Source organism: Patagioenas fasciata, chromosome 7 (assembly GCF_037038585.1).
Source record: "Patagioenas fasciata isolate bPatFas1 chromosome 7, bPatFas1.hap1, whole genome shotgun sequence".
NCBI classification, from domain to species: domain Eukaryota; kingdom Metazoa; phylum Chordata; class Aves; order Columbiformes; family Columbidae; genus Patagioenas; species Patagioenas fasciata.
The window spans coordinates 34301219-34445054 of record NC_092526.1 but is presented as its reverse complement, the minus strand read 5'-3'; the positions used below and the strand labels follow the sequence as shown (position 1 = coordinate 34445054).

Genomic DNA, 143836 nt, shown 5'->3' with positions numbered 1-143836 from the left:
TGCGAATAGAGACATGTGCCTATCAGGGCGGGTAATTCTTATTATTTGGAAATTATTTTGCAGCCGCTGCCGGCCAGGACCATCGGCGGCTTTATTGCTGCGGGGTGGAAAACCAGCCCCGCCACGAGAAAAAAGGCGAGGAGCGAAGGTCTCAGACATTTTTTTCCTTAATAGCAGCTTAATATTAACGCCTTTCATAAAACACGCGTATCCAGATAGACTTACCAAAAAAAGAAAAAAAGAGAAAACAACCCAGAAAACAGAAAAGCCTTCATTTCACCCAAATGTATGGTGTGCTCAGCACTGTGTTAGCTGCCTCAGTAATTTAATTGGAATGAAACGTGAAAAATGTGTCATTTTTTGAAGAATTTATGCATCGCTTCCTGGAAATCTCATTGTCTTAACTAGCAGCCTACTGTGTTCTGTTTAGCAGGCATAATCGCATTTTTATGTGTCTCCGTATTATAAGTTAATGTGACCTCCCGTCTTCAGCTGCTGGAAAAAAAAAAAATGATCCTTTCCCATAACATCTGCATCAAAACAAGGCACCGGCAGGGGGGAAAAATATATATATATATGTATACCCAAACGCTGCTTTACCCGCCCGCCAAACTTATCAACCCGAGCAGCCCGAAGCATCATCCCTCCTCGAGCCGCTACAGCCGCTAGAATGGCTTAAACAGAGGGAAAACACCCCAAAACCCTAAAGGGTTTGGGCTTTTTTCCCCCATTTTTTCCCTTCTTCTTTTTTTCCGTTTTTTTTTTTTTTTTTTTCTTTCTTCCTGTCTTTCTTTTCCCCCGGGGTGTTTTTACCTCCCCCGTTTTCCTTTGCTCCCGCCGTATCCCCAGGGGTACCGGCCGCCTCCCCCCGACGGCGCCGCCGCCGTGCCCAGGGCGCCCCCTGCGGGCCGCGGGGCGCCGCGCAGACAGCGCCTGCGGCCGCAGCCCACGCGTATCCGCGGCCGCTCCCCTCTCCCACGGCCCTTCCATCCTTCCCCGGAACCCCTGATACCCCTCGATCCCTCCCAGGCCCACCGCAGACCAGGCTCCTTGGCACCAACCTGTCTGTTTTTTTTTCCTCCTCTTTGATGTGCTTTTTTCTTTCAGAGCTGAGGTCACAGATTTGGGGGGAGGATGTGATCACCTGGTGGGACTCTATCTCCATGCAAACTTGCCCAATACAGATGTAAAACGTGCCACTCAAAAGATGAAAGACTCATTAGAGGCAACAAAATTTAGGTTTTTTTTCTGGTTCAAACACACAGTGATTCAGCTAGGATGTGTTTTCCCTAAATCCCTTTCAATTCTGCCCCTGCTCTGGGCACTGGAACAAACTGTAAAGTAAAACAGCCACTAAAGTAACGAAGTGCCAGGTCTCATGGTGTCGTGGAGGTTTGGAGTGGGGCTTTGCCACAGGACATTCCTGTGTGGGACAGGGCTCTGGTGCCAAAGGTAGGGAACACGGTGAGATTTGATGCTGCCCTCGCACACCTGTATACAACATCAAGGGTGAGGGCAGCTGTGTAAGCAGCAGGGTGAGGCTGGGGAATTTCTTTTGTCTCCCCATTTCCATGCTCCCCTCTCCATGGGCACCAGCTGTGGGAAGCAGGGGTGCTGCCTATGTCCTGCACACATCATGTGTGTAACCCACAGCAGTGGCGGGTGCTGGTGTGAAGTCCAGTCAAACATACAAAAAGGCTGATTTATTTGTATATATATATATATATATATATGTATATATATATTTAAATAGTGAGCATAATTAAGCAGTGGAACAAGTTGGTGAGTGCTGTTGCAGAGCTGCCAGCATAAGGACAGCTGTTCTTCCAAGGGGCATACACGTCTACTTGCTTTGGTTCAACAGAAATTAATTTGAGGAGCCTGAGGGTCTGGGAAAACAAATCCTCGCTCCTCCCTGGTACCTTTTGCCAAGTCACAGCGTGAAAAGAAAGCCCCAAATCCTCCCCTTCAGGTTGCCACCGGGTTTTGCAGCCACTCTGCATGTCAGCCTTGGAGCGGTGATGGGCACAGGAGGCAGTGGTGCGTCTTGGACCACGGGAATTTGGGAGAAGTAGGGGCTGTGCCACTGCTCCCCACGTATCTGGTCCTGCAGGGAGTAACCAGCTCTTTCTTGGTGTCTTCTACATTAAAAAAATAGATTTTTGGTCTATTTTACCGTCTATATTAATGCCAGCGGATATTGCATCCTGCAAACAGTTTCTGTGCTGTACCTGTGCTTCCAATTCTGCTTGTGCCACACGTGGGGGAGATTTATCCAAGGTGATTTGATGCCCACGTGGGCTGATTTTAGTCATCTGCCATGCATGCTTGCCTTTGCACACCTGAGGAGCACTGCTGCTTTGCAGACATCCTTTATAATGAATATTATTCATATCTGCAGCATGCTTGTAACAGCTACTAATCATTTTATTACTCTTTATAATCTATTTAAAGCACAATTAGAAAAAAATCTATACAAAGTTACAGCCGAAAGCACATTTTAGTTACATTATAAATCCCTGAAAAACAACCATCTATCATGAAAACCGGCGCTCCTTAGCTCGACTGACAGAAATGGATGCTGCTGCGCTACAGCGAGGGAGGACGAGGGAAGGGAGGGCAGGATGGCAGCCCTTGGTTGGCTCCTCTCAGCCCTTCAAAGCACAACTCCTTCGGGCTCCAGCAGCAGGTAGTCGTGCAAAGGCTTGGGCACAGGCAGCAGGGGGATCAGGCGATAGCATTTGCTGCCAAACTTTTGCCGAATGGCAGAGCGGCACAAATGTTGGAGGCACCGGACTGTGCCCGCTAGCCGGAAAAAGGACTCGTAGAATAGCTGGTGCTGCTGCAAAGAGAGAGGGGGAGAGAAAAAACACGAGCATCGGTTGGTTTTATTTTTTTCCTGATTAAGCCACACAAGCTAGAGATAGATACTTTTGAGATGAAGATCCTAGGGGAGGGGTTAAGAAACCCATCGGTGATTGCCTGTGGGTTAGGGGTCTGTGCACTGACACGGCTCCTGCAAGCAAAGGCTGGATGAGGAACTCTTCTGTGGAAACACACGTGAAGAAACCTAGTCTCACCACAGGTGTGGTTTGGGAAGATGCTTTCATGCCCACGGGCAGCAGCATCCCTACAGAAATCCTTAGAGATGATGCAGAAGAGACCCATTTGATTCTAAGAGGGTGAAACAAAGCGTGCTCGGTCTGTGCAGCCTCAGCCTTTCCTTAGCTTGGAACAGAAATAATTTCTCCCATCCCCTGGAACATTCCAGTCCCTAACATTCTGTGATTCTGTGATTCTGTAACACGCTTTATTTGCATTTCAGCTGCTGTCCTCCCTTGCAGTCAATCTAACCAAAGACCTGTCGGGGCAAGGCAACCATCCCAGATCATTCAAGAGCAGGCTGGCCATACGTGTTGCGCACTGGGGACAAGTTTTTAAAACCGAAATTAGTGATGTGGGCTCCTGCCAGGCAGTGGTCTGGCTCCAGGGTTGCTTCCAGATGTTGGGATTGTATTTTATTGCAGGCCAGGGGCAGGGATGGGGGTTTTGGTGTTGAGGGAGCTAAAGGGATGCAAAGCTGCTTCGCGGGTTTGTGGTGGTGCCCTGAGGACTAGTTTTCTTTCTTTTTTTTTTTTTTTCCACCCAAGTGAAGTTTGGATGGGAAAAAAACCTCTTGTGTAAAACTGCCTCCTCAGGGCTCAGCCATCCCTGCCAAACCACCAGCGCAATCTCACCTGAAACACCTCCTCCGGCACAGCCTCAATCCACTTCTCGGAGATGGGGATTTGTGAGTAGGAATTGAAGAGGACTTCGATGACCTCTGGCACAGCTGCACAAGACTTCAGCACCTAGTTGTGGGCAATGGGAGCATTTCAGGCAGAGATGTACATCCCAGAGAGGCAGAGCATCCATGTGCTGCAGCTGAGGCTCATCCCTCCCCACCACAGTCCAGGTTGGGATACTCCCATGTTGGTATGATGCAGGTGTAGAGTTTATCTTGGCATGCTTTGGACATCTTTCTCCATGTGAGAAGTGATAAGAAGACCTGCCTTGCTTTGGCTCTTCTTCATCTGGATGTGTCCCTTGCTTATTATTTACATTCTTGGCTGTGCGTGATAAGCCAGGATAGTATTTTTGTTATTGTTTGATGTAAAATCAATGAAATGCAGAGCCATAAAGCAGCTGCATTGATGGCTGATGTCCCAGGCCTGTCTCTGACAGCCCCAGGCAGGAAAAATCCTCTTTGCTGGTCCCCCATGCTTGTGCTGGCTCCATCCTGCCCTTCACTCTGCCTGCTTTTCCCTGCTGCTACACTGCAAGTGTTTTCATTTCCGTCATTCCCATCAGCACCGCCAGCCCTGATGCCATGGTCCCATCTCCCTGTCCGGACCAGGACCCTATCCCAAACCATCCCAACCCCCCATCTTCTTATTTTTCAAAGCACCCTGACCCTAATTGCAAAATCCTGGGCGTGAGGAGATATCCAGGGACTGCTTTGGGGTCAGTACCTTGACGAAGGCGGCAGGCCATATCTTCTGGGACCCATGGTTGAGCAGCAGCTGGACGGTGAGATGTGGCCTAATATCCTGCTTGAAGATAGCGCTCTGCAGCACGCAGCGTAGTGGGGAGGTGCCACCATAGTCCATGGCGTTGACGTCAGCCCCACGCAGCAGAAGGAAGCGTGCCAGGGCGGCGTTGGCGGCCCCGCATGCCTTGTGCAAGGGGCTCCTCCGCGTCTCATCTCGGGCATCGATGTCAGCACCGTGGGCAGCCAGCAGCCGGCAAAGCTGCAGGCAGTCCTCGCCAGTGCCCAGCGCCTGCCCGCAGAGGATGCTGAGAGCCGTCTCCTCTCGTGCGCTACGTGCGTCAACGCATGCTCCGTACTTTAGATAGAGGCGGGCATGGTCGCAGAGGCAGTGCCTGGCTGCCACATGCAGTGCTGTCTCCCCTCCATCCTCGCTGGGCAGGTCAACAGTGGCCCTGTGTCTCAGCAGGAGCCTGGCACATCTGCAAAGAGATGGGGAGGCTGGGGGGTGCACCGCACAGATGTGTTCTGGGGGATGCGGGCTGGAGTGGGAGCCTTGGGGGATGACAGGTGGGAGGTGATGTGGGGTGAGTAGGGCAATCAGGCTGGAGCTGGGATTCCATGGGAGTTGTTGCACTCAGAGCAGCAGAGGCTGGAGAGGGTGACTCTGTGCCCTGGTGCACACCACGGCCATGGTACTGGTGGTGGTTTGGGCAATGTCTCCTTCTTGCCCTTGACCAGCATCATTCATGAATGGTCATCCCTGACCATTCTTGACCCACCAGGGATGGTGATCACTGTCTTGGCTGTGCTGGTGGCCAGACAGCACTGGGAGCAGTGCCCGTGGTCAGCCATGCCAGCCAGGTCTGTCCCAGCTGGTGAGGGATGCATCCAGCCATGATGAGGACATACAGGGTGATGGGCATCTTCATGCCATCAGTCTGTTGGCTGCAGTTTTATTTCCTGACACAGGTGTAGCCCTGGGGTGTTACGGAGGCGATCTATACAATCCCACCCCTTGGCTGACATCCACAGAGTTTCTCAGCTGAAAACATCCTTCACCTAGATCTGTGCTGTGAGCAAGCTGACATGATGGGAAATGCTTGGTAACACCTCTGTGCATGAGAAGAGCTCAGTGTGGGTTTGTTTGGTTATAAAAATAGATTCCTCTTCTCCTGTTAAGGGACCCAAATACCTTTCTTGGGCTGTCACTCCAGACAGGACTAAACAATCATTTTTTCTGCCTATCCTGACTAGAAACATCCTTCCAGGTGGTTTAAGCCTGCTGGAATGAGTTTTGCTGGCTAGTTGGGCACTCAGCTCTTGTGACGATGGAGTGGCAGCACCTGCAGTTCCCAGAAGAAATAAATCAAGGTAAGTAACCCTCCCTATCTTGCTCCTGCCTCTCCTTCTCTCTAATATCACTGTGTGTGATTCCAAAGAGGTATCATGGCTGCTGCCAAGTGGGGACCCTGTTTTCTATCAGAGCTTTCTGCCTGCATCCTTCTGACAACAGATGGAGGTTGAAGATACCAGGTCTGCTCTAATGTGTTTGGTTTTAGTTTTTTGTGTTTTTTTTTTTTTTTTTTTTTTTTTTAATATATGTGAGTAAATGGATGTGATCAGCCAGTCTAAATGAATCAAAGTGATTGCTTCAGCTCCTGCTGGGAGCTGCTGGGGCTGGTGTGGCTCAATGTCACCACCCAGGAAAGGCTGTCAACAGCCAGGTTAGTGCACGGGTTTGAATCCAATGCTGTGGCATTGAGGAGCTATTTTTTGTAGGGAGGGCAGACCCACATGTGGTCCAAGTGAGACCTTGAAAATGTAGCTAGCTTGAGTTTCCCAAGTGATGCTGCTGGGGATGCGGGAAGAGCAGTTCTTTAGAAAGCCTCAGCAGTGGCTGGCTGGAGCCTTGGGAGGTGTATCAACCTTCAAACCCTTCCGCCCCTGCCTGTTTCATTTCCTTCTAATAAGCTTTTCTTTTAGCTCAGGTATCGCCCAGAGCTCTAAGTGAGTTTCTGGGCTGATATAGAAGAGAAATGATGTGGAGCTGCAGGGGAGCAGAGACCCAGCCTGAGCTCTGCAGCAGGAGGGATGGGGAAGAAGAGGAGCTCCAGGGAGGAAGGATGGTGCTAGGGCATTGCTTGTTTTTTCTGGCCCAGATTAATGTTAACATTTGTGGGAAAACAGTAAGAATAGAATAGTAATAATAGTAATAATCTACTTGAACCTTTCTGAACCTGCAGCATCACCTCCTGCAAGGTTTGATAGGACTCACTGTCCCTGGTGGTGCAGGATCTGCAAACACCCCCTTGGGCTGTTTTTCCCATGCATATCAAGCCTGAGTTTGCCAGGAAAAGAAAAAATCCTGCAGGATCTGTGGGGACAGGCCATGTCTTACAGCCTTTGCAGATGCAATGCTCCCAGGTGCTGCCAGCTTGCACTGGACCTTGCCGGGGCAGCTGTGGTGGATGCTTTCTGCTGGGGATGCAGTTTTGGGTGAGTGGATTGGGTTTGGGGTTGTGCCAGACCTAAAATCTTCAGATCCTTACTTCACAGTGCCCTTCGTACTCTAAGATTGTGATGAAACCCTTTCCCAAGGAATGGCTTATCTTGCTGAGTTGTGGTGTTTTTTTTTTTTGGCATTTGCTGTCTGCTACTGGTCAGTAAAACGTTGTTGGAAGATCTTTGTTTCTGGAGCAAATCACGCTGTGATGGGTCATATTTACTGGTCTTGTCTACTGTCAACAGCAGGGAATTTGTAGCCCTAATTATAACGACTCTCTAGGGACCTTTCTGGGTTAACTTGATCCTGATGTCAATGGTTAGCTCTGAACCTAAACAACGTATTCAGGGCAAACCAAGGGATGGTTCTGCAGGGAAAAATGGAAAAAATATATTTCTGACTTGGTTGTAAAACATACAGCAGTCTAGTCCAGGACGTTTTTTTTTCTTTCTTTCTTTTTTTTTTTTTTTAAATAGCTCACACTTAAAGCATCTCTGCTTCTTCCCAGGCAAGGAGCTGGCTCTGCCTGGAGACCCTTGAGCACAAGCACTGTACTGGTTTTGGCAAGTGCTGTGTGTCAAGAGAGCCCAGGCTGGAGGTTTACACCTGCAGAGGCAATAGAAAATGAATATTCTCCTGCCCTGAATTTCCAGGTGAAGGCTGGTACATTACGGGTTGCCTGGCAAACCCAAGAGCTGTGCCCAGCCCCTCCAGCCCAGCATCCTTGCTATGCCACAGGGTTTTAACTTAGTGAGAGTGGATGGGATTTTAATTACAGGGAGTTCAATTCCTCTTGGCCTCCTGCTAGACATGTCAAATATTCTTCTAGAAATACCAGAATAGAAATACTACCCTTTCCAGATGCTGTTTTCCTGAAGGGTTATTTTTATATATTATCAAGTTCAGTGGCTAACTGGTTAGAAGAAACCTGAGTTGGTTTATTTTGAATTTTTCCCCTGGGTGGTCCTCCCTCAGCAAAGAGGGAATGTTAGTGAGGGACTATAAATAAGGGATGATCTCCTCTGGTTAATGTAAATGGTGGGCTCCCTGTGAGGAGCACGTGCCTCCCATTTGGATGTATGGGGCATGAGCAGGTGCTGAGTAGATGCCGTTCATGTTTGCTGGATTTATGCTCTTATTTTAACCTCTAATCTCTACTGGTTAACTCCTGTGCTCTAAAGTTTACCAGCATTTCTAGCTTTTTTTTTCCTTAATTTTTTAGATTTTGTTAATGTCCTGTTTTTCATCATCAGATTAGAACAAAGTCCTCTTAAATAGAGTTCAGTTGATGCTGCTTTTTGAGGGTTCCTCTCTAATTTTCTGGGAATATTGCAAGGGATCATGGATTTAGTTCAGCAGAATTTCAGACACAGGATGGCAAAGCAAACCTGTTTGCTTTGCATCCAGCCTGGTGCAATCACCAGTGGGAGTGATACCTTCAAACAGTCAGTCTTGCAGATCTAATTCTGCCTAGTTTGTACTCGCTTCTAAACCCTTCCTAACTAATTTGTGAGTGATGGGTAACACACTCAAATGTCTCCTTGCTTGGGCAAGTTGCTCATTAGGTCAGAATCACACTAATTTGTGATAACTGCTGTTCTACAGGTCTACCTTGTGCTGGGGTCCTGTCTCAAATAAATGGGATAAAACGGTGTGGGTTTTATTTTCCTTATTCACCCATCAGTAGAACTGGGGCAGATGTCTGCAATGTCGGGCAGGACGTGCCCTCCCCTGCCCTCTTGCTGGCAGCATGGCTCGGTGGGATGCTGCTCGATCTGGGATGAAAAATGCCCAGACTGGGAAAGTGGGATTCAACTTGAAATGGGATGTGATGAATAACCAGCAGGAGGAGCAGGAGGTTGAGGCAATGGAGGCTGGAGGGAACTCCTGTCCAAAAAACCCACTCAGGCCCTCAGTCTTCTTAAGGAAAAACCTCCAGTTTGTTGTTTTGTTTTTTTCCCCTCTCCCTGGGGCCTGAGTGATGCTTTCCTGTCCTTCACTTGGTTGTTTTTCATGGCATCCATCTGCTTGTGATCTATTACAGGTTGATCTCGCTTGGAAAAGCCACCTTCCCCAAGCTGGGCTCTGAATGCAAGGATTATTCTTATTAATTTCCTACAACAAGGAGAAAAGAAGCCTGCTTTTCTTTAAAAGATGAAAATCTTTTGTGGCATTGCAAACCCACCAGTGAACCATGGCAACACTGCTGCCGAGGGCTGGTTGTACCAGCGCGGGGTCTGCTCTGCTGCCACAGGGCGAACACCAGCCCAGGAACATCATTACTCTCTACACTGCCTTTTTGCCAAAGCTTCATTCAGTTGCACCAACTTGGGGAGCAGCTCCTCCAAAGAGCAGGATCAGGCCTCAGGCTGTGCTCTGTATCTGCTTTTGGGCTCTTTGTTTCTTGCTTTGGACCCATTAAGGAGCTGGTCTTCCCCAGTGAAGGACAAGTTTCCAAAACGATGGCTCTAAATGCTCAGAGTTTTGTATTTTAGCAATGTAAAATGGAGCAGAGGATGAGGTTTAGCACTAGATGATGCTAAATACTGGCTTTTGAAATCTGTGGTCCTTTTATTTGTAGTCACATTTCCTTCCTGCAGCCAAAAGGGCAGTGTGTCTGGGCTGATGCTGGAATAGCCAGAGGGTGCCACAGGGCCAGGTCCACCAATGGCAAGTTAGTGCTCATCTCCCTGGCATTTGAGAGCCTTGCTATCTTGATAGAGTTGCTTTTTTAGGTACCTGCCTTCCTGCTTGGCTCCTGTTTTCTGCTAATTCCTCCCATGAAGAGCTATTCTCATTTCACCTTCCCTAAGCAAAACCCATCCTGTCTCCCTAAGCTGGCCCCTCTTGTGCTCGATCCCTATCCCACCGTTTCTTGCACGGAGTCTCTTGGACACTGAGTCTCCTCTTGCTTGGATTCATCTCAGCATGTCTCTCCCATCCCTTGGTGCTGGAGGGTAGGAGCCACAAGACAACTCTGGTTTCAGCTCCCAGGGTGAAGAGAAGTAAAGAAGTGCCCACAAGGGCGTTACTCAGCCATAAGCCCAAGTCACACAGAGACAGAGGTGACATCTTCTTTTCTCATCCCTTGCCTGAGCCCTCTTCCTTACATGGAAGGCTGGAGAAAGCAAGCTCTGGGGGATTTCTCTCCAGGTAGGCTCTCCCTGGCTATATGGGAAACCTGGGATCTTCAGAGAGCTTTTTCTGACTTGCAGATCTGAAGGAGGACTCTACAAACGCAGCAGTGTTCGCCATCCCTTCTGCTGTGGGTACCGTGATGGGAGGCGGAAACTACATCCAGCATCGCTGCGATGCACCTTCCCACCGCCCCACGCCTGCTCTTCCCCCGGCACCGCCGGGAGAGTTGAAACTCTTCCTCTCCCCCTCAATTATTTTTATTTTATTTTTTTTCGGGGTGCCAATGAAGGCAGACTCCTTTAATCATCCCGGCTTTAAGAGGGAAACGGGAGAGCACCAGGGAGAGAGTGCAGTGAATTTAGAGACTCATCTTACCCCACCATGTTAATTATCTCTGCTGTAAAAAAGAGGTCAAGGAGAGGAACTCGACTAAATAGGCCGACGTTGGCATGAACAGCTCCTAAAGTGAAGAAGGTAAGACTGAACTTTACTGGAACTTTTTTTTTTTCCATCTCTTCAAAAAGCTCCTAGATTAAAGCTCTGATATCCTTTTTGTTGAAATCTCATGGATTCTGAAGCTCAAATGGCTGGAAGGAAGCCCAGATAATTTTTTTTTATCCCAGTCACTGAGAGGCTCAAAGGTTTTAAGTCCTGCCCCCATGGTGAATTGCCGAGTATATGGGAATACAGAAGAACCCGGCACATAGGTGTTCTGGCCATTGTTACTGAGAGGGAGAAAAATAAAATAGCTCTCTATGTAGGTCAATGACCTGCTCTTTATTGTCAGTAAAAAATTAAGGATGACCTAAAATCCACTACTCAATAAAAAAATAATAAAATAAAAAAAAGGCAAGGTAAAGTAGTCTCCCCCTAATCAAAGAGGAAATGTTTGTGTTACCTAAAGCTTGACCTCCTCAGTCTCTAACTTTAGCAAAGTCTCTGCGATTGAAAAGCAGTGGTCGAAACCTCAAAACCTGTCTGAAATGTCTATTAATTTTTGATCTTCCAAGGGAGTAGGCTTAGTTATTGTAGAAGCCCCCATAGCGCTGGGTAGCGTAGTTAAGGGTCTCTCACCATTTCCATTATAAAGCCCCAATATTCAAGGGCTTATAACTCAGCTGTTTCCACATTGCATCTGTCTAATCCCCATGTTGCTGTTTGCTGGCTTACCTGCCATTCCCCTCTGTCCTTCTGGGGGAAACAACATGTGGATTTGTGACAATGGCTCATTTTTAATATATGTTTGTGGGGGTTTTTTGTGGTGGTTTTTTTTTTTTTTTTTATTCCAAGCTGAGCAGCACCTGGCCAACAACAAGACACCTGGACCTCTGTGGGCCATGGGGTCCTTTCCAGGCACCATGCTGGTTTATGTGCCATGTCTCTACTGGGGAAGAACAAGTTGATAAAACCTAAAATACCCATTCTGGGGCTTCCAGGATGGCTTGGGGGTTGGAGACTGAAGGCTTTAAGGTCAAAAGGGAGCTTGAGTAGAGGAATTAAAACCTGCTCCTTATAAATGACAAGAGCTACTTGTAGCATCCTCCTTTACCCAGCTCACTCCTCCTAACTCTTATCTCACCAAGGATGTGTTTGATTAATCCCTACATTTTTGGCTGAACCAACATTTGATTAATACTTCATTTTTGGTGGTCTTGCAGAGACTCTTATTTATAACCTGGGCTTGAGATATTTACATCTGCAAATCTATTCCTCTCTGTCTGCTTTTCTTTTCCAGAGCTCTTTTCCTGACACCTGGCCCATGATACACTGGATCTGTACTGGGAATCTTGTCTCCACCACCTACTTCTAGTTCAGCTCGCTATGTATTAAAGCAGAGACGATTGAAGCCAGAAGCTGGGCTGGTTTTCACTACAGCTGGTAGGCAAATAAATTTGCTATGGCCCTAAGTGGCTTCATTAGGATATCAAGGGGCTGAGCTCTTTATAACCAAAAAAAAAAGTAAAAAAAAATAAATAAACCAACAACCCGGTTCCCTGGGTCTAATGATTCAGGCGCTTAAAGTCCTACTGAGACATACATGTGTGCACAAAAGCTTATTTTTTCAAGGCCATGTTTATGGTCATCTCTGTGATGCTGATCCAGGGTGAGAAGGGAATGGATGCACATGACTGAGCCTTATGCCCAGCTATAAACCAAAGTGGACTCATATGTGGCTTGTGTGGGGGGAGAAGGTGGAAGGGTTTCTTCCCATTCCACAGACCCCATCTCTTCATTATAGCTCTGGAGATGGGGCTTTGGGAGGAGTGGGTGCCCTGGTAGTCACTCACATCCCTCACAGATGGGGATGGCATGAGATGAGGAGTGCAGGATGTTGGGGTGACCCATGTGCCCCATGACTGGACCCATCTCCTGGGAGAAAGCATGCTGGACCTGGGATGCAGGATGTAATGATTTTAGGATAAATCATCGGAAAAGAGGCTGGGCTGCTCCCGTCCATGGGGAGGAGACCTGTGCCATGCAATATGCCTGGCTACAAAATGTCCTTTTCTTTTTTGGCTATGCTGAGTGTGCCACAGCAGCTGGTAGATGTGTGAGCATGTGGGAAGCCTTGCAGGGGACCGTGGCACCATTTTTCCACCCCACAGAGGCAGAAGAGCTGGAGTTGGCATGCAGGGGATGCAGACAGAAGTTATCAGCAGGGAGATGCTGACGGGAGGGGACCTTCTCCTTACCCCAGGGAGTCTGGAGTGGTGCAGAGATGCAGCGGGGCCAGGCCCTCGTCGCTCTGCAGGTTGGGATCAGCCTCGTACTCCAGCAGCAGCTCGACGCAGTCGGTGTGGCCCCCCAGACAGGCTTCGTGCAGGGGCCCGTGCCCCCCCGGCGCCAGGTTGGGGTCAGCCCGTCGGCGCAGGAGATGGCGCAGGCAGGCGGTGTGGCCCCAGCGAGCAGCCAGGCACAGTGGGGTGGTCAGCTCCCGCTTGTACTCCAGCGACCACAGCCCTGCGGGGAGGAGGGAATGGGGCTGATTCCCTGGGGTTTGCAGAGCTTGGGGCCATTCCCATCCTCTATGCCTTGCACACAAACCACATCATCTTGCTGCTTTTTCCAGTTTTATTTTAGCTCCCTGGCAGCTTTAGAGGTTTTGAAGAGCCTGATTAAGGTTGGTGGCTGCTCTGAATGTTGTTGGCAAGAGGGGAAGCAAAACTCGCCTGGCATGTGCATGTCCAGGAGCAGGACTTCATATGGCACAAGTTGGGTAAACCAATACCCTGCCCACAGCCAGGGGACCCTGCATGCAAGACCTTGCTGGCAGGAGCTAAAAGGCAGCCTACAAATTCCCCACCTGCACCTATGGGAGGAAAAAAGCTGTCTTTGCTGGGATGAGGCTGGGCCTGAGGGCACCCAAGCTAGGTGGGAGCGTGTTAGGAGGGTGATGCAGGGCTGGGCATGGGAAGAGCTGGGTTTGGGCTCAGCTGGAGCAAGGCATGGCATTTCTCAGCAGCTCTGGGACCATCTGTAAATGCACAGTGTCCGGTGAGCATCTGGGACCATGAGAAGCTTCTGGAGTTGTGAGGCACTGGGTACCACTTCCCTGGGAGCATCTTATTCCTGCCAGCTAAGACCAGGCTGCTCTTTCTGAGCCCCTGCATGGGGAATTTGCGCTGTGAGCCCTCTTGCAAGCATGCCTAAGTTAAGACTGTGCCCCATCTCAACCTGGAAAAATGATGTAGACACACATTTTTTTACACTTCCTGTCCCTCCAGTGGATTAGTATGTGCAGAAGAGAAGAAAATAAAGTTTTGAACATTTATGGCTAGGGCTGCAGGGCACAGTCCTCTTAACCAGAAACCAACCACCTTGGGAACAAGCTCTGTAAGAACAGTGTTAGGCACTTAAATGCACTGCACCTTTCCTATCTAGGGTTAGTATATACCTGGTTTTATATTTTTTTCTGAACTGTCCTTTAAAGAAAATGTACCTGAGAGTCCATAAGATCCTTGGCTTTTCACTTGCCACTCCAGCTCATTTTTACTGATCTCAAAAACCATGTTGACATCTTGATAGTATCGATCAGTCAGGACCTCGAGGCTTCTCAGGTCTCCCGCGACCAGGGCTGTGTAATACCTGGTGGCAGGAGTGTGAGCCGTCAGAGTATGCTCTGAATCCAATTTGGGGCAAATCTGTAGCTTTTCTGTTACAGGTTCCGGTAACTCATCCATTCCAGTGCTTCCCATATGTGTAGATCCTCCTAGCTGGGAGGATAGATGGGCTTTTATAGTTCATTGTTTCCATCCTCCTGTGCTCATTGTCTAATTATAATCCAGTTAAGGCTCTATTGTTGTTGTATTTATAACTCCAGCAGGGTCAGATGATGATGGGCACACGATACAGTGAGTGTCAAACAGTCACTGGGTTGTGTTGTGGCAGCACCTCTTGGATTAAGTTGCCGGTTTAATTGCAGGCAGTAGCTTGGGACGTGAGCGTTTAGGCTGGAAGGAAAAGGGTGCCTAGGGTTTAGGGGATAAAAAAAATATATATCTATATATTTATATATCTATATCTATTTAGTCAGCTCTTGTCTTCCCAATCCTATATAGCCTTATTTGTACGCTCTGAGCAAGTGCATTTTTTTCTCTTCTCTGCATAACACTGCATTTTTTTTTTTTTTTAATTTAAGGCACTCATACCTGTTTCCAGTCTTATGGTTGCTATGCAGAAAAATCTGGGCATTGCACTAGTGGTCAACACGAGGCAGACCGGCACATCCCTGCAGGGATGCAAAGCGCTTGTCAAAGGCCAGCGAGGTACAAATCCTCCTGGGACTTTGGCAGGGGGAGCCACTCTCCCTGCTGATGCCTTGTATAGGAGAGAGCAGGTGCCCAACCTCTGCTGCCATTTAAGCACAGTGATGGATGCCAGCGGAGTGTCCCCGGCTCCTGCTGCCCAGAGGCTGGTGGCTCCTTTCCTCAAGGTCACAGGAGAAGTCCATGGCAGTGACAAGAATAGATCTCAGTACCTCATGACTTGGTGGCTTCACCACCAGCCTGAGGCTCTGAGTGACACAACTACCCTCCCTGCCTACCAGCCCTCCTACCCCACCTCCCTGGGGAATGAACATGGTCAAAGCAGATCTGGGGAAGATGTTAAACTGCTGAAACGCTTTGTGATTCCATCCATGTGGAGTCAGCCTGGGGCTGGAAGGACTGTCTGGGACCTTCTCCATAGCCCCATGCAAGTGGGGACCTTGCTGGGCTCCTGCAGGTGACCATGAGCATCCTTGTCCCAATCCCAGACCAACACATTTGCACTGCAAGAGTCACCATCTGAGGTTTCTTGGTGGGTTTTCTCAGCACGGCTGCAGTGACATCAGCCACCTGGCCCTGGAGACCATGGGAAGAGCACGGAATCACGAAAAGTCACAGTGTGTCCATCCAGGATGGGCTTGTGCTGAGATGGGGGGACCTGACTTGCGGTCCTTGTGTAAATTAATTCTTTGTGTAAAGGACCCCCTGCCTTGAGGTCCCTGTTCACCAGCAACCACAGTGGAAGCTAATTTGAGGTCAGCCTATGTAGTATTTCACATTTTCTTTCTCCCCTTGAACTCAATGCTGTCCTGCTCACCTGCCTGTCTGTCCACATCTGCTCAGTTGGTTTGAACTTCCAAAAGCCATCACCTTCCTCTCTTCTTTCACCGCTTGTTGCTATTTTGCTACCTCCAGCCTTTCTGTGCCCCTTCACCCTTCTGATATCAACCGAACCACCTCCTAAAAGCGCTACTTCGGTATGAAAAAAAAAAAAAAAAAAGTCTTTGTTATCCCCTGGGGTCCCTTATCCAGTGCAGGAGAAGGTTTGGGGAGCTGCACAGACTGTGATTGTTTTCCCCAGGGACTTGTCCTGGCACATGTTTTGCAGCCCTGGCTCATTTTCTCTCTCTGATCATTAGCAGCCCTGTAAATTGGGGTGGTGGTGAGGAGGAAGCCTGCCTTTATGCACCCTTGCTTGCATTGCGGGGATCACCTTTCTGCGGCACAGACCACCTCCCGTGCTGGCAACCGGGTATATTTAGCCGACAGTCTAGACCTTCTCAGTCAGACGTGTGCTAATTTTGCAAGGGGTGCATGTAGGTGTGTGCATATCTGGCATTAAACTGCCATTGAGAGTGTGTTGAAATACCCTGTGACCCCTTCTCATGAGCCTTTTAGTAAGTGTCTATTTGCATATAACACTCACTTCTTGGGTCGCAGTAATGACAGGATTAACGGCATCACTGACAGAGGGGGTTAAAAATAGCCAGGATCAGCAAGAGTGGGGGAAAAAAAGTCCTCTTATAGCTGAGTGGCACATATAAACGCACGAGCCTGAGCTCCTGCCAGCCAAGTCAAGTGCTTTTTCCACCAAAGAGTGGAAAGTGATGTCAGGATGAAACAATATTCCCGTGATTTTAAGTGGAACGCTGTTGTACAGGCAGGAGTGATTTCCTGCAGAGAGGAGCTGGCAGCCAGGACACCTGTGGAACATTCTGGGGCTGGCCAGGAGAAAGGGAGAAGTCCCTTGTTGGGTTTTGAAGGAAAACAAGGGACTTCAACCACTTAGAAACTATCTGTCACCTTTAGGCAGAGATTTTGGGTGGTGGAGGAAGGCTGAGACCCCCACAGCCCCACCCTCTTTTCTGCCACTGCCATACTGAGTGGCCTTGGGCACATCACCTGTGCTCCCAGCATCCCAGTCCCTGCACAGTACCCAAGGGCTTGATCCTGCAACCAGTTAAGCCTGAGATCATCCTTATCTACCCTTACTTCAGTAGATAGGTTCCTACATAGACTCAGGCCCTGAACGCTGGCGAGGATGAGCACTTCATTAGCAAGAGTCTCGTGCTCATTAATCTCTAACGCAGGGGTAGCATCTTAACCTTCTCCCTGCATACAACTGTTTGCAGAGTACACCTCATTTAACAAAACATTAAGCATTTTACTTCCTCAGATCAAGTGTATCTATTAATAATGACTTAAATTGTCTGCGCTGGCTTCACATTACGAGGAAAACTCATTCCTGGCACATGAAAGAGCACGATACACAGAAACAAAATTATTTCAGCACAAGCTTGCTCCCCAAGTTAAGCTGTCACGTAACTACTTAGTCCTCACATCAGGGAGACTTCAGACCACAATAATTTGCCCTGCCGGTTCAAAAAACCCACAAGACTGCCTTAAAAAATCTGGCAAGTCCAGATGTGCCCATGCCGAGAGCGCCTGGCATCACCGCTGTGATTTACAGCTGCCCTCTGGCAGTGGGGAATGGCAATTTTTTTTTTTCTGGGGAAATTTCCAGTGCAGTGAAGGAGCCTGAGGGCTGGCAGCCCTTGGCACTGCTTCCTCCAGCTGCTCTCAAGCGTGAATTGCAATGCGTGACTGATTTTAACCTTGCATCCCTTTTGCCCCCCCCCCAGTTACAAAAACGAGCTGGCTGAGTGGTGGAGCTCCCGGCGATGGCTGTGTAAATCCCGGCACCCCACGGACATGAGGAGGGGATGCTGTGCCCACAGCCAGAGGACCGGGAGGTGAGGAGGTGGCATGGCAAGGCCACCATGCCACAAAATAAGATGTTGGCTGCCCAAGCCTACCTTGGAGGGACGGTGCTGTGAGGTTGTCTTTCTCAGGCGATGCTTGTCCGTCCCCCGGGACACCATCCCCAGCCGGACAACACGGGGCGGGACATTTAATCTCCTCTCTCAGAGCCAGGTGCCACCTTGCAAACAGCCAACCTGCCACTGAAATGTCCCCACGTTTATATTTCCAATGCTCCCCCCCCGGCTTCATGTGACAGCGCTGCCCAGTTATGTGGCTGAGCGAGGGGGTCAGACTGCAGGATTAACTCCCATGAATATGTCCTTGTGCTGGGGTATACGTGTCTCTGTGTGTATGTGATGTCACACTCTGTACCCCACGTCCTGAAAAAAAACCAAAAAAGCTTCTGCAGATGCAATTGCATGAGCAGAGCTGGCTGAACTGCTGCTGACAGACCAGCTCTCCTTTAAAAACTGCCGTCCAGTGAAATATAAACTTGTCCCAAGGCCGCATTGATTTTGTCCAGTTTTTATTGGAAATTAGATAATATTTAAATAGTGCTGAAACATTTCCCTTCAACAGCTCTATGGCAAGGTATTCTGCACTACACTGGTTTATAGTGGCCCTTCTTTGCCAAACATAAATAATTTGATTCAGCAACAAAAAAATAACCTTTCCAGTTTTTATAGCTGTGCAGTACTTTCCTTTTTTCCCCCCCCTTTTCCCATCAATTATAGGAATAAAAATCTCTGGCTCTTAGCTTAACTAAAAATACTTGGCTTCCCCTTCTCCCCACCCCCTGTTGAAGAATTGCAGCTGTGTTAATTATCCCCTGGGAATTCAGTCCTGGTGCGCATCCTCTTTTAAAGGCGAAGGGGAGCCCTACCAATTATTTAACCCCTCAGTAATGCGCTCGTGAAATGTCACCCTGAGTCCCAGCCTGGAAAACCACCTCAGACTGACCCTCCATCACGTGGCCCCTTACAGTACGGTACTGAGTTTTGACATTTGCTGATTAGCAGCTGCCGCGCACGCTCACCCCTTTTCTCTGGCAGCCAGGAGACTGGGTTATTGTTGGCTTGTGGGTTTTAAGGGTTGTATTTTTTTTTTTTTCCCTCTTTACCTTAAAATATTAGAGCCTCTTTGGCAAAGGAAGGCATGGAGCATCTCTGCTGGACATGGTGGCCATGCCACCCTAGGCTGCAAAAGGCTCTGGGTAAGTGGCACAAGTGGATGGAGACGCAAACCTTTCGGCTCAGTCTGCCTTAGACGTGGGCACATGGGAGGCTCCCTGCATTTCTTTTTTTCTCTTTTTACATCTATCTCTTATAAGGCATATGGTCAAACACATAGGGTGAAGCCATGATTTCTGGGTGAGGATGGTTTGAGGATTGTGCCCAAGAGAATTTAACTTAACATGGGCAGTGCAAGGGCTTGTCCCTCTCCACATGAAAACTGTTTTTTGCTGCATAACACCTCTTTTTTAATGCCCACCTCAAGCTTTGATGCCCCAAGGCTGCAATCTAAGCACTTGCCTGCATATGGTAGCTATAAAAATCACCATCCCTGCTCTGCTTTTATCTGGGAGGACTTCAGAGTGGAGAAGCAGCCAGTGATGAAGGAGATGCTGAAAAGAAACCTGCCCAGCAAACCCTGTTCGAAAAGCAGGGACAGTTTTTTTTCTGAAGATTGTGTGCAATGGGGAAGGGCAGGAGATCAGGCGTCCTGGAGGACTTGGCCAGGAGGTGCCACCAACCTTGACACCATCTTTCAGAACAAAGAAACAAGAGGCATCTCTCAAGACCTTGGTGGGGCAGGGGGAGAGAGAAAGCTCGTTCGTGTGATTACAGTTTCAAAACCTCTGGGTTCAGCAGGGGATTGGGCTCCACCAGCTGTTCAATGACATCAGAGCATCATTTTTATTTTAAGTTTGCCTGGATCTGCTGAAAAAAAGAGGAGAAAAGGAGACACATGACATTATGCCATCCTATGTAACAGGTGGGATGGAAGGACAAAGCAAACACCTTGTTTGAGTAAAGTGGCGAGTAGGGCAGCACAAGGTGGCAATGGCTCTGCACACCCTGAAAAATGCAGGTGTTTTTGTTAGTGAGCCGAGGCAGGGGAAGGTTTAGCACCTCCACAGCACAGGTTTGCTCTCAGTTTAGCCAGCACAGCAGCCAGCGCTCTCCCACAGCTGCTGGGACAGGGGGATGCAAGGTGGGTGACCCCCACTTGCCAGCTGTCCTGTAGCCAGTGGGTCCCATGGCATCCCTGAGGTGGTTGTGATACTGAAGAGAAGGAGGAGGAAAGGAAAAGAGGAAGGTGGAAAGGATCTGGAGTTCCATGTAGGGCCCCTAATGGAGGACCCCTTTCTGCGATGAGTGACACTAGGGGTGTGATGTGCCACGTGTCAACACCATTGCTTGCAGGCTGACCACCCAAACAGGAACTTATAAATGACTATAGGGTGAGGATCCAGCACTGGGTGCCTCAAATCCCAGTCCTTTTCCCCAAACTCTTGAAAACTGAAGCAGATTCACCCCACTCCCTAGCTCGGCCTCTACCAGGAGCATCCCTGCCATCCATCGGGCTTTTCTTTGCCAAAATGCTACAGAAGGTAGAAACAGAAGAGCTGGATGCCACCACAAGCTTCAACAAGCCCTTTGCTCAGTTTCATGCCATCCTGTGCTGTTTTTGCTCCTGAGCAAAATTAGCTTTTGACACCTGAAAGTGTAAGGTATTTGTGGAAGAAAGGTATTTATGGATCGGAAGATCTGTTTCCCAAGTGCACGCTAACTAGAAAGTTATGAAGATAATTGCTTGCCCTCTGGGACGTGGAAGAATAAACTCAACTATCTCTCATTGGCCATATCCATTTCTGGGAGATTGATTTATTCCTTACCAGTGGACACATCTGAACTTCGCTTGTCAGTGTTAATTAGCGGGGACTCGGCCCGATTCATTATGGCTACGACCTCTCCTTGGCACAGCTGCATTTTAACGAGAGAGCCATCTGGTTTGCCTGCTAAGCTCTGCCTTCATTCCTGCCGCCCCCTTCCCATCACTTGTGGGGTACAGGCTGGAAACACCGCCTTGGAAATTACAGGTTGCTGCTCCAGTGGGATGAGGCAGCAGGTTCTTGGGGCTTGTACACAGCACCTGGATCATTTGTCACGCTGGCAGTACCTGTTGGGATGAGCTGTCAGCACATTGCCCCTGTCACCGCATCCCCTGGCCCACTCACACTGGTGATACTGAGAGTGTCCCCACTGAACGCAGAGGGTGGCTCAGGTGTGTGATGCGGGTGGCTAGGGCTTTGGGCTGCCCTGACATCCCCACATGAGGAGCTTCATTAGCAGGTGGAAGGATATGTGTTGCCTGCTGGGCGGGTGGCTCATCATTGGTGGGTCAGGGACATCCCAGATTTGGGAGCTTTATCTTGGCGATGGAGTGGGATGGCTTTGTGAACCTAAAATTAAATGCTGGCTCAGGAATGGAGGCATCCCGTGGGTGGGCTGGAGAAGACAATGTAAGGATGTAGCAGGTTTTTGGGTCATGAGGTGACACCACCATGTCCCCACATGTGATCCCTTCAACACACCCCGACAGGAGAAGAGGGGTTGCTTCCCGCTGGGTGTTTTTAGGCTGATGTGGGTGGTGGGATGGGGGTGACTACACCAGTGTAGGCTTCCATTGGGTTTTCAAATGATAACACTGAGACTGCAAATTTCAGGCTGGTCTGAGGGATTTTAACATTTCCCTCTGTCCATCATGCCCTTTTCAGGAGTTGTCTGAGCAGCAGCATTCGGGATGGAGCCGCCTGAGTACACCTTTAATTAGATCAATTATGGGTGTAACTTAGCCAAACTTTGTACTCAGTGAAGCTGTTGGCTTTGCTGGCCAAAGGGCTCATTTGCATGATTTCCACCTCCTCCTGCTAATCCTCCAGTCTATTCACTGCTCTAATCACTCTTAAGGAGAGGACAGGTTTGCACCCAAACTTTCACCTCTTCTCAAGCTTTTACTGGGGCTCCGCCTGTTACACTGTCTCCAGTCTGAATGATGCTTAGATTTTTTCCCTTGCTCTCCAAATTGTCTCTCCTGGTGTTTTATCTCTTGTTTCAGCCCGTTCTTTCCTCTCTTTTTTTTTTTTTAATTTTATTTTTTATTTCTTCCCCCAGAGTTAGATCTTGAGTTATTTTTACTTAAAAACCCAAAGTCCCACTCCATTAAGGAGCCCTTGAGAGGGCAGACAGGGTGGCTTCTCCTTGTGTGACTCAGGGTACCCGGAGATGAGACAAATAATGATGTGCCTGGAATTGAAAACCTCTGGTTCTCTTCTGTAAGAGCTTATTGCCCTGAAATGTGGATGGAAGCACTGCTGGAGGAGGCTGGAGCAGCCTGGTTTGATCCCAGACCTGAACTGCTTTCATCTGGAAAAACCAACAACCACTCCAATATCAACCCTCTCTCGCTGGACTGTGCTGTGGCTCCAGGGTAGGATGGGGACTGGATGGAGAGGACTGGAGACTCCCAGCATGGGGGAGAAGGAGGGACTGCAGGTGAATGTGGTCCTGTACTCCCCTGCCATGTCCATGGCAGCTCCAGGCATGGCTGTTCATCACAGTGCCTTTCCTTCTTTTGATGAATGGGTCAATGGGGCAACAAGGACCTTGCTAAGATTGTCACACCCTCTTTTCCCATGCATTCAGGACCTGTATGCTCGGTGCTATCATCAAAATAATTTTTGCTCCTAAAGTGCACTTTTGGAAGGAAATCTCTAGAAACGGTTTTGTTCAGTACTAGACCCAGCTGGGATGTGGTGACAGCCTGATGTGGATGCTGAGACTTCATCCTGGACACCTGCTGGAGAAAACAATTGAAGAGAACCAGCTGAGGTCTTGGGCTTCATTACCCACTTGCCCCATTGGCTTTCCTAATGGCCGCTTTGCTAATGACCTATGGCAGCAGCTGATGAGCTTCACCTGCTGTAAAGGCAACAGGTCATCTGGGTTTCCCATTTGCAGGTGATCCACTGAGCCAGATAAAAGCCATGGCCCCTCAGCTGCTCTGGATTTGTTGGTTTGCTGTGGGCTTCTATGGGTTTTTGGGCAATGATGGGCAAAGCAGCACTTGCAGGCTTTTTCCTTCCTGGTGGCTACACAGCAGCTATGTCTGCACAGAAGCTGTGACCCTTCAAGGGAGAAAAGGTGAGTCATTGTGTTTTGATTTTTTTTTTTATGATGCTGGTCTTGGCTCTCCTCTGCAGGTCCTCCTCATTCAAGTTCCTTGCTCTCTTTTGCGTATTTTGAGCTTTGATGCTGCTGTTGCCCATGCTGTGAGAAGTTCTTCAGCTCATCCCAGTGTCTGCATTAATCCTTGCCTTATGTTGTTCCTCACTGACTTTTCCCTTTGGGGAATCTGAGGCAGGGTAGAAACCTAAAGTAGGCAAGTTAGAAGAGGATGTTGAGGAATGCCCTTGGCTGCTGGCTGCAGCTGCCCTCCTGAAAAGCCTTATTTCATGCCTCTCCCTTTGCTGCTGGGTACACTTACTTGTCTGGTTAATGATGATTTTCTTGCTTCTTTGAGCAACTTAAAGCATGAATACTTGAGAGGAGCTTCTCACTTATGGGAAACTGTGTGGTGTTGGTGTTGTTTGAACTTGTGCGGAGAGATTAGGGGTGTGTTTAGCCTTTTTTTTCAGAGGACTAGGAAGATAGGAAAGGGTATGGAGTTTGCATTTCCAATCCTTTAACATCAAGGCTGCTGGGCAGGTGGGAGCAGAGCCTGGCAGTGCTGTGCCCTGGGATGGCACCTGGTTTAGGGAGTCCAGGAGTGGGGTGCAAGCCTCTCCTGGATTAGCACAACTCCTGTTACTTTCCCCCTTCTGCCAAGAAAGGTGACTTTAGCCAAGGGCTGTATTGCCAAAGCCCAACTAATGTTGTATTTATTGCTTTTGCAGGAGGCAACTGCACACAAAAATGAGCTAGCACTCATTTGCTCTGCAAAAGAAACTGCTCCTTTTCTGCAGTGTTGTCCCAGGGTAGTGGTATTTGAGCACGGAGCTCGGGAATTAACCAGACCCACGTAGGGACTGTGCCTTTCATTACACCATGGTGATGTTGTACTGGTGGCCTCTGAGAAGCATCCATAGACAGGGACATCCCAGGGCAGTGAGCTGGGGGTCTCGGCTGGAGAACCCCCCCTCTCCTTTGGAGAGAACAGCCCCACAAAGCTGAACAAGAGCCCTAAATGATTTGGGGATTTTATGCACCTTGTTATCTTTGGTGTAGGTTTCTTTTTTTTTTTTTTTTTTAATCCCAGCAAGAAATAATCCTCTTTTTCTGGTCAGAATAGAAATGGCTGGATGCCATGAGGCAAAAAATAAAAGGAAGCTCTACCTGGTGCTGTGATGATTTGCAAGGCTAGTGAGAGACTACATAAGGCGTTTTCAAATAGACTCCAATATTTTCAGTGCTTAAAGAGGGCCCAACTACGTGACACCTTTTTTGAAGCCCTGATTTACAATGGACCCAGGCTGAGTGCATTATAATTTGCTACGCGAAGTTCCAAAGTCTCAGTACTTTCAATAATGAGGAGAGAAACCCTAATACGATGAGACTTTTTTTTGGTATTGTGTTTAATGAAAAGCTAAAAATGTGCTAATTTGTAAGTCCTGTTGTGGTAGTGGCATCAGAAGCTTTTGAAATGCATTACTGACTTAGGAAGTATTAAGAAAAAATGACATTTTGCTACTAGCAGAAAAGTCAATTATAACGTTTCCACTCTTTAGAAAATTGCTGATGCAGGATGGGAGTTAATAGAACAGTCAGCTTCACTTTACATTACCAGATTTGGGGGGTTTTGCTGAGAAATATCGTGGTGTTTTTTTTTTCAATTCCAATGTCAACTTAAACAACAAGCTGCAACAGGAACAGTGTGGTTGGGGCTTGTGCTGGAAGGAGATGTATTCCCTTGGGCTGTTCCCACCTGGAGTCAGACCATTTGCCAGCCTGGAATGATGCAAACTGCCCAGGATCAGGGTAAATCATCATAAATAAAGATTTAGCAGCATTTTACACTTGGGCTGATCTCTCCCTGATGGTGGAGGAACACATGCCAAAGCGCTGAGTCCTGTGCAATCTGTTCCCAGAGCTTTGCAAGAGCGCCTTGTTAATTTATTAAAAAACATCTAACCTAAGAAACTGGAAAGTGCAGCTGGGCTTTCAGTGGAGCTTTTTTCCATCTCCTGGAGAAAAAAACAGCAGTAAACTTTTCCTAAGCTCCTGGGGAACGGAGGGGTGAGAGCTCTGGGAGACTTGCTGTTGTTGCCAAAGAGCTTCAGCACCGGCTGTAAAAATCCCCGGGCTGGAGGAGTTTGCTGTCGGCAAGGCAAGCAGCACTCCCCGTATCCCCGTATCTAAATTGGTCCGTGCAGGGTAGCATGGCAAAGTAGCTCATGCAAAATTGGCAGGGACCAGAGACGAGGGCTGGCACCGCTTTTAACAGGAGTTACAGCGTCTGATTAAAGGGCTTTGGCTGCAGCAGCATAACCTGAGCGCTTGACATAAGCCAGGGACCTAATAATACCCGTGGCGCATTGCAAGAGCGTGACTTTACGGTGGCTGCTGCCTTTTACCCAGCCAGAGCTGTTCTTCCTCGCTGTGAGGATGCAGCCCTCCTGTCTGGGAGAGCTTGCTGACAGGCAAAGGCATTTCTTGCATTGACTGGGGGGCTCTTCCTTGGGTGATTGGTGGGTGCTACAGAGCAGCACATGGAGGTGATGCCTTGTGACTTAAGCCTCCCCTTGGTTTTGGTTTCTTACTCATCCTATTCTAAGTGTTACGGTGAACTGCTTGTGTTTCTCAGGCTTATTCGTAGGGTTTAAATCAGTTGGCAGACATCTCATTTGAGGCAGGGTATTTGGTGCACACCTGAAATCCTGATAGTGGCACTTTTTTTTTTCCTTATGGCAAATTCATAGCAATTTATTTCCAACATTAGCAGGTCAGCTGCAGCTTGAGTCTCTGCCCTGTCTGATGCCCAGCTGATGAGGGTTGGGGGTTACTGGTATTTTGGGGAGGCAAAGGTGCTGTGGGGAATTTGTACAACAGGGAGGTGGGCAAGAACAGCTCTCAGGTGCTTCCCTTGCTTGGATGGAGGCTGAGTGCTGAGGTTGTGCTCCTTGCCCAGGACCCTGCAAAGCTGGCACTGAAACGTGGGCTCCTGCTCCAAGCATGGCCTGAGAGTCTTTATTTAAAGTACACTACAATCCCCAGGGCAGGGTTATGTCAAGACTTTCTGTGAGAGTGAAGTCGCACTTTATTCCCTCTTTCTCAGCTGTATCTCCCCAAGTGTTTCAAAGGAACGTTCCCACTTGGGGTGGTTAAAGCAGAAAGCTGGGGAGTGAGCATGAACACTTTTTAAAAGTCATGTCATATGTAGTTCTCCTGGGTTTGGAGGAAGCAATTAAGCCAATTAATTTATTGGTAAATTATCTTATGATGAAGTACAAAATAACTGCAATGAAACGCTGACATTCACATTAATACCAAATTAGTTACTGTATTATGACTGTTCTTACAATGAATGCCCAGTAATTTAATAGTAATGGGACATTTAAATAATTTAGCTGATAATTCTCTAGGTCACTTACATATATAAATGAGCATGACAGCTTTTTTCCCCAACTTTGCTGGTGCTGCTGGATTACCTCCCACCACCGCATCAGGAGGCAAAGCAGCCTGGCATCCCTCTCCACCATCACCCAAAACTCAACTCTTGCTGGAAACTAAGTAGGGGACAGGGTGTAACAAAGGGGATTTTTCCCTCCTCAACAGGTTTTGGGATTGCTGTGGCTGGAAATCTGGGCACAAAAGCCCTGTGGCTGGGCTTAGCAAAGCCACTTTTTGTGTGTGTGGTGAAAGATCTCTCAGGTGTTCTATCCAGGCCTGGTAGAACATCTCTAGCGGCGTTCCTTGTGACGGCACTATTAGCCTCACAGTGGGATGGGTGTTGGAAATCCAGCCAGGGCCACTTAATTGAATAGTTCAGCCACTGACACTGAAATTATTATGTGGTGGCTCTGATTGATGCAGCAGCTTCATTTTCAAGTACTGGTGTTCTGTAGTAATAATTATAAACAGCATTAAAGTTTCTCCTCGTTCTTTCCTCCCCATAGCCCTGAGAGGACTCTCTAAAGGAGAGTGAGGGTTTGGCAGCTACACAGGACAGAGTTTACTTTATCACCTCTTCATCACACCCTGCAGCCACAGAGCTGCTAGTAGATACACCAGCTGTAGATTCCAGATCCCCATGGAAAGGAAGAAAAAAAAGAGGCAGTTTACACTGAAAACAGCCACCATTGCAACCTACACCTAGAGGTTAAATTGCCCCTGTGCTTTTTTTTCCAATAAGCTGGTGAATAGTGGAGAAAAAACACAGGCTTCTGCTCTGCCAAGCATACCTGGAAAGGTGGAAGGTTTGTGCATCCTTTCTGCATGGGGTCAGAGTTGTGCCCTGGAAATGGATGTTCCCAGTCAGTGTGTTACTTTGCTGTTGAGGTTGCACTGAACCTGCTGAAATATTAGCTAATGGGCTTGCTTACGTCTAACCTAAATGTGGTCTTTTCATCACATCACTTTCGGCTGTCAAACCTGTTGTGGAGAGGAGTATTCTACTGTCGGCAAGATTGAGGACAGAATTATCCAAATTAGTTTTCTTGCAGATGAGAGTAGAGATGAGGTTTTTAACACAAACCCTGCTGCCTCTTAGGAGAGTCTGGCTCTTCTCACAGAGGATGAAGTTGAAGAATAATTTTTAACTGGGACGTGTTGCCAAATATGTGAAGGCAGCAGCCTGCTGCAAGCAAGCATCTGCAAAGAAAGAATGAAGAAAAGAAAGCCAAAGTTTTTAGCTGCTCTGTTGCAAGTGATAAAATCCAGGGGCTGGCAACTCATACTCATGGGGTCCCTTGTGCGGGTCACAATGAGGCTTCAGCAGCTGCATTACTGCTGGGATGGCTGGAGGAAGGATTTGTTTCCACCAAAAATGTCCTGAGGTGTTGCACAGAGGAGACGTAGCAAGCATGTCCTCTCCTGTCATTTGGATCCCCTTGGCAGGACTGGAGATGCAGCCTCAAGGTTGGAACGCTGAAATCCCCAGGAGCCCTGGAGCAGACAGCGAAATGTAGCCCAAGAGGACCACAAAAAGCCTGGGCTGGGGTGACTGTCCTATCTGCTGTGATAGCATGGCAGCCTGCTCTTCTCTCAGGAGGAGAATTCACTTCATTAATCAGAGCTATACAGTTCCCTCTGCTGTGCTCAATTATAGGATTACTTGAATCGTTTTCTGTGCAGTTAGTTGCCTGTAGGAATGTTCCTGGGCTTTTGTTCAGACCTTGCCATTTCCAGGAGCATCTTTTTTCAGCAGGTTTCTTCTTAGGAGCGGGAGAGGCCTGATACCATTCCCTTCCCAGCAAGCCTTGTCAGAGCAGCTTCTCAAGCAGGATTTTGTGTGGGCTTTTGTCTTTCTGCATAAAGACACATGTTGTGTACTGGCCATCTGGCTAAGAGCACATTTTCTACAAGCAACATGCCATCTTTTTTTTATGAAATAACTCTTCTAATGGGAGAAGCTAAAGGAGTAAGGGGTTAGGGTAGTACAAAGAGACAGAAATGTTTAAAACATGATCATTTCATTTTAAATAGAAGACATATCAATAACATCTTAATAACCAGTGATCAGTGCTAAACTGGGTGAATTGTAACTGGCAGCATATGTGTGATGTGCTGTCCTCAGCCTGTCCTCCCCCAAAAGCAGATTGGCCTGGTCTGTGCTGGAGGAAACCTGGGTAGCTCCCTACAGCAATGCAGCCCCTCTTGTGCCTCCAAACCTGCCTATAGCGAAGTTATAGAGAGGTCCTTTGGCTCCCTGGGAATGGTGTGCCTTGTGTTTCCACTTGAACAGGTATTTTGGGTTACTTGTCCTCATGTTGATACAGGCATGCTGCAGTTAGAGGTGAAAGCAGGTGCTTGTGGCTTTTATCTGTAGAAGACCTCAGTGAATGAGACCCTGTATTTGACATAAAGGTGGTGCTTGCTCCTTCTGTGTCATGTAGGATGTACCAAAGCTTTGGGCTGTTCTAACTGCTGTTTATCATTACCATGTCCCCAGAATTGCTGACTTGTGAGCAAAGAAAATTGACTGCATGTCAACTGAAACGATTTCAAATGCTATCATGAACTGCTTGGTGCACTGTGTTTTTCAGAAGGCTTATTTCTCGGCACTGTGTAATGAACCTCTCTGCCCCCTAAAAGCTTGTAGAATAAATAATGCTTGAGCAAGTCAGTGGTCATTAACTCTTCATCCTCTGAGAGCTACATGTCACATTGATGAGTCATCTGTGTGGGTTTTTTTAACTTTTAAAAACTCATTCAGAAAGGAATTATCTCTCATGGAATAGCTATAACTTGAGGGTGCATTATTGTGATGTTTTTACTTTCCTAATGTCTCCACCTTTTCAGTGGAGTAGAGCAGTGACTGATATTGTCAGATGCAAAATTCTTGAGGAAGTTATTTTTTCGTTTTATTTCCTCCTTTTGATTTTCCCTTTCCCTCTTTCTCCTTGTCTACCAGTGCTCTGATTCGTGCTCTACCCAGCGGTGTCTTGTCATACCAAGCCTGTAGAATCAGAAAGCATGTTTATGTTTTATTAAAATTGAAAAAGAAAAAATAAAAAAAGAGAACACTTAAATGTTTTACTAGTAAATGGAGCATTCTTTAAAAAAAACCCAAACCTCTTAAAATCCTAGCTGGCTTGTGGAGAAGCAGAAATTAAATCCTCAGATCTCTTGAGTACATTATTATAACAAGAAGCACAGCAATTGCTTGCTTGAAGTGTGTCTCATTAACAGGAATACTTAGCTGGGCCATTTGTGTTGCTATAGTTATGGAAATGTTAGAACTTCTATGATCAACCCTATTTCTGAGGTATATAGCGCTTGTCAAAACTCCCTCTGGTCTGAAACCTGGCAACAGACAAAGCATATACTTCTCATGGCCCTGCAAATCAGTCCAGACAGTTTTTATTTCATTGAGAGAGCTTAAGAAGCAAAACAAACCCTGAACATTAAAAACCTGTTTATTGCTTTCAGATGCCTGTTCACAGTCCCGTGACTTGTAAATGATTTTGGTATAGTCTCTCTGCAAACTTGCCAAGCTCCTGGACTGTAATGTCAACAAGGCAGTTCTAGGCCATGTGAAAATAATGTAAAATGAAGGAGAAGGTAGTGCTTTCAAGTCAGTAGTGTGTATGAATTAGTCTTCCCCTTATGTACATACAGGAACCTTTATCAACAAAGTCCTGCCTACACCAGACATTAAAATGCTGCTAGGTGCTGACATGATTGATAAAATGCTTTCCCTCTTGACCATATTCATCCCTGCACTGCCCTAGGAGTAAATGTCTTTCCTCTGACCACAGACCGCTATCTAATGCCACAACTGCGTCTCCTCTGCCTTTCACTTGGGTAGCCTGTCAACTTTCCTACCAATGTGGCATCCTGTTAAGTCTACCTTTTCCATACGATTCATCCATAATGCTGCCTCCAGCCTGAGCCTGGTAAGGCTGCCCCTGGGAATTTGCCTTGTTGGGTTTCCCCACTATGTGACAGGCAGCAGCAAGAGACTGAGCTGGGAGAAGAGATATTTTGGAAGTGTATAGGGAAGAAAAACCCCTGATGTTCCTTTCCTGGCCTCAGATGGTCCTTCTTGGTGTCACGCTTCTTAAAGGTTTCCTCTGGGCTGATGACAGGTACCCTATTTGGACCTCTTGTCTTGCAGATTAAATACTGTCAGCAGGTCAATGAAGTCTGACAGCTGCCAAATGTCCAGCTGGCTGCTGAGCAGCCCTAACATTGTGATCTCTGCTCTAATTGCCCAAATTACATGAGCACTCCTCCTCCAAGAAGCCTGACTCCACTTATTAAAACATCACACAACCTCTCATGCATCAACATCTAGATGGTGTCATGGGAGGTGTTTGGGAGAAACCCCTGGGCTCTTGGAGAAGTGGCCTGGGCAACTGTATTTTGCTGTCCTGAAGATGGTTTCAGATCAAGCTACTCCTGTGTTGGGGACAATAGAGGCAGCTGGGACAACCTGGGGCAGGGAGAGGCCTGGAGATGGCTCTTGATGGTCTTTCACATGAGTGGAATATAAAAGACAAGATAACAGTTGTGACTGTGGGAGGAATTTATTTCCCCAGCAGTATCTAGCAATGAAGCAATGTCTCTGGCTTTCCATGTGTGACAGGCCACAAGGCCATAGAAATCCTATTTTTCCCCCATGTCTGTTGTCCACTTTCAGTGGGAAACACGAAGAACAACAAACCCCTGCCAAAGGCTCCCTGGGAGCTTGGCAAGATAGAAAGTGCTGTTTGGTGGGTGCAAGTTGGGAGGGCATCTCATTGCTTATTTTGAGTTGCTGGTAGGGGGCTCTGTATGCAGCAGGAGGAGCTGATTGACTTGCATTGTCTTCTCTTGTTCTCTTCCCGTTTCTTTCTGCATGTTTCAACACAGTAAATTACCTGTTTGCATGGGATGACATCTGCTTTTGACTCTTTAGCTAGCAGAGCTGCTGTACTGGATTAACAAAGCCGACTCCTCAGGTACGGTTAAAATAAATGTAGATTTACCACTAATGTGCTAGCATCTGAACTGGAAATCTAAGTTACTGACAGTAAGTGACTGATCAGAGTTGAAAATCTTTGCTTGCTGGAGGAATTATGTTTGCAGTTCTTCAAATGGATTTTCTTACGTCTTGTAAATATTTTGTAGCAGTTGTTGCCAGACAGAACTAGTGTGCTAGTTGGACTGCCCTTTGCTTCTCTAGGACAACTATTACTTTTGTGTAAGGATTTCTATCAATTGCACTGGTGAAATCATTTATAATTTCAAAAATGTAGATGTATAATTGGGGCAGAAATTTGAGTAAATCGAATGAAGAAATCATATTATTGCAAATCTTGCATTATTTATATTCATTTTGGAACACTGGCAGAATATAAGTGTCAAACAGGGAGATTCATGCTTCCAGTGAATAGAAATCAAAGATTCATCACAGTGCTAATCTTCACTTTGAATACTGCATTTTAGCTGCCCCACTTCAAAAACGACAAAGCAACAGAAGAGGTTCAGCGATGGCAATGATTAGAGGCTCACGAAGAGGGGCTTCTGTGCAAGAAGAGATGAAAATATCGGAGTTAATTAATGCATGAGGCCATTTGGACAATTCTCTTCCCCTGTGCTGTGTTACAGGTGCTGGAGCAAGGTTCCATGACATCTAAGGGGAACAAATCTAAAACAGATAAAAGGAAATACTTTCTTAAGGGCTATAATTAATGCGAGGAAATGATTGCCATGGGATGCTGAAGACAGTATCATTTTAACCATGTTCACCATGAAGTCTTGCCAGCATACTTCGTGCTGTACAAAAGAGGCATATTTATAGTAAGTGGAATAATATTTTCAAGTTAACCTCACACTAAATACTAGCTCTCATGTTTCAGGGTACAAATGGATTACTATTTGGAGGCAGGAATGATAGGGTATTTTTTTTCCTTGCTGCAACACTGAACTATTAGCCTTCCTCTGAGGAAAGATATTGGTTTAAATAGGAAGCACGAGGAAAAAAGAGTAATTTGCCAAATATCACAAATGCTGCCTATGTTGAGTAGAGCCAAATGGCTCTAAATGGAAATTGGAAAGTATTCAACAGAGCTGGGAGAAATATGCACTATCATTAGGTTAGCAGTGGAAGAAGACTTGGACAAAGTTGTCAGAAACTGCATCCTGTTTACTATGTGAGGCACTGTGGGGATTCGAAGAACAGTATGAAAAGGACACCTTTCAGCTGGGAGAACTTGGATGGTTTATAAGTGGGTCTGAGTGGAAGCTGGGGGGTCATGGGACTGAGAAAGTTCTTCTGGGGTCTCTTGGCTTCAGTATGGAAGTCCTCTATCCCATTTGGAGCCCCTGGTCTGGTTTGCCTGCAGCTCCTTAGTATATGGAAGAGCTTCCCTGTTGGGTGGCCAAGGGTTTTACTAGTGTCTGGTAGACTTGAAGTGCCTTAGTTGAGTGCTGTGACATTTTTCTGGGGTGCTAGTACTGCTAAGTTGTAGTGTTGCATTCAACTAGCTAGTTCAAGGTCCAGTTCAGCTGTCCCTAAGCTATGCTGAAATCACTACAGTAAATACATTATAGACCTGTACTTAAGCCTAACAAACTGTTCCCATCAATAGTAAAACCAAAAGCAATACAGTGAAAGCAGAATTAACCTCTACATAAAGATAATCCTGGTCTAGGGAAATAAAGAGTAATTATTACTGAGCTACATGTGGAAAAAAAGTTGCTTGCAGGGAGATGCATGTATATTTGAGGTATATGTAATGTGTCCCAAATGCACTAGGGTTTGTCTTCACAATTTTATGGTCCCTGTGGGTAGGGTGAGGGATGGAGCTGGAGGCAGAAACTAATGTTTTTAAACCCAGAAATGAAGAAAATTCTTGTTTGAAATAATTTTAAATACGGACTTACAACCACATCTCCATGTGGCGCACCCTGCAGATCCCACATGTCCAAGTTTGTTGCCTTCTCAAGCAAATATAGCTAGGCTGGCCAAACACACCAGCTCTGAAAGAAAGAGGACTGATGCACTTTACTAATCGCACCCGCATCATTTATCTGTGCACGTGAAGGCTGCTCTGCTCAACATTAGCTGGGTGAGGGCAGTGGGTTCAGCAAAGCAGTGTGCCAGGTGTGTTGTCCATGCAGAGCTGCTGCCTGTAATAATGACCATTTGCCTGGCAAATGACAGGTCTGGGCTGGCAAACATCCCAAAATGGGAGAGATGGGTGTTAGGTGCTGTTGAGCCATACATAATCCTTCAAATAATGATGTGCCAACTCATCAGCAGAGTTAGTAGGTCTCTAGATCAAATGTGCCCGAACAAGGATGTGGCAGGGATGATGAAAGACAACCAGTTAACATAGCTCTTAATGTCACCTTAAATGATTCTTCCTCTTCTTTGTACACTGGGTCCTGTCTGGCCAGAGGTGTCACAAACTCCTCAGTCCTCAGTGGCTTCCTGATCATCTGCAGGAGACGTAGCTCGGTCAGGACATCTTGCACCACCTGGACGATGTGTCCCTGGGTGAAACCATCAGACAGGTTTGCCAGGCAGCTTATGTTCAACAAGTTGGTGATCACTCCACCATTCTGTAGGATGATGTGTTTCCATAACACTGTTCATCAGAAAAAAAAAGCACAGAGAATGCCAAAGACATGCATTAACAACAGCAGGATAAATATTTTTTGCACTTTGAAATTGAAACAGGAAAATAAGGGATATCAGTCAGGAAAGCCAAGATCCAAATTTTCCTTCTTTGCTGTTCCTTTCATCTACATATTTGTAGCATAGGAGCCTTTAGGCACATCTGTTTTTTAACTATTAGTTATAATTTGTTGGCTACCAGTCAGTACTTTTTCAGAAAGTCATTAGAGGCACATGACGTGAGGTGGATATGTGTGTAAAAATGGAAAGAGCTACTTAAGTATGCCTGCGTGCCTACACAGAATCTGTCCAGAATGTTCCCATTTGGGTGTGCAGAGTTAAGTACCTATATTAACAGCCTGTTTTTATTTCTGTGACCCTGATCACAGGTTGCTCCTGCTGAACTGAGGGCTGCTATGGGGACTCAATGTCTGGTTTGGAAGCCAAAGGCTTCCAGCTATGCAGGCACATGTTGCCAAGGCCAGGTGTAAATATCTGTGATTGGCATTTTGCTTGTTAGTTAAATGGTGAACCTGTTTCTATCTTTGAGCTGTGAACTTCCGTGACATGAAGAGTTTTTTTTAATGTTTGAAGTGACTGAGATTTTGCTTCCAAAAAGACAATTTAGCAGGATAACAAATGTTTTTGGAAAGTAAGTCTGCCTCAGAGGAACTTAGTAAAACTTTAATGTCATCTCATCATGTTTTCCCTTAAAGCCTTATGAAAACATCTGGAAAAAATAAGTATTACGCAGAGAGATTAAAAAGGTTCTTGAATAAGACAACTTGTGATTTGAGTATTGTGTATTTGAATGCTTGTATGTAGTATGAAAATGTTGAGTGGACAGTTAATGGTACTGGATGTTGGGGCAGTCATGTAATAGAAAAAAACCTGCTTTATTCTCCCTTCGATTGCAATGTCAATGCTAGGGACTTGTGCCCATAACTATTGACAGCTTTGTACTACATTTATCACTCTGGCAAATTATGATCTTCCACTTGAATTATATCTATGCTCAATAATTATTGGCTGAATCACTAATTCATAAAAGAGGAATTGATGCACACAACAGTGAGCACTACTTCTGCACAGCCATATATTGTGTGCTGCAGCTTCTGTTGCAAGTAGGATCATGCATAATGTGAGGTACTGACTTGCTGGGTGATTAATAGCAAGAAACCAGTATATGACCACGAATTTTCCAGTTTAGTGATTTCCTTTGCACGTTTGCTGCTTCCATCATGCAAAGATGGGAATGCTCTGGTTTGTAACAAAAGGGTTGTAGCAGACAGGTAGCTGTGCACTGTGGCTATCAATATTTGTTATGTCATGGCTTTTCTGTCAAAGCAAGTTTCTTTAATTCTCAAATTGGATGTCAGGCACCGAAAATTGTCAAGATTGGAAGGTGAGTTCTCTGTACTGTAAAGATCATATTTCCATTGAACTTCAGGGAAGGTCAGAGCTAAAGAATAAGCCAAACACTGTCTTAAATGGGACAATGTTAAAGTAGTAAAGCTGCAAGCTTAATCTGCTTTAAAATGTCAAGAGTTAACCTTTTGGGGCATTCTTAAATTTGCAACTGAAATCCCTTTACTTGACCCTATTTGTGTGGGGCTTTTTGCTTGTTTGTGGGTTTTTCTGGTGTGTGTGTGTTTTTTTTTTTTTTTCTTTTTGATTGGTGGTGAGAATCCCAGAATGTGACAACTCAATCATTCCAGAAGTGAACAGAGCGAAATTCAGCAGCCATCACCTCCTTTCTCTAGGTCTTATTCATGTCCCTTATCTGTTAGCGATTTATCAGAGCTGTAACATAACATGAAACACATGGTTGCTTGCTTAGAGACCATTCCCCATCCACACCATGAAAATTATTGAATGTGGGAGAGATTTACAAAGTGCTGGGTAGTCAAAACCTGTCTTGAGCTTGCCCAAATATGCATCATTGCAGGACCTTGGCTGCCTCCACACAAAGCAGTATAAACTGGACTTCACAATACAGTTGCGTGATTTTTGTAATAAGGTGACTATGTGGAACAATGTTGTAGTCAGGATACAACTGTATAGCAAGGTCACTGAGCTGAATGTGGTTTCCTTCACTATTGTATTCTTCTGGGATATGATCCATCAGAGATTAGTGGTATGATGGGATTCTGTTTTCCTTGATATGGTGATCAATAGAGATACTCACGCTAGGAGCCCTTGGTAGAAGAAACGCACCCTTGAGAGTCTTAACTTGGAGTGTTTGGTGCTGTTGTGAATAGCCCAAACCCTTTTTACTTTTTATCCTACTCATGCGACTTAGCCTACTAAAAGTTAAGTTTTTTGTTACAAGCTTTGGTTCCAAGAATATGGGGTCCTTAATGAATTTGTCAGACTTCATGGGGGCCTATCCATACCACCAGTTGATAGGTTAGACATGCAAAATCACAGATGCTTCTGCAATTTCTCAAGAACTGTATGTACAAAAATAGTATTTGATAGTAACAAAACTCAGTCCTTCAGACATGGTTCTGTTTATGGAGATGTCTGAAGTGTATTGTTTAGAGTATGGAAACCAGATAGGAATAACAAATTCAGAATCCTTGTGTAAAATAAAAGCTTAAAATAGAAAGTGTGTATTGAAATAGGATCTTATCCTTCCTACAGTCAAAAACCAGCTTGTAACAAACTCAGTGCATGATAAACAACTCATTAAGAAATGCTAATCAGTGCAGAACAGTATTTTTTAAACCCTTCTCCCAACTTCCACTTTTATGATCTGATTTTTGGGATAGCCTGTATCAGTATTACCTAAACTTTCAGGAACTGAAAATTTAGGCCATACAGAAATTAACTGAAAATTCACAGCTGGGGTACAAATTTTGAGGTTAAAGTCAGTTCTGAGGATAACCAGACAATACGCATGGATTTCAAACAGCAGTAATCAGAAGCATTACTTGAAATACTTGCCTAATCTTGAACTGTAGTCAGGCCTAGGAATCAAAATAATTTTTTGGTAGACTTGGCAGAAAGGTTTAAGATTAGCATCGAAGGGACGGGTGGTGGTTCCCACTAGCAGCACTCTGTCCTGTGCTTTCACAGCCTGAAGGAATTTGGGGAGCATCTTTTCCAGGCGTTTTGGGTTCATCTTCAGCATGTACATGTGAAAACAAGGAAGAAAGAGTATTTATTGAATGCTGATAGTACAGTTAATGAGGTGAAGCTACATGTAGACACACCAGAAACAACAGGATTTTGTGCTTTTTAAAGTAGTCTAGTTGCATTTAGAATAAGCAGACTAGATGGTCAACCTAAGTAGAAAGCCTCTTGTCTTCTGAAAGTCAGGTAAACACTTGATTTCTGCTTATGTATTTGTGGGTTTGTGCTAGTGCCTTTCCTTATTGAATTTGGTGGTCCTGCTATTGAAAAGCGGGAAGGAAACAACTCATTCTAAAAAAGAAATTCTTATTTCCAGTTCAAGAAGAAATATTGCTTGGAGCTGTGTATCTGATGAACCTTAACAGATAAGAAAAATTGCCAGGGTATGTCACCTGGTGTGGAATCCTCCCAGCTCTTGGAGGTTATGATCTACCAACTCCTACCCATGGTTTAAATGGGAAAAACACATTCCCCAATTGCTGTGATTTCTAGCTTGCTGAGGCTCTAACCTAGGAAAACAAGCTCTTCAAATTCAGGATCCACTCCTTTGCAGTAGATTTAGTATTTGACTTTAGAACAAATATTTAACCACCACTTACAAAACAGAGGAGTATTGAGCAAAATCTGTTACTGAATAGTTACATTCAAGTTAATATTGGTTGGAGAAGCTTAATCAAATCACTGTTTATTAACTCTACTGTTAATAAAGCTATAAGTGAATAACTGGGTTAGGATAGTGTATCAGAGAAATCCAATGACTTGGAAGCCTCTTTTCAGAAATGATTGAGACTTAACATTCAAGTCACCAACACTCACTTGAAAACTTGACTCTCTAGATCACCTTATGATTTTTTTTTTTTACTATATAGTAGGCAGTTCCCTGAGAAACTTGAACTTCAATTTCAAGTCAGCCTTCCTTAATGTCAATAAGGAAGAAACTATGTCCTGTGAACCTTCTCAGCTGAAAGGCCATAATAAACACCTGTGAATCTAGATTGCTAGTACAATCTTTGTGATCCAATTTTTCTGTTGTCTGCAGTAGCAGACAGCTGAAAGAAAGGAGAAAAAACTCTGGTATTTGGATCGAAAGCTACAGAGGAGAGGAAATTGGGAAATCAATACAAAATCCCTAAAGTATTTTCTAGCTTAAACTTGTCTTAATTACACATGTGGGTTTTTTTTTATTCTCATGGTCATACTATGCATCTTCCTAACTTTGCTAATTGCTTAATCGTGATAATGAGTTGAGCATGTCTTGGCAGTAGGGCTCAGGTCCCACTGTGTAGCAGGGGTAGAGGTGATACCCTTGAGTCTGTGGGCATGGGGAGAAATTTTCCCTTATTGGTGGCTATCAAAGCAAAGATGATCGTTACTCCAGGCAATCTTTGGCTCCTAGTCTTACTTTTAATCCCCATTTGCACTTGCTGTCAAGGTTTAAACCCAAGAGAAAGGTCCCTTTTTGGTGTTGGGACCACTAGATGACATGGATCACTGCACACCCATCAGCTCGTCTAGCCCTCATAGAAGTAACAGACTCATCCCAGGTGATACTTCATTGGTCTTCCAAGATACAGACTTGTGTCCATCCTACAGTCTAAGTGTACAGGACCCACTTTAAGAATAAAGGTTTAATTTTTCACATGGAGCTCTAAAAGTAAAATATTTTGCAAGCAGCATGAATCTAATCAGGATTTTGGATGAATTGCTCTCTGCTGTGGTGGTTGAGTTGGTGTGCCTATTGGGCAGTGTTTTAATTTTCTTTCTAGTGGGGAAGCTACACAAGAGAGGAGGGAATGGAAGCAATAGCAATAGGACTCCTGGGAGCCCAGAGAAAATAATCTGTAAACGTAACTACTTAACACAGGTTCTTTGTTTTCACAGTGGAAATTTATCCTTGTTAGTTTGTTGTTCACTTTGGCTCCATCCAGTTGCTCAAATTAATAGAGCTGAACGATTTAAGCTCATCTTAACTTTTAGTTTCTTGCCTTGTATTTTGAAATTCTCCATTATTCTCTTTTACTTTTCAGTGCACTGATGAGCAGTGACTGGACTATTTTTAAATAAAGCAAGTATAGGTGTAGGAGAGAAATGTGACCTCTTAGGGGCTCTTAAGAAGTCACAAGACTTTCTTGGGGAAAAAAAAAGTGAGACAAGCTATTATAAAGCAGACTTTGGCAGATATGGTCATACTGGTATGTGCTAAGCTGAGAACTACACTTGTTTCTTTGTGTCGGTTGTAATGTGACACGAGAAATTATCTGCACTGAAATAAAAAAAGAGCAGCTCACCTCGTCATCAGTCTTCCGCCCTCCTTTAGAAAATATTTTTTCTGTCTCCCCAATCCACACAACTGAAGGCTGCAATTGCTTAGCCACCTAAGAGAAAGTGGGGGAGAGAAGGCAAGAACTTGATTAAAATGGCTACAATTTCATACCTGGGTGCCTATAATTATGCTTTTGGATCCATATTTCAGCAGTTAAAACTAGCCTGGTTTATTTTTTTCCAGAAATGTTCAGCACTGGGTCTGATCAGCAGCCTTGGCAAATGAAACAGTTTCTAGTTTGGAATCTAACATTAAGAACCCAACCCAAATTGGATAATTTTTGATTGCTGCACTTATCTTTCATTTCTCAACCCAAATTCACCTGCAGCTCTGTGAAAGGTAGCCTGGACTTTGAGTTCAATGGCACAAGATAGACCAGCAGCAGCTTTAGACTGGCTGTCCCAGCCCATAGGATCCCTCTCTGGTTTTCTGAGAGCAATACGATGGGGTGACAGGCAAGACAAGGCTATCGCATGAGAAGCAAGGGTACTCATCTTTAAGAAAAGCAGGCTGGTATGCAATCTTCTGGATTACAAAATAGCATTTTATCTGTGGTTAGTCCAAGATTTAAAACAGAACCTGCTAAATTTGAAAGGGGAGGTCAATACAAATGGGCTTTCTGGCTCCAGAGTCAGAGGCACTATACCTCTGGTTCACAGCAGGATGGCAGCAATGCTACAGGCTTTTTCACATCTTGCGCTCTCCCCATTGCTATAGAAACGCCAGTGGTTTAGAGATTCTTCTGCCAAATTTTAATCACTTTCCAGTGGCTCTCAGAGCCGTGCTAGTTTGCTCAACAACAAAAGTGATGGCTCGAGGAGTCCGCGGGTAATGAGAGACAGAGAACATTCTTCTGTCCTGCTTTCTGCCACCCCCAGTTGAAACTGCTGTTTCCAGGAAAGAAGCTAACAAAATCGATAGGTTATATACATCATAAACTCAGTGTTTGATTGACAGCCAGTGCAGGAAGAGTTAAGTCATGAACATCTTTCTTCAAAGCACCACAGTTCATTTTTATGGATGCATTTCAAAAGTACCAAGTGTGTGCGCGTCTGTACGATAAAAATGGATTGAAGAGAGCGGAAAACAATTGTAGATGAGGGCTGCTAAACTTGTTTGCTGTGCTGCTGATGAGGTGAAGTGGAAACAATGCCATCTTTGGCATGTGACACTTTATTTGCGGTAACTCATCAGTCTTAGAATATGTCAAGTGGTACCTCCAAGTTCTGAACAGTTCCACTGAGGAAAACTGAGCTTTTTCCTTTGTTGGAAGGCAAGAACTCAAATGTTCAGCATTAAAAATAAGGATTTTAAAATAAAAATATATCATGAAAGATAATATGAAAATCCTGCAGAAACTGATGTGTGGACCTAGGCAGCTATGTGAATGATTATCTGCATGTACAACTTCAGAGGTAACTCAGTCCAGCAGTGTATAGAGCACACAAGCTGGAATGAAATGACAGATTAAAATTCTACAGCAATAATATCTGCCAGATATTATCATCTGATTATATTATTATCAGATATTAAGGCCAGATTATTTTTTTCTCTATCTATTTTCAGAGTTATGTTTGGCATATTCCTAAGCCTGCACAGACCCTGCAAGGTACATTTGAGAGGGCAAGTTTGTGGCTGTCATTGAACAGAGTTGTGCAGCAGCCTTAGACTCAGGTATTTTCTACCGAATATCCTGCTAGTCAAGGGCTTAGACACCTTCAGGAAATGCAAATCAGTCCCAGTGATTTGCACTTTGCAAGCGAAATTGGTTTGCTCCTGGATGTCTGTAAACAGGCTTGGAAACAAGTGGTGAAAGAAGTGTATTGTGGTAGCATGGTCATACAGCAGAGATGGGATAACTGGCATTCTTTGTAAAATTAAGGCTCAGAAAGGAAAAAATATAGGTTGTAGTTTAAGTTACTAAAAGAAACCTACCGCTTCTTCAAGAACTGCATCTGCATTTTGTGCACCCACTATGAAATCTATTGTGACGTGGGGGAGCTCTGACTCAGAGACCCTTCCTGAACTCAGCTCCGCTAATAACTGGATTATCAGCTGGGGCTTTCTGATATTTCTAAAGATGATTTTTACTTTCTGAAATGTAAGATACCAACCTGCTTTGTTCATGGCTAGATATGACATGAGGTGGGAGATGAGGCAGTGGGAGATCTTTCCCCTTGAAGCCTGCATTTCCCCCAGTGATGGCTGGGCTGATGGCATGCTGTCTGCTCAGATTTACACCCTGTGCACACACATGACCACCCCAACAGACTCTGTGGGATCTGCTGTTGTGTTGTGCTGCTTTTTCCCCACTTTGCTAGTGTTTATGACCCTGTTAATGTCTCAGCTGCTGACAAGGGGTACTTATCTTCTAATGCACACACTAATGTTAATGCAAAGAGGTGCTGTGCCTTTGCTTCCTAAGGAGAACAGTCCCCTTCTCGTATTCTTACTTTGCAAGGTAATGCAGCTGTATGAAGTTTGGGGAGTCATGGAGCTGTTCTGCAATATATTCTCCACACCTGTGTGTCTGATGCAGTGTGATGTGATGGAGAATAAGGGATAGGGGGAGGTTATGGAGGCTATAAAAGCTGCTGGCAACGATTGAACTCTGCTTGTGTACTTCAAAGGGAACTGTGTTGTCCCTTCAGTGGGGCCACTGCAGCTGGGAATGTGTCAGGTCTTCCCATTTGGCTCAGAGATGGCTTCTGTGCTTAGCAGCCCTCTAAAATGGAGCCTCAAGTTTTTAGCTGGTCTATACTTTTCATTTAAACTCTTAAGGAAGAATGCTCACTATCGTGACACCTGTTGTCTCTTTAGTCCACTTCATTTCCCTACTGGGTAAGTGGAAATACGATGAATAACCTCAGTTCTGGCTCTTTTTCAAAGAGATACTTGCCTGTGTTTTCTGTTTCATGGCAATGATCTAAATGTATAAGGTGGCCTGCATATGTTTTCCTGGTGTTGACACACATCAACATGATGAAATTCAACACACTGTATTTGGGGCTGTCTGTTTGGTGGGTTGTGTGTTGTTTTTTTGTTTTGTTTTGTTTTTAAGACAGATCAGACACCCAGAATCCATTGGCATCTAATTTAAATTGTTGGCAGATATGTAGCAGACCGTATATCCCCTGCGAAAGTGCTTCATTTGAATTATCCATGGACAGTTTGAATCCATGGATAATTAAATGCACTGTACATAATTAATTTGTAATGGAGATTTTATTAGCATTACATTCAACAATTTGTTGGAGCTGCCAGCAGATGGCTCCTTAACCCTTCTAATACCACATAGAGCCAGCAGCTGCCTGTGCTGGAAATCCCTCTCTCATGGGTCCCAGAGGCTTGATTTGCTCTTCAGGAAAGTCACTATGAAAAAAAGGCTCCTTGTCTTGCTGTCTATCAACATTTATCAAAGATCAAACAGCGTTTTTTTAAAGCTTTGGGGTAAACTTTCCAAACTTGAGAGTCAGAGTTTAACAGTTAAATTGCTACACTTGGAAATGCAGAAACTTGATTCTTGCAGGGGAGATGTGCACAAGGCTCCTTCAAACTTGAAGGCTTTGATGGAATTTAAAAGGCTCAAGACTAAGATTTTTCTGGAACCTCAATTCATTGCTGAAAAGTACTCAATCCTCTATAGATTAGATTCACAGAAACGCTCTAAAGCAGCAAGATGCTGAAATCTGTAATTAGACCTTATCTGTGGGAGCCTCACCAGGGAAATATTCCTGTGCTACAGTGATGATGCCACTGTATTCTGGTTTGTTAGAGAGAAACTAACTATAAATACTGTCTTCCAATAGGATGAGTTTTGGTTTCAGACATTAGAGCAATATAGTGTAAAGCTGCTTTGTCACAGAAATAACACTGTATATTTGAGCACTGGTGATATTTAATACTTCAAGGGTCGAGGCTTCTAGCAGGCTGAACTGTGCTAAGAGAAAATAATTGCTCTGGGATGCCTGGAAGAAAAGCTGACTGTACTGTTCCCAATTTTCAACTGTAATGGAAGAGTCTGGTATGGCATGGACATGCTAAATACAGAGACTTCTGTCAGTGTACCAGGGTAAACTGTGCCTGCCAGAAAAATGACAATACCGCAATTGTTATAAATAAAGGGACCTGATTCAGTGGAGAAAAATTAATGATGGACTTGAAAATTATGTTGCCTCTAAATGCTGGGATTATATAATTTAATCTTAAAATCCATAGGATTCCTTTTTTGGTATAACAGTTTGATAGTCACCTCTGACTTGCTATGTAGCATAACCAAACAGTCTGATAAGTCCCTTAACAGTGACGGTGTTGAAATGTTTCAGCAGCTTGCTGCTCTGTGAAACTTCTTGTTCAGTAGAGGTGGCTGCACTGTGCACACTGAGCTGTTGATACACACACACAACTCCTCCATTGGCATTTCCTCCTGGCCACCTCTTCCCCAACCTTTTAGCCTGGTCAGTGCTGCACTAATAACACTTTTCCCATGTGTGGCTTTTTGTACAATGTGCTTTCTGTGTGCTGCTGTAGCCCTGGTAAAGGACCCAAGTGAGGTTGTCTCGCTCTGGTAGTGATTAACCTGATGGCTGCCTCATGGCTGCTAATGGAAGGCCAGTGCTTGTCACTTTTATAGCCTCTCAGTTAAGCCTCATGAACTACCTGCATTTTTACACTTCTGTGTCACAGAGTCATGCATTCTATCTTTTCTCCTCAGTTCTTTCTGGATCTGTTTTTGTTTCTATGCATTCTTCACTATCCTTTGCATCTTTTACACGAGCTGTTACACTGCAGCATTTGCCCTCATGGGAACATGGGAGAGCCAAGCCATCGGTCGGTACAAGCTAGCAGAGAGCTCCGCTGAGTTCAGGCTGGATCAATACATGGAAAATGTGGCTTAACTGAAATATCCTGGCATGTTCTTTTTCATGCTTGAAGGATGAGTTTTGTTTTGGGGACTGCTGGGAAGTGCTTCTATATTAGAGACAGATCCTCTCTTTTCACTCCAAAGCAGAGCTGACCTGGCAGGCCTTGCTGTGTCTTTGTGGAGAACACAAGTGCTCAGGCTTGGTGTTTGGGGCCTCTTTCAATAGTTTTCCCATTCAATATTAATCTTCCTTACATTTCCTTTGAATAGGCAGTTTGAAATGTTGGTGTTTTCCTGTTCTGGTATGAGAAGTCGTTTCCTCTGTATGACATTTAAAGTGCCTGCTTTGAGTAACACACAAGCCTCTCTTTTGGATCAGGGCTGGTATGTCTCCTTCAAGTCTCCTCCCTGAAATAAGGGAGGGGAAAAAAAGAACTTGGCTCTTGCATCTGAAACAAATTAAAGTTTCATTTTTTCCAATGCTATTCACTTGTTTAGGGTGTCTCCCATGAAACAACTGCCAGCAACCAACACTCAGTTATGGGACAGAAAGTTTCCTAATGGTCATTTTATCCTCTCCAGAGTTTCCAGTCCTTACAGAAACTCTGTTTGCAGTTGTTGTAAGTAATCAAAAGTACAAGGTTAACTCACCCTTATCAGAGAGCACCATTAATTCTTACTCACTACATCTTTGTATTTAATGATGGTTACATGGATCATGAGATAACAGAAAAAGAACTGTCATGTTTCTTGTCATTCACTTACTACTCTAAGTGGAAGGTCTGTATTCTGCTTGACTAACTCTATATGAAGGCACTTCCGGAAAATCGCAGTAGAAAACTTGCTGGGCAATGATCAAGGTTACTGTTTGTAAAACAAACAAACAAAAAAAATATATGACCAGAAATGTTTGATTAAAGAGATGTGGTGAATCTTTCAGTGATCATCTGCATGCAGGTCACTTTAACAAGGTGTACCATGGTGAGAGCTGTGAATATTAAATACTGCATCTCAGCTGCAGGATACTATTTGCTTTCATAGCTTGTCTGCTATTATGTGCCACTGTATATTGTGGTCTTAGAATAATCCAAATGTTTAGCCCAGATTCTTTTTTACCATGGTGAAAAGTAAACTTTTTGGAGGGCAAATACTAGTGTTCACTTCCCCCTTGTCAAGGAATTTCTTTTCAATGTGTGTTGCTCTTGTGTTTCCTACAGCTTGGGTAACAGTAGATTCCTGCAAATCAGGATATAAAAGATTCTTTATCCTTTGATTCCTCATCAGACTTTTTTCCTAACATATAAACAATTTCCCTTGCTGCAACTTGTGTCTGTTGCCTCTTGTCCTATTGCTGTGCAGCCCTGGGAGAAGTCTGCCTCAGCTCTCTGTATTGTCCCATGAAGCCCCTGAAAACAGCAGTTAGATCTTCCTCTCACTCCAGCCTTCTCTTAAGCTGAATCAACTGAATTTGTCCACTGGACCTGCTGGCTCGTCAATACCCATCTTGTAACAGGGTAGCCCAATACTGGACACAGTGTTCATTTGTGGTCTCATAAGTGCCAGACAGTGGGAAATAATTAAAAGCTTTAAGTCGCTGGCTATACTCTTGCTCATACAGGCCAGTATGTGGCTGACTCTTTGCATAGACACGCCATTGATTCTTGTTCAACTTGCTGTCCTTAAGAATCCCCTGGTCCTTTCCTGCAAAGCTGCTGTCTAGTCAGTGGGTTACAGCCTGGACCTTTTAGTGCTGTTGCATGGAGTTATTTCACCCCATGTGCAGGACCATGACACTGGATGGGAGCATTTGGTTGTTGTAAAGAAGCAGCAACCGATGGCGGAGCAAACGGAGTGGGTGGCTGTGGCAGGGACTTAAGAGTTTGGAGAGACAGGGAAAATAAGACATATTCAGCACTGTCAAGACCAAAGAAAGAGGGGTTGTAATGGCAGAGGTGAGAGTCTGTGTGAATGGGGAATTGCTTCCAGCATGGCTCTGAGAACCTACAGAATCCAAGTCAAAATCATCAGCAGATTGGACAAATCAGTTACTTGGCCATGGGGACTAAAGGTGGCAGGGACAGAGGTGAAACAGCTGAAGGAATTGGGAAAGGAAATCAAACACAGTTGACTCAAATGATGCTAAGACAAGGCCAGTGATCTGTCAATATGAGTTCGCAGAGAAATGAGCATGCAGATAAAGTATCCCTTGTGAAGAGATTCTGTGTGCTGTTGCCCTGTTATTAGGGGAGCAGAGTTTGAAGCAGTACTGCTGTTGCAGTTGGAACAAGTCACCTTTTGATAAGCCAGTGCCTGGATAGCCCTTATTCCATGTGATTGACTGCGAGCAACTGCCATACTGGTAACTCATGGAGGTTCACCAAAGTGTCATTGCTTCTTTTGTAAGAGCTATAGTAGAGAAGTAAGCTTGGACTGCTTCCTGTAATTCTGGGGAGGTGTTGGATAACATTTCTACTTGTTTTTAAGCAATGTGGAAAAATGTAAAGTTTTTTATATACCTATATCTAGAGTTACGTACATATATATGTCGTACGTGTATATATACTCATCTAATGTGTAGGCACACATTTTATGTATTTTCCAGTTATTGTATATATTATATATGTGTGTATACCAAAAACATTGGTATCTTCAGCTGGAACGTTCTATAGGAGCACAAAAGCTGCCCTTCTTTCTCCTATGTTTAAAGGCCTTGTGCTCTAGCAGGCACTGGATGATGGAAAGGCTGGTGTGTGCTGTGCCTGCAGCCAGACATGTGCTTTGCTATTGATGAGGGCAGAGAAACTAAGCAGAGAAGGGTGAAATGTGCTGAGCAGAGGGAGTATGAGCTCAGTCTAATGGCCCTAGCTTGTCTCAGGGAGTGCTAGACCCAGTGTCGGCGTTACAGCATCAAAGGCGTGTGATCACAGCACTGTGGCTTTTCCTTAGGCGCTGCTCTGACCAGCGAGAAATGGGGTCTTTGGGGACTGCTTTGCTTTTAACTGCAAAACCTGTCTTTCTGTGGGATGGAGACACCTGTCATGGAACCTGCTGTAATACTGGATTTAATAAAATACAGCTGATAAATATCAGGGAAGGCCAACTTGAATTCAGTCTTTTAGTAGGTCTCTGGCACTGGAAAAATACTGTATTTGGCTTTTTCTAGTGTGTGTGCTGTGTTTTTTCTTTTTAAGAGTATTTTGTCTGGAAATGTTTACCAACTTTCTTCCTCAGCAGAAATGCTGAGGACTTAAAATGTGGAAGAAATCCTGCCAGGATAGTCTCTTTTTTTTTTTTTTTTTCTAAAGAGGATTTGGGATATGTTCTTCACAGTTCATATGCCTTCTTTCATTTCCAGACTTCTCATACATTTCTGCTAATGTAATCCTGAACTAGGATTCCCTCTTTTGAAAAACTTGCTGATAGGTAAACAGAGAGCTGCATAGGGGAGAGCTGTTTTACAGCAACAGTCCCAGAGAGGAAATTTTTTACCACCCCCCGTGTAGTATTTGATTAAACGCTGCATGGCAAGCATTCCTGACTAATGCACATATAAACAGAGAACAGAATTTTTTTCTCTGTGATGCTTTTCATATTCAAGGTAACACAAAGCTTGCACAAATGTTAATGTAAAAAATATGGCTACTACGAGTGATTTCTCAAGGGGTATTATATCCTTTATAGTGGTGCACACACTGGCTGTCAACAAGTGGCTTTGGAAACTCAGAAGCAGGGAGGGAATTCCAAATTGGGTTGGCAGTCCTTTGGACTTTGGGCAGCTTTTCCCTCATATGATTGGTACCTACGTTCCTTGGTACAGAGGACATACAACTCAATTCCCTGTTTGTTCCACAAAAAATGTGACAAACTGAACCAGCCTTGTAGGGAAATACGCAAAGCGCGGTACCTTGAGAACCATGTGAAGCATCATTAGTAGGCCACTCTTGCCTGGATATTTCCCAGTGATGTTGGAAGCGGATAAGTTGAAGAGGTTGGCTCCTGTTTCTGTGCAGATGGCATGGACCAACATTTTCTTTCCAACACCACTGGGTCCAGCAAGTAACAAGGCTTTCACCAAAGGAGCCTTTTCATGGACTGTTTGAGAACCTGTAAAAAGTCATAAGGCACTATTATTGCTTTCATTTAAGTCTGTCATAACGGTAATGGAATTATTATTTTTTTTTTCTTCACTGTAAATAATTTACAGTTTGAATTCATGGCTTCCTTAGTATGGTACAAGACCCAGTATAGAACTGGGTTCTTGAGTTCAATTCTGTATAACCAGAGCTGTGACCATAGCACACTTAACATCCTTGTTTGTAGCAAAACTCAACCATCCTTATTTGTACCTTCTGATGGGCAAACTTTGGCTCTAAACCTATGTTAGCTAAAAGAAAGGTAGTTAATTGGTAAATTTGTGAGGATGGACACAGGATAAGAGCACTGAAATGGAACTTCTGCTGGTGCCTAAGTGGACAGACAAGCCCGGTGTTTGGCCCAGGGACAACTGCCTTTCCTCTGCTGTTAGGCAGAGGTAGAATTAAGGATATACCCTTGGCTTTAAGCTTTGCATTTGTTATCAGAGCAGGTCCTCACTTCTTTGTTGCATGTAGGGCTAACAGAATTCCTTCTGCTGTCTGAAATGACACTTTCCAGCTTCCTCAGAAAACAAACTAATGGGACTATCTGTTGGAGCCATGTTTGTCAGTGACTTTGAAACCAGATGTTACCATGTGTTGTGTTTTATCTCCTTTTAACTTCTGCCTGCATTTCCCTTTTTGGGTAATTTTTAAATGTTACTGCTTCTCGATGACCACTGGAGACTCTAACTGTGGTCACTTAGGCTCGTTCTGCCCCATAATCCTTTGCTACTTATATTCCTTCTATCCATGCTTGCCAAGTGTGGTGTTAGCACATGTAGGGGAGCTCATGTTATTCCTCAGTCTGGAATATGGCAGCTGCATGTCACAGAGCAGGTATGATCTATCTGTCAGGAGGAGGGGGATCTTTTTCTGTTCCCTTCATTTTATTCAGGTGAGCAAATGCGAGAGTTGCTATGTTTCACTTGATCTGCCAGCAGCACTGACTACTCATTATTTCTGAATCTGTCTCTATGGCTGCTCCAGGTAAATTCATTCTGGGCTCTAAGAAATATGCTCCATCACCTGGGAAAGCCCAGCAGAAATGTCTGCACAGTGAAAACAGAACCACAGAGGGAGTTTTAGTTGGTTGATGGTGATAGAACTTGTCTTCCCTGGAGCTCTATTGCTGTATGAGTACAGGTGAACCTCCAGAGATGGAAGTAGCAGGAAATGTCAAATGCTTTATCTACACTCACTGGTAGTCCAGTAACAACACTGCCTTGATACCTAAAAATGTCCTGTACCAGTCATGGTGGTTGTTACAAAGCCAGATTGGAAAAATCTGTGTTAGCATCCACTGCTTCTGAAGTTCTTTGAGATAGGTGTCTGTCAGACTATGGGACTCATGGGGAGACCAGCCCCAAAAGTGATGGGCTGTTGGAGGGAGCCCATGGCTTAGCCTGGAAAAGCTCTGGGGGTCAAGGGGGGCAGCTAGGTAAGAATGGTATTTAAAAACAAATCCAATAAGGCTGCCTGTGTCTTAATGGTTTAATGTCCCAAATAAATGACAATGAACTGAGTGTTAAGATGAAAGCCACTATTTTCAGCACTGTGCAGGATGTAGTGAAGTTGTCAGCCACCCAGGTTTTATTAATGTTTGGTCGTTCCATACCAATCTATTACTATTACACATAGATTTATTATGAGGGGAGCAGCAGACTCCTCTGTGGTTAAAGATGAAGTATATCTTCTACTATTATTTCTCCTTTCAGCTGCTTACAATTTCCTCAATGGCATTTAAACTGAACCTTTCCTCACCATCAGGTGACTATTTTGAGAAAAACTTTCACTTCTATGCATACACAATTACATAATGATTAATTAGTTCTGAGATCAATTAGGTAAAATGTCACCCCTAACATATCACCCAAAAGGTGAAACCATCCCTGTGCCTTTTTTTTTTTGGCTTATGCAAGAAATTTTATTTTTAAACTCTGAGGCATTTTCCAAACTGCTATTGCAAATATGTTCTGTTTGTTTAACTAGTCCAGATTCTCTTCTCCCTAGATGTTTAGGTAATTGTATAAATGGCAGAAATTTTATGGATTCTCTTTCTTCTTGCCTTGGGGGTGTCTTGGGGCTTGATTTCATCAGACTAGATGGTGTTAAAACATAACCTTGGAGTTATATGTGAAACACCACACTGCAGTCAGTGCAGACAGAGGTAACTGCTGAGCGCTCTCTCAGCTGATTGGGGTCAAACTTGCAGCCAACACTTGAGTTTACCCAAAACTAGCTGAGGGCATTTTAGATGGGAAGAGCTCCATCTAGGCTGAAGGTAGGGGCTATTTGTTAACCTGACTCTTCAGATGGAGCTGTAGGGTAGAAGGAGCAGTTTTCCTGAAATCCAAACGAAGCAGACTTGTGCACTACTGCACCAAGCTTTCTACAACACATGGAGCCCACTTTTGGGACAGGAGGAGCTGGGAAGTGCCTCAGGAGAACCCAAGGCATGTATGCGTAGAATAGCCTGAGCTCTGGTCATTCTGGAGGGTGTGCAAAGAGGATGGAAAAGCAGCTCTGTGTCATCTCTGCTCCATTTGCCAGCATGGAAGGTAGGGAGACATCAGCTCTTTTGCCCTATAAAGGGGATCAGCAGGCAATGACACAGCCTGGGGGAGGATATGCCTGGTTAAAATCTCTCTGGAATAAAATCGGGAATGGAAAAGGATGCAAGAGTAGAGGCCCTTGAGGCAGGCACTTCTTGCAATCACTAGAGTTTGGCTCAGTGCCATTCCCAAGTAAAATATGGGATAGATTTTATGTTAAAAGAAAACAACCTGACCCAGCAAAGCCTTGTTAGATATTGGCTAGGTCTGGCATTAAAACTGCAAGGGCATTTTAAGTGTTCTCTCCGATGTACAAAATGTATTCAGACTAATTCCTTAAATGATTGTATTGTTTAGTACTGAGTAACATTAGCCAGCTTGTAAAAGGTAAATTGCAGCCTTAGCCCTTCCCTTAACTTGATTAATTTTGATCACTGGAGCTTGTTTTAGCTATTATCTTTCCCAAGTGATTTCCTTTTATGTGCTGCCATTCACTAACTGTTAACATGCAAACAGAGACGGTATGGAAATGCAATACCTGACAATTGCATGTGCAAGCTCCTTTATGCACTATTAAAATGATACGGTCTTCACTCAGAAGGCTTAATTGAAAAACAATTATACTGCAAAATGTTTTAGATTACGATTAATCAAGTCCTGTCAAAGCCAGTAAAAATGCATGTTACTGACAGGAATCAAAGCCATTGTGTTCTGCCCTCTAGTAATTTCTGCTGTGCTCTTACCTAATGGCAATATTCCATACAGCGCTATTAGCTGTCTGACATGTGCAAGAGAGGGCACTGGCTCTACACCTGCCTGAAGAAGCGCGGTCCCCATGTAGTTGTACTCGCCTGTAGGGAGGAAGCGTGGGCTTAATAAATGTGACACTGCATTGTTATAAAATGCATAACTCAAGTAATGAAAAACTACCACAGAATACCAATATAATGTGCTGTCAGCAAACCCGGTAGTGTCAAGGGACAGGGACTTACCCAGGGCAATATTGTTGTGGAATGTGGCCCTGAGAAATTTGAAAGGTGAACTGCAAAGGCAAATGAAGCTAAACACACTCTGGACTTTCCCTTCCAGACTGTGTAAGGTGTTCAGTGGTAACTGGGTGTTCCAGTGACCTTTCAAAGAAACCTTGTGGAGAAGAATCATTAGTAGCACCTTAAATCACACCGCTGGCAAAGGATTTCTAGATTTGGGATTTTGCAGAACTGCAATCCCAGTGAACCACACTCTATCAAAAGGATTTCAAAAAAGGAGAAAAGATATTTTAACAAGCATTTGTTCTGGCTGCATCACACCTCAGGTTCTTGCTATGTTAGACATTTAAGCATGTCACCTAATTTGGTGGGGCTCTTTGCTTTGCAGTTCACCATTTTTCTTCAAAAAACACTCCACAAAACATCCTAAGAAAACTACAAATCCCCAACATGAACTCAAATGGTCTAATTATCTAATCTTGGCTCAGCTCTTATTACAGAGCCATAATCACACTGCTTGCCCTGTCAAAGTCCATATGCAAGACACGTTAGAGAACCAAGATTCAGAAGGATGGGCCACAAGCAGGAAAACTAGTTGTGACAATGTGGTCAATGATCATTTTTTAGCATAAAATACATGTCAGAGCGAATATTATTGAAAAACAATTGTATATTATTTTATGGGAGATAAAAAAGGTAAGCACACGAGCTCTCTGGAGCAGAGGTAAATGAGCAATGGTTCAAAGAGACAGTGGAGTTGTGATTTGGGGGCTAAAAGGCAGACAAGCCCTGATGCAACTGCCCCCCTCCCTTCTGAAGAATAAAATTCATTTCAGGTTTTATCTTTTATTTAAGGAGAAATCAGAAGAACTGGATAGGAATTAATCTTCACAGATTTAATTAGAAGGCATCAAAGGGTTTAATTGCAACTGAACATAAATCACAGTGGATATTCTCTGACTAATTTAGATAAGGTCACCAAGAAAATTAGTTCAGTGATGTCAGTTTGTCATAGAGGGGGGACATTTTGGTGCCTTTGCTCACCGTGTAGCACAATTTCGCTGTTTGTCCTTTCCCCAGGACCTGGGAGTGAGTGACCTTCCTTAGATTTCAGCGCTGTAGAAGCTAAGTAGATGAGGGCTTATTTTTCTGCACACTTTGCCTGTGAACCTTAAAGAGGGAGGGTTTTGGGTATTTGTTGGGGGGAAAAACGTTAGGTCCAAATCCTGGGCCAATTTTAAATTCACCGTGTATCTTGCTCTGGCACCTCAAGAGGAATGACTGAGCTTTGAGTGAGAAAATGAGCCACCTCCTTACTGCCTGGTCTTCATGGGCTAGCAGCCATGCTGGGACATGTGGGGGACATGGCATGGCTGTAGGCAGCCAGGTGAATGTCACCAGACTCTGCACTTTTGTGCCCAACATCTTCTGCTGCTGGGAAGTGAATGTTCCCAGCATAATTTGGAGCAGACCTTGTGTTGTTCTACGCTGCAGAGGAGCCAAGGCTTCAAACCTCAGGGTCAAGGCAAGATGGCCCAAAGCAATCTCAGCCTGCTTCCATGTTTGATGTTACCAGCTGTTAATTATTATCTGCAGGCTAAGACACGCTTTCAAAACATCTGTGGTAGGGAATGTTTGGACAAAAGTGACCTTGATGGTACTGGTTGGGTGGATGAAGGAATAATGAAAATATTCCATTACTTTACTTTGTGATCTTTAATAAGCATAAAATGGGTGGAATACTTGTTAATTCATCCTTCAACAGAGTAAGTAAAGACTCTGAAGGCAGTAATTGTTGCTTCTAAGAGTTTATATAAACATGGCATTTAGAGATGATTGTATGACAACGCAGATTTTTCTAGTGCAGATACATACTATACTAACAGACAGAGGCATTATGACTTCTGGATGTCTGCAAATTCAAATGATGGTTGCCTTTAAAACAACTGTTTGGTTGCTGCTTTCTTTTCTTCCTGCTAAGGTTGCTGTGATTTTACTGTACATCACCAAATGCTTTTGGAGATGGTGTCAGATACCAGTGCAGCCTTCAAGTGCGTTGTTTGTTCTTATTTTTCTCTGTACAGCATGGGCAAGCATGTCTTGCTGTAGCTGCAGGTAACAGAAACTGAGCAACAGGACTATGAAATGCAGAACTGGGCAGAAAAACATCTTACTCAAATCGAGGGCCAGATATGCCTCAAAGCACCGCTTGAAGTTCAGGGCCAGTCAGAGAGGGGGAGGTAAAAGGGTGAGTCTTCTTTCCTGAATGGACAAATACTGAAGTTATGATTTTTGCTGTTCTCTGGGAAATATTCTGAATGGATTATGACCCCTAGTCTGATAGGTTTGCATTGCATTGCCAATGCTTGGCCAGTGCTCCTTGAAAGGATGTTCCACCTTAGAGTGGCTTGTGGTATCCAAAAATATCCAAGGCTTCCAGGCCCTGGTACTTGGAGCTAAGCACCAGCTCTACAAACAGGCCCTGGTTTCAGCAGCAAAAGTGAAAGGAATTAAGCACCCTGTAGAAACAGACTTGATTTGCATACATGGCTTTAGATATTAAAGTTGGAAAGTCCTGAAAGTGCAATTACTCTTGAAGTCATTCTTGACTGGAAATAGGGGTCACTGAACATTGAATAGTTGGTGGTATGGTTAGACTAAAAACCATATTATCTGTAAAATGTGTACTTTACCAACATAGTCGGAGAGATTCACAGTCTTGGCTTTTATTAGTAATCCTTCTTCCACTAGCTCTCTGTATAGAGAATCGATGGTCCTATGGACAAGAGACATCACTCAGAAATTCGAGGGAACCATAAGTAAAAATTCAGTCCTTCGATAACTGGACTAGCTTGAGAATTATTTATGCTTCCTTAGCTTTATAAATGTATTATTTAGATCAGAAGGTGATTAGCTGCATAAATATGAAATCAATAAGTATAGCTTTCTATGTTATGGCAAGGAATCCCTTTTATTACTTCACACACCACATGGCTCCCTCTCACACCAACTCCATATACCCATTTCCAGGTGATACAAGATCAGTTATGACTTGTGTAATAGACTCATTCATTAATATCAATTACTGGGAAATTATTTTTAAATTATATAATAATAGCAATCCTAACACTACTATGCCTATTCACTTAGCTCTCCAATTAGCAGTAATTCATTAACTCTTCCTGGAATTTAGTCTGTTTGCAATAGACAACCTCATCTTCTCAGGAACATACTGGGAATGATTCCATCAGAGCAACCAGTGGTCCTTGTACTGCAGGGTTAGGGTGATGCTGGCCAAAGGAGGATTGGGGGAAAAACATACAGTGGGAACCGTAGTGTAACTTCTCCAGTGGAACCATTTCTTCCTATCTCCATTAGTGGCTGGAAATGGCTCCCAGTAATGGAGAATTTAATATGCTTATATTTGTATCCAGTTTTCTACTACTGTGGGGGTGTTCTCCTTAGTCACTCTTTCAGAATTCTGTCTAAATACTAATTTCAATGATACTTTTGACACTAGGTTATGCAGGTTGATCCTGCTTCAAGAATTATGTAAAATGAATAAGCCTGTTGGAATTTTTCTTATATTGTTAGTGTAAACAATATTGATCTGAACACTTTTAGATCTTCTGTTGTTTATGCATTTTTAACATCCTTTCCCTTCAATATCTGAGCTTTTTTTTGTCTTTGTCGCCTATCTTAATTGGGACATTCTGGTATTGCTACAATAAAAATATTTAATAGTAAGTCTCAGCTGGGTAATAAAATCATATCTGTAATTTGAAGTCTGCAGCCCTTTTTCATTTCAGCTAGGGAGTTTTATGTTTATGCAGTGTTAGTGGCACAACTAATACAGGAGTAGTAATAAGGAAATACAAAACTTAACACATCTTCAACAACGTTGATTTTTGCCATTCTGACTCTTGCTTTTATTCTCAGTGATTTTATGTTGGAGTATGCATCATAAAACAAGCAGAAGGTAGAACAGGACTAATCTGACAGTTCTGTTGGGAGCATGACTTCTACTTTTCCTGTCTTATTATTTTTACTGTACAAGCTTAATGATGCATGCCCTGAGTCTCCTCCAAGTAAGTGTGATGTGATCAGTCTCTGACTAAAGCCCCATGTGCCCCCTCCACCATGTCAGAAATGAGATGAACCTGAGCTTTTCTTGGTTATTTCTGAAATGTTTCATCCTTCCCTGCTCAGCAGGGAAGAGCAAAACATTAGAGCCAAAAATGCCATATAAACTCTGATTAAAAGCCAGCTACTAAAATGCTTGTGTTCTTAAATGGTTGTACGTTGTATTAAGTTTGTTTATAAGAAGCAGGTATGTGCAAGAGTAATTTTAAAAGCACAGAATATATGCATACTTGTTAGCTTGGCACTGTTCTTATAACAGAGCATGACCTCTCTTACAATCCATGACACATGTATTTTAAATATTTGCTTGTAGAGTTTTTCTCGTTTTAAAGCAGGTAAAGAGATCATTGATTGTGTAAGGCTAGCACCCAAATGATCTAGTCCAGGTCTTTCTGTGCATGTCTTGTACAAACAGATTTGTGGGGTGAATCCTGTGTGCTTCCCCTGCAGTGATTGAGTGTGTTTGCCTTCATACTGTTCTCCAGCCCTGCTCTCCTGGGTCCTGCCCTGCACTGGTCCCAGTGGCGATATCTCTACACATAGGCGTCTGTGTTGTGTTTACAGCTGAAAAATGACCAGATTATCAGTGAACGCATCATGAGCTCACTGAAAATGTAATGTCAAAGGAAGAAATCTTCTCAAATCCTACAAATAAAATAAGGGTGCTTAAAAGAGCAAGGGTGCACAAGAAATCGCCAGGTCTGCTAGAACTCTTATTGATAAACAAGGTTGATTTATGACATGTACATTATACCGCAGACATGAAGGGTGATTTATGGAATAGAGGGGCTGGTCTGCAGCCTCCCTTATCAGGTTTCAGCTGGGATGGAAAATCTGACAGTCAACAAAACTGCCAGGTGCTTCTGCACCTGCAAAGAGGATGGCAAAGAGGCAAACGTGGTCTATATCCTGCCTAAATGTTACATGTGCCGAGCTTTACATACTAGAATTAACCTGAGCGAACTTAATGGAGACTGGCCCCAGTGGTGCGTGTTGCAGAATGGTGATCTTAATTTGTATGTATTGCTGAAGACGGGAAAAATAGGGTCTGTGTTGTGTAGCTTTAAAGTAGTTTTGTTGCTCTGCTATTTCTGGTGTTGCAAAGCCATGATCTGGGGAGGAGCAGTGGCAAGTCTGTGGTGTTCACTGGGAACGCAAAAAATGGTTTAGCTGAAGTGTATGTGCTTCAAGTTTGTATTTTTTTTTTTAATCATGTAGACTTTTTTATGGATATTTATAGCTGTTAAGAGGTTTTATTGTAGAGCGCCTGATGCTGGTAAGCGCAGCAATATTGAGATTCTCCTTGTGTGATTAGAAGCTAAAAGGGTTGGTGACAAAGAGGATGCAGCCTCCTGTTGCCTGAATCTTGGGTAAACAGATGCTCTCTTTACCTGTCAGGGGTTAGATCTTGCTCCAGCTCGGGTATCTTTTTCCTCCCAGTTGTTGCTTTTTTCTGAGGACCACAAAAACAGGAAGGAATTACTGACTTTAGTACAGATATATATGTGAATGTATAGAAGCAAAGTGAGGGCCAGAACAGCAAATGTTTGTGTTTGAATGTGGCTCTTGTTACTGAAGGAACCCAAAAAAGAAAAAGCATATCCTTGAATGTGCTGAGGGAAGAAGTCATGTCCCTATTTATTATATAAAAGCACGGTAGATGTTCCCATTCCTAAGTGCCTCACCAAGGCATGGGAGAGGTGAAGCAGCCCTGGGCTGAGAAGCTGTGTCCAGCCCATGAATCACATGCTGATCCTGTGGCAGGTGCTCTTGAACTTGACTTTGCATGAAGTAACCTGGTGGGTGTTGCTCCCTTCTAGGATATAGCTGCTTGGGGAGCATGTATACCTCAACTGCAGCTGTCACCTTGCTGAGGAGTGCCCCCGAGCACTGTACCAAGAAGCAATCAGTCCTGTTCCTTCTGGTGTGGCTGCATACAAAAGAACCTCAGGGCTATTTGCTCCAAGGCAAAATTCTTTTCTCCCTCCTTTTTGGGGCATGAGTCTGGTTGAAGGAACATGGCCCTTACCTGAGAGGGAAGCAGGAAGGAAAAAGGGCATGGGGTCCAAGTAGTTGCTCCAGAGACTGTTCATGTTGTTTTTACATTGGGGCAAAATATATAAGCAGCTTCCCTAAGGTCACACCAGGGTGCTTATAGCTGGACCAGGACCTGAAACCAACCCTCCTGAGTCTCTGGCTAGCCTCCTAACCATCAGACATCCTTCCTGCATTCTCTTTCTTCATGCCTCAGGGAAGAAGCCTGAAGAGGTCAGAAAAACATGACCTGCTCTTCTCTTGATATTTTCACCACTTTCACTATGGGAAGATTTTATATCTTATGAGACCAGTTTCTTTACCTACTGCAAAACACCTATGGAAATCATAAATAAGAAAGATGTGAATCAGTATACCTCAAGCCCCCTCCATTACTCATAGCTCACAAGCCATAAATACGGTTAGGGATAATTAGCAGTGGAGAGGACATCATTAATCCATGTTAGTGCCCACCACTGGTGTCTAAACGTAAGTTCTGCAAAGCACTTTAGAATTATTTCAGTGGAACTATTTACACAGTAGCGTTTATGTATCCTGGGACTTCAGTGGCTTACATTTAGGCATGTGCTTAAATGTTTAGTTGATCAAGACAGGTTATTCTTTCCAAAAGTTTATGTTCCCTTCCTTGGGAATACAGTCATTTACTTTATTTTTTTAATAGTGAATACTTCTGCAGAGCTCTAGAGGGTATGCTGTTGAGATAAAAAAAAAATATCCAATTAGCTGGAAAATGCTGGTTTTTTCCTAAAATTGGATCAGCAGTATTCAAAAATACATCAATTTTAAGTTCTCAAGGACAGCTGCAATGTAAATATATATATAGTTGAATCACTGTTTACAAAGCAAAAAAGATAATCTAGCTGAAAATGCAAACTAAACCCAGAGCTATATGGATAAGCTAACGAGGAAACAGTGGCGTGTTTAAGTTTTGGGATAGAATAATGCAAACAACTCTGTTTCTACAGAACTATACCTTAGGTTTCTTTACATAAATAAGCTTGGCAGCAAATGCTCATTAGAATGTGCCAGTTGGGTTTTGTTTCAAAGAAAAGGAATGGGAAGAAGAAAGCCTATGCCATGCTCTTTTAACAACAGAGGAAATATTGAGACTGTCAGTGGTTTATTTCTGGTGTTTCTCCAGCTTTGTCTCTTTAACCTTTCTTCTAACAAGCTAGAAATTGCGTATCATGGGGTCTGACTGGGAAGAAAAGCTCATTTCCACCTATGTAAAGACACTAAGCATATGCTGAATTTATTGGCCAACTGGTATTGTCCTCAAGGCAGCTTCACCAATAAAATAACTCAAGAGCAAAACAAAAATGAACTATGCAGGGGGGAAAATGTGTTTTCCTAATTAACATCAGCATTTATGGGAAATTTGGCAAACACTGAGATATGCGATAAGGGGAAATATGAAATGTAGACAATGGCTTCTCTCCAAAATGTCTTACTGGGAACTGCTTTTATTTAGAAAATGATAATGTTTAATGAATGTGAACATGCTCATAATTTATAATGGATATCTCCTTGTTTCTATCTCTGAAATGTCAGTCTAGCTTCTGTGTAGCCATCCATTTACTTGGTTATTTTCTGCTTTGATAAGTCACATGTAGTGAACTGCATTAGTTATTAGTTGGCAGATGACAGAAGACTGTCTTCCATGCTCGGTGTGCTGTCTTGTCTTATTGTGTGGGCTTATAAAATGTTTTGAGTAGCTCAGAGGTTGCTACAAGCGAACACAGACCTGATTTCAGACCAGATTCCAGATCAGAGATTCCCTGGCACCAGAAGGGAGAGAGCAGCCAAAATGTCTCATTGAGGGAACTGTTCCATGTTGGAACTGCAGGATCTGTGTCACCCTCTGGTTGTGATCATACGAGTCCTGCTGCCACTGGCTGTCTGCAGCTACTGCCACCAAGTATGTGGAAAAGTAATGAGAGGAAAGTACTCTTGTGGTTTAAGGGAAAGGACAGTGTATAAGCAGTGGTCTACACAGTGTTTGAGTGGATTCCTTGCATCATGATGCTTGGGTGGGAGATGGAGCAAGTGCAGATTTGTGTGCATCTGCTCTGGATTGAGAAGTCTTTTCTGGCAATGTTAGGATATAGAGAGCAGCTTCTGATACTTGTACTGGAAAAGCCCTTAGACAAAGATGTTCTCACTGATGATTAAGTTCTTACCTAAATGAGGGGCTCTGATCTGTAATCCCTGTTGGATTTAGCTACAGCATCCAAAGAGGTTACAGCCCCCACAGCTGGCTGAGAGCTCTGGGTGTTAATCACCATTAGCTCGAGAAAATCCAACAGGGATTGTCAATCATTGTTCTCAAATCCAGCCTTTTCTCCATTCTGACCCAGCCTGTCTTGTGGCCTTATACACTATGATTTTGCTCTTATCAAGTCTCCCAGCTGATGTCAATATTCCTGTTATAGCCATTGCTTTAGTTCACCTCTTGTGGTTTTCTTTGCTTCTGCTCTTCTGCATCAAAAGGGATATTCAAAGCTGCATTGAGGTGTTAGCAAGGCCTATCTCAGAAGCAATTTTTACACACTTAGGTTCTCATGTCTTCTTTTTCTGAATTCTGGCCATGTCTCTGTCTATGTGTGGGTGTGCTGACTTGCAATGGGTTGCTTTACCTGCAGTTAGATCCAAAACTAATCCTTGGGGGAGCAGAGCAGGAAAAGCAGCACAATGGGCTTGATAAAAAGCACCCTGATAAGCACTTAAATGTGACTTCCAGGTCAGTAACTGCAGAGAGCTGATCTCAGGTCTTATGTGGGGTGGAAAGACAGTTTAAAGAAGCTAGGTGTGTGGTGGTTTACTTGGCTGCAGATCCCCAAGAGAAACTCCTTTGGCTGCTAAGCCCTCTGGATGCCACGGTTAGGTACATGACACACATCTAGAAGAAATGCTTGTAAAGCTGTTGGCTAGTGTTGAGCCACCCAAATCAGAAGCTTGGGCTGTCAGCACAAAGGGGTGGATTTGGAAGAAAAACATTTCACTAAACATTTATGCTGGCACAAGGATGCCACAAACTTTGTAGAAAGCACTTTAAGAAAAGCTTGCTCTTTATCTTTTACTTCAGGTGCTTTATAACAGGCTCTGCTAGGCTGCACGAGGACTTGGACGTTCTGGTATCTTTTTACTAGCCTTTATAGACATCAATGCCACATCCCTCACCAGGAGGCAATCCTACTGTCTTTACCCAGGTGCTTGCAATCCCAGCTTGCTGATCCATGGCTGGGTAGCTGACAAGCTGCCACTGTGCATAGTGAAGAAAAATACAATTTGCAGCAGAGCTGAACTGCATTCTTTTGTTTCTGTTGTCCTCATTCCCTCCCTTGTGACAGTCATCAGATTGGGAGCAATTGAAGCCCAGCACAGCATCTCTGAACACTTGTGCTCTATGTTCTGTCAATGCTGGACCACAAGGACAAGTAACAGTGGGAGAGTCTGTGGGGTGAGATGCTTCCAACACAGACAGAGGCATATGACAACTATGCCTCAAATGATAGTGGTGTGGTTTGTTGCGTATTAGGTGCAATCTAATTAGTCTAGCTATTTCCAAACCAGCCTAATGGTCTGGACACCTATTTGTAATGAGAGAAGCAATTTGTCCTTCCACCCACAGTGATTCTTCCACAAAGGTGGCAAATAGGGTTTTTATCTCAGGGGGCAGTAAGAGCAATTTTTGATAGGGTTAAGTGTCAGCTTTTAGTATTAAGTGGTATTTTAAGGTTTGGGAGCAAGTGACAAAGTTCAGCCTAGAAAGAATGGTATATGGAAGTAAGAGTGTCCTACACATATGCTTGGAGCTCTTAAATTTTGTTTAAGGCCTGAGCCATCTGAAACACTGGCTGGGAAGGAGCAATTACCTTGCTTATCCTTTCCCTTTGCAGTCCAATTCCCAGCTGTCCTAAATGAATTCCCCAAGGAAGGGACTTCCAAACAGGACTTCAAATACAAATTATTTCCTATGGGTCAGGGAGGTTTGGTGTGGATGTTTGTGTGTGGTGGTGTGCTTTGTTGGTTTTCTTTGGGGTTTTGATTTTTTGTTTGTTTGGTTTGGGGGTTTTTGTGTGATTTTTAGTTGTGTTTTTTTTTTTTTCTCTGAGTTGTAAACTACTTATCCTAAGCTGTGCTTGAAAAGGCAGATGACATCTACCCCTGGATAGTGACTATTACTGACAACAAAAAAAGCCCTAATTCTCTTGCAGAGAGAGTAAAAGAAATCCCTTCTTAAAACAGAGGAGGACAAATGTAGCATTGTGAGTTGCGGCAAGTGCCCCTAGACAGAAAACTCCACTTGTAAGATTTCACTTAAAGTAATTACCCTTGCTGCCCATTCCCCACTGACAGAGTGCAGAAAAAGGTGTGTATTCTCTGAAGAATGCTGAATCCTCCTGAGAATGATTTCCTTTGCAGAATATACGTCTTGGGAGAAAAAAGAAAATGTTTTACATTGTGCTCCAGATGTGTTTATGGGCACAATGAGAATCCAAACCTATTGTTATTTCACGTTTAATAGTTCAGAGAGCGGACGTATGGGACCCACGATGTGGTAACACAAGCCTTGAAAAACTAGAGGAGTTTTGCTAAATAACAAATCAATAAGTTGCTTCCAAAACTTTCCAGACCACTTTATCCTTCTTGTACAAGATCAGTTTTCTTGTGTGCACAGGTCTGCGCACACTGTATTGGTTTACAGTCTGAGATATTATGCAAATACTAATTAGAAAAAGCCTTTGCCAATGCTGATTGCACATTTCAAAAAGCTTTGCACAGGGAAAGATTTTTTTTTTACTAAAACTGTATATTTCTTTCTGTTCCCTGTCCATAAAATAGAACTGTGGGGTTTTTTACCTTTTTTTTTTTCCTACAAGAAAAATCTTTAGGGAACCTGTATTATTTAATTAGTACTTCTTGTCCTCTTCTCCCCTCCCTCATTCTCTCAGGCTACTTGGCACAACTTGGGAAAACAAGACTTAAACAACCTCCCACACCCAAACCCATTCCAGCACTATACTGAAGAAAAGAAAAAACAACAACCATGCTAACATAAAGCTTTACAATTCCAATGTGACATTTGGAATCAGTTTTGACCAGCTGACCTACATGTATCTGCCCATGACAACTTTGTGAAGATTGTAGCAATCTTTTCTGTGTATCTGAAGCCTCTGTATTTTTGAAACAGACTTAGCAACCCAGTTGGTATCAGTCTTGCATTAGTAAATTGCCCCTGCACCTTTGTCAGGTGAAAGAGCATTTTTAAAGATAATTTGAGTAGAAGGACTGCAATAGCAAGTATTTGCATGCTAAAGGGATTATAGAAATGAAGTATAACATGAGATTAGAGTTGGCTATTTGCCCTGAGGATTTTAAATGGATTTGCTGATTGAATGGTAGGGTCTGTAAGCTTTGAGTCATTTTGCACTGACATGATCTATAGTTTAAATGCTTGGGTAAGGAATTTGGAGGACTGTGAGCTGTGGAATTCTGCATATGGTAATGGTCTGAAACTAGATATGAACATGTGTGCCGTGTTTCAGTGGGTAACATACATTAAAATAATGTACTTGTTTAACTTACTTGATATGCTTAAATAAACTTGTGAGTTCCCAAACCCTTCAACAGTAAAGTAGTACCATAGTTAAACAACGTGTACCTGACTGTATGTGATCTGTGTTTTTACAGAGAAATGAAAGGTTATAGCAAGACATTCAAAGTGAAATTTTTTTTGTGTGTGTATGGTTTTGAAAAATGTTAATCAGTCCTCATTTAGAAGGAAAACAGCAAGCAGCCGGAAAACTTACTGGCACAAAGATCCATGTTTTCCTTGGAAAACTGTATTAATCTGAACCTGTCACCTTAAAAAGAGGGACTCTCTGGATTTTCCTGTTTGACTGGATCAGAGGACTTAAACAGGGTGTGTATCCCTCTTGAAAATCTCATCTATCTTGTAATGATTTATCTCTGGAAAAGTTCTACTTGTCCTAAGCAATATTTGTAAAGGTTAAGGAATAATAATAGCTAAAGGAAAAGCCCTGAAAAAAGTCAAAGGTGAAAAGATTTTTAAACACCTTCTGACTTAAGATTCAGTAATTATTTAGGGTGGACGTTTTGACATTGGTATCTGTGGGACTAGGGTTTGCACTGACTACAAATGTATCTGGGCAGAGAACTGATCTTTACTCTGAATTCTCACGCTTGCTGCTCTTACCTTTTCACTTTTTTTCCCTTTTTTCTGTTTGCCACTCCCCTCTCCATCCACAGCCAGTCTGAGATTCTCCAGTTCCTGTTGCATCACTTTGTCAACCTGTCCAGACACATACAGTTGAATTCTTCTAAGCATTCTGTTCTGCCATCACACCGCAGACAAATGTTCAGCTAAACAAGTGTTAAAGAACAGATAGTAGGGACTCTGGAAGGAGGTAAGGTCCATACCAGGGCCAGTTCTTACAGCTGTAGAGAAATATACACAGGCGATGCACATTATTAGTGTCCTCTTACTATTGTCAGCACACCTGCACTCTGATCTCCTCCTCCACATCTTTCCGATTCTCTTCTTTGATCAGCTCCGGGTCATGATCCTGGAGAAAATCCCATTGCTCATCTCTGTTCTGCCAGATGTCTGTTATCCAAAAGAAAGAAGAAAGGGGAAAAAAGTTACAGAAGCCACTGGTTTTTCCGACTGCTTCTGGAGGCAAAAAAACAGGTAGTTGTAGGCAGCTTTTATTAAATTATTAGCTGTATGAAAGTAGCAGGCTCCAGGGACCCTTACCAAGTTTAGAGCCCTGTTGTGCTAGGATCTGTAAATCTTGAGGTTAACTTTTTTTTTTTTTGCCTTGAGCTGCAAATGGGTATCAGATTTCAGGAGATTAATGGGAAATGGAGGTTGTAATTTTCTGGTTGTAAAGCTTGAATGCCTCGAGTGTTGTTTATCTTCAAGAGCAGGCAGTTACAGTATCAGCAAAACCACCCTGTGCCGATGTTGGCATTCTTTTTCTTTCTACCTCACAGCATCACACTTAAATCTTTACCATGAAGAAGTCACAAAGATGACTCCTGTCCTGAGAAGTGTGCTCTCTGTGCATGTCTCTTCACTGGTTTAACACAGGCTCGAGGACCAGAAGAAGGTGATCTGACAGAGCACTAACCTGTACCCAACCCACAAGTGAGAAATGGCCACACAGAGTTTTAACTCTGGGGAGTTTTAAGCTTGATGCAGTAATTGAGAAGCAGCTGGAGTCTTTTCCAAAAAGAGACAAGGCCCATCTGATACACCACCTTTATTTCTTAGTGTTGTGCAAAGGGTTGGTAATAAGGAGACCCAACTCCAGGAAGAAAATAATCTTGTGCAAATTGATGATATCATGAACAGGGGTTTTTTATGTAAAAGTAGCTAATGATCCTGAAGTGCAGCTCTTTATTTTTGAGACAAACTGCAATTTGCTCTTTAGAAAGAAAACTAAATGAAGTCTGGCAAGCTCAGTGCATATCTGAATTCTCTGCTATTAGCAAAGGTATTTCTTTTTTTTTTTTAGTGGAAACGCCTCTCTTCATTTAACATGTTTGAGCTCATTTAAAGGAGGACAATTAATATCTTTCATTTCTTTGCATTTTAAGCCTCATAGTATCTTTATAAATGGCAGCTGATCTCCAGTAGTATGTGCTAATTCAGTTTCCAGATGATTTAAAATGACAGGTTTCTACTTTAAGACAGGCTACTTTGTGAATCTGTTTTGTACAGGGTACTCTTTCCTGTACCCATTGCCATTTCTAAGGCACTATAAATTCAGGAAGGTTTTCACAGCACCCATAGGAGATCATTCATGTTTTAGTCCAGTTAATATAATACTGGTTGCTATTTCTGTCACCTGTGAATGTTCTCAGTCCAACTATGTGCAAATTATTTGTGACTTTTATATAGGAAACAGTTTTTGCAGGTGAGTAGTCTTAATTTCATAACTGAAAATGGTAGAGATAGAGAAGAACAGTGGATTTTTTTGGTAAGGACGAAAGAAATTCCAAGGCAGACACATTAATTTATTTAAATTACTTACAAGTCATCAGATGGCATGATGGATGTCACATAATATTTCAAGAGAGAAAGCAGATTTGCCCTAGTTAAAAGGTACCTCCTTCAGGGTTACCAGCCTGGAATTTCAGCCTTGGGGAAAGGGTATATTACATAGGAGTTATGTGAATTTTTAAACACTTTCCTGACTGGGTCAACAGGTTGCAAGTGCTATGTTTTCACAGGAGTACTAGGGTTTAGATATTTATTTTTCATACAGGGATCCACAGATTTTTATTGTGTGTTGTTTTTTTTCTTAATTGTTTATTGTCATATTGTAAATTGATTAGTGGTTAATATCTACTGCAGGCAAACCAGTGACAGTCACTGCAGCTTAGGCAGCTGCCTTTGATATTACCTGGCAGTGAGTTATCCAAGTGCTACATTAGCCATCTAGGTTAGAGGTCCCTAATTTTAGAAGAGATCAATAACTGATAGGTGTTAGATGCTATGTTGTTCTTTTATAGATCAACAAAATGTTTCAAAGTTATTTTTAGGGGAAGGTCAGCCGGCCAAGGATGTTATGTTTTCACTGGCTGGTCAAAAGTGTCTGGTATTTTGTTACAGACAGGGTCATCCAGCTACAGGAGCTATTTTTGTGTGTGTGTGTATACAGTGTAATTTATATCACCTCTTTTAGAACAGTGCATGCTTATTTTTGGATTATTTTATATGCATATCTCTCTAGCTCAGGACTCAAGACAGCCCAATTCACTAACATGACTGCCAACATCACCATCGCAGCAGTGTTAGTTTTCACGTTGCAGACTAGTAGGTCATTCCAATACCCCTGAATTTCAGGGGACAGCTTGTAACTAGTAACTGAAATTTGATTATCTCAAGCATGAAGCTTTTCTTAAAATGACCTCCTGGCAAAAGGATTTGAATCTTCTGGTGTCTGGTTAAAGATACCTAACACTACCACATCTTAAAGCTTGGGCCATGGGGTATTTAAGATGAATTCAAATATCATCTGCAACACTGAGCGAGTCAAGTATTGATTGGCCATCTGTATAATGGGGAAATAGCACATTGCTGCCTCACAGCACAGGGTACTGCAAAAATAAAACCTGGGAAGATGGAGGTAATGATTCGGGCTGCTTCCATTTGCTTCACATAAACTCTTGGTATTCCAATGTAAAAGTAGACGTCAGACAGAAACTGGCTGTTTCCAACAACATTTTATAAAACAAGTATTTAGATAGAGCTTGGCAAATGTAATTCAGGAACTAGCAAAACTGCCAAATAGTTTTAAGAGAATAAAAGTCTTCATGATTTCCAGTGAGGCTTAGGTAGTAGATCTAGCTTGATAGAGGAGGGGGAAAAAAATGAAGTGGAAAAAAACTGTAAATGAAATACGTGGGATCTCTGAAAACAGATCTACATCTTTCTAAATACTTAAGTAACCGGTTTCAGGGGATGGGAAGTGTCGAGGGGGGATGTGTGTGTGACAAAACAAAAATATTATTTGGTCAGCTAGCATTTAGGCAAACTTTAGTCACACTTGTAAAGGTCCTTCAATGATTCCATTGTGGGTATCTGATAGAAACCTTTCTTAACCAAGCTCCCTTACTTCACTGATGTTTTCAAGGTTTATGTACTAATAAATCTGAACTTCTGTGCACATTGTGATAGTAATTGAGCTTTTCTTACATGAGAATAGAAAACTGTTTCCAGTACAGAAATACCAAACTCAAACCTCCATTTTTTTTTTTTCTCTAGACATTTCTGCTACTGAAATGAAAGCAAGCTATAACTAAAAATGCGAGAAACTGCTTACATTGTTCTGGTCAGAAGTTGTTTTAGATTTCATTTTGGAGGCCTTGAAAAAAGGAACCTTATCTATGGTCAGATTAAAAGTAAAATTATTCTGAATAACCACCAGGTAGTATTGTGACGGAGTGTGTCCTGTTATGAAAAGCACTAAGTGCTTGTGAATGAGGCAGGGGACTGTGCTGCATGGAGGAATTAACAGCTGTTTACTAAAAAGAAATATGGTGTCGAATAGACTTGGTTTACTGGGTGTGGGTGGGAACCACCGAAGTTTAATAGAACAGCTATAGACTCTTACTGTGCATAAGACAGAACTGCAGCTATCTGTGAAGCTGCAAGAATTCTCTCCACTCTGAGGATTTCTGGTTATGCCCTGTGCAGAAAATGGTTCCTTACAGAGCCAGGGGAGTATCTGTCAGCTCCAGCAGGGTGAGCTGGAGATGAGCATCTGTGTTTAACTCTGAATGCCAGGCTGGAGTCTTTACCTGCCAAAAAAGGATGCTATCTGTGTCTGACCTACTTGAGCACATGATTGCAGCGTCCCTGCAAGTGCTGCCCGTACATAATGGGAAGACAGTGGTACTCGCAATGCCTGTCTTTTAGGCATCCAGTTTAGGTGCCCAAGTAGGAACATAACCTCTGCAGACAGTTAACAGGTGGCTGAGTTGCCCTTGGGAGGCCTTGTGAGATACAGAGGAACACAACAACCTCGATTAGGTGCTCGTCTTCATGTAAAAAGTTAGCATGAGTAACTCCAAAAAGCTATGTATTGCAGAGCTCAAAGCAGGTTTCTGGTTAGGAGTCGCAACAATGGTGTTCAGATACAGTCTGGGTCACAAATGTCTCTCTCATCCTCTCTCATAAACCCCCTGACTTGTTATTACTTGAGATAGTTGTGAAGTTTAGGAGTTTCTGTTCCTATTAAACTACGTATTGACCTCTGTGCTGGTTTTGTCCCTAATGCTGGCATCCACTGCCACGGTGGGAAGCCCCGTTTAAAGCCTCTGCCTGAGGTTTCAACCAAATGTTCTTTTCTATAACCTGGATGATGGTTAATTTGCACAGATGTTTGTGAATTTGCAGTTCAGCATTGCATTGAAGACTTAAACTGTGAAGCCTCAGCAGGGGATGCAAGCAGCCCTGGGGCAGCACTGGAAAGCACTTATTGCATCACCTGCTCATTAGCAGAGCACTGGATGAGCACATTGCCAAGTCTGTCACAATGTGAAACCCTCCTGCCCCATTATTGTTGCTTTGCCTCTATATCGCTCCTCTGTTTTTCTTGGGACTTGCTGGGGGAAACATTGGTCTGGCTATTGCTGGACTCCAGTTGCAAGGTGCTATTTTGTCCTGAGTGCATAGAAAAGCACAAGAAATACTCTTGGCCAGTTGGGGAAGGTAGCATAGAGGAATCTGATCCTTATCTAAAACTCCTGTTGACTTAATAGGGTTATGGTCTAGTGTTCCAGAGTAGAGTCTAGGACTAAAGAATCCCCCTTTTAGCCATAAAACTGTTCTATGATTCATAAAGCCTAGGAATATCCTAATTGCTACAAGTTTGAGGTCGGGCAAAACTGTACTGATGTGTATTTAGCACGTAAGTGTATACTTATTTTTCGTTGGTCAAGCCAAATCAGGCAGAAAACTTGATGCCAGTAATTAGTTAGCAGGAGGGAATAATGGAGATTTTTACATGTGAGAAATTTTAGTAAGTCACTAACTCTGCAGAGTGGGGAGCAGGAAAGATATATTTAATAATTGTTTGAGAATAGCATCTGCATTGAAATACAGCAAAAATAACCCCTGGAAGCATTGATCGGGCACACTTCAGTGACAGAGGACTTTGATTTGGCTTTTCTGACCTTTGGAGTCCTATCGTGCCGTTCACTCACAGCTCATGGGACAGATGCTCCTTTCCAAGCCTGACAAGTGCACAGCTTCTGTGCTCGCTGCCAGGCCCAGCAGAAGCAATTGATAACTTATGCACTTATGTACCTAGGATGCCCATCGAAGACAAGTGGTTAGGAAAAAGACAAAGACATAGAGTGCAGAGGAGAGAGTAGCAGAGATCTGGAGAAAAGCAAGATGTCTTTTTGTGAAAAACCCTTTTTTCTTTTTAATTGAAAACACTCAATTTCTGGATGCTTTTCTCAAAGTGTGTGTGTAGGGAAAAAAACCACACCACCCAGTCCCCCAGCTGTATGTCCAGGGTATGTTTGGTAAGCTGCACACAGCATGAAGCAAGTATATTGACTCTCCAGCAGCATTTCTTATGTCTCTGCTTGAAATGATGATATTTCTATTAAAACATCTAATCAAAAGTAATTTAACTAGCTTTAGGCTGTAGGTGAATGAATCCAAGGGTACTTCTCATGAACAAGAGGAAGACTGAGAGTTACAGAAGCATGAAAACATTGATGTTGAAGCCTGATCTCTACAGTACAGTGCTTTTGAATTATTTGCTATTCAGATGTCATTTTGATTTCCGAAAAATCCAAGAAAGTCCCTGCACATATATTAAAGCACTATGGTTCTAACTTGGCCACTTTCATTCCTGTAGAAACATACCTTCCTGTATGATAAGCTCAATGATTTTTGAGAGACATGAGGTATTAAAAGACTCACTTCCTAAATATAATTTTATCTAATGTCCTCATTTCTATAACATTCCATAGTTTGGGCAACTGCCCAGCTTGACCTTATAGTAATGGCATTCAGATGAAGCTGAATTAGCAGAACATTCCAGCTGTAATTGTTATCTTTTTCTACTGACCTTTGTATCGACTGCTTCCCTCCTCCATTATTGAAAGGAAATTGCTGGGACCCATTTTCCAGCCTTCTTCCTCTTCCTAGATTGGGGAGGGGATGTGGTGTGAAAAGAAAAAAATCAGAATATTAATACATAGCAACTTTGCAAGTACGGAAGTGTCCTAGTTTTCATTGTGGTTTTAAAGATTTGTTTTAATTTGAGGAATAAGACTGCATTGTTCAACAAGTAAAATCCTTCTGGTAGGCTGTAAGGAAGTTTTATCACCTTGAGTTGGAGAGAAGGCGTTTCGGTTCATCATTTGAACTATGGAAGTTACAAGAATTAAACTTAGGCTTTCTTGAACACCTAATATAGGTAGGAGACTTGCAATCCATACATTACCTTGCTTTTTTTTTCTTCAGTTACTCTTATACTGTGGTTGCTACCCCCCTCCCAAAAGGAATTCCCACCTTGTGGGTAATTCCAAGATATTGAAACCTCATTTTAATCTGTAATCAGAAAGAAAAATAATGATCTTGGTGTAACTTGCAAACTTAAATATTTTGTTTCAGCTTTATCAAAACATTTAGACATTTTCTTGTCTAAAGTAAATGACATTGACATGTTTCTGAAATAGTTGAATTTCATTGAACCAGTATTTCTGATGGAAAAAACTTGTCAGAAAATGATGGAAGTTTCTTCATTTTGCATCAGTCAGAAGACCTCAATCAAAATGCTAGTAAGGTAATGCTTATTTGTGGGAAATTAGATCACTGTTTGGGGAGGAGGTGAATGTGGATTTCTGAGACAGTACAAGTTGAATCAGGCTTTGCTGACCAATTTGTAGTCTGTGAGCCACTGGATATCAGTAAGATAAAAAGTGCAGCTCTTGGAATAACTTAAAATGAAACAACCTCCCTAAATATGCCTCTGTAATTAGGTGCCATTGTACAGCTGCTATCAGCAGATACAGTTTCAGCCATGTCATGAGAACTATGGAGTGTCTGTTTTAAAATGTCATTACAGTAATTAAAGTTTGGGCCCAGAAGGACATGCAAAACGTAAATACATTTATCACTTCTACCCTATGCTCTGTAGATATATTTGAAAGATTCAGGAGTTTCTTTACTAAACATCAAGAACCGTTTTGGTAAAGCGTAACCAAGTGTTTGAGGATTTCATACCCAGAGCTCAAATACCTAGTTTCTCTAGTGTATTCTCAGTTTTTGCAGTGTGGCATTTTGAGATTCATCCTCAGTTCTTTTGCAGTAGGCAGAGTATATTCCTTTTATCACTCTCCCATAACATTCTATAGAAAATGATTAAATTATGTTCTAGAAGGAAAATACTGATAACTGCAAAATATTTAAAAATAGGAAAAAGAAAATACCCCAAACCCACCCCATCCTGGAACAGCCTAAAATTGGGCTATCCATTTTTACCCTCTTAATAGCATAGGACACATTGATGCTTCTTTTATTGTTACAAATAAGCCAACAAATCATTTTAATTACTAGCTTCAATGATTTTTATACACTGATGTAAATAATATTGTTGTGTCAGTTTCATTGATTTTAATCAAAACCACTGTGTATCTAAAGGACAGCTGTAGAATCCTGTTCTGTATTCCTTCTTGCCTCTAATTAACAGTGTAAGAGTCAATGTAATATAAATAACTTCTTTTCCTTTGAAGTCAGTTGATGTATTTTTCTGTGTTAAGCTGATTGATTCCATGCTTGTTCTGTGTTAAGTGCACAAAGGCATCTTGAACCAACAATATACATTTCAACCTAAGCAGAAATATGGAAATAACAGTTTGAATATATTTCTGAAGTTTTCTAAAGCCTATCTCACAGTAGATGATTCTCATTCAACAGCAGGGAAAGTTTTGAACTGACTTGTGTGCTTTTGCAAATGGGCAATTTGCTAAGGACAGAATATATCTCAGTGTTAAACGTTTCTGGATGAAGCTTGGGGATGAGCAGCCTTGCTCCCGTCTGGTGAGACAGGTTGTAGCGCATTGCTGGGAAAAGCAGCCCAGATTGGTCTAATGTGTTCTGCTATTAAAGTGAGGGATCATACAGTGCTAAAGACTTTTTTTATTTTTCCTTAGGGGCCCAATGGGAAATCAAATCAACACCTTACAGAGAAAAGAAAATGAAGTTACTTTGATATCAAATATGCCTCTTTAAAAGATTGCTATCTGGCTTCTCAGAAATATTTAAATCTCCTTCTGGGATCAAACTCTTGTTTTCTTTAAGAACTGAAGTTAGGAGCAGGGCTTTTTTCTGCCTGCATCGCTATGACTTACAGCCTATACTTATTTTAATAAGAGTCCTGCTGTTAGAACTTTTCCAAATACTTCTCAGCTGGTCTTAGATACTATTTTTTTTTTTTTTTCCCCTGTCAGTATTATAACCTTGGAGAGAATATTCCCTTTGTTCTTTCTCAATGAACCATAGAGAACCTGATATAATGGCTCAGAATTTTACTTGACAGGACTTGTGATGGCTGAAGAGATGAGAATGGCATAAAGTTATAAAGCCCCAGAGCTCTATATTGTTATTTCACCCCATTTCAAAACAACCTTGCTGAGACTGAGGGGACTGAGATTCCTATTTGGTATTGTTGGTTCTTATCTAGTGACATGCAAAAACAACAAGGAATCAAATTTATCCTGTGAAAGCCATGTTTTTAAGCAGATGAGTGACTTGCCATCCAGTTTCAAAAGCCTGGGTTGGGTTTGGTGTTTTTAGTGTGCTTGAACATTAACATCTTACTTTGACTTAGACAGGTGTGTCTGGAACAACTTTTTTTGTTTGTGTGTGAGACTAAAGACATCACAGGGCTTTGTTCTGGGTCAGCTGAGCTGGGAAGGAGTAAGGACAAGGCCAAAGCCACTAGAGGACACCCTTGCGAATCCCCCCCCAAAAGACCTGGTCTGCTTGAGATGCTACAGGGTTCTGTGAATGACAATGTTCTGTAAAGACTCTAATCCCTAAAGCTTTTCTAAGCAATTGCCTTCGTACATGTGTTTTTATCTGATCTTTCCCATGGACTTCTTCAGTGCATGTGCTGATTTAAGGGGTCACAGCACAAAGCGATCCCACAGTGCTGAACTCAGCCCTAGCACAAGTCACCAGAAGTCTTACGGGCAACAAACAACTTGGTAACATTACTATTTGGCTTAGTGTTCTGCAGGCATTACACTCTCATTTCTCCTCTGCTCCCTCAGGCTGGGTCTGCTCTGCCACTAAGATACTACAAAGTGCTACCAACTTCCACTGCTTTTGCAATATGATGCCTTTACTAACACTGTGATAATGTGACAGTGCACTCTGTGATAGTGTCACCCTGATGGCAAACAACCATGTGAAGACCCGTGATCAGAACTTGAAAAAATTTCGTTTTCACAAGAGCAGTCACCACCTTCCCTAGTTGGCAATGCAAGGTCAGGCTTGAAGAGCCTGGAAAACACCTTTATTCATGCTGCTTCTTCAGCCTGCTGTGCATCTTCATTTACAAAGGGAAAAAAGACACCCCCAAAAGCCCCAAACCTTGTTTTGTATGTCCAAAACAGCGTTTTCATCCAGCGAAGATGTTATCCAAGTTTACACTTGGATATCTACCTCCCAATTAATGTAGTTTAAGTTCCTGTCTAGGTATTATGAGAGCTTTGGCCAGATTAATGGATGTTGTCCAAGAAAAGCATCTTTTCTGCTATATGGTTGTTCTAGGGTTAGGACTTAAAATTAATTTGTGTAAAACTTGCAGTGAAGGGTAAGCTTTGCCCCAAAAATCTCACCCTGCTCCTCCACATTCTTGGAGAGAGATTAATGACCCTTATTAAAAAAATATATATTGTTTCAACTTTGTTTCAAAGAATGGTTGGGGTTGTTTATACTATAAAGTAAATGAGAAACAAAAGTTGCTGCTTCAGCGAAAGCCTGCAATTTTTGTTGCATAGCTCTCTTCTGAAGATACCCTCTGGTCACTGCACTGTTTCACAGGTGTTTTCCTCAGTGGAGTTGCTCCTGAAATAAGTTGGAAGCATTCCTTCTGTGAAACCAGCCCTTACCATATCAAAGATTTAAAGGAGAATATCCCATTAAGCGGTGCCCTTTGTGACTTGAAGCAAAAAAGAGTTCATATCCTAAGAACGTGAACTGAAAATGCATGACTGCTATTTACTGGCTTATAAAATACAGGTTTGCAGTATGAAAGACGAAACTGGCCAATATGGAACTGTACTTATAAATGAGTTTGAAACCCTCACAAGCATTGAGTTGAGTATCTGAGTGAGACTGAGGTTCTTGTTTCCCAGCTGTGCAAGGCGGTGACAGTAACTTAACTTCCCCGCACTACCCCACATTAAAAGTGGCAACGCTTGGTTAGATAGCTGGGTGCTGCTTTGTTACCTCCAAAAAAAAGGCACACGTGCTTTGAAAAGCATATGCACTCTGTCTTAGCAGCAATGCCAGGGCCCTCAAGTGTATCTTTCCCCTCATCTCTGTCTGTTAGTCTGTCCACCTATACCAGCTCCTTCTGCTGAGCTGAGTCCTGGCCATGCAAACAGCTGTTCCCAAATGGTAAAATTAGGTTTCCCAGAACCATCAAGGTAATGGACAGGCAGACAGGGACTGGCCTCAGGTAGTTCCCCGGTCTTTTGAACACAAACCTGAAACTTTGGTGATCAGTCTAATGTAAACTTACAGCCTCTTGCCCACACATGGCTGAGAAGGCTGAACTTTAGCAGTTTGTGAAAACAGAGCCATTTTTACTCCAGGGGGTCTTACCTTCTTTCCAGCTTTCTCTTTCTTTTTTTCTTTCGATTCGTTTTCTTTTTTCCCTTTTTGGTCTTTTTTCTGCAAAGCCGTTTCCCTCTGGGCAGCCAGTTCCTCAGCGATCTGGAAGAGACAGAAAGGAATGTGAAGACCTTGTGAAAGGTTTTCACATACAAGGTGTTAGACATGTAAGAGTTATGAACAAGTGTGTATTTTTACTCCCTTGCTTTCAGCTTTCTAATACTAGGGCAGCCCAATAACCAATGCATTGCTTGGTACCTCCCTAGGAACTCCAGAGTGGCTGACCATTACGGAGAAGTCCTTTTAATTTATGCTGAGGGTACTCACACCTGCAAACTTCAGCACAGGTGCCAACTATTCTAATATACCATTGGAAAAAAGATTATTTCTATGTCCCAAACTGTCAGGGCTTTCATGGAATAAGACCAATTCCTGAAATCACCCAAAAGCACAATATCCTAATGACACACAACTTAAAGTTCCCTCTGGACTTGGACTCAGATTATGAATTTGTCTCAGCATTTCTAAGGCAGATTGATTTTACAGAGATAGGTTTTTTGAGAGATTGCCCTGAGGCATGTCTAATTTCAATATGTGGCTAAAGACTGAAATTGTTCTAGTGGGTGAGGGAGATTTAATAGAGATATTTTGACAAACTCTGACAGATATACATGGATAGCTCAGCTTCTTTATCCCTGCAGCTGATAACTCGGTACAGCTACTTCAATTTGCATAACTTTAGTTCCTGGCCATTTATACTTTATTATCTGAAAAAGGCAGAGAGTGAAATTCACTTTTTCTACCATTCTCTTGTTCCCAGGCACCTTTCATTGTGTTCTCTTGTCCCTGAGAGGAATTCTAAGATCACTTACCGTTAAGTGTAAATCAGAAAATCTGTGGCAGTTTAAGTTTATTAATGGACCATTAATATTGGTGGTACCATGAAAGTGTAGAAAATGAAACAGTTCCAATTGTAAGACAAGTTTCCTGTAACAGTAAAAATATTTGTTTTCTAAAGAATACCTTTGAATGCATTGAAGATTGGACAGTGGAAGGGAACAATGACAAGGGCTACGCTTTGCAGCCAGTGAAATTTCATTAGTGGACTTCCTCAAGCATTTCAGTATCTTACATTTAATTAAATATGGTAATTGAAACCCCAAGCACCATTCAGTCATATCTTGTGGTGATAAGCAGTCAAGCATTTCATTCCCTAGGATAGATTAACAGATTGAATAGAGTTCAAAATAGGTTTTTAGTGTCCCAGCAGGCCTGTTGTATCCAAAACCAACAGAGCTAGTCAAAGTGTACCCTTTACTCTAGTGCCAGTACTCTGCCTGAAATCCAGCCTTGTCACCTCTGCCCTCTGCTGTGACTGCTTACCAAAGGGTAACCATAACCATTTCCAGCATCTCGAGGGTGGGTTTATCCAGCAGGATACCTGTAAGCACACATGCAGTTGACAAAAGGTTTTAATTCTACGCAGTGTTTTTGAGTTCCACTGGTGATACTTTAAGTACATCTAGACTCTGATTGGAAAGATTCACTTTCATGTTTTTATACAGTTGAATTATACTAAAGGGGTTATATAGGGTTTCTGTTCTCATGGACCTGCAATAATGGGACTGAATTGTTGAACTGTCCTTATCCTTCTGTTTTGCATTCTTCTGTTTTGTAAGGTGGCAAGAAAAAGAGTCTGTGTTTACTGTTTTCAGAACAGCAGTATGAGCTATGGCGCTAAGTCTTGAACTAACTGCTCTTATAGGGAACAGGAGAATGGTGCTTGCAGTCAACACTGACCGAAATGCCCAGTATCACAAGAAGCCATGTCTAGAAATGTGGACAGAGGTTGTGTGCATCCATGTAACACCTGTACAGTCTGTCCTGCATTGCCTCAGTGACGTACACGTAGTCTGAGATGGCAAGTAGTTTTGGTGAAATGCTCCAAAACCACGCAGCTGGCAGTGCTGTCAGCATGCAGAGCCTGACTTTACTGAAGTGGCTCTTTGCTTTCTGAAAGGGAATGTCAGAGCAAATATAATTTTTCCTTTTCCATTTCAGATACACCCTCTCCTCTATAGCCCTTTGGTCCAGCTTCTCCAGCTCTGTTTTCACCTCTGCTCTAAGCAGCTCCATAATTATAGAGGACTGGGAGCTGGGGTGAAGCTGGCTGTGTATCTAAACTTGAATGGCTTGTACTCTTCTATACAGAACAATTTCCCTTCCAGCTACAAGGAGATGCCTGAAGAATCTGACAAAAGAGGAGGAAAGAAAGGGAAAGGCAAGCAAAGGTTAGTTTGAGATATTAAGCAATTCACCCACATTATAATACAGTTTTTTCCCCTGAAGAAAACTTCATAGTGGCTATAAAACCAGATGTCGTCTTAAATTATTTTAGATTGCCCTTTTCTTTGCTAGGTTGCCTCTTTTTGAAATGATGCTGAAAGCGCTTAGAAAACTCTTAATATTGAGGAAGAGAATGTGCACCAGTAAAAGCAGAGGAATTTTGGCCTCCTCTTTTTTTTTCCTTAGTATCAATGTAAGACTCCTGTTGTGCTAGCGATGACTCTTCTCAATAACATTTTTCTTCCAAAGCTGAAAAGACATTTTCCTCTAAACTGTTATCCCACAAAAGTAAAACTGACTTTTCTTATTCATACATCAGTTGAAGTGAGTTTCCAAACTCCTGCAGTCCAAATTCCCTTTTTTTTTCAGGAGAGGGGCACTGAAACAGAGTGCAGTCTGTGAATGAAAATGCATAATGCTGGTTTATATGAGCCAAGTATATGAAAATCCCCAGCTGCCACTTATGTTCTGGCATCCTTAGCCATAGAAAGCTTGGTCTTGGCTCAGGCAAGCTGATATGGGAGATAAATTTTCTTCCTTGAGAAAAAGCCCTTCCCTCATCCCTTGAAAAAGACCATAGCTTTTAGTGTTGTGGGCACAAATGAAAAGCAGGGATTGAGTTTAGGAATTCTGGATCTCCAGCGATTGCAGGTGAAAGCTGGCCTTAGAGCCTGCCTCTAAAGCCGTTTTGAACAGTAACGCTTTACACATACATAGTCTAGCATTCCTGAAGAGAAAAAGATGGTCTCTTTGCATATTAACTCTTCAGGAATAAGCTATTTTGGAATTTAAGAAAAGTTTAGTTTTCGAGAAAATAGGAGTGTTTAAGATGGGAAGAGATGCCATCCCTGTGTCCCAGAGCAGCATGCCAAACACGGGACTGCCCGTTATTTATCACTTGTATGTAACATGCAGTATGCTGTAAATGTGCTTCCCCCTGGCTTGAGGACACTTTATTACAACTCTTTCTACAAGCTGATTATGCTCATAAGGTATTATTTTTTGTCAGTTGGAGATGTTACTTTCATCATGGTGGCCTGGGACTCTGTCCTATCTAGCAAGGAGAGGGTCAGTGGTCTTGACTCATTTCCTCAAAGGCAAATCCTTTTGTTTAGCTTTTAATAACATAGCATTGTCCTGGCAAGGCATTTCTGAGCATCATTTGCTTTTGGGTGTACATCTGCAAGCAAAGCTTAAACTGTTAAAAACAACCTCAGTGATCTGTTTCTTGCAGAAATTAATTCAAAATATTGGGTGGGATTTCCTAGCTTTATGGGATCTTGCAAAATCTCACGGTTTGGTTTTAACAGTCAGTCATGCATGTCAGTCCATACGCTAAGTTTATGGGGATTTTATCCACCTGGCAGATGTCACCCAAATGTCACTCATCAGTTAAATTCCCTCACTCTTCTGTTCATTTTCTGGCAAACACTTCAAAATTTCAATCTCCACTGAATGTGTTTTGAAAAATTTGTTAGCTTTGATTGATGTACGGGGGTGTGTGTGTTTTGTGTGGGTGGTTTTCTTTGATTTTTGTGGGTTTTTTTGGTGGTTTTTTTGTTTTGTTTTGGTTTTTTTGAGGGGAAAATGGGTGGTAGAGGTGAAAGGCTGTAGGCATACAAGCTAGACTACTGATTTCAGCCAACAGAGATGATGATCATAGGCAATGAAGAGCTACTGGACCACGAGTCTGAATGTCTTCCTTGCAGTGAATTGCTGTCTGGAGGTGAATGCCAGTTGTGTGGCTTAACAGAGACTGAGTATCATTACTGCTCTCCTGCATGGTTAACTTGAAATAATCAAAATATTTTAAGGTTTTGAGATGCCCAGCTCCAGTTGATGCCACTGTGTGTTTAGCACTTGTGAAAATCCAGCCTTCTAATTTCTAAAAGGAGCATCCAGAACAGTGTGGAACAGTGGAAATAAAGGTGACCATAACTGTGGGCATCTACTTCTATTACTGAAAAGGACACCTGGTATATTTGCAAACTGCTGTATACAAAGAAGTACAACCCCACAGAACCTCTTGAGTCCTCCTCTGACACTTCAAAGCTACTTGTGATACATTAATTTGGTAAAAGTGAGATATTATGTTTGGGGGTGTGTGTGAATATTGCAGTATTTGATTTCCTAATAGCATTTTACTTGTCCCTACCTGAGAAATAGTCAGAGTTACTGATTAAATATTAACTTACTACTGGGGATCTTGTGTACTGCCACTTACAATCAAAATGATTACTGGGAATCATGGGGATCTTTAGCTGTTGGTAATAATGAATACTAATTACCAGCATAGTATTGCATGGAGTGCCAAGCGAGGATCGGTATGTGTTTGCACAGCAGCTCACACGTACATTTTCTCATCCCTTCTCTAGATGCTGCTGGGTCAGATACTGTGATTACCGTAATGTGGAAATGACTTTGTCCTCCAGGCAGCAATTGAATTTACAACCAAAATCTTCATAAGTAAGCATCTTTTTTTTCTGATAAGTTATTTAATATTGGAAATGAGGGGGAGTTGAGAAAGGGGGGATGTGCCTACTAAATGGCAACTCTCTTGGCTTATTTTCATGGTGATGAGACTTAATGAACTACAGGAAGAGATCATAATTTTGTTGGCAGTAGTATAAGGGCAAAGCTAAAAATTGTCACATCTGATGATTATCTTTGGAGCCAATCATAAAAACCATTAGGGTTAGACATCTGGAACAGATGCAGGGAGATTACACTGATGTCTCAGAATCTTAAATTTCTCTTGAAAGTATGTAAAGTAGAGAAAAGCTGCTTTTCAGTCAAGAAGACAGTATATATTTTTCTGACTAAACCACCAATTACTTTGCATTGGGATCTCTTTGGCGTGTCTTTTTGAAAGGTATTTGTAAAATGTCACGAAAGCAGCTTGTGCAGAAGGCCAGCTACCTTACAAAGTCAAGTAAGGTCAGAGTTGTCAAAGGATAAAGAAATATAGAATGCATAATAATGCAGCAATGGTTCGTGAAGTGATTAATTTGTATTTTATTTTCCCCAAAGTGTCTTTACCAAGTCTTATAAAATGCTCACTTTTCAAATACAGTTCAGTCTTGATTTTTCATGGAGTTTAACTTGGGAGTAACCAACCCATTCGCAGAAGCTAATATATACAAGAGGTGAAATCTTGTCTCCCCTGAAGTCAAGGACAAAACTCCCATTAACTTCAATGGGGCCAGGATTTCATTTACTATGTTGCCCAGTAGACCAGTGTGGAACAAAACCAGTTGCCTTAGGGATTTTTAATATGCAGCTGACTCAGTTGAACAAAAAATGTTTTACTTGTCTGACATTCAGGTAAAATCATGGCCGTACTGCACTTTCTTTTGCCATTTGCTTTCTGGGTATTTGTTAAGGTTATGTAACATTCTGCTCTTGGTTGTGCTGGATAAAAAGGGCCTGAAAATATTTGAAAATTAGGTAGTCGCTAGTGAAAACATGGAGAAATATATGTAGGTTTTTCTTCCAGATATTTTTGTTTTATGCAGGGAAAACAGGCACTTAAACAATCTCTCTAGACTTTCATCTTCCTTTATCTTTTTTTAAGCAAAGAGAAAGCAGATGCCCAGGAAAGACAGTAAAACAGCTGAAGGCGGGAATTCAAAGTTGGAAGAATATATTACTCCAGAATCTAATACCATATCCAGTTTTGGTCAGTATAATTTCTTGTAATATTTTCTTCCTGAATTGTGTTTATCCTTGCTGATAGCAGGTCTAATTATTATCACGATCCCTAAAGCCTTCTCCAGCAATAATTCACGCTTGCCAGGTGGCTCCGCTGCTACTCAGAGCAGCCAGCAAAGCCGCCTTGACTCTGGCATGTGTTTCTACTTTAGAAGCTGAAAACTTAACCAACAGGTCTCCTTCACTCTGGCTGGGACTGAACAATAGAGTGGCTTAAACACAGAGGCCAGCAGGGTTGACCTTAGCACACTCTGAACTTGGCTACAACCAGGAGCATGCCCTGAGCTCAGTTTTAGTGAGGCATGGAGAGCTGTTTGCAGCAGTTTTCTTGCCTAGTTTTGTAAGCAAAGTAACTAATGGATAGAGTACTGAGCTTTACGCTGGGCTAGTCTGTCTTTACATCCCCTCAAACCATAGTAACTGCACCAGGCTTTTCCCCATGATTATCAGGAAGGACTGAATCCAAAATATTGTTTTACCACACCTGTTTCACAATAGATGATCCTTTGCAGGCAGCTGATGAAGACAGCAGTCTGTCTCAACAGGGGAGTTTTAGTTTTGACTGTTTAATTTTCTTAGCCCACAAGTAGCCACCACGCCTGGTTCACTCGGGGGCCAAATCCTGCTCCTGTGTGCAGAGTTTCCTGTGTATAACTTCCTTCAGAAGACTCATCCTGCTAACATCATTCTGGTGGGTGGAAATGGCTCCAAGTGCCAACCACTGTCTCAACTAGTCTTAATCACTTTTTCTGTGTGACACCCAGATGATCAGAGGAAGAGATTAGCAGTCACTTCTATTAGCAAGAAAACTCAGAAGAGGGGTTTTATCTGGCAAAACAACTCAGTTCACTACAACAATATGTAAGATAAACTAAGATACTTCCTTCACCTGAATGTTCAAGCTTGCTAATGACTGTTGGCAGTAAATCAAGGCTTAGATCTGACTGCATAAGGAACTCTTCTATGCTTAAAGTATTAATAATTATTGCTGGACATTGCTGATACTGAATGCAAACACATGGGAACCAATTTCAGCCTCTCTGATAGTTTTGGAGGCTGTTTTCAAACAAAGGCTCTTTAAATTGTTTAATATATATTTCTACTAGTAGCTAGCACCAGTCTAAGCAAATGGATTTTGCAACAGGAGAGCAACTGTTTGTAGCTGAGCCCCTTCCCTGTAGCTCCCTCAGACATTTACCTATGTGTAACCTGCATGCCTGAGCACCTTATGCCTTGAGTGCCTGCACATCTTGCAAGGGAACAAATTTTGGTACGTGAGTTTTGTGGTGTACCCTGGAAAACGATCCTTTCACTTGCAGCAAAAAGCTCTTTAACAATAAGGCTCCTGGAGTGCTAGAGGTCATGGTTATGAAAAATTAACTAAACAAGCAGATGTTTTGTGGAGATTCCATCCCCAATTCCATTAACTTTTTGCATTAGAGGAGTTGAGAGTACCTGCTCTGCAGTTTTTTGGGAATCAAAAACACTCATTGAACCTCCTGCCTCTTCACTAGGATAGTCAGGAAACTTGCCGATGATATGCCTGTGTGAGAAACAGAAGATAGAAAACTAATTAAAATCCATGATTTTTTAAAAATCTGTTTAACAAAGACATTAAATGATGGGGAAATTTATCCTCCTTTACCTCCTGTTCAAAACCAGAAAGCTGGATCACTTCCTACAACAGTGGCTTTTTTGCCCAGGAAATTAATCAAAACAGTTACCAGCCTGTGTTTGTTGTCCAATGGGCCATCAAACATTGAAAGTCCTTAAGGAACTTTTTTCTTAAGACGGCACATCACTTCAAGAGATTTTAAGTTGAAGTACACATGTTTATAGATCTGCTCTCTGCTTTCAACATCCAACTTTTTTAAAAAGGACACTTCTATTTAAATAGATTTTGATTTACAAATTCCAGGTTATATTTCTGTTTGAGGTTCTTCACCCTCAAATTCCCACTGTAGTTGCACAATTTGGTGGTGATAGACGCTGGGGAGGGGGGATGAAGGGCTTTATAATAAGGTTTCTTGGATGGTATGGATAATGCAGGCTGCTTTCAGAAAGAGATTAAAAGATGTCAATATAAATGGTCTAAGGACTGTAGTTATTATTTATAAGACTTACTTCTTTCATTTTCGTAGCTTTTTGAATTATATCGCTAAGATTTTCTGTTTGTTTGGTAATATCAGGAAGATGTTCTGTTCCACAAAAAAATTATACCACTGCAGAAAAATCCTTGTTCTACTTTCAAATACAATAGTAATGTTTCCTTCAATTGAAATGAAATTTTCCTTGAGAAGAAAATAGCTCAGCAAGGTCAATGTGATTAATAAAAATTGCTTTGATTTTTAAAAACCAACTGGTATCTTAAGGGATTTCCCTAGGCTACTGTTAAGTAGTAGACTCAATTTTAAACTGAGGTCTTTGGAACAGAGCGTAAGTTATGTTTCTGTAGTACTATGTGTACAGTTTGGATCCCTAGCTGGTATTAATACAATACAAATTACAAAAGAATAAACATTCATCTGTTACTCTAAGCTCTGACTTGCATGGTCAATAATTACAACTTCTATATGGAAAAAGATGCAAAACTTTGGTCACTGCATTTCCAGAAGCCATTCTGTGTGAACAAAGGGATGTTCACTGTTAGTGTATTGAAAAAAAAAAAAAATCCAGTTATTATGGTATTTTGGCCTCAAAACCCTGCATCATCGTGTTTATTTAACGTTAGATCATGTTTCACTTTTTACAAACAGCCAGAAAATAGCTCAATTTTATCTTAAATGCAACCTTGTTTTAAATGCTGCTTCAGGTCTGGCTTACAGCAACAGATCTCTCAAAATCTGATATTAATACCGTTGCTGCTTTACTAATGCCAGCTGGGAGGAAGGAAAGGCAATATGCACTGCGGGTGAAGAATCAGTTTGGAGTCTACCACCCACTGACTGTGATATCAGTGCCAGCTTTCAGTATTTATTAGTGTTACATTTGGTATTTGTATTAGCTTTTCATTTTTAAATCATTTAGGGCTCTTGGAGATAGAAATATTTACCATTTGAACATGTATGATGAGTATAAGTGAGTGCTGTAGAAATTCTGCCAAATTCTCACATTTGGAAGTGGGTTCCAGTTTGTTTATAATTTTTATTTTGTGTGATTCTGCTCACAGCTGGTGTAGCTGTTTGGGATGATGTGGCTCAACTCATCTTTTTGTAACCCATACAGCAAGTGCTTAAGTTGAAAAATAAGGTGAAGAGAAGGTAATGCCATTCTTTTCACGCAAGTGGAAGGAAAGTGTCAGCCGTTTATTAACCTGTCAGCTGTCTGGGGACTGGGTCTTCAGTTGAGGGTAATGCAGCATGTGAGTTCCCATGGTCATCAGTGACCCGAGAACAGACAGATACCCCACGTTTCAGTTGTGCTAATTCCTCAGGGACATCTGTTTTTTTCTTTCTGGACATTATCTTTCTTGTGTACTGTTGTTTAGCATATCAATTGTTGTCTAATGGCCAAAGAACAGTATTCTTAAGTCTCATTTTACAACCCAACCTCCTCTTTCTCTTCTAGGTTTAAATGACTACAACTTCAATCTTGTAATGCCTGGAAAGCATGCACATGCGTGACCCTTATAGACAAATTCCTCTCTTTATGAAACCCTCTGAGTTCAGAGGTTAAACCAGGGATTCATTTGGCCTCTAAATCTGCACAGAAAAATGCAGTCATTGATCTTCCTGGTCACAAGTCCATTTAAAATGTAATGAATCTGTTTTCATTCTCCATTCGCTTCTCAGCAGCATTCTACTCAGAACCATCGCAGCGGGTTGTCTCATGCATTCATTCCACAATGTTAATTTGGATTCAGTTGAACCCAAACTATTTTGTATAAGCTTGTTTTACAGTTGTTGATAATGATAAAACACATGGGTAAAATGAGCAGACAGCATGCACTCTGTGAACAGCCAAGGATATTCCTAAATCTTTGTTCCATTAGATAAACTACACCTCATCTATGGCTCGAGAGGGTCCCACCAGGCATGTCCCACATTGAACAGTGAACACCTCTTGAATTAGGAGGATCTTCCAAATACACAGAATGATTTAGAGCTTGCTTTACAATAATAATCATTCAAATGATCCTAAACTGCCCTTGCTTTTTGAAACTTCCTAGAAATAATGACGTATTCATTATTAGAGCCAGTTCTAAGGCAGTACTGAAAGAAAACTAATCCAGATGACATAAGGACTTGCTCCAAACTCGAGCCTTGCATGCTGGTTTGTTTTGCTGGAAGCAGAGAGGGGAGTTTTATGGTGGGAATCCTTGGCTCCACTTATGTGGCAGTAATGGCACAACCATGCTGTAAACCAAGACTTGCAGAAGGTGGAGCTGCACAGGTTCAAAAAGTCAGCAACTCAGCTGAAAATTGAACTGGGGAGTGCAAGGGCATTACACCTGCATCTCCATTGTTTGTTGACTCCAAAAATTGAATCACAACTACAGTCACTGTAAGACTTTAGCTCATGAGAAATTACAGAGTGTGTATTTCAGGCTGGTGTTTGATTGCTCTCTTAGTTCAACGAAAAAAAAAACTATTTGGTCTATATTTCCTCTAATCTGCCCAGCTTTTATTTTCAATATTCATAGTACTTTGACACTTCCTTTGCATGCTAGTCACTATATGTAGGTGACAGATTACTCACCAAGTTCACACGCCCTGATGCTTTCTATGCATGTCACTAAAACGGCAGCACTATGCAAAAACTGGTGGTCAGGAAAGTCTGAAAGTCTTGTTGCATGTTGATGGGGAGCGGAGACTGTAAAAAGTCCAAGCTCTTGATAAGAAAAGTATTGGAGTGTGTAATATATTTGAGAGACATGGTACATGTCAGAAACACCTGGTTTTGAGGCAAGTCAAAACTCAATGGGTCTGTTATTTGTTATTGTCTCAAAGTTTGTAAGGGGGGAAAAATATCCAGTTGTGCTTTCCTAGCATCTCATAAAAATGTGTAAATGCCAGAACTGGAAGAAGCAACTCTCATTTTCAACACGATTGCTTCAGAGGGAGTGCTGAAAATGTGTTAAAGGACTGCAAGCAAAAGCAGAAGCGATTTCTACTGTAACCATTGGATTTCATATGGAGGATGCAGTGCTAATAAAACTGTCTGCCTAAATGAACAAATGAAATTTGTGAAGAAGAGTATGGCTGCTTGGGAGGACTGGACTCAGTGGCTGCAAAGAAATCAAATAATGTGAAATGGAAGGGTTAGGGCTAGGAGACCTCCACCTTGTGAGAAACTTCAGCAGTACCCTAGGGAAGCCCTTATAGACTAAAGACCTGAGGTCTGTTGCTTCACAACCTGCAGGCAAGGAGCTGAGGATCGTTCTTGGGGGTGACCTGCTCCCCGCTGCGTGTTCACAGGCCACTGAACAGAAACCTGCATTTAGGAGCCTTGCTCGCACCACTGCAAATCAAACTGAGTGCCAAACAGAGTTCACAGCAGGCAAAGTATCTTTCTTTGGGTCAGAGCCACCGCTTTAACAAAACTACTAAATGTTTCTGTGCTGCGGACGACATTGCTGAAGGGCTGTGGAGAAGGGATCTTTAGAAACTGTGGTATGTGAGAAATCCATTACTTTTCTGGAAAGCAGTGAAATCCTGTCAACAGGAGCATAGCATGGGTTTAGTAAACAGCTTTACAGAAAAGCCACCTAATTTGAATGAATGGGAGCCCTAAATCTGAATCAAACCAGCTCAACTGGAAGAGTTGAGGGGATGAACAAAGATGGAGGGGTGAAAAGAAATGATCTTCCACTCCCAGCTAAGAAAGAAAGGGATCCGATGAGCTTCTTGCACTGTTTCTTGAGTTACATTCTGTTCTCTGCTTTGCTGTTACTGCTCTCCCCTTTTCCAAACTTATTCCTCTTACAGTAACTTAGATCTGTCAAGTGTAATTGAAAAATAATCATATTTTGTGGTCTGCAATGTGGACCTTTTGTCTCTGGTTATGAAGCATAAAGTCCTGGCTCTTCTTGGCTTGATTTTTGTTCTGCTGCACAACCCATATAAGTGTCCAGGTTTTAACAAGGTTCAAATGGTTCTTTAACATCTCAAATCACCACCAGACTTGGTATGAGTTAATGTGATTGGCAGTCGCTGCTCAGGACTAAATGCTGCAGCACCTCAATTCTGACCTACAAAATTAATTCCCTGTCTCTGTGATGACCCTGTGCTGTGCTTGACTCACAAGCTGCTTCCTCCCCTCCTCATTTCAGCATCACCACCCTTTCTTCTTAAGTGCTTTGTCTCTATTCCACACTTCTCAGGGATGGATATAGTTAAGGCTAAATATGGCTTTTGATTTATGAGAACACACCATTGATTTAAACATTTTGTCTGGTAATAGACTCAACAAGTTACTACCTACTCTGTTTTCTGGCATGATTTTAGATGTGTTGTTCTTTCTTTTTGGCCATGGCTTCTCTAGCTAATTGTATAAAAGGCCTTGTCAGGAAAAATAAAAAATTGTTCTTTGGAGGGAAAACAGGGTTTAACTCTTTTCAGAATAAGAAAGGATGTGGGCTGTGTGCAGAAGAAAAGGCATGAATGATGGCTGTATGCTCTAGTCAGAGGGCCAGCAGAGTGTTCTGTGCAGAAAAGGAACAAACACAGAAGTGGGGGGGAACCTTTTAAAGAAATAAATCCCTTGTTGTTTTGTAGTTCTTGTCTGTTTCTGTAATACCAGCTGGTATGAGTTCTCTCAAACTACTTAAATAGCAGTGTTGGTTTATTTTAGATGTCTCTGCTGTGGCACTTTCTTTCCTTTTGTGTGTGCTTGCTTTAGCTCTTTGATAATCACGTCCAGGAAAAATAACCTATGCAAATATAGAGTTACTCATAAAGCAAGATTAATTTCCATAGGCTTCTTGTCATCCTTAATGGGTTTGGACACAGGCATGTTACAACTGGTGTTTTATCTAAGGTCCTGATCCTCCAAGCATTTGCTTGTATGTATGATCGTTATGCATGGAAGTAATTCAGCGGAGTGACTTGCAGGGAGAAGCGTTTGGAGGATTAGAAACTTTATTTTTCTGGACAAATATTCAGCTTTAAAAATTTAAGATCAAGTGTTGTGAGGCCAACAATGTGCAAAAAGAAACATTCCCAAAGAGTGCGAAAGGTTTGTGGGGAAAGGTGATATTCTTTATTACTGTAATGACCATAATTAGAAACAATATACAGTCTTTTGGGTACCCAAAGCCTGAAGATCTGTAATGACAGAAGTGAGCTTCAAAGCCAAGTAAAAGTTGGGAACAGTTGTTGGAGGGGACAGACTTATATGTGGAATGTGGTAAATCTCTCTGATAGTTTTATTACATGTAGTATTATTGGCCAGGAAAGGTAGACCTTTGGCTGACCCAGTACAGTTGTTCTTAAGCCTCTTGAGTTCTTCCAGTGAAACAGTCTGTTCTGCTTTGTCATAAAGTTATTCTACCTTTTCAAGGATTGTCCTGGTCTTTTAAGAGTAGTAATAGATAATTAGCACACTGGAAAAAAGGGCATTTCTTTTTCCCTTCGGATAGACTTGGGCATGAGCTTTCTGCACCAGGACTCCTGGTTATCCTGCCTCCTGCAGTAAACTACGGAGGAAAAGGATTTTTTTTGACCTGTTGTTTACTTCAAAAACTATTCCTGGTTTAAAATGGCAAGAGGTTTTCTCTTTGAAGGGAAATGGAGACATGGGAAGGTAGCACTGTAAATTACTGCTAAGTTTTTGAATCGCAATAAAAGGCAATATGGGCATGAATAACACAAAAGAGAAATAAAAAGGTTTAATTTATGGTTCCATGAATAGCTTAAAATAGAAAAATCTGTCAGTATCAACACTCACAGAATGTTCTGGTACTTCTGATTTTGCATGTTCCTTTCATTAGAAAAGATTGCAAAAAATTTTCTTAGTACTCAAATCTGAATTACCTCAGGACTGGGAGAAGTCATATCCTGACTGAAGTAAATGATCTAATTTTCAACAGTTAGTAATACCCAGCCCATACTGAAGGCTTAGACAAACCTAGAGAAGATGAACACTATGTTTAGCCGTTGTGGCACAGAAACAGAAATAAGATTAAAGGGACTGGAACACAGTTTTCTGTAGGGTTATTTAGGGGCTTTGGCTTGGCTCTTGCAATACGGAACAGTCTTGGGCAGAGCTGCTGCTAAGCCTGGTGTGAGGCTCTCTGCAGTAACAGTGGCAACATCTCTTGGTGGACCCAAGGACACTGGGATGTCCCATCCCAGCCCTTGGAGGGAATGGTTTCTGAGCTAGGAGCAGGGCATGTCATGGTATCACACCTGTAACTGCCTTGTCTGTGAGGAATTAATCAAATTGACTTTATGTATTTGTGTTGGGGTAAAATCTTGCTTGTCAGACACAGGCCTGAGAGAAACAAATTCCTGCCTTTTAGCTTCTCTGAGAGCTCCAGAGCAGCTACTGACATCCAGCACTTGCACCTGTGCTTCGTTTCCTAGGTCCACCCTTCCTTTAGTGCTTGTCATTCTCTTTTGGGCTTGTTCACCACCCTGTGTTTATCAGAGCTGTGAAGAAGGCTATTTTCCTTGAGGGCACATCTCAAAAGGCGAAGGGCTGCTTCCCTTTTTCACAGTTGGACTGTGCCCGGGCTGACTTCCAGTGTCAGCTTCCTGTTGACTGTCTACAGCCTTTAGAGGAATACAATCCTGTCAACCCATCTGTAGGAGAATTGGGTTGAGCAATCCTTCCTATGGAGGAAGAACTCTCCCCAGGGCCCAACACCAGGTCTGGGGGACTTGGCTGATGAACTAATGACAATTCTGGAACTTAAAACTCTCATTAAACTCTCATCTGGTTTGATTTTCCTTCTGTCTTTCCATTCTCTTTAGAGCAAGGTCAACAATACAGGAGCTGGCTCAGAGAAAGGCCAGGTCAAATTCCCCCTCGCATTTACTGAATTCCTTACCTTTGCTCAGCTTATCCTGCCTTCATAAAATGCTGAATCCTGACTCAAATTGGTAATATTTCCTGTGCTTAGTATTAAACTTAAGAGACTGAAACAATTATGGCCAGTTTTAAGCAAGATTACTTTAACTCAGACTAGAAGCTTTGCGAGAATAGGTTTCCTGCAGAGTCAGCCAGAGGGAATCAACGGTACTTTATTAACACAATATGAATTCTGTAAAGAGGAAAATAAAGCATGTGATTTTTGTAGCAAGGCCAGCCAAAAGAAATAACTTACCCTCCAACATCACAAGTTTCTTTGGGATTTGGAGTGAAACGCAGTACAGAGAGCATTTTGTCTTATCGGATTTGTTTATGAGAAATTTGAGCAATCACTTTTGCTTCTAGAGGTCAAGGTGTTAGTGAAACAAAATGCATCTCTACAGAAGTGAAAGAAGGCTGCAAACTGGGCATGGCTGCTTTAAATTGTTTTGCCATGGTCCATCACTTTAACCTGAAGATAATGCTTTGGGGAGGGTTGAGAAATGGTGCCCTGGACAGGTCACCCATCTGGAAAAGTGCCACTAGCACCCAAGCTCTGCGTCAGCTCTCCCAGGACTTTGCTGTCCTCTTTGTTCTGAAATAGTATAGCATATGCTGTATTTCTTCTGCCACCAGCTGACTGTGAAAGGTACTTGAAGTATTTCAAGGGTATTAGCTGATTAAAAGCTCCCTGAAACAACTGCTCTCTACCTGAACCTATTGCTTGTATGCTGGATGGATAGTTGTGTGTGTGCATAACAAATTCAATGCACTTGCGGCATGTCAAACACCCGTGCTATGCAGCATATGCACCCTTCATATCTGTACAGAAAAATAGACTAAGCCTGAAAATGAGTGGAGAAGTTTTGTGCTTTGATCTACCCTTATTTAAATACTGGAATAAATACAATAATGGCACATAAGAGAAGCCTTTTGTCTCAGTATTTAAAACAAGCCAGGCTGTTTGATTTAAGTGTGGTAAAACATTGTGGTTTTTATCTGGTTTGTAACTGCTTGTGTCACTTCATGTGAAGATGATGAGTAAATCTTAAGTGATGTTTCAGACATGTTTCAGTAGCTCAGATCTCTGAATTATGTCTATGGTATCAATGCAGAAACACAGTCCAGTCTGGCATAACTTGCCTCATTTTTTTTGACTCCCTGGATTAAAATGATCTGTATGTGCATGTTGTCCTCTTCAACCACTATATCACGGCTGTCCCATTCATGGATCACTGTGCCTCTGACCTGCTGCCTGCCTATCTGACTTTAAGCGTTTGTAAAGGACAATGTGTAATCAGGATCTGTCAGGCATCCCATTACTGCTTGGGAGAGTGCCTTGCTAGTTCATTTAAGACTGATATCATAGTGCTGTGCTAAAGGTGATACTTGTAGCTAAGACTGCGATTACTTGAGAAGTCTTTGGGGCAGAAAAACTTCAGTGGGCAATGAGAAGATGAAAATGGCACATACTATGTTCCAAAATTTTAAAGAAGGCAACCAAATATGCTGCTCTCTATTTCACTGCTGCTAACATTCTTGTCTACTTCAAGAGGTCTGGTTCTTGGTGGTTTGCATGAGCATTCAAAAGAACTATTTAATGATAAATCTGAGGCAATTTCATGCATATGAAAGCAGTCACAGTACTTGAGTTTTCAATGTTCATCCCAATTGGCTTGAGCAGACTTATTTGAATAAATCACAATCAGGTGTACACAAAGTGTAAAACCAGGAAAAAACTGAGACTGATAGTGAAGAATGTTGCAGAGAATCTGCATATAAAGTTAGAGCTTCTTAGAGACTCTTGGCCAATGCTAATACCCAAGCAGCTCAGTAGCAAGAAAAATAATTTCAAACCTCTGCTGTGACAATTTTAAAAACTGTGAGGAAAAGACAAAGATGAACGTTTGGGATGAGCTCAATTAGAAGCCACTGTCAGGCTGGTATTAAGAGCATGTGTCTATCAACAGTATCAGTCATCTCTGCAGTCCAACAAACACATTGTAACGCCCTGAGATGCCAAGTTCATTAACTCTCACCTTGTAGTTTTGTGAATGAAAAACTGGGGTGCTGTATTTATGTGCCTGTTTGGTGTGTTTCTGGTGTATGATCTATAGTCTCCTTAAATTGCCTAAAAACATGAACGGTCTTTGAGACAGATAACAAATCAAATGCCTTTTGTAGGACTCTGGTATTGCCTCTCTAAATGACTGAATTCTTCTGCATGTGTTACTCACAGTGAGATACACTCAAATTTGATCAATTATAAGCAAAAAATGGAAGGCTTTTTATTTTATTTCATTTATATGATGGCTTAACATGCTTTTTAAGCATCTCCTTGGTAGACGGGGCCAGTGTTGCAGTGAGTTGCTGGCGATTTGGCAGAAGAGGAAGACACCTGGTTGGAGACCCAGGGACAGGCATGCCCTCCAGGAATTTGGAACTGGACCTGCAGCCCACTCTTGGTGGAAGCACAGTGCCCAAATCTCAGTAAATTTCTCCTAACAAATTGTATAACATTTAAGGTGGTGTGGGGTGTGCAGTTTGAAGGCTCAGACTTGAAGTGCAGGTTTATTCACTATAATAAATCTTGGGGTTCTTTTGCGTTTGGTGGTGTTTTGTGTGTGGTGGTGTGTGTTTGTTAGTTTGTAGTACTGGAGATCTAAATGCACTGCTTCACAGGACTGTATAGAGATCAGTTGTCTGGAATGGCCTTATTACAGGATAGCAGAGCTTCCCAGGGCAAAGAATGTAAAGATTAGGTTTGGACAGGAATGAAATATAGGCACATACGTGGGAGAGGCTGTAATCGGCTGCTCCCGCTAGTTCCCAGGCCTCCTGCAATTGCAAACCTTGCAATACATAAAGAAAAGAACCATGTATTATATACTATTTCCCATAGGAGGATCAAGGTGAAATGATATTTTGGGCATAGTGTTACCCCCTCTGTAGCAGCTCTGAGAGTGGAGCCAATGATGGGAAGCACATGTACACAATATGAAAGATGGCAGAGCTCCGGCTCTGGAATTTGCTCTCTTGGAGCAATTGAATTTTGACTTGGAATACTTCAAGGATTCCTGCAGCTATGGAGACTGTGGCCTTTAACTTATAGCCATACTTTAAACCGGTATGTTAAAAATTGGTTGCTGGATGAGATGCTTTCCAGAAAAATCTGCAGGAAAGAGCCAGTCTCCCAGTGTGATGGGCAATAGAAAACAGGAGAATAATCTTCCTTTCCAAGCCACCAAAGGATTATTGTGTCAGTAAAATCCTCTAAGAGGAGGGAGGGGAGTATTTGAACAGAATTTAGTTAAGGCTAATGCAGTTTCTTAGTATTACATAAATATCTCAGTAAATATTGTATCAGTTCTTTTATGCTGCTATGTTCTTTTCCCAAGTCAAACAATATTGTATTTGGTATGGTATCTTACTGAATGGTACTATGCTGATAAAATTATTTAGTACGTATGGATCCTAAAGAGAACTAGCAACCCTCTTTATATGCACTGTTAAATCTCTTATTTAGCCTAGGATAGTAACTCCGACTATTGCTCTTGCTTAAGACCTAAGGATGCCTCACATAGCAGACAAAAATTGGGTAGTCTGTGATGTTAATAGCTGGGTATATTTAAAGTAAATTACTATAAATAATTAGATTTTCTGTTGTATCTGCACAGGACTGAAATGCAGCTTGACTTAAAAGCCCTGGAACCTGACCTGCGTAATAAAAACAACCTGCTTGATGGAGTCTGACTAATCTCCTGTGCACTGAAATTCTCAGTAAAACTGAAACATGTTGACTCCAGAAGGAGTGGTGAGACTCGGGCTTCAGGCACGTTCTTGTTCCGCCCACAGAAATACTACCTTCAAACCTTTTCAGAGTTAAGGTGAGATTCAGTCCAAGTATAGGATTTGGATTGACCAACTTTAACTTTGCACTGGGAAGAGTTTACCTAGATGCTTACCAAACACAGCAGCACACTGCTCACTTAACAAAGGGGTAGTCTGGTGCTTTCGAGGGAAATTAGCTCAAAGAAAAAAATATGCCTTGCCTCATGTGCCCTTGACATGCTTGCCACCCCTGGGCTTGCAGTCAGTGTATGGCTGCCTGTAGCAGATGGTCCACTACGGAGATTTAGAGGCTGATGGGATTAACCTGCTTCTGTGCCTGTGTCCTTCCCCCTCCCTCAGCTGCCCATCACTTCTGCTTAACCCTTCTGGAATTCGGATATTCTGAAGAACCTACTTTCACCAAAGTTGTAGTCTCAGCCTTAGTGGTACCTTATGGTAGTTGAGTTTGAGTCTCATTGCATATTTGAAATCTGTTTAAGTAAAAAAGAAGAGATGGGCTATTTTTTCCAAGGTGAGGAAGGGCAAGGAGAAATGGAACTGGAGGAGAAGAGCTCTCAGCAGTGTGGTTAACATTGCACTGATTTCCAGTAGAAGCCTGGATTTTCTATGTCAGATGATACAAGTCTCCTGGATGTGGAATTAATTTGAAATTCAGCACTTAAGTAACTTAAACAATTTATTAAATGAAAATGAAGCCACAATGCCCTGCATCAGCTTTATGTTCCATCAGACACTCTGCTGCTACAGTCCCCAGTGTGTAAACTCAAAAAAAAACCCCACTGCCAGTGAAAACAGTGAAACAACTGTATTTCAAAATTAAATATATCCTTCTTTTCTCTTGTGAGAAAGACTAACAGGCTGTCATTTACAGCTACATTCCCAGCTGTAACTTGCATGTCTTCATTCTCTCTATAGTCAAACCTGACTTCCTGACAATCAAGTCTTTTTTTATCTATCTATCTATCTATCTATCTATCTATCTATCTATCTATCTATCTATCTCAGCTTGCTTGGTGGCATATGGGTTTGAGGACTGCTCTTTTGTGTTTGCGTTGGACACACTTAATATTTTGTATCAGTTTTTAGTTCTAACTGTCCCTAATTTTCAAATTGGTAGCTTACAGGATTTATTTTTGCACTTATACATCTCTCTCATCCCTCTCCTGATTCTCGCCTCTCCAGCTCCTGGTGACTGTTTCTGCTACCCCTTTGCTGTGCTTGTGTCAGTCCATGCCATGTTTCTTTTTTCCCCCCCACTTGCCCCCTTTCTTATTTGCATTTTACAGAGACAATGCTGAAAATGTCTTTTCTACCTCTTCTGCCAGCTTCTCCAGAGAGATCGTACTGTGGAGCAACGGCTGCAGCTTGGGAGCCACTGCTCTATGCTTCATGTTGATTTTTGTTCTCCTTACTTCTAAGCTTTTCCTTGGTCTTTCTCTTCCTAGAATACCTGTCAAACACCTCTCCTCTGCCAGCCACTGACTCTTCAGAGCCTCTCTATCCTTCCACCAGGCACCAGTGGGACTTCCGATTCTTTTTTCTCTGCCTGTTTCTTGTTCGTGTATCCCAGCATATCTTCATTCACTTTGCTGTTGGCAAATTGGTTCTTCTACCTGCCCTGTATATTAACTTGCTGGGGAAGATACCTCTCCCTGTCACAGTGGAGTGAAAAAATAGCTGTGCTGGGTCTTTTCCTCTTTTCCTTGGGATTCATGCTCTTCTTACTTTCTCATTGATTAGGGCTGTGCTATGATCGCCAAACTAAGAAAAAAATCAGATGGCAGAGTGGACCCCACTGGGCCAAGCTAGGTGTCAATCTGGATTACTAGAACAGAAACCAGCTCTGAGGTGAAAATCAGTTATCAGTGTTAAATACCCAGCAGAAATCCTGTCTGCTGTTAGGACTCTGTTTGAGAAAAGAATAAAGAAAATGCAGTGTGTGAGAACTGCAACCTAGCACACCCATTGAACAGGGCACACTACTGCAGCATTTTCCAGAAAAATCCAATCAGTTTTTAAAAAATGTAGAGCTGTATTCCAATAAGCTGCTGGCAAGTGTGAGTCCCTGGATGTAAGGGATGTTTGTGTTTTTGTGAGTATCTATGACAACAAATAAATCTAATGTTTGGGAAGTGTCCTTGAGAATATCAGTGGGGGGTTTGTTGCATTATGTCAGTAACACTTAGCATTTTCAGACTTTAAATTCCTAAGTATTACTATAGATGGGCATGAGTACTTTAGGAAAATGAACTAATTAGTTGGAAGATTTTTTTTTCTTGTTGGCAAATGGCACCAGCTCAGACTAATGCTATTTACTTTAGCTTATTCCAGACTTCTAGACATAGAAAGGAGTGAATATTTTTAGGAGCTTTAATACTAAGCGGGAGGCTCAGTCTCAAGGTCAGTGGACTGTGAGTTTCTGTGGGTCACTTTCAGCCATTTGAGGAAGGTAGAAAAGGGAATCTAACCTAGATTTGTTGTAATGGTCTGTGTTGCTTCTGTAGTGCTACAAATCAAAAAGCAGAAAGTGAATGAAGCCAGGAATTGATCCTACAGAATAGTGCGCAGGATGGGAATGTCTGTAAGAACAGGGCTAGAAGCGAAGAGCAGGATAGGACAAAGAGCAACTTGTCCTTGTGCTAAGACTGTTTTCGGTCCTCTAATTTTTCCTTGCTGAACAGCAGCTGTACCACCAAATATACACACTGAGGCTTATTGCTTTGGCTTAACTCATTCCATCCATTTTACTCCCATGTCCCATACCGTGTTCTAAGAAGTTGAGTGAGTGAGAGTAAAGAGGTGTCCTCTGTGTGTGTACAGAACTACACCTATGGCTGTCTCCACACTGCATTGCCTGACTCCCTGGAACTGGGTCTGTAATGGGGAGGCCATGGACCCCTGTAAAATATCTGGAAAAAGTTATGCACTGAAAAGGGGACTCAGAAAGCTCAGTCATTGGCAGCACAGTGTGCTTCTTCTCATCTGTCGGTGCCTGATCTGGGGCTTCACGATGGACGTCTCTCCTGTGCGATCTCAAGTGTCTGACCGTTCTCATCCCTCTCGCATTCTAACCTCTGACGATTAAAGTTATCCTGGTTCATGTCTTGTGTGAACAGCTGCGCGCTCTCTGCAGTGCACTGGGCAGGGATTGGCAGCACCAAAACAGCTGTATTAATTTTCCACTTTTGGTTTTAGCATTTTCCCAGTGTCACTGCCTGACGCTATCTGTTACAAAACTCTGTTTCTCAGCTGATCACAGGTTTGTCAAGCCATTTGTACTGGAAATGTAGAAGTCGAGCATTCAATTTACAAAATATATAGATCTGAAAATACTGGCTGAAATGATTCTGTTTTTTCCAAGATGGAGACTAGTTCAAGACATAACTTTACTTATGCTAACTAAATTAAAATGTCTAATTGGACCCATCTTTTTGCTCCCAACATCTAGAACAAGGAGTTTCATCTTGGCCTTTGGAACAGAAATGTCTTTGCTGTCCCTATAAAAATCCTGTCTCCACAGGCTGAGCTGGCAGGCTCTGGATAATTTTGCCTTTGGTCTACAGTCAGCAGAGCATTTAGAGCTTTATGGTTGAAAACTGCAGAGGCAGAAGCTGGGAATGAGATGGTGTGGGGAAAAGTCTTGCTGGGCAAAGTGATTTAGAAGCGAGCAGGCTGAGGAGAAAAGTGGAGGAGAAGAGACTGTTGTGAGAAGAACCATGCTCATTATGCCTTTGCTAATGTGTGACTGTTCAGATCTGAATGAGCTTTTAATGTTGCTAATGCATAATTTATATGAAAGCATGGCAAGAGGTGTGCAATGCAAATCACGCCTGATGAAGAGATGAATATGTGCTTGCAGATGCTTGAAGTTCTGAACATTCCTGCAAGATGCTGAGGAAAAGCCTCATCACAGGCAGAAAGCCTATGGCGGAGATCTTCAGTGGAAAAGCCCAAAGTGCCACAGCACTGGAATAGTTTTCCCTGATCTTGCACTGGTGGTGAACTGCTTTGGAGAGCAAGAGTATGTCCTCCTCCCTGTAACAACCTTGAAAAAGCCCAGATATTGATAAACTTGCTTAGAAACAACAGTGAATCTCCTCGGAAGTTGAGAGTTTGCTTAGAATGAGGACTTAGCTCTGTGAAATAATATCAGGACCTGACTTTGTTTTCAGTAACTAAGTCAGTAAGCAAAATATCACGGAAAGGAGACTTTATGCAGGGAAGGCTGCTAATGACTTTGTGGTTTAAGATATTTGAATGTCTATCTGGAGGGGGAACAGTAGCGTTTGGAAAGCTGCTGAAGATGTGCCTATGTACAGTGTTGATGCACTTAGTGATTAAATCATTGTTCATGAGGATGACTTGTTATGTTGAAAACCCCTTGGGAAGCTTGATTTGTACCTGCAATATTTTAAGAATCTTGTTTTTGTTCCTTAATTATTTAAAACTTTTGATAGATCAATGAACAAAATTCCGGATCAGCAGCAGAGTCCTTTGCATATGTTTTTAATCACTGTATAGAGGTGGCAATCATAAATTGACCCGTACATTCACAGAACCTTACAAAACTGGAAATTTCTGTGTTTGTGGTGATTTAGAATGCAGAACTAGTGATGTTATCAATGTCTCTCTGGAGGCGTGACACCAGAGTTCAACTGGTCTTACCGTTTCAGATACCCGCCACCAAGATTTATCTGTGTTTCACCAAGTATGAGAAATATATGAATCCAGGGGCTTCCGACTGATCCCCCCAAAAGCCATCAAGCCGCCTATATTAATGTCAGCACACTCATAAATTTTTAGCACACACCGAAGTAGGCAACTTCTGCCACCGCACAGAAGCTTCCCAAGGTGTCCCCTGCCTCTTGTAAATCCACAGACACCCAGTAAAGTAGATTAACTGCAGATGGACTTAATAGCAGTTGTTCCTCCTTTGGAATTAGAGGGTTTCACACTTTTAAAAAGAGGACAATGTGGTATTCTCATAAGCAAGAAAGAATGAATGAAGGTTTGTGGTGTGTGGTGGTTTTTTCGTTTGTTTGGTAGTTTTGTTTTGTGTGTGTTTTTGTTGTTTCGTTTATTTGTTTTTGTAATGTCTGTCAAAGCTAGGTAGTTGGTTCCAATCAATGGGAAAACAGGTTGCGGAACCGTGGGCTCCACTCTCTCCCACCATACACAAACAATCCTCTTGTTTATGATAACTTATTTTCCCTCTGTTCAAAGAAACCCAGTGGGCTATTTGCTCTGGTACTCCTCCAGTAAGCCAGTGATGCATTTGCATTCCATTCCCTTGCTCCCTCCAGCCCTGAAGATATCTGCCAAAATTAGTCAGTAGATAACTACTCAGTGGAAGCTTTACAAATGTGTTAGGCAAGGCTCGAACATTACCCATTAATGTTTACAGCTCCTAATTACGTTAATTAATCAGTCTTAGAGGTTGTCTCACTCGGGAGCCCAAAGGCAGGATTTTAGTTCCCACAGATGTGCTTTAACTGGCTCAGACTCTGTGCCATGGCTGCTTGCAGCGAGCAGCTCAGCGTGGTCTGGCTGCCAGGGTATTTATGCCGGGCCTGGACAGGTTTTGCTGTCAGAGCTCTATGCTGTTCCTGTTGGATTTTGAAGCTAGCTTTGACTATTTACATGCGGTACAGCCAAACATCCGGGAGCAGGCTGAGCCATGTCCAGGGAGACTGATGTTAATTGTGAGCTGTTTCTGCAGAACGGCCTTTTGGTATCGGAGAAAGGAGTTCAGAGGGCACTTTGCACCAGCAATAATTGTTATGACACAGAGATTACTGCCTTTGCAAAATGTGAAGTTGTTAGCTCTGTCAGAAAAGAGATGAAACTGTTGATAGAGAAAAAAGATGTTGTCTCTTCTATTAATGTTTCTGTAGTTTTGCAGGAAGATGAAGTGTTCGGGCAGAGGAGGACACCCAAGCCAGTGCCACCATCTTTCGGAGCTTCATTTTCACAATCCAGAGCTTGTCTTCGCTCTCCTGAGGAAAATGAGAAGACTCAGAGAAGAGGCACAACCCAGACTGGCTGCAGAGTGATTCAGAAGAAGCTTCTACTGGTTTTCTGCTATTTCCTAAAGAATTTGGTTTGGGTAGGCTTTCAGCTCTAAGTACAAGAATCTTAACAGAAGATATATTCAACTCCAGCAAAACAGGTAAGGACAGAAGAAAACTGTGGTGCAGAAACAGATCGCTTTCTGATTTAGTTCACCTCATCCTCATATGGTGGAATTAGCAGAAAACCACTTATTTATCCTCATTTGCATAACATCATGATTTTTACATTGAACTCATGGTTGCTTCTGGCTGATGATTTTTGCTCCCAAGTGGAATATCGCATACAAGTGGCTTTTGAGTGTGTGACAATCCTTTAACGATGACAGGGTAAGCAAGTACTGACAATATGGATTAGGTGAAAGAAAGCTGTTCATCACCCACCTATAAATGGATTCTGTGGGCAGTAACTCCTGTCTGTGCTGAATATAAAGTACCAGATACCAGAGAGGCAATTTTTGGTAGGTTCCTACAGGAGAAATGCCATTGAAGGGCTGTTATGGAAGAAGGGAATGTCTTTTCCAGAATAATAGGGCATTGTATGGAAAAAGAGGATTGTGATTAAAGGGCTGGTGGTGTTCCAAAGATTTCCAAGACTGGAGCTTGCTCTTTGAGAGAGCTGTCTGCCATAGAGGTTCATTCCACTAAAACTGGTTATTAAGCAATTTTCCTATCAGCTGTTTTGTGAACTGTTGCCATATTGCGTAGAGACCATACTCCTTGGTTACTTGGAAAAGTGCTTCTGGCAGGCTGAGGGCACATATGACGAGCCAGACAGGATTGAAAAAACAACATGGATTTGAATGGTCTTGGAGCAACAATTCCTCAAACCAGAGGTGAGGGGGTGCCACAGCTCGGTGCTGCTGAGGTGTCATCTGTCTCTGTCCTGTTGGCAAGACTCCAGCTGCTGATGGATTGTCTGGCAGCTTTCACGCACGTTAACATTAACTTCATAAAAAGCGGTGTGTACGGAGTGTGAAATGCGATACGGGCAGCGCCTGACACAAATGAATACTTTCCCTATTCTGCAGAGTTTCAGTGCAAAAACTCTCTCTCCATTCATCTTCCTCCTGCCTCCTCCTTCCCCACCCCCTGCTACCTTGGGAGCCCCAAGAACAGGCATGTTGGCAGTAAACTCAGCTTCACAAAACAGTCTTGTGAAAAAGGGAAATATTACACGATCACTTCCTATTTCTTCCTCTTTTCCTCTGCACCAAAGTCTGGGCTGGCTGTCAGGAATGTTCAAAATGAATAAATAAAGCACAGGAACCCCCTGCTTCAGAAGGAGTCTCATTCACTCACCACGAAGCTTGGCCAATTCTTTTTCTGACAGTACTCAAGTCAGCAGGCAGAGCAAGAAGATCATTCAAAGCTAATCAGTAAAGTGTAAACCTATTAGGAAAGCACATTTACCCCTTGCCGCCTCCTTCCTCCAGAAAACCAATCCCCAAATCTGTGGGAATAACACATAATGTACATAAAAGTTGCTATTACTTAGATCCCCTGTTATTAGGTCAGCAATGCAACTGATGAAATGCTCCCCAGAGCACGGAGCAGTGGCATATAAATCCTGCAAGAAATTCACAGCGTAATTTGTTACAGCTAGAGGGCATAAGATACATTACAGCAGAGCCTGTGTATTAGGCTCTCCCCTGTGATTCTTGAGGCTATCTCTGGTAATAAAAACCTCATCTTGATTTCTCATCCTTTGTATTGATTTCTGTCAAAGACAACTTTCCTTAGACAAAGATACTACTATATTTCTCTGTATAATAAGACGGTTCTTCTCCCCTCTTCTCCCTGTCCCTTTTTAAAATTTATTTTAGTGATGACCATGAGGAAGATTCATAATTTGTGAACTGTAGTTATGTACAATGAGTAAACTGGAGGAGACATTGACAACAGTTTTTGCATATGCAGTCCAAGCCCCTAAACGTGAAATTAGAGAACAATATTACTGGTCTGGAATAGTACAGGAAATGGAAATTAAAACCCCAGCTATATAATTGCTATATTTAATGTAAAATTCTGTTAATGTAATGGATGTAATCTGTGGGAGTGAAGTGATTAAAATCCAGACTCAGATGTATATAATCATAGCAACTGTTAATTTTGGAACATTTGTACTCCTGCTTTCTGAATCTTTTAGCTATCTTGAAAAACAGGGAGGCCTGTGGATATACTGCATGATGCTTCTCAAAAAAAGCTTTATTTTTTTTTTTTTTCTAGCATGGTGCATATGGACAAGGCCAAACAGAAATCTAGAAAGTGTTCTGTGAATAATTTGCAAGAGATAAGAACAGCTCCACAGAAGCCAATACAGACAAACAGAACGATGAAAGGTAAGGCTGCAAAATGCATAATGTTATATCAAAAATATTTTGTCTTCTCTGCAGTGGGTTTGCTATAAGAAACTGGAACACTGATATTTAATCTATTCCTTTGGGTTTTGCTTTATTTTGCCTTTTTTTAGCACCTACCTTTATAAGAAGCTGTTTTGGATCTTGAAATGACTGAAGCTATGCCTGTGTTCCCTTGTGCAAAGAAAGTGGTAAATACTTGTAAGAACTGTTATAAGCACATATTAAATTTCTCTATTTATTGCTTTTGTAATCTAGTAGCAGCTGTGCTGAAAGATAATACCTGCTAATTGTATTTGCTATCACATCCTTTTCCAATTGAAGAATAAAATATGGAAGTTTGGGTTTATTTTTTTTAAGTACATACAGCAAAATTTATTCAAAAGAATTTCTGTTTCCCTTTAGCTATCTGTTTATTTAATAGACTATGGAAAATGGTAAACTCTGTCAAAAAGCCTAGTTAAAGAATAATTTATAAGCTACATTTAGGTGTTCATCTCGCAGACTGGCTTAGCAGAGAGCCAAAATATATCCTGGCAGGTAATAATTAATGTAAACCTTGACACTTTGGATCTGGCTCATTGTTCAGGAGGCCAGGCAGGAGCAGCACACAACTCCTGCTATTTCTGCCCTGTCTCTGGCATGCACCACACAGAAAGCTTGGCTCTGCATGACACACGTGCTCCCCATGTGCAGGAATTTGCTGCCTTTTTTTTTTTTTTTTAAACCTATTTTGGATGGAAGTGAATGTGTCTGCAGGAAAAAATATTTTGGTCACTTAAACAGAGGCCTTCTGTGAAAAGCAGGATGGCAGACAGCTCACTCTGACTCCTCTCAGTCCCATAAATCACTGCATCACTTAGCCAGATTCAAATGAACTATAATATTGGGTGATGTCCAGCCTTTGCTGAAGCTGATGGCAGCTCTCCCACTGGCTTCACTGGGGGGCAGAATTTTATGTACGCTAAATCATCAGAATAGCTTTTATCAGTGAAATCTGTCCAGCTTTTGTGGAAATGCGCCTTACTGTTTTTTGGAGATGATGCTGCACGTTAATTTAAAAGAGAATAACAGGGAGTATGATCAAACACGGTGCTCTGACTGCAACAAGTCTGTCACTGTCCCTCTGCCACCAGAGGTGACCTTGCTCCCAGGCATGTCCTGTAACTGCACATGCAGTGCGGTCTCTTTAGCTGTTCTCTATGAAAATGGTCTGATTGAGCTTAAAATTGCTTTTTGGTTAATATTTTTAATATCTGATCATTTCAGATGGGTGGGTGGAGAAGCAGCTCGCTCTGTGGTTACTCCACAAGGTTGGAGGGGATCTGTTTTCTCAGGCTATCCCAGCTGCAGCAGAACAAGGTGTCTGACTTAAAGGCTTGTCTATAAGCAGTGGTGTCATCGGTTAACACCATGTGTGGGTATATCTTAGTCACATTTAATATGATCACTTGCTTGGTAAGAACATACCTATGAAGCTATTCAAGACCAATTACTGTGGTGCCTATAGTCAAACTTCTGTTTTATTCTTTGCTAATTTTCAAGTCTAGATGTAATGCAAGACTACCAAACCTGAGCAGACCAGACAACTTAAAGGTTAACTAAATAACTCCTTATAGCATGTTTAATCACACATTTGTATGCTGGGATACTGACTATGTCTGCCTATAGCCTTGAAGTCTCATCTACAGTTGGGCCCCTGGGCACATCTGGGATATAAATGCAGCAACAAGGTCCCATTTCACTTCTAAGGGCTACTGAATAAGAAAGCTCAGCATTTACACTCCACCTTACATCTTCAGAGTATTTAATAGATACGTGAGACTGAGGTTGCTTATGCATTAGGTAGTGAGGGTTTTAATGAACTGCTCATTCAGCCATTCCTCTCCACCTCCCTTGATCGAACGATGGCTTCAGCTTCCTTCAAATGACCCTTTGGATTGGTTAGGCTCTTGCTCGGCTTTGCTGTTAAGTGTCTCCATGGAATGGATTTTACTTCTCATAACGTCTTATAACTGTCTTTAAAGAGGTTTATGGCTCAGTCTTATTCTCTGTGAGACTGACTGTTCTCTGCTAATCTCCTATAGAAACACTGTTATTGGTTTACGCAGTCCTTCAGTTATTTCTCCTCAAGCTCTGAAGTCAAGTTAATTGGACACGATTGACCTATGTTAGAGAATTACTATTAGATGAGTAATATTAAGCTAAGGAAACAAGATCTTTTTGTACCACAGAACACGCTGGGAGTTGCAGGGAGCGGCAGGAAAGGCAGCTGAAGAGGTGTGCAGATCAGGCCCTGGGAACGGGGTGGATTTAGGGAATGGGGAAGTGCATTGTAATAACTGAACTTTGCAAAACAATTAGTTCTTCCTAAAGAAGAGCTAGAGGGGGTAAAAATATACTGGAGTCTCAAGTGTCTGTAAGAGGCAAAAATACAAAAAGGAAGATAAACAGATTGTGGCAAACATGTGAAAGTGCTGTTTTTATTATTGCTTTTTTTTTTTTAAACAAGCACTACCTGTTGTGTAGCTACCAAAACGCTATTAAAGTAGTCAAGGAATACGTACAACAGGATTTCATCAGAATGCATTTGCTGTTTCCAACTGGAAACTGCATGCTGAAGGCAGGTACACTGAAAAAACACTGAATGATTAATGGACGACGACAGAGGTCCACAAGACAAATACGAACCTTGTAACATCACTAAGCGGCTCAAGAAAAAAACACTGGAAGGGTTTTATGCAGAGCAGTTTTATGCAGAGCAGCTGAAACCTTGCTGTTAAATCCTGGAACTTCTGGGTGCTGCTTCCCAATTTACTTTTACAAGCTAAGCCACTGGACGGGGTAAATCCCGGGTTTAAAAAAAAAAAAACCAAAAAACAGAAAAACCACAAAACACCAAGGCCCCCAGCCCAACCACCACACTTTTATCATAAAACCAGTCTATATTCCTTTCTACAAGGCTTTACAGTATCAATTGCCCTATTGCCAGTCTCAAAACTTCCTCTCAGGTAAACTTCCTGAGAGAACTATAGGTGTCAGCACTCAGTTTAAAAATGTGTAAGTATGTGCTTAACTCTACTGAGACGTGAAGTTTCACTGAGATCAGCAGCATTACTTTAGTAAAGTTGCATTTGGAGGAGTGTCTTGAAGGTCAGGCCTCAAGTACGAATGTACTTCAGATTCCTGTGGCTGCTGGATTATACCAGCAGCAGGCACCTGGACTGCAGTCCTGGTGATGTGATATGGTTTGTTATAGCAAAGAATTATACTTCTATCTCATGGAAGACTGTGTTCTCTCTCTTAAACCTTATGTATTCACACAGGGAAGAAAGTCAGTGTGCCTAAGCTTTAACTACGCGTCTTATAATTCCGAAGCTGGAGCCCAAGCTAATAAGCAATCTGATGCGGCAGTCATCCTTTCAAAGGGCACCTCTGACTCCCTCTGGACTATGAGGGAGTGATATACTATTCTGATTTCCCCAGTTAGAGGTCCTGCTGCTCAGTGATCACCAGCTGAGATTGGGATCACCACTGTAAGATGGATTTTGCAATTTGTAAGAATCAAGCTCTTTGGGTTAAATGGACTTACTAAGGGGTAAGTGTTTATCTCTGCTCACCGGCACTCAATGAAACACTGGCTGATCTCATCCTGGAAGTTTTTCTTGATGTAGAGCCCCTCTGTTTCTCTCAGCTTGTCCTTGATGGATACCTCCTCCTGTGTCTCCTGGACCTCATCTTGTGGGGTATTGACTTGCCTAGCGTGCATCTGCGAAACGCTCATTGTCTCTAGGTGAGGAGGTAAGCTCTGGAAATGACAAGAGGAGAAAACCAAAGGTACGAATTAAAATAAACTCAATATAAACTGGCATGCCAGGTTGACAGTGAATCTGAGCTTAAGCCTTAATTTATTTGCAGGAAGCCAGGAACAAACCCTGTGCTCATAAAAAGTGCCTGGATGCACACAATGGTCTATTGTTAGTGTTTCAGCATTAATTAAGCACACTGCAATGTACAAAAACAACCCTTCCAGCGTGGGATCCTGGGATCTCAATGAGACAGGTGAGAAAGCTGCTGTTCTGCAAATGCCAACTTTATCCATGTCAGAAGGGTGCCAGAGATTTTTTTAATTGAATTTTCAAATGTTTGGACTTCCCATTGGTGCTTTTTAATTAGCTAGTATTGTTTTAATTTGTTCACTTAATTTTTTATATGCACTGCTTGGTCAGTGGTTTCCTGGTATTTTGTTGCAGCTGGTCATATTCTGTTAGGAAAGTAACTTCCCTTGAGGAACAACAACAACAACAAAAAAGAATAAACAAACCCCCAAACACTCAAAAAAAAATCATAGCTCCCCAAGTTTCCCATGATTTAATAACCTTGGCAAGAAGGACTTCTAAGTCTTACAATAATTTCTGCTTTGTGATTGATTTTACATGTGTACTTTGAGAAAAAGGAAAGTCTTTCTGGTATGCAAATACAGAAGCATGAAAAATACCATCTGTGTGGGTGGTCTCAAACTTTTCAACCATTGCAAACTAAAAAATGCAATAGTTAAGGTGTTTCCAATGCTTTATGAGCTATTACTGCTTTGAAAGTGTAAAGCATATCCTAAAAATTAACTTGGAAATTAGCTTTGTTTTGTTTGCAATTTTAGAACAAAATATTTTCCACACACTTGGGATGCAGTGATCATATTGTCTGATAGTGTATATCAGATTTAGGAATATAAAAGAGGAGAAAATATGATAATCTGGTTTTGTAATATGGTGTGTTTTACTCCTCAGAGTTAGTGACTATCTGACATATAGGTGGCAGCATGTGTGAACAAAAGCCTAGGACTGTTGGTTGTATGAAAATAAAATATACTATTCTGCTCTGGCTTTCTGCCTTCAGAATGTATAGAAATTGTCCTTAAATCAGCACATCTCAGACTAATCTAGTAATACATTCTTCTTGCTCTGGTGATGTATTTTCTAGTGTGCTCCAAGTCCTAATTTCAGAGCTCTCCCGTGAAGACAAAAAAACTTCTATCAAAGGTTTCGCCAGTTTATATCTAAGATCTGTTATTTGGTGTTTTTCTGTGCTTCGACCAGGTTCCAAAAATCACTAACAAGTGCCAAGCAAATTTCGTTTCAGAAAGTACTCAGCAGGACTGCACACTATGCAAAGTAAGCGCAGAGGCCCCGTTCAGGAAAGCAATTTACTGCCTTCCTTGCATCTGCGATGTGTGACTCGCACTATGCAAAAGGAATTAGTCAAGGCCACCAGTGAGAAAATATTCAGGAGGAAACAAAATTAGCAGCATGCTTTATAAAAGCAGCTGCATATGTTCTCTTTCTGAATATATGACCCAAAATGTTGCCTTTCATCCTGAGATGTTCACTCGTGCTTCAGTTTCCACAGCAGTCAACTGTTTCCAATCTTAATCTTCCATGACACCTATTTTTAAGTATGGGACAGCTAATATTATCACTCTTTATTTGTATTTCACCTGAATTTCACTGTTGTCTGCCTTATTAAGTGAACCTCGGAATAGTCAGATGTGATGCTGTTTTCTCAGTGCTCATCTGGAAACCAGAGGAAGACCCACAAGGCTTGCTTCCCAGATTGCGATCTAGAAACAAGATCCACAAGGCAACTTGGCCAGTTTCCCACTCAGCTATTTGCTTCACTACAGTAATGGCTGCTTTTCTGAGAAGTTCCCACCAGAGTTTGACCACCCAGAGGTACTGGTGTTAGGGCTACTACTGAAGAGATGACCCAGCATGACTCCTCCATGTCTTTGTATACTACTGTAGCACAGAGGACAACCTGTGAGGTTTCCTAACTAGATGTTCACCAGGTGAACCTGGGGAAGGGCTGTTTCATCTTGAAATACGTTTTCTAGCATTTCATGTTAAATATATCTGAGAAGTGATAATGGAAAGGATTTTGGGAGCGCAAGAAAGGGACCAAACAAGTATTTCAATGAGCAAAGGTGGTTGTGATGAGTGTTGAAGATGCCTCCCTGGGTGGGCAAAAGGCCTCTCCTCCCATCTCCTTTGGGAACTGACAGAATCTATACTCAAGCCTGGGCAACTTGGCATTAGGCGCACAAGGATATCTCCAGCTTTAGTGACACTGATCTGTGGCTGACGTGGAGGAAACAGGCTCCTCTACGGGACACATCTGAATGTTCAATGGTGAAATGTTGAGAGATAGCTAGGTGGGGGCAGATCCCCCCTTGGTGCTAGGAAGGGGCAGATCCCCCTTCACCCTAACTGCTGCATGTGTGGTCCCTCCCATCTGCACAGGCTCTGCCACTCACCTGATCCTGTGATGAAGCAGTTCAGCTCTCTGAGAAGCAGAAAATAATCCCTTTTGTCTTTTCAGCCTCCTCAGGTTAAGTGTCTCCTGGTATAAAGAAGAGCTGAATAAGCTAGCAGAGGAGGCAGCAAAGGGGTAGACCCATAGCAAGGGAAGTGGTGGGTGAACATGGGACTAGGACAACATGGAGAGCGAGATGGTACATGCAACAAAAATAGGAGAGCTTTTTTTGCCATCTCTGCACCTTTCCTGTGCTCTGCTCCTCCTCTGTACTGCTCTCCACCAAGTTCTGAGGGAACCTTTGATGACCAGCTACTTGTCACTGCTAATTTACTATTGGCATATCTTTCATCAGTACCAAAGCCAGATGAGGTAAGAACTGTTTGAACTGGCAAGAACATTCCCATGTGAGCAAGACCAGAAGCAGAAGATTCTTATCTCTAAGTGAATTAATACAGACCATATCTACACTTGAGTCCAGAGTCAACAAAGCTGGTGTGGACACGATCCAGGCAGCTCTAAACCAGCTGGCTCAAACCCTGATAGCAACAAGGCTACAGAACACACTCTGGCAAAATCTAGCCAAGCCTTGAGTAAATATTTGTGCAGCTACCTGTCTTAGCACCATACAGTTATCAATATATCTGCTAATACTAGTTTGAGCTGCACTTAAACTCCTAAGACTAAAGTACAGACATAACCTTGTAGAACAGCTTATGAAAAGAAGCTTTTTTTTTTTTAAATCTTTCCTACTTTTAATTTTTTTTTTCCAAAGTCTGTTTTACTACAAGAAAACAAAAGGTAAAGGAACAACTTATAAAAACAAGAGTCTAGCTATTCGCCTTTGATAACCCACTATAGAAAGGAATGAAAGAGAACAGGGGAAGTTGGTAAGACCATATTTTCATTTGACTGTCTTTTTTTTCCAATCCTATTGATTTCTTGTTATTAATGTTTTCGAAATGAAGGCATATGGAAAAGGGTTTGTTTAGACAGAGGAAAAGGCTGTTGCTGATGTGAAATGTGCTGTTGCTTGACTGCTTCCATCGCAGGGAAAATGGAGCTGGCTCAGACCTAGACAGCCAGATAAGCTGGAGAAGGACAGTAGGCGTTGTAGAGAAGCCAACACGAGTGGATGACATGTCAGGTATGAAAAGATAATTGATTTGAGCAGGAGTCGACACTGCCAGGCAAGATATTGAGACGAGTAGCAGAGAGATAGGTTAATAAATAATGACATGCTTTGAAGTTGGCCCAGCACTGGACAGACAGTTGCCAAACCAGGGGCTCCTCCTGTAGTGCAAAGCCCTGGCAATAACATGCTCCAGCTCAGATGAGCAACAGAGAGCGTGAAATGAAGCGCAGAACTAGTTGTGAGGAGTCCTGAAAGATTTGTGGCCGTCTAGTGTGTAACATATGCAGGGCCCCCTCATTACAAGTGAAGACCAGGAGGCCAACATGTCAGGAACTGAGGCTGGCTTCTGGTCTGGGAGAGGAGGTAAGTGCTGAACGGCAGTGTGGAAATCATGCCACAGTTATTTGATTTTTTTTTTTTTTTTTTAAGTAAAACATTACAGCTGATGTGACTTTCTGTTCTGCTACTTTGAAATCAATGTGGTTACCTCAACAAAAAATAAATTAGACTTGAAAACAAGGAGACATCAAGAGAACTTACATGTGAGTAGTCTAACAAGTAAAACGCACACCATCTTCAAAACTGCTTCCCTGGTCTATAAGAGCTGATCCAAGTGCACATGAGGGTGTGAACGATCAAGAAAAGGAATTGGTTGGTAGAGCATAGATAGGAAGCAAGATGAACTACATAAAAGGATGATTGTCAAAGTGAATTTAGCAACATAGCCTAAAAATAGACACTTCAGCAGCAGGAGGTGCTGAAGACATAGAGCAAGATGTCCAGGTGACGTAATTGTACCATAGTTTTAGCTGTCAGTTCTCTACCATTTGTTGTGCATGTTACAGTAAATGCTTTTCATTTGTCAAAAAAAAAAAAAAAAGACTCAAAGTGAGGAAAGAACACAGTTCTCAGGCAACCAAAGGATGGTATGAAGTGTTTTAGGCTATTGCAACACCTTAAAAAACATAAAACCAAAAAAAACCAACAAACTTTGAATAGCCTGGGTAATCTAAATCTGAGAATACTGCTTCCATCTTCTTTCTTTGCAGTTAAAGAAAGCCACTATGTTAAGTTTGCTCTCTTTTGACCACAATGTCCTCGTTCTAACACAAAAGTATGTCTCATCCTAAACCTCACCAGCTTCAGAGTTCAAGCCATTCCTAACCCTGCCTTTATAGCTGCAAAACCTGGGGCCTTACATTCATCTTTGAGCACTCTTGGGTCTTCAAATGCAGACAGAGCCTATGGGACAGCCCTGGTACAGTTTGTGTTTTCTTGTCAAGAAGACTTTAGAAGAAAGAAGGTCTGAAAAAGCTTTGGCCACCTGAGGCGGCAAGAGAAAATAGGTAGTGAAGTGGCAGAAAAAGTGCCAAGGTCAGTGTGAGAAGATGGTTTCAAATGGCTCAAGCAGGAATGTCTCCCTGCTAGCCAGTCTTTGACCTGTGCCTTCCCGTATTGTTGATCAACCTTCTGTGTGTCCACATGCTTGTTCTGGAGATCTAAAAAGCTACACTGAGACAATATGATGAGTGCTGCTTTTATAGCCCTCTATACTTAATGTGCATGTTAAGGAAGACAAAAGCCAATTTGTTTCTAACATCGCTTCTCTCAGCGCCTCTAATGTTTCTGCTTCTGAATCAAAGGGAGGCATTCTACAGTAAGACACTAATAAATAGCTTTTCCTCAGGGGAAGAAGCATTTTCCCATCTTCAAGAAATTTCCTTGGCCATGTGAAATTCAAATTTGTTAACTTGCCCTACAAACAGCAACTCATTTAGAAACAAATTACAAATATTAGATGGAGACAGTGAACTTGATAATGCAATGCTGCCACATCAGTTGTAGAATAATGCATCTTAATGAAGGCTTCCCATGTGAATAAACCATTATATTTACAAGCTTTTCACAGTTAATGACCCAGAACTGGATAACGAAACTCACATTTTTAGTGTGGTCCTCTGTCAGCAAAAGTATACATATTAATAATTGATGTTGCTGTAAAAATAGGACATAATATTAAGATTCCTGAGTTTGTGGGAAAATAGGACTACATGGTCCATTAACTTAAAATGCTTATCTAATGTTTGATGGGCTTTGTCTTTAAAATCCTTGTTTAAATTAATACGGCAAAATGGACATTTGTCTAAAGGAGAATTTTATTCCAACTCATCAGTCACAAGCATGCTGATGAGTGTGTTGTTTGATTCTTCTGTCCTTTACTCCTTCTCTCCTCCTAAAAGAGAGTTTAGGTTTTATGAAAGTGGAAGACCTACCAGCAGAAGGAAGGAAGAAGTTCCTTATGCCTCCCAGGTAAGCCAATGTGATGACTGTCTCCGTAAGCTTTCCCTTGTAGACTTGGGGACTCGATGGCACAAATCTCACTTTCCTAGCTTGAAACGCCTTTCTGCTTAGTCAGCTCAACAGCTCTTTCCAACACAGACCGCTTTATTGTTCATTATAAAACACTTAGAGGTGTGAAGGCTGGCTGAACACGCTTAAGGCTACAGTTCTACATCTAGGAGGCCCCACGCTGTGGAACTAACTGCTCTTCAATTGTTCCATTACGACTACACTTACAGGGAAAGATAGTCTTTGTTTCAATGAAATAAATACATTTCGTTTTATTTCATGTTTAAGGCCAACATTCGCCTTATGTCTGAAAGGTAGATTTACTGCAGCTTTTATTACTGGGTACTTAATTTAGGACAGCTTCTTGCATTAGACCTGAAACAGAACAGCTGAAACACACGCTGAATGGTTTTATGGGACTTCTCCACTAAACGTTCTGCTATGGAGAGTATTGTCCTTAATCGTAATGTTTCGATAGATGTGCTAGTTGTGTAGTATTCTGCTGTAGATTGCTTATTTTCAGTAGTAGTATAGTTTGCTTCTCTGGAAGACTTTATTTCCTAAGCAAAGTAAGTATTTTTAAATTAGATCTTTTTAACGGTCACTTATTTTCACCAGCAGTGAAAGTGAGATGGTTTGGTTTGGTTTTAAACATTGGAACTACACAGGCAAGTAACTCCTTACCAGTAGACTAAAGGGATTTACTACTTAAGTAACTGCGACCCTGTTCTGCGCTCATGATTGTTATTCTACTGAATTTTAAACAGTGACCTAAATTCTCTTTAAAAGTTTGATATAGGAGTTAGCTATGTCCTTGCTTTCTCATTTCCTCCATGTGTTTTGTCTGGCTGCAGGAAGAATGTATTTTAAAAAGGTCTCTTGTCTTATGAAGATTGTATTTATATAGGTTCCATGGTACACAAATCGTGATAGCTGCATCAATTATATGGCTGAATTCCTAAATTAGGCACAAAAAAGGAACAACTAAGCAAAATATATTGCATTCATTAAAGCTTCCCTGCTATATGATTCACTTCAATGGCTTTGCCAATTAAAGTAATTGTCATATGCATTTGAAACAAAGCATTTGAAGTAAGACGCCTTGTTAGAAAAATATTGAAAATGGCTGTTTTATAGATTTATATTTACAAAATATATTGGCAGGTAGCACTCTTTAACAAGATGAAAGAAAACTTGAAGTAGAGAAAATATATTCACGACCATGTAAGTTTATATAATGTTGGTCATGTTTGTTTCTGATACTATACCTGGGCATGCTGTCAAACTTCTACTAAATATGGCAAGTATGTTTTGGACTCTGAAAGGCAGTGATTTCATTGTTAGTATGACTCCAGCCAATGAAAGCCAAATTATTTAGCAGGCCTCTTGCTTCCCAGTGTCTTTCTATTTCAAGAATAAGTAGGTTTAAAGTTTCTATTGAAAACGGAACAGATTAGTTATCACTGCTTAGATACATATGTATGCATGGTGAAATAACATGTAACTTTGTGCTGACATCTAAACATCATCTAGGTTGCAAGTAAAACAATACTCATGTTAATCTTATACTTGATAAAAACAGGCCTGGTGTATAACACTACCATGTTTGACCACTTTCAAGAGCTGAAAAAATGTCTTAAATTTTACTTATGGAGTTTGCAGTTGGCTAAATCCCATATAATGTTTATTTAGCCACAACCTATAATGTTTACACAGAAGGCTATTCTGGGAAATACTTTTTATTTTTTTTCCCTGATCGGATGAAGTGAATTATATTTTTCAAGAATTCAAAGAACAAGGAATGTTTGGCAGACTGTTTTCTCAGATAGAAATAAAAGCATTAACCAAGATAACATGTCTAAATTAGGGTATATTTAAAAGAGGTAAGGAGAACAATATTTTTATTTAAGGCAACGTAGATACTTTCACGTGAACGGGATATAGAAGGAGGAAGAATAGTGGAAATACTAGGTGAGAAAATGACAGATTGGCATGTATTATACCACTAACTCTTTGGTAAGGGCTGAAATTATGGACTAGAGCAGTGCAACTGTAAATCAATAAATGCTTCTGTGAGACAAGAAGGCATTTTACGCGTATGAGTGGTCAAAGCGTGCAGGGCTCAGTCCTATAAACTGTTGAGGCATGTACAGCACTTGGCTCCAATGGGATTGATTACTTGTGCTTGTTAAGTGAAAACATGATCAAGGCCTTGAAGTTGCAGCAGTAGGCTGAGTCCCTAAATTGGGACGGATTTTGTCTTTTTTATATTCCTTGTTCCTAGGCTCCTCCTACCCTTACATAAACGGTTTATCCTAACATTTTACGTTAGAAACAGCTTTTTCTCTTTCCAGTAGCCCGTGTTCTGAGATTATAATGCCCTGCAGGGTCTTCCCTGTTAGAAGAGTCTGTTAGCGAGGGTGCTGAGTGTGGAGCCATTATTGGACTTGGGTTGTTTTGCACCACCCTGAGAAAAAGCAGTTGCCAAAACCCAGTTCACAGATCCAGTTACACCAGTTTGAACTGCAGCAAAATGAAACAATCACAGCAATATCTAGCTGGGGTGTTTATGGCAGGGAATTTATAAATGCCAGAAACAGACGAGCAGAAGTACACATCAGTTTAAGAACTGCAAAAATGGTATAATTGTGCTGTAACAGTAAAATACTCAGAGCATGGAAAATACAGGTTTGTTTGGACAGCGCACGTGTGTTTTCAAGACAATTCAATGTGTTTTCTTGCAACATCAGTGTGGTTGGTGTGGTTTAAAAACAGACCTATGCCTGGAACATTGGTTTTGTGGTCACACTGGAGCTGCCAGCGAGCAGCACTGTGGCAGCAATGTGAGGAAGGTCAGGATACAGTTATCAAGATATATGTGCTCTTAGTAAGGATCGCTTCTCTTTACAAATTAAACCAGTATTGCAAATTGTGATTTATCGAAGATTTAGAAAAACATGTGTTGAGGGAATCATGCTGTTCCTGCAATTAAGCTTTAATAAATAATAGTAACAATGAGGCTTTACTTTTGAGCCAAGAAAAATCTCTGGAACATAGGCTTCTACTCTGTCATCAAGCAAAAGATGAAACAGAATCAAATTCCAGAAAAGATACATCAATTTTTCTGAAGCAAGTAGACAGTGAAGAAAATAACACTGAATTAAGTAAAACTAACCAATTCTTAGTCTTCACAAGTATTTCTGTATTTTTTAGGCCAACACAATTTAATTTTTCCAAAAATCGTTATTCGGAACTTCAAATGGACTAGCCCCTTTTGTAAAGCCATCTTTATATGAGAATAACATAGACATTTTTAAAACAGCTATAATTGTGAGAGAAATTATATTTATTGCAGTAAAAGCTGGGTCTCCTTTGGGATGGACTTGGGAGTAATGGATGGCTAGGTCTTCTTATTTATCTAAGTCGTGCAGCATTAGAAAAGCAAATTCAACATATTTACACATGAAGATCTGTGGTCATTTTTTAGAGGGCTGACATGTTCATACATCAAAGGGACTTGACCTTTGGAGCTTGCTGCCTATCTATCAGTGTGAACCAATGTCTGATTACCACTCACTTCCTTTGGAGACCATGGAAGGGAATGCAGCATGAAAGGAAGAGGGAAATGCAAATGGGGAATACAAAAACACTAGAAAGATGATCAGACTTTTTTATTTAGAGGTATCGATTTTTTCCTTACATCCTCTGATTATATACTTGATAAAGAGTAATGAGTCTGAGTGCGGAGTTGCAAACATCAATTCTCTTGCTCCTAAATGGATGTCAGGAAATGAATATACTATATGTGTTTGGTTTGAATTCCCTTCATCCCTATGATCATATAGATTTCCTCCCCATAAACTAGGCTATTTATATTCTAGTTATCAGTTACTCCTACCATTGGCCATCATGAAAAGAACACTTGTCTGTGAACCCTCCAATAACTGATACCAGACTTAGATTTCTTTTCTAGTTTTAAGAATTGACAGAAACTGTCGGGGATTTGATAGGAAACAATCCCTTGTTTGGCAAAAGGTATAATTTCTAATTCGTCTTCAGTACATCTCATATATTCGCCATTTTAGGTCCACACTAGTTAAAATCTCTGGGAACTTTCTGTCTTAAACAGAGGCAGAATTGGCACTCAAAGCTCTGTTCAGCTATGCTGGCCTCATTCACTGTTAATGACCAGTGGATATTAAAAACAATTCAGAAGGTGTTATCTGTATTTAACATGGCCAGACTTTGGTAAACTTACATGTTACTTTCTAAAGATAAGATTTTAAGGTCATTCTTAACTGATGGTACATGTTTGTCGGATGTATGCTATAGGCACAATTAGTTTTCGTAAACCTGTGATGTTGCTAAGGGCAATTCCATTGCTGGGGTAAGAAACTAATCTAAATTGTCTGGGAGAAGCAGAAAACATGTTTGAATTCAAAATGAAAAGACTAGTTTATAAAAGAATCATTTAAGAACTGCAGAACATGGAGGTATAAATAAACCTACCCAATACGAAGCGGTGATGAATGTTTCTGTCATGTGGTGCTGTGAAGCAGCTTTACTAGAACTCGGTACAAGGGCTGTGCTGCTGTAGCTGGAGTTGGAAGAGCTGTGAGACTTAAGGCCTGTTAGTGCCTAATGAAGGTACCCAAAGAATTGGTGGTGTCAACTGTAAAGGGTTGATCCTTTTTCTCAGGTAATTGCTAGGAAGGAAGATGTTGGTGGGAGGAGATGTATCTTCTCTAGTTGCTGGAGGAAGAGGTTCCTTTTGGAAAGGGTGTTCTCATTTATTTTTTTTTCACCCCTTGCAATCTGACCACAGACAGATGTTCGCTTCCCTGTACTTTTGCACTACGATGTGAGGAATATTTTTATTATTTTTGTGTGTACTTATGGAAATATTAATGTATTAATATGGCAGTTCTAATGTCCTTTACCCTACTCTTGACATACATATGCAGTGGCTTGCAAAAAGGTGGGTGAAGACGACTTTGCTGCTTTAATTCTACTCCAGGAATAAGGCGGCTCAAGTGTCTTGGAATTACAAACTAAAAATTAATAAGATTTCCTTGTTCTGTCATGCCTGGGTCAAATTCCCTGGAACCTGGGGCAAATTCTACACTGCCTGTTTCTACATCTACCATATACATAGGACTATATATATATAGCATGAAAGTATGCAGGAGAAGACAAATTGTGCTACTTCCGTGCCATCTATCACTTCAGTTTGGTTCTGTATTCCTTAGAGACTCCTTTTAAAATAGGAAGAATCTTAGAAAATAATTTTTCATCTTCTTCTAAATTACTAAAGTCTGAAGAACAAACAGACTGTGGCATTTTATATTCTCTTGGCAGCACTACTTACCATCCCCAGAAATATCATTTCCTTTTCTCTCATTTTCTCTGTTTTCTTGCGTTGGATATATCCACGCCAAACCTGAATTGTAAACAAAACTCTAATGAGATAAATGGGCCTTGTTACAGCTTCCTTTACTGTGGCAGACACAGGAAAAAACAAATAGAGGAAGGAAAGGCACAATATGCAATCGAAACTATTACTCTTTAACAGGTTGCCATCTGCTATTTTTCTAAAAAACAAATTCTGAGGTTTGTTATCCCTTCACGCTGGTACATCTAGCTTCCAAACACAACAGAATCAGGACTTTAGAAAGTGTTTAGACTGCAGATTTAGACTGAGCTCCTGTTTTCATCAGCCTGAACTGCCTTGAATTATTCATGTGTAAGGGACTCTTTCTGGAATTTAGCAGTGATCTCCTTTTATCTTTTCAAGATATGGAATGAACTCTTTTCCTGGAGATCACAGGAAAAGGAGTGAATTTTTTAAGATGCACTGGATTCCATGGGGATGCCAGAAAGAGCAACTGAGGTCACAAAAATCAGAATGGAAAAACATGTAGGTTATAAAGTCACCTTGCATTTCAAGTGTAGGACTGTTTCTATTGATCTCACGTCTAGGGTCCTGTCTCATTTTGTGAAGTGGCCTAAATGATGTATTTTACCTTGCTAAATACCGTGAAAGCCATCACTTCAGAATGCTTCCCATCCTATGAGCTGTGTTTCTGTCTACTGCTGTTCTTCTGAACAAAACACTGGTATTTGGTTTTGCCAGAACTGTTGTTAAATCAGATATTTCACCTTTTGAATGCAAGTGGCAGCATCGTCTGGACTTGGACCCATCTGGACCTGAAGTTTAGGTTGTTTTTCTTTTTTCTCTTTAAGGTAAATTCGCTTCATGAATGCTGCTCGACGACGGCCTTGGCGAGCACGTTCTGCAACCTGGATGATTCTAACACCTTCTTCAGGTGTCATGGCTTCGACAGATTCCTTCAACAGCACAGCCAAAAAGGAATGGACAAAGCACAGTTATTAGGGTTATGTGTTTTGTTAATTGCCCACCTCAGCAAATGAAACAAGGAATTAACTTCTTGCAGAAACTTTCTAAGACAAAATAATCCCTGCCACAAACTGCAGAGGCTCCTGTCTCAGCACTGTCTTGCAATATCTTGAAAGTTTGCGATCTTGAGAGATGTGTTTTTTCTGAGGACCTCTGCGAGAAAGTGAAGCTGATGTGTTTATGTATGACAAGGAAAGCCTGATGCTACAGTTGGGAAGCAAGAATGGCTCTATATGGCTTATGTATTCTGCTGAACTTCATTATTTATTCGAGAAAAGAGACATGAAGAACCATAAGGCTTTGTCCTATTAAAAGGAAAATTTCTTAGGCTATGGTAAATCTTCCTTTTAGTTTTCTGAAGGGATGGGTCTCTGGATGAGCTGCTAGATCCCAGCTCTCTTGCTGAATGGGAAGACATGCTGTTCTGAGCTAGTGCAGGCCTGGTCAGTCCAGACCAAACAGAAGAGGCTTGTGGAAAAATGTATGGAAACAGCACAGCTGGAGAGAAGGACTCCCCCTTCTCTCTCCTGAGGAATCTTACCTGTTCATGCTCCCTGTGGAAAAGCTGAATTATTGTCCTTGATGTTAATCCCCCCAATTGGAGACAGTTCACAATTTAATGCTTCTACATATACTGTATGGAGCTCACTGTACTATACTTTCAGCAGGGCTTTCTCTAACAGAGTGACATAGGACCAATGATTTACAGAGCAGACTCCTCTGAACTCCACTGTTTTTGGTCTATGTTAGACAGCTTGTAACAGCACTGCTACAGACACCGAAGAACACAGCAGTTAGGATTTCCTGGGCATACACAGTTTGCTACGATGCATGCAGAAGTGCTAACAACCCTCCAGCAATCCCAGCAGCGACTGAACTGGAAGTGCAGCACAGGGCACTTGACTGAGACTAGGTGAGATTATTTTATTCACGTTTATTCCATCCTGTGGCTCCCTTGTGGCATCCTGGCAAAGAGAGACCTGGACCCTGCAAGAGCCTGGTGCTCCCAGGTGAGCTGGCTGCACACCAGCTGGCCTCATCTGTAGTGGATACCACACTGGAAAGAGCAGAGCTGTGGGAAACAAAAAGGCTTAAAGATGTAATATGCGTAATCTTGTGCTCTGACGGCTACAGCGTCAGTGAATCCAAGTCACCCGGACGTGTAGGTACAGTTGAATATTTTATGAGGTTAGCAAAGACTGCTTGTAGGCAATGTGCCATTTCCAGAAGGTCAAAAGTATATCAAATCCAGAACACTGGAGTGCTCATGTACTTCTCTGTAATGACTTTTGCTCTGCCAAAATTCAATTTTCTACTCCTCCTAGCAGCTGCAGCTCTATAGCTGTACAGAAGAGACTGCAGTCATTGTTAAGACGCTATAAACAACTGAATGCTAAGAGTTGTGCTGACCTGAACTCTGAGTTTTGTCTGTTTCAGTTAGGAATCCTGGTTCAGTAAAACTTAAGCCCAACTTGATTTCAGTAGGACTTATTACGTGATGAAAGCTTGCTAGACAAACAAAGCAGCTACTAAACTTGGCCAAAGTGCTGCCCTTTCTCTGGCACTCTCACACACGTAAAACAGAGTCAATTCATTTTGGTCTTAAACAGGCTCAAGATGTGACTGGATACTGTTAGGAAAATTTAATGTTCCTTTTTCTTTATGCCTTATCTATAAACAGACTTTTAGTTCCTAAGTGCTATATAAGTACTTTTAATTTCAGTGGCTTGTGTTCAGACATATGTGGCTATAACCTAAAGAAGTTATTATGTAGGTATGTGGTATGCTTACCTCTATTTGCAATCCAGCATCGAGCAAAATCTGATCAAGGGTTTTCTCCCTCTGCTGCAGGACTTCCAGCTTTTCTTTAATGAAATACCTTGGGATAGGTACTTCTGTGTCTTCCTAGAGGAAGAAATAGTCATGAGATACTTTTTAGAACTGCATTGAAATTGCATTACTTATTAATTGAACACCTTTAGAAAGCAATTAAATTGGAATGAGATTGTTGAATATTCTGGAGTGTTGGGGAATTTCACCTCTGTAACAACTGCTGAGCTTTTACTTTGCAATTACTTAAGGCCTAATTCAACAAAAACAAATAAATCAACCCAGTTTCTGAACCATGGCAGCCCAGAAATCTTTCTTTTTATAATGGCTCAATTATATTATCAAACTGTTAAAATATTTGGCAGGGTTGCCAGAAATTCAAACACTATTTCCACTGAAGTGAATACCGCTGGTTGTATGATCATCCCACTTCTTCAGTTTAATCAACATGAAAAACAGATCTGTTGTCTTGTGGTTTTTTTTGTTTTTTTTTTTTTTAAACAATTGTAAGGAACCAAAGCAAAATTTTGTTCCTCTACAGGAACACTCTGCTGCAGAGTGACATAACCTGTTCTTGGTATTGTACTGAAGACTGGAGGCAATTCTTCAAGAATAATTACTTGTAAGTCTATTTCTTTGGGGAGAGGGAATGTTTTCGTAGCTCTGGTGCTGTGTTCCCTTTATACTGTTTCAGGAACATCTAGAATATCTCCTCGAGCAAATTATTTACCCAGAGGATAGAAGGAGGGATGGCGGAGACAAGCAGTAGTTACCCTGTGGTGCTATTCATGAGGAGTTGCACAGTATAGTTACACAATAATTTGTCCCCAGATATATGTGGACACTTTGTTCTTTTGCCCAAGGAGCCCAACAGAGGTACAAGACTTGATGCTGTGCTATCAGCACCCTGTTCTGTCTGCTATGGAAACTAAGAGGCTTTGACCTTTAGGGAAACCTTTAACTTGATCCATTGCAGCATCAGTGCCAGCTTTGGTCTGGATGGATACAGAAGAGAAAAGTGCTGGGTGTAAAGAACAGGCACCACTTCTGCCTTGACACAGGCACGTGGCAAATGTGCTGCTTTTGAGCTCGAAGACCTTCCAATTTCTAGAGCAAGAATTTGCAGGGAAGGCTGTGACAAACAAAAACAGCCCCTCTGATCTGCCAACTTAAAGATTTAATTACTAGTTCCTTCAGTTGCACATTGTGTGGACTGAGACTTCCCTATTATGGCAGCATTAGAAAGTTTCTGAGTAGGACTGTATTTATCCATTTTGATTTTAATGACGCAAAGGTCTGGTCTGCTAAAGTTTCTAAATATTTGTCTTGTTAAGCTCCCTGTTTGCACCTTCCAGCATCCTTGATTGCTGGTGGAAATGATTATACATTGTACTTTAAGACTGCAAATCAGTCTAGGGTGGATCACAAATATGTCTGTATTTAGGCATAAGAAATCAAGCAGTTTGTCTGGACACGCTGGTGTAGGATGACAGAGCTTTTATGCTGCCACAAGAGTGTGGGTCAGTCACTGTAGCCTAAGCTGGGCTTTAATTACTAGTGACTCTGGAATGTGATGCTTACTGGCTATAAAGATGAGATCAAAGCCATAATACTGGGGCTGGAAGGGATGGGGAGCAGGGAGCCTGTTTCTCCTCATCATCTCTTTTTGGGGCCCAGCACTGAAAAGTTAGGTTTGTGATGTTTATCCTCAAGTTAAATTTGCAGCTTTTTAGCCGCTCCTGGCTCCACATGGGATTTATGTATCCAAATACCTTTATAATTACCCCAGGAAATGAAGTGACTGAGTATTGGAAGGCAACTGTACAAAAATGAGGCACACAACTAAGGAAAGATGAAGTCTGGCCTTATAGTGACATAGCAAAAAGTAAGTAATATGTTGGCATAAGATATAAAATGAGACTTTGTTGTGTTCTCTGCCCACAATCATGCTGGATTTTAGCCCGTGATAATCCTGTGAAAGGAAGGACTGTTTCCAAATGAGATATTTTCTAGACAGAGTCTTTAAGAAACAAGAAGTAATTTGTCAAGCACTGGCTAGTAATTTTGTTTTGGAAACAATTACATATGATTATTTTATTAAAAGAAACCATAAATCTGTATTCCTATCTACTAGAGAAAAATAACGTTTTCTTTGAAAAAGCCTGAAATATTTTCAGTCCCTTGTTTTTTCTTTTGCTAGTAGGCATGTCATGCTGCCTTAAAATTAAGGTGTGGTGCAGGAATTTGAATTTGGTTTTTTTAACAGATGTCAAGTGTGACTTTTCAGACTTGCAAACTTTTTGTTGCTTGTGGATTTACTGATAACTCGTGAACACAGCACAGAATCACAGAATGGTTGGGGTTGGAAGGGACCTCTGGAGATATCTAGTCCAACAAAAAGTGCTTTATGATTTCAAAATATTATTTGAAAGATCAATTTCCCTGGAGATGTGTTTATACTCTCTAGTAAGCCTTCTCACAGTTTAAAATAGCTCTCTGCTATGACTAATATAGAAGGTAAAGAGCTGGAGAAAATTCATGGGAATTACTACCCTAAATTTGCAGAGCGAAATACACATGCAATTGCAAACAGTAACACGTTTGCAAATCTCAGAATAATGCTATAATGATTTTAGGTAATTTCTCCTGTTATAAATGGTATCGTGAAAACAGCAGTAATTAAAGCTCCGACTATTTTTCTTTAGAAAAGCAGCCGTACCTGAATTTGACAATAGGTGGAGCTGTCTGCGAGAGAAGTAACCACCTTCCTGCAGCTATTTTTTCACTGCTTTAAGAACACAGCTTCAAGATTTTGCCTTATTGTCAAATTCTCCTGGTTCAGTGAGCTGTCTGTTAGGGGGCTGCTTTTACATCAGAAATTCCTGAACCCTGGATGCTGAATATGCTCCAGCTCCTGCCTCTTTTACAACATGAGACACATCTCAGATTTCTCACTTTTGTAGTTTGTTGTAGTATGAACTAGCAAACCAGACTATGTAACTTTTAGTATTACCTGTAATCTCTGGAAGAGGCCTGAGACCAGGCTGATTCACAGTGATGTAAAGGGCAGACAGAAGTAGAGTGTACCTTCACTATCAGTTGCCCATCTTCTGTCTAATCCCACACTAAAACCAGGCAGAGTCAAGTTGCTGCCATTAATAGTGAAGCTGTTTAAGCTAACATGACTTCACATTAAGACATGCACAAGTGAAAGATACAGACAAGTGGAAATGCAACATATTGATCAGGCAGATCAGCTTTTAAAATCTTGCTTCAATATATAATGATTATCATAAATCAAATACACTCCGATCTTTAACAAAAAGGCCGTAATTACTGATCACCCAGTACATTAGTGAACATGAAGGAAGCTAAATCACTTGGTGAAACTCCACAGACTGCAAATAAATGTGACTGTCCTTAAAATACAGGATAGGTAAAGTTCCTATGAATTTGTTCATAAGAGAGGCAGACGTACCGGGAGAAGCTTTAGATCATCCAGGATATCATCAATGTAATGAAACTCTGAGTTCTCCAGCTTCACCATCTCTCTTTTCACCTCCAGGATCCGGCCAATCACCCCATCTAGCACTTGCCGAATCACTGCCTGCTTCTGCTGGTGAACAAGTTGGTCATGGGCTGTCTCCAAGTGACGGAAGATTTGTATGTATTTGATGTAGGAAGTGGCTAACAACTTGAATACTTTCACGAGGTCCTTCTCTGGCTGGAGGAATTCTCCTCTCTCTTTGCAGAGTTGAATGTCGAGGTCTTTCTGGGCATCTGCCCACATCTTATTGTAAGTGCTAATTGAAAAGAGAAGACTATGTTAAACTGACATGAAAGCAAGAGTTAGTACACAATGATACCAGGACTCTATGTGTGTGGATTTCTCAAAAAAACAAGCCTTGAAATGTGAGCCATTATAAAGAGATTTTAACTACAATGTATTTTTAAAACCATTAGCAAAAGTTTCTCTTTTTGATTGTCTTAAAAATAGGAATCTTAAAATGGTGTTTTATTAATGGAAGCTTAAAAGTAAACACTTTTCAACTTCATCTTTAATGTGCCTGAAGCATCCTTCACATGCTTGACAGTGCCACAAGTTTCATTTAATTGTGCTGAGAAGTTGGTTTAATAGAAAAGGTGCTTCCCCGCAAAGCCCTTATGATGGGTGAAGGTATCTTTTAGGAACCCCCATGTTTGGCATGAGGACCAATTGATGTTGCTGTTCTGCCTTTCTAAAGTGGTTGCTCAGAGCTAACTGCAGGGAAGAGGCTGTATTGGTGTCAATGCTAGAGTGTAGCTGTGGGCACTCTTTCAAAGGTGAAGTGAGGAAGGAAAATAATTTATTTCTATGGCAGCAACTGTTGCACTCCAAGCAATTGTTAAATGTCTGGTCTAGTAGTTAGAGGACTATGTGACAATGGAAGATGTCACCTAAGGCCAGCTTAGTTTCCAGAAGTGATAATGCTGTTTACTTGGGTAGCTTTGGTATAAATAGGTGGAGCTCTGATATGAATGTGGACTTCCTGACATTGGGTTTCATGGTAAAAGCAGATCAGTGCAGAACTTCATGGGAAATCATCCTAAAGGAGCAAGAAATGGGGTCTGGACAGCTGGCTAAGGTAACAGAGAAAGCTGACTTTTTTTCTTAGTCCTAGAAATAAAGGCCACTGGCCTCAATGGTGCAACCTAGACTCATCCAGGTGCTTAACCTAGATATTGTTTGCTGTTCCTAGAGCTTCTCAAAGAAGGACGAAGACAGCAAAAGGCCCCGCCAGCATTAGATGAGCTTTCTGAGCAGCACTGAGGGAGTGCTTGTCTAATAATTCTGACAATAAAGCTTGCACAGCTGTAAACGTTGCTTGTGCTTGATAATAAATGCCTAAATTGGAGCTCTGTCAGCTGATCTTATCATTCCCAGTCCTGGAGTACAGCGTGGCCTGAGGCTTGTGCTGCAAGAGGGACCAGGGGGGTGGACAGGACAAACTCAAGTGCCCTGAGCATGAGGTGGGTGCTGCATATCCAGGATGCTGACAGGGCTGCTGGGACTCCCTGCAGCTGTCAGCAAAAACATCAAAAATCTGAACCCTGTTATTGAATTTGCACCACTAACTTTTTAAAGTGCATATTATACTTTTCAGCTGACCAGGGTTTCTGCAGGATGCAGCTGGCCTGGCTTTTCCTAATACCTCTGCAGCCCACCCAGGTCTTTCCCCTTCCTTTTTCACTACTTCATTTACATCCCATTGCACCACCCCAATCACTCAATTGCGGCAATTAACCCAGGTGCAGGAGATAAACAAAATAAAACCAGCAGAGTGGGGAGAAGATAGACACAAATGAGACCAGCATTAGCTTTGACCTAACAGCTCTGCTGGTTGATCAATTTGAGTTTTGTGCACTTCCTCTGAAGTCAGGACACAGAAGAACATACACTGGTGTGAGGTTCACGTGGTTTTCCAGCACAGAAGGAAACAACGCGATATTGTACTTACTTAGCCGTGCCTACTCAAGGACTATTTGGTAATAGGGAGGTTATAAATCTTGGAGGAAGCCTGGCCCTGAAGGTTGTCCCCCCAACCACACCAGTGATTTATGAGCAGTGGGTATCCTCGGGCTAGAGCATTTCAAATGCAGGTTATTGCATGGAGACAACAGACTGCACTGCCAAAGAGAACCAACTCTGCGATTGTCCACTCTAATTTACAATAATCTCCCTTTCTGCCTCCTCTGACTGAGGAATGTCAAGTGGTTCCTCCTGCTGAGCCAGCTAATATCTAGTTTCTTTTTATATTTTGAATGACTTTTTGAGGGAGGAGGGGGACAGAGTGCTCTAGCCCTTCAGAGTATGTTAACATAATGCAATATAGATGGAACATAATTGCTTCCATAAAGCATTAGTTTATCAGATAAGCATTACGATGATTGCAAGCATGTTGCTGTGGGTCAGATGTTAAGACTATGATTATTACACTATATTTCTAGCTTGTAGTAGTGATGTTCTGTGTAACTGAATGCAAACGAAGGGAGAGGTCCACTGGGGAATGAAGTATTGAAGGAAAAGATTGATGTGGAACTGCTAAATTTTCAGCTGTGATAAGCTGATAGTACCTGTTGTGGTCAGGGTGACTGACAGCTTGGGGGACCTGGCCCTAGTGCTCAGTCATTAGGCATGTGATGGGGAACAGCAGATACTTAACAATTGTACAGTGCAAACAGAAATATGATTTGAGTGTTTCTTTGGTTCACTCTGATTAAAAACTAGAGGACACATGTAGAGCCATTTGTTTCCCTTCCCCAAAAAGGATTAGAATAATTATTTTGGGTTTTACTAGTGTCCAAATAGGACCCCTTCTGGACTAGTTTGAAGGATGAGATGTGCTAGGTTTTTATAGCTGTTTCTGGGGGACTCGGCAGAGCTGCTGTATTCCTGAGGAGCCCCTCAGCTTTGGCTGATAAACATGTTCAGGGGTAGTCAGGAGTAATGAGTTACACGTTAAAAGCAAAGTACAGGACTGATTCTCTTCGCCTGGTAATCAGACAGTATGAAACCACTAAGCCCCTATTTTAATTTTTGCCTATTTGCTCAGTCTTTCTCTGCATTAAGTTGTAAACTCCCTCAAAATTGCTTCCAAGCACTGACAGGGGACTACAATGCAGCCTTGAGCACTCTGGTGCTTTATTTAGTTACTGGTCCATCTCGTAGGTTTGTTCCTGTTCTGTAACAGGTAGGTCATGAGCTGTATCCATGCCTGAGGATGATATTGCATCAGAATTAGAGGAGATTAGAGCATCTAACTAGCCTACTAGTGCAGGTAACCAGCAGGACTAAACATAATTTTCCTACTCAAGACATTAGATTATTAAATCCTGGAAAAGAAATAAGTCTGCCTCTTGATCTCTGCATGTGTATAGCAGTGTAAGTAATGCTGCAAATTGTCATAGCAACTACAAAACATGAGTGTTATGGGGAAAATAAGGAATGCTGTAATGGGATGAGGAAAAAACACATAAAGTGATTTAAATCCAGAGCCCCGAGAGTGTCTTCTGGCAGCTCACAGCTTGGAGGGAAGGTCAAAGCTTTACCTCCTAACTGATGTCCATTCTCTTCGCTCCCACAAAGTAGAAATGGAGTCTAAAACAAGGGCTTACGATGACTCTTGTGCTATAATATGACTTTGTGTTTGAATCTCACTTTTATTATTCAAAATAAAGCCTGATCTGCTTATTTAGAGCAAAGCTTAGAAATATGTTTTTCTGCTCAAGTTATAAAGAGATGTTTAAAATCCTGCCATATTATTCATTGCCTCATTTTAGTATTTCAGGGCCCTCTAACTCCACATGATTTCTTGACCCATCTCTTCTTACGCTTAGCATAAACGTGTCAGTTTTGAGTACAACTGAGGTTAGGCTGCTTACTTGTGTTGAACTGGTTTTGAGACTTCAGCATGCCCTTTTTGGAAGGATTTGTGCTGAGCACGCAAACTGACCCTCAGACCGCTCTTGAGCCAGTAGTGGAATCTGGCTTAACTGAGGTTACCTTTGTGTGTATGGTTTTTCTTTTCTCCGCTGAAGTGTCTTGGTGATTTTAGTTAGCTGCCAAAGGGAACACTATTTCTTTTATTCCAGGACAAGGCACAGTTTGCGCTCCAAGCTGTGTCCATCTCTGGATTTGTATATGGGCTGAATGTATGTTCCCTTGATGCCCGTTTTTTCTGAGTTGTCTGTCTTCTAAGGACAGAAATATCTCACGTGCTAATCACGTGAATGCAGAGTGTAGTATTGCACGGGCCCTACTTGTGTTTCTCACGTGATGGAAGGGAAAACATTTGACTCTGACTTGGCCCAACTCTCTTCACCTAATAGAGAAACTCCTGTTTCATTAAATGAGTAGTAAATCGTGTGTGTTTTAAAATAGATCAAGTCACGGAGCAGACAAGAGGTGACCGAGATGTGGGTCTAGCAACAAGGAAGTGTGTGAGGGGCCAGCGCTCAGGGTCTCCTCTAGACACTGGGGGCCTGGCAGGTCAGCCATTGTGCTGAGCCCTGGGCAGACACAGGGGAGGGAAACCCTGCCCTGCAGCCTCTGTCGAATAAAGAAACAAGAGACAAAGGTTGGGAGGGGAAAGTGAGGCCCCGAGAGGAAAAGGGGCTTACAAAAATGCTGCTGCTTTTCTTTTCTTCTTCTTCTCTTTCTAAAAATCACCAGGCTTAAAATGACTGCTGGCTTGTTCAAGTCAGCAGTTACCTGTTCCTTCACCACAACTTGCTCAGGTATTGCGTGCAGATAGCTGCGTTAAATATATAAGCAGTCCTCTCTTTCATTTTTTTTTGGTCTTATTTGACAGACAAATTTTGGGGGTGGAGAGGTGCAGACAGAAATGGAGATCAGTGTGGCCTTATGACACAACCAGAGTTGTCAGAATCAATTCCAAACACCTTTAGCCTGCAGTTTGGAGCAGTGCTGACTTGTAGGTCTGACCTTGGTCAGGCCTGCGTTGCTCCTAAAATAAGATTAGCCTTACCATTATGACAAACTTCTTAGCTGGTGTGAATTTAACGCTGCCAGATGATTTCTTTTAAGCGTGCTTGCTCTAGCCGTGATGTTTTACAGGGTTTGAAGCGTTTGGGGAAAACAAAGGATAAACCTCAAAAGGCTTTGGTTGTGACAGGGGAAGAAAACATACAGCCTGCTGGCATTGTTAACATGAACGGCTCTATGCCTCTGTCATCTCCAATTGCAGTCTTTGGTATTGCGACAGAAAGTGAATAGAAGATACAAGATTTTTGTGGCAGAAATGTAATGGGAAGCCGCAGGGAAGGTGAGGAAGCCTGCTCTGCTAGGCAGTGGTTGCAGTGCTGCACCTCAACAGGTCTTGAGCACCTGCTCCAGCCAGACTCGCAGAGCTGAAGGAAAAATGCCTGTTTCGTTACACGAGGATGTTGTGAAGCAATTAAGGCTGAGGATGTCTCTCTTATTCTTGGCTGAACTTTGCTGTAGCATGCTCCAAGGGCCATCCTTCTGGCTGGCTGGCTGCAGCTCCTGCCTGGGCTGGTGGCTGCCCTTTTTTTGAGGTAAGGAGGAGAACAGCCTCCTCTGCTTTGCTAGCAGTATTCCTCCTGGCCAGGGAAGAATCAAAGGATGGGGAAGGAGAGCTTTGGTAACTGTTATCCAATTACTGTGTGTAGCATTGCTGCAGCAGATACTGCAGTGAGCTCTTAGTTGAGAGATGGATGGCCAGAAATAGGCCAGACCTGAGAAGACCTTACCTACTAAAGCTCCAAGCAGCATTTGCCTATTCCACATGTGGTGTGATAATGAAGTTATTTCAGCATTAACCACTGTATATGCGTGTTTGTTTGGTTTGATTTGCTTGTTTTTGCTTCAACTTTAGAAAAGGCAAGAGCAACTGCCTGTCCAGCTGCCCACAGTTGCGTTTATAAAGGGCAAATGCTGTGTCTGGGTGCTGCTCCACCTCTGCTGCGATCAAGAGGCTTTAAGCTCCCACTTAACGTTGTCTACACAGTTTCTTGAAAAATGTAGCCTCTGTTTTTACTTTCTAGTACAAGTGCTGCTGGGATATTTCCACTGACAATTCTTTTTCCCGAAGGAGGCAATGTACAAGTAATACACATCATCTTTCCCTGCCTGCTCATTGAGGAGGCATGGGAGGGAGTTGCAGCTTTGAGTCTGAGTTGTGATCATTTTGATTCCGTCTCTGTTTTCCTACTTTAACATAAGCAGGACAACATGCTAATGCTCACTAGGGGTGGAAAGAGGGGCAAAGATGAATCCGCGAATGCTTGGGAGACGTATGAGAGAGAATATGCTAGGAATGCCCAGGAGGAAGCTAATAATTGTGGCGTTTGGATGGAATTTGAAGAATATGGCCTGAGGGCTGCATGCTGAATAAGGGGATAAAAAGAAATGTTCAACAACAGCCCAATCGCTGAGTGAGGCTGGGGCCCCATGGGAAGAAAATAGGATGTGATCAAAACATAAGAAACTGCATAGTAATTCAGCCACATAAAGCAGGGGAGAGGAGAGGGGATTAAAAGTTGCACTGACAGTTTCTTATGTTTTGGTTTTGCAACCCTTGCTTTCTTTAACTGAACGTTGTGGGATATAATATAAAATACATAGCTCTCCTTTGGTTGTTTCTGTCAGAAGCAGAAGGGGAGACGTTGAAGATCTTGCCTTAGATTAATATTTAGCCACTGATTTAATATCAGTTCTATTTGTGACATGAGATTAAATTTTAAAGCTTTTTGATTGTTTAAAGCTCCTTGGTGGCAGTGGCAAATGTCTTGTAGCTGATTAAAACCTGGTACAAATGGTAGCGGTGCCAAGACTGAGCTTTGAATGTCTGTACTAGGGTTGTTAGTGCAAGTTAAGAAATTACTGGTCAAGATCCTACAGGTCAAGTAAATGGTTAATACATTCATAAGAGGAGGAAACGCAGCAGGAAAACACAAATGCAAAAACATCTATGTAAATCTCCTGTTCAATGTCTGGAACAAAATGTACATCTGTATGCAAATGCTGGGGTTTGAGTACTTTAGGAAGTGCGATAAGTCCAGCACTTCTTAATCAACCCTACAGCAAATGTAATGGGTGTGCTCTCTCGTGAGCACTATGGCTGTCCTTAGAAAATGTCAAGCATGTCTGGACACGCTGACTTTTCTTTTGCTTGGCTGATGGAGCTTACTGACCCTAAGACAATATAGCTGAGCGCTTCCTGAGCATCCTGCCTCTATCCTGATAGCAAAGCAATGGAATAACATGTTGCTGTGAGCTTTAGACCGCACCTCTGTTAAAATCACAGGGCCTTGAGGATGGTGAACACGGCTCATAAACTGACTGCAAACACTGAAACCCCAGCCATGTAAATTGTGTGCTGTGTGACCACTCGGACTTGGGGTGCACACAAGTGCCCTGTGCACACACTTAGTACGTCCAGCACGTCCAACCAGCTGCAGCAGGCGCAGGCAGTTTCTCTTACGTGTGTAGCAGCTGTTCTTTCAGATGTCTAAAAAGCAGCTGTTTAACTCAAGCTCAAAAAAAAAAGCTACGTACATTTCTATACAGGACACAGGATGTGACTGTACAGTATTGAAAAATTGGTATTATAGACTTGGCTGTGGCTGATGTGCCTGCCTCTTTGTAGGATGGAGTCTGTCCTCCATGTGACTTGGCAGGACAGGCAGCCACCCCATTCCCAGCCAAATAACATGGTGTCCCCTAAAATATTTTTGCCTGAAGTACTGAAGTTCTTTCTCATAAGCCCCATGTACTATTAGCTCTTGGCTCCACTGCCTTCAAGTAACAGTCTGTCATAAGAAATTTTTGTCATGTGGCTTTTAAAATACTTCTAATTTAGTATGATTTATGCTACACAGACAGGATAACCTCACTACACACAATCATGTAACAGTAGCCTCAGTAACATACTTGAGAACCAGCTGAGCTGTACCTTGCAAAACAAGATAGCCTAGGACAAAAGGAAAGCATGCTCCTATTTAACTGCCACCATTGGCTGGAAATCAGCTCTGTGCTTGGGAGGATGCACAAAGCTGTGAATAGTAAACATTAAGATAAAAATTTTTATAGATTAATAAACATTAAAAATTTTTATCCATTTGTTAGCACTGTCAGCCACAACCATCTAAAAATAATGAAATTAAAATCCTGAGGCCATGTATATTTAGGTAAGAATTTAGTACTTTTAATTTTCCTGAAAATGTTTTTGAGTCACGCTTTTTCTGTGCATTGATGGTGTGCTGTTTGGTCTGTTGTGGGTGGGTGTTTTTTTTTTGGTTGTTGTTTTTTAAATTATTTATTTTTTAAAAGAGTTGCTGGGGCAATAAAGAAAAGCACAAACTGTCCAGAAAGCGTGGTACACTGACTGAGGTGTAGAATACAGTTAACAAAGCCACCCAGCCCGTTGCTTAACTCAAGCTCTACAGATGCAGCAGGTGATGAACTGATGTGTATTCAGACTTGTGTCTAAAAGGACTGGATCAGTCTAGCTGTAAATGCTATGCTGTGCACACCTATGGAGTGACTACAGTTAAATGAGTCAAGTAACATCACTGTCAAACTGGAGTCCCTTACCAGCATCGGTACCCCATTTGGAAACAGAACTGTAGATATTTTTGTCATGTGATGTGGAGATGTGTACAGTGTTCATATGGATTTGCTGTTCAATGCTGGCAATGCTATAGGACATGCTGAAAAGCCCTGTCTCTGTTAAAATTAAACTGTGTTAGTGAGATACTCAGAAGAAATGATAGATTCTGGGAACTCTCGCTGGAAGAGGTCAAATGCTACTTTTGTGAGTTTTTGTTGTTTTGCCTTTTTTTTTTCTTTAAACAATGCAGTTGATATAACTATCAACTTTGTGAACTTCCCTAACTGAGTCACCGTGCCTAGTGCAAGGCATGATTGGTGCTGCTACAAGCCCAGCTCTACACTAGGTGAGAATCTAACCAAGCCTTCCTCACACTTAGGGCTGCTGAAGGCTGTGCTGGGTCTGTGTTCTTAGTCAGAGCTCCCAAACGGCTTCTGCTGTGCCCTTGGTGATGTTTTTCTTTATTCCTCTTGGCTCACCCTTCCCTCCTGAGCCAAGCAGCAAGGACAAGGAAGCTGCCTGGCTGGAAATCTGAGGAGTTGGTGGTGGTGTCTGGCTGGGATTGCAAAGGCAATCTGGCTGGAGGTTGGGCTAGGGCAGATGCAACAGGAAGGTTGACAATAAGAGCTACTCTTGTTCTGAGGCTGGAAGGGTGTTTCAGAGCCTTGAGGGGTTTTACCTGAGAGCTGGAGTTTGGAAACAGGAGGCTTTGAGAGGTCTGACCAGGTCAGAGCAGGAAAGGAGCAGTACCAGGCAGCACATACTGCCTGAATTGTGGTTTGTGTGTGGTGGTGGTTTTGTCGTTTTGTTGTGTTTTTGTTTTGTGTGTGGTTTTTTTTTTTTCTTCCCCTAACATACTATTATTTTCATGAACTTGAACAAGCCATGTCCAGTTCAGAACTGGGCACAAGAGCTGCCCTGAAACTGGGCTAGGTCCCGGGTCTCATACTGGCGGACCTAGTGGCAATAGACAGCAAAACACTGAGGGATAATGTTATGAATGGCACTCAGAGTTTGGTTCCCAACTAATAGTGCAGCAATAATAACACTTTCTAAAGCCGAGGGCTTGGTATCTTAGTGATATTTCTGGAGAAATGAGCATGGCTCCTTGCAGTCACTTTGATCCAATGCCATTGTCAGTGTCTGGTTATTGCAAATAAACTTTTACAGCTTTGTGTTTTGCTGAAAGCAGGAGGAGTTCATTACAGGAAAAAGAAAAAACATCAAACAGAACACACCACCACTCACAAAACCAAACACACAGAGAACAACCCCAAATAAAAAAAACCCTAACAACAAACCCGAAACAAAAAAGCCTAAGTAAACAAACCCCAAAACAAACACAACCAGTATGTGTAAGTTTTAATCTGTAAGAGAGGAAAAAGCATTTTTTGCAAGCAAAACCGTAGCCTTGTGCCTTCTTAGGCACAATATTAACATTGATCTAAACTTTAAAGTGCTCTGGTTACTTTGGGGGCTGAATCCCACCCCCCTTTGGCTGCCCGACCTCCCGCCGCTCCCCCGGGGAGCAACGCCCGGTGCAACCGCTTACAGCGCGTTTGCACCGGCAGGTGTTTTCCTCTGGAGGTACATGGAGGGGGGCGGTGTCTTTTATATGTATATTTTTATATATATATATATATATTTTTTTTTTTTTACTCCCTTAACCGAGGTTCCCGCCCGGGCACCCGCGGCCCCTCGCCCCGCCTGGCCCCCCCGCTACTCACGCCTGAGACATGGCGAGGCCCCGCGTCCCATCCCCTGTGCTAGGGCTGCCCCGCCGCACACGGGCCCAGAGCCGCCCCGGCCCGGTCCGGCTGGCGGCGGTTCGGCCGTGCCCCGGGTAACCGGCCGCCCTGCGCGGCCCCGCCGTTACCGCAGAGACGGGGCTGGGGAGACGGGGCGGGGGGGGGAATCCCTCCCTGCTGCTGCTTCGGGAGCTCTCCCGGCAAGAAAATGAGTGTTATTTTCTTTTTTCACCTTTTTGTTTTGTTTTCTTTTTTCTTTTTAATTTTTTATTTTTCTTCCCAAGGGGGTTGTCCTAGTTACATTCACGTTTTTCCTCTGTATTTCTCTCTCCTCCCCCCCCCCCTTTTTTTTCTTTCCCTAAGTACCTACCTACCTAGCTAAGTTTCTAGTGCTTTTCTATTCCCCTTACCACTCAAAGCCCAGTTTATTACTATTTTTATCCTTTGCAACAGCTGGAAACCTGCACCACGTGTTGCATTTCCTCTATCAGTTGCATTCCCAGACTGAGCACATCTGTATGCCAAGGGCAGCTGGAAAATGACTGCTGAAGCTGGGGACATCTGCCTCCATCCCACCTGTTAGCACTTCATCACTCCTAGTAGGGTTTACTCTTGACTTCCATTCTTTCCCTTTCTTTCCCTTCTTTTCCTTCTTTCCTTTTCTTTCTTTTCCTTCCCTTCCTTTCCTCCTTCCTTTTCCTTTCCTCTTCTCTTCTTTCTCAGCTCTTTTATTTTTTTTCTCTTCTCTTAAAAAAAATATCAGTAGTGGGGTAAATAGAAGCATGTTGTGATGCAGCCTGCAAAATCACACCTATAATTTCTGAGCCCTGGTTTGGTAGGGGGCTGGCTTTGAGAGTAATACAGTTGTTTTGTTTCCTTGTAAATGACGTCTAGCTGGTAGTGAAGCTGGAGTTTTTAAAAAATAATTTATTGCCTGTGTGCAGAGTGAGATGTATCCATTGTAGGACATTAAAAGGTTATTTTAAAAGCAGAAAAATCAAAGCTGGCAAGGCAGGATAACAGCACATCGTGTATTTTGGGGGAAGAAAACCTGCACTCCTCTGCAGGGCGGGTGAGGAAAAGAAAAAGGAAGATGGGGACAATTAGTGTTTTGCCAATAATTGCATTTTTTACTATAAATCTCTGGGTATCTGTGTTCCTTTCCTTTCCTCTTCTTTTCTTTCCTCTCCTTTATTTTCCTCTTTTTTTTTTTTTTTTTTCCTTGTAGCCTAAGCTCATATAATTAGGTGAGACTCTTGGCTATACAGTTTTTGAAATAAAGTTCCTAGCCCCCATGGTTTTGGAGAAAAAGACTGAAAATGTGAACCTTGAAGGGTCAAGACCATAACAAAAAGCATTGAAGGCATCTTATTTCTTAAGCCATATGGCAGCTGTGCCCATTGCATGATTTCTTTTGGATGTATTGGATCGGGGGGTCTGAGCTATATGAGTAAGCAAGCTGAGTACCTGTTGCTTTTTGTTTTGGGGTGGGGTGTCAGAAAAATCATGTGAAATCAGCTCATAATTAACTGTGTTACTCTGAAAGTGGTTCCTCATGCTGATGCAATTTACATGGGAAATTTGTCTGTTTCCTTTCAGTGCCTGATTCTTGCCCATCTGCGGGTCAGGGGAGTCTCAGAAGCAGTAGTGGACTTGTGTTTTATTCTCTAATGCCTTAACCAAGTCTTCACAGCCTGGATGGGAACCTCATGTTTTTATTTCCATTAATGCAGGCAGTTGTATATCACTTTTTTTGCTGAACTATTTTTTTAGCCAAGAGTTTTACCCGCAGGGTCCCAGCAGTGTTGCCTCCATCAGTGCATGTGGTTTTAAGGACCAATTTGGCCTTAACCCCTGAGCAATATACCTTTTCCCATATGCCTCAAGATACCATTCTCAAATCTCCAAGAGAAAGGCAGTAAGGCTTGCTATTTAATAAGTAAATTCTGGAATTGGAGTCAGAATAAAAAACTGCTTCAGTTATTTTTTTTTTTCCTGCAGCGTATTGCTCAAAAAATAGCTTCTAAAATCAATAGCTCAGCAACCCATTGCATGCGTTTGCAATGGAAAAGTCAGAAGCTTTCTGGAGCAACTGAAATGAGAGCAACAAGATTGCTTGATATTATATGGATGTTAATTATTAATGTGAATTTATTGTTCTCTAGTATCGCTTTAGTGCCACAGTGTAAAGGATGGTCTTTATTGTGCTGGGAACTGTATTAAAGATGAAGTAATGCTCACTTCCCTATGACCTTATCCACCCCCAACCCCAAAAGTTGGAGGAAAGCAAACATCTTCCTTTTAAAAATGAGAAACTAAACCACAAAAAAATGATGTGCGTGAGAGCATGCAGGGAGACTGTGCACGGGCTGGGGGGCTTTTTATTTTCATCAGTTTGTAGGGAACTAAAATAATGAATTGCATTGCTGGGAAAAGTCACACAGTAAAATTAATTATGAAATAAGCAGAGTTTATGATTTTTTTTTTTCCATGGGAAAGAAGCCTGCTTTGTAGCTGGGATTGGACTAGCTTATGACAGAGAATAAGTAATTGATTTAGACTAAGAAAATAGATATTTATTAACAGAAGGTATGAAGCGTGAGATGTTCTGGTTTGCTATAGGTTTCCAGCTGAATCCTTGATCTTGCCAGTAATTTGAAGTGAGATGAGGCAGGTCTCCCTGGACTGCTGGGACAGCACTATCCTCAGAGGAATGCCCTGTGGTGTATTTGCTGCTGTGGCTCTGCCTTTGCTTCAGGTTCATCATGGCCACTCTCCATCCTCATCTCTAGCTTCCTTCTCAAATTCTTTCCTTTTATCTTCTTTCTTGTCCTTTCCCTGGAGCACTGAGCCTGAACTGTAGCTGAGGTCCATTGACAGTCAGTCTACGCCACCTTGGTCTTTCTGGTCTGAGTTCGTGCATCTCTAGTAATCCCTACAGGTATCAAACCATCTGAGGTCTCTAAGTACCACTAGAGATTAAAGGAATTTGTAGTTGTTATTCTACACTTTGTATATATATATATATGCATAAAATATATATATTTTTTTATAACATTGATAATGATTTCTTTGTTCAGGTCACGTTACATTAAAAAATAAAACCATGCTATTTAATCTGTCCAGCAGGAATAGGTAATGGGTTTTATACAGTGTGTTCCTTTTGGCATTGGTAATTCTTTAGGCTCTTGCAAATACAAGCTTAAAAATTCTGCTGCCTTGGAAACTAGGTGCCATCATTTTTCAAAAAAGTCTTTTATTACGAGCTTAAGAGGTGACTAGTGAGCTTACAAGGGGATAACATATAAAACTGGAGGGCCATGTTTCTCTAAACACAGGTCCCTGGCAAAGAGCTTAGTGCACCTGTCCCTTATTGAGTAGGAGCTTAAGTCAAGCAAGGAACATAATAGGAAAAATGTTCTGCCTTTGCAACTCGTATTTCAAAGCACTTACAAAGATCTGGATTGTCCCTCAAGGCACAGGATGGAAGGAGGAATGGGGTTGTTTTTGTATGTTGCTGGCTCAAAGAGCCTGCAAAGAGTGAGGCTGTGGGTTAGTGCTTTCTCCATCACACGGGATGGATGAGCCGAGGCTTTGGGCCATGCTTGGGAGTCAAGGGTCCTGTTGCTGGTTTGGCCATGGGGACACCTCTCTGGGGTGTAAGGTCCAATGTGCTCTATGAGGCATCTCTTGCCGACAGGAGGAGTCATTGGAGGGGGCTGTTTGTGTGCTACTAATGAGCTGGATGAAGCTTGGGTTGTGAAGAAGTGCTGGGAGGGTGTATTTTATTTGATCTCACTCTGAAAAATCGCCTTGCTCTGTAGTCCTACCCTGGAGCACTGGTGTCCCTCCTACCAGAGGAGCACTGCTGCAAGGGACAGTGTTTGTGACAGCCCTTACAGCAAAGCAATTGTCCCCAAATGAGGATCTGGTTGTAGTTGAATTGCACAGCAGATCTGTGAGTCTGAGAAGGCGAGAAGTACGATCTCTGATGGACAAGCTTCGGGAGGTGTTGCTCAGGGCTTCCTTGCAGATAAGTGTTTGGTTTTCCTTTAGGCTTGGATTAAAGCATGTAAAGGAACTCTGGGTTGCTCTTTGATGCAAGTTTGGGCACTTTTGGGCACTTGGGGCTTAGTGCTGGCTCCCAGCTCATGCTGACACCGAGGAGGGCGGCTCTGCCAGAAGGGGCTGTGCTGACCAGTTCATGTAGCTTTGCTATCAGTCGCTGAGCTATTTTTCCAGTTAATGTTAACTACCAGATCTACAGGAGGTTTGCTGCTGGCTTCAAGGCTAAGTGAAGGGGATTTGTCAGTAGTCAGGTCTATTAGACTTTGATATAGCACCAGCATGTTCATCAGGCCTGAGCATGGCACATGGAGGAGGAGGATTGGAGCAGAATTAGAAGGTATAAAGTTCAAATCTAATTTAAAGAATTTCACTCTATCACTTAAAATGTGGTAAAATGTTCCTGTGGTTTCAGGTATAAAATGTCATACTTCATAAGGAGTGTGCCTTTTAAATCTCAGCCAGGTATTAAATGCCATGCCACACTCTACTTCTCTCTTTGTTAAAAAGTAAAACCCCAAATCATCTCTCCTGAAATAATGTTGTTCGATAAAATTAAAGCTTTCAAAAGAAGCCAGTTCAAATAGCATTAGCTCTCTATTGTTAGGAAACATCGGGGAGTGTATTGACCTTATTCTGTATTGAAAATTGTTTGTTGATGTTCAGCTACTTGATTATCTAGGATGCTGTTCTTAAAGATGCCTACCAACCTAAATCTTGTAGTTGATACAGATTGACAATTAACATGCACTGGAATTTTTTTTCTTTTTTTTTTTTTTTTTTCTTGGTAAGAAGGAAATAGAAAAAGGAATCAGATTCAGGCTTTTGGCAATAATCCAAGTAATTTGTTAGCAGAGGTTTTTGAGAGCTGTTTCACTTGAACACATGGCTTCAGCCAGCATATTTTTAATAAATTAACACAAATGCTGTGTCAAGCTTTAGTCACTTAGGAGTGCAAAGGTTGTTTCTCTAGTATTCAGCAAAACAAATACTGTGAATGAGCAACGTTTCTTTTGGTTGTGTGATATAAAGATGTAAATATCATATGTGAAATGGCACTTTAGGACAGACTTATTTTAGTTCTTTTAAGATATACAGATCCTCTAACCATTTACTTACAGGCTCACCAGTCAGCAATTTAAGCATTGTAGATGTTTCTCTCTTACGATTTTGATGGAATAATGATAAAATTTTGATTGTTAATACTGGCTATGCATGCATATCAGTCACCAAAAACTTCAAAAATTCTCAAGTTTTTAAACAAATTAGGAGAAGATGCTACACAAGATAAGGCACTACCTGCTTCTTTTGATTGCAGTGGGATTTTAGCTGACCTGAGCCCCCATGTCTCCTGCTGTGGTAAACGGGCAGGAGGTTTGGTGAGAGCAGCCTGGGCTGGTGAGAACTCAGAACAACAAAGTGCCGCTTGCTTGGCAGGAGGAGGGATGAAGATGCCGGTTTCTGATGTGACCAGCTTATACGTGTGCTGTTTGATGGGCTTTCTGTTGATGGAAAAAAATAGCTACGAGGCATTATTGTGAATTTATGGGGCAGCAGTCTTGGCTTTGGCTGCTCTACTTAGTGCATAAGATGGAGAGACTGTTGAAGCCCTTTGCTCTCCAGCTGGGGAGCTGGTGTTTCAGAGGATGACCAGGGTAGAAAAGACCATGAGTAAGGGGCAATGAAGGCAGCTCAACCCTTCAGAGGTCAAGTCTGGGTGGGGAAGATCCTCTTCCAGACCCACTGTCTGATTGAAGGGAAGCGTTTGAGCTCCGGGACTTGATGTTTTTAAAGCCAGCAACTGAGAGTGACTTGGGTCTGAAGGAGAAGGGGAGGTTATCCATCTGCTTTAGCAGTATATTGGCAAGAAGAGGAGGAATTCATCTGTTTTTTGTGCACGTACGCTGTTGCTTCATTGTGTTTTGTTTTGTTTTCCCTCCCACTCTCCAGTAAAGCACCTGTTGACTTAATCCTCTTTGATTCAACTCAAAAACAAGGAAGTCAAACTCATTGAGAGTCCAAGCAGCTCAGCTATCATTTCGCCAGGGTTATGGGGGGGGTTGGTTCTCTCTAATGTCTTTTGAAGGCTTCCAGAAGTGAAACTAGTAAAGCAGGCAGGGAAGGATACGAGGAGAGGATATACTTAATTTTACTGGACATAAGAATGACTTGAGTCACAAAATGTTAATCTGGAAGGGGGAGATACCTTGGAGCTTCCCAAGTCATTCTTGAGGATAGTGGGAAACGTTCTAGAGGTTCTAGTTTGATGCATCTTCAATGAAACTAATTTGATTTAAAACCAACCAAACAAAACCCAAGCCACCAAAACCAAACACCCCCCGCCCCCACAACCAACCAAAAAAAAAAACCCAGCCTCTTACTAAATTGGATGCATCCTGCTTTATTTTTTGCTGAAAAGTAGGAAGCAAGCAGAATAAAATGTCAGTAGAAAGTAACCCAAAACTACAGTGATTTTTGTAGGGAGCTGCAAGCCATCAGCAGCTGAAATTTGATGGCAACCTTTGGTTCTGCAGGTGAACTTGATGCATTGTGCAGGGAAAGATGTTCCTCCAGAGGAGGGACACTATGTTGTCTCTGAGCTCTGGAAGAGCCTCTCTTAATCTTCTGACCATCGGGATCCATCCTGAAGTGCTGAAGACTAAGATGGATGAGTAATTTACCCGATCCCTCCTCCATAATTGCCCATCTCTTTGTGTTTAGGCTCTAGGGACATCATATCCAGTATATGGTGACTCAGTTTCCATCTGTAGCGTCCCAGAATGAGTTAAGTTTGACTGACATGGTTGCATCAATGAAGCAAAACCAAGAACTTATGCTGAGCTAATTCATTAGTTACAGCAAGAGCTGAAGGGTTAATAATGTCCTACCTAGAGGTAGAAGAACAATATAAGCCAAGCGTCTGACTGTCCATCCCTTCCACGTTGCACATGCGTCACTTTTGCGTGGAAATGAGTGTGAAACCTAATTTTTTTTTTTTTTCCCTTTTCTTTCTCCTCCCGGTTCAACTTCTTGTGCTATAAATAAACGGTGCAGTGTGAGAGAAAAATGAATAACAAGGGCTTGTAGTTTTTTAGGTGCCTGTGGCAGGATGTTTTGTTGATTATCCTGTTTCTTGTAAACACAGCGATGGCTTTTGTAGCCCAGATGTAGAATCAGCCTGGGTTCATTGTTCAAACACCTGCTGTCCTTTCAAATGGGCCCAGTGCAGCCCATTGATAAAATTCAGACTCTGTAACCTGCAGCACCAGGCTGAGCTCCTGTAGATAGCTCAAAAAAATCTTTGAGTATCTGACATCCGTCCTCTATTTTTTTCCCCATTATATTTGATTGAGAGGAAAAGGGAAGCTCAAGATTATTTTTTTCCTTGCTCTTGTTCTCACAATAGCAATAAAAACAATACTCTCTGGCTTTGAGGTGGTAAACGGTGAGAAATAACAACAATAGTTCACTTTGCAAGGATGCAGCCAAATTTATGAATGAAGCTGGTGTCTGCAGTTTAGTTTCCAGGCCTGTCTCTGCTTTTGGTATGAAATACATGAAATAAAAAGGCAGAAGAAACAGCTCGTAACTATTGCAGGTCTGTAGCTGGGAGTGAGTACAGGGGAAAATTTTGTTTAAGTTGGAGAAGGGTCGCATGGGGTTTTTCTGCTTCCTGCATCAAGATTGAAGCATGAAACAGGTGAATTTGCTCAGTTAAACAGAGGCTTTGCAGCATTTTTTTAATCTGACACTAGCGTATGGTGGTGTAACACTTTGAGACTACAGTTACAGCTCTTCCCAGGTTGGTTATGCAGGGTCAATGAAGTCAGGTAGGCATTTTGCTGGGACAGGACTGCTTTACAAGGTGCACAATAATGTCACCAGCCCTTGGAAGAAAGGGGTAAAATTTAGACCAAAGGTACCAAGTACACTTGTTTCTACAGATACAGGTCAGTTAAACACCTTCTATGCACCTGAATGTTTCTTTGGATGGGACTTGAGGATTAAAACCTGCTTTTTTGGAGAGAGGAGACCCTCCCTGGCTCTGGAGCCAAGAGGTCAGAGGATTGTGGTGGTCAGTCAGGGCAATGTGTGGTTTAGCGGCCTCTTCTCAGATAGATGTGTTTTCCACAGTGTTGTTCACAGCAAGAGGGATTTTTCTCGTGTTGAGGTCTCTTTCGTGCTTCCCTGCTCCTCATGTGTCCCCCACCTGTGCCTTTGGCTGCAGGAGCAGAGGAGATGAACTACGATTTATTTACTGCTGCTTTGAGCAGGGGAATTGCACCAGATGGCCTCCAAAGGTCCCTTCCAACCTAAATGACTGTATGTTTATCTTGCTGAGAGAGTCGGATGCCAACAGTGAGTCTTTCACAAAGGCACTTAATGAGTCAAAGGTTTTTTTCCCCCCACCCCTGAATATGAGATCTATAACTGTAAAGGAAGCAGTCCAGCCCCAAAATAATAATTTTGCTTGAGACAGGTGAAATTAGGTGGCCAGACCTGTGTGTGCCATGGCTTCATCCTGCTTGAAGACATGTGGCCAGCTCCTTGGCAGCCCCAGATGTCACGCAGGGCAGAGGACAGGTTTTGGAGGACTCCTTGCTTGGAGCATCCCACATGTCCTTCAGCACTCCCTGAGCTGTTAGGAGTGTCTTAGAAGAGAGGACACTGCTCCACATGTGGCATGACGCCATGGACAGTCCCGTGGGGTGTTGGGGAGGGGGATCCATCCTCCTGATCTCACTCCTCGGCCACAGGGAGGGAAGCACCTAAGGATAAATGTTCATGCAAACCGCCCTTTGCATCTGTCTTTAATTAAGCCACATGCAAAAAAACTGCAGAGCAGCGTGTTGGTGTGTGTCGAT

General features: G+C 42.3%; 2 protein-coding genes and 2 long non-coding RNA genes across 6 annotated transcripts; 2 read left to right on the top strand and 2 right to left on the bottom strand.

Annotated features, from left to right (window-relative positions):
* Window positions 1–1699: 1699 nt before the first annotated feature.
* On the bottom strand, window positions 1700–17905 carry ASB18 (ankyrin repeat and SOCS box containing 18). 2 transcript variants are annotated; one of them, XM_065840843.2, is made up of 6 exons: window positions 17755–17905; window positions 14113–14641; window positions 12866–13133; window positions 4512–5010; window positions 3738–3851; window positions 1700–2842 (listed from the first exon to the last, which is right to left on the bottom strand). In XM_065840843.2, exons 2-6 carry the CDS (start codon window positions 14366–14368, stop codon window positions 2657–2659), a joined length of 1323 nt encoding a protein of 440 aa, XP_065696915.1. In that variant the 5' UTR covers window positions 14369–14641; window positions 17755–17905; the 3' UTR covers window positions 1700–2656. The 2 variants fall into 2 exon arrangements, with proteins under 2 accessions (XP_065696915.1, XP_065696916.1); XM_065840844.2 differs by having other exon boundaries at window positions 14113–14623.
* Window positions 17906–28991: 11086 nt separating this feature from the next.
* On the bottom strand, window positions 28992–134955 carry IQCA1 (IQ motif containing with AAA domain 1). 2 transcript variants are annotated; one of them, XM_065840982.2, is made up of 19 exons: window positions 134886–134955; window positions 124503–124827; window positions 120986–121099; window positions 118936–119124; window positions 118145–118216; window positions 106604–106791; window positions 83147–83234; window positions 75626–75736; window positions 70854–70929; window positions 64755–64861; window positions 64451–64546; window positions 57567–57628; window positions 54726–54808; window positions 51787–51894; window positions 48260–48459; window positions 39457–39543; window positions 36980–37157; window positions 33763–34001; window positions 28992–29380 (listed from the first exon to the last, which is right to left on the bottom strand). In XM_065840982.2, the coding sequence occupies exons 1-19, from the start codon at window positions 134894–134896 to the stop codon at window positions 29273–29275; spliced, it is 2442 nt and encodes an 813-aa protein (XP_065697054.1). In that variant the 5' UTR covers window positions 134897–134955; the 3' UTR covers window positions 28992–29272. The 2 variants fall into 2 exon arrangements, with proteins under 2 accessions (XP_065697054.1, XP_071667420.1); XM_071811319.1 differs by lacking the exons at window positions 48260–48459; window positions 51787–51894; window positions 54726–54808; window positions 57567–57628.
* LOC139828452 (uncharacterized) lies at window positions 80354–85385 on the top strand. Its single transcript, XR_011740052.1, has 3 exons — window positions 80354–80446; window positions 81555–81659; window positions 85259–85385. It is a non-coding gene; the product is annotated as an uncharacterized lncRNA (long non-coding RNA).
* LOC139828451 (uncharacterized) lies at window positions 100072–125030 on the top strand. The gene is made up of 6 exons (XR_011740051.1): window positions 100072–100724; window positions 102853–102965; window positions 119020–120107; window positions 121566–121646; window positions 122814–122909; window positions 124590–125030. It is a non-coding gene; the product is annotated as an uncharacterized lncRNA (long non-coding RNA).
* Window positions 134956–143836: the final 8881 nt, after the last annotated feature.

Excerpts from the sequence above, each read along its gene's own strand:
- ASB18 (XM_065840843.2), bottom strand. The coding sequence starts at position 14,368 with ATGGGAAGCACTGGAATGGATGAGTTACCGGAACCTGTAACAGAAAAG. Across the intron at positions 13,134-14,112 it reads AGGATCTTATGGACTCTCAG|GGCTGTGGTCGCTGGAGTAC; the intron begins GTACATTTTCTT and ends TCCTCCCCGCAG. Across the intron at positions 5,011-12,865 it reads ACCACTCCAGACTCCCTGGG|ATGTGCCAGGCTCCTGCTGA; the intron begins GTAAGGAGAAGG and ends ATCTCTTTGCAG.
- IQCA1 (XM_065840982.2), bottom strand. Across the intron at positions 106,792-118,144 it reads AAATGATATTTCTGGGGATG|AGCTTACCTCCTCACCTAGA; the intron begins GTAAGTAGTGCT and ends TGTCATTTCCAG. Across the intron at positions 83,235-106,603 it reads CAGTGTTTCATTGAGTGCCG|GCATATCATCGGCAAGTTTC; the intron begins GTGAGCAGAGAT and ends TTTCTCACACAG.